Source organism: Schistocerca gregaria, chromosome 6 (assembly GCF_023897955.1).
Source record: "Schistocerca gregaria isolate iqSchGreg1 chromosome 6, iqSchGreg1.2, whole genome shotgun sequence".
Taxonomy (NCBI): Eukaryota; Metazoa; Arthropoda; class Insecta; order Orthoptera; family Acrididae; genus Schistocerca; species Schistocerca gregaria.
In genome coordinates this window covers 404,876,990-405,021,168 of record NC_064925.1, presented here as the reverse complement: position 1 = coordinate 405,021,168, position 144,179 = coordinate 404,876,990, and positions in this window count along the sequence as shown.

Sequence of the window (144,179 nt, the reverse complement as noted above, 5' to 3'; positions counted from 1 at the left end):
TTGATTCTGACGTTAACAACCCTATCACTGAACTGTTCACAGAAATAAACTCTGTCCCACCTTCCTATTTATAACGAATCCTACTCCTGTTGTATCATTTCCTGTTGCTGTTGATACTACGCCATACGTATCCGACCAGAAATCATTGTCCTCTATCTACTTCACTACGTTCACCGCCACCCCCCCCCCCCCCCCTACTATATACAGATTGTGCATTGGCATTTTCGTTTTTACAATTCTAGTTTCACTACCACATTCAAACTTCTGACACTCCACACCCCGAGTCGTTGAACGTTAGTCTTTCGGTGGTTATTCAGTGTTTTCCTCATGGTCACGTTCTTCTTGGCAGTCCCCTCCGGGAAATCTGAATGGGGGCCTTTTTGGAATCTTTTTCAAAAACGGTTCAAATGGCTCTGAGCACTATGGGACTTAACTTCTAAGGTCATCAGTCCCCTAGAACAGAACTACTTAAACCTAACTAACCTAAGGACATCACAAACATTCATTCCCGATTCGAACCTGCAACCGTAGCGGTCGCTCGGTTCCATGCTGTAGCGCCTAGAACCGCTCGGCCACACCGGCCGGCTAATTTTTTTCCCAATGGAGAGATTATCATGACACATATTTAGTTACAGGCCACCTGTCCAGTGGATACGCATTATGTCTTTGACGTCTTATGCCGGAAGTCTTCGGACGCCATTGTTGATTTTTATTCAACATTTAAGACTGGCGAGATTCGAACCCGAGACTTAGAATGTTTTGATTACTATTCAAAGACTCTACTCCTATGCCACGAGTGTTCCAACGACAGGAACTTTTAAACTGAAAAGTCGTTCCACACATTGACTTAATTAGCGTCCTTTCTGTAGGGTATAAAGTGTCCAAATTATTCATTCAATTCTATGAGTGCAATAATGCGTACAACCTCAGGAATTTTTCTCTTCGTACCACCAATTACTTGCTTGGAAATGCAACACAAAGTGCTTCTTGATGTACAGAGCAATGAATCCCGTCTGTCGATAGTCGTGATTTTCTGCTCTTTCATTATCTCTTTTGCAATCGACTATTTGTTCATGGTATTTAAGGCTGCTTCATTGCAGATTGGCAGTACCGGTCGTTTACGCGACTGCGTAATACATCTTGAGAATTCTCATCCCTCTCCTGGGTCTTTCCCATCAATTTTCAAAGGCTTGTGATGACAGACGGCTAGTATGTCCCTTTTTGTGCAAACAGCCACTGTGCATGTGAACTTCCTTCATAAGAGAAACAATTAGCGATGGCTAAACGAGATGACGCCATGATTCTGCCGAACTAAAGGGTTTTATATCGACTGCAGAATGCCACTCCGCAATACTACATGAAGTGTCGTGATGTATCGAGTACTTCCGGGAAGGAACGAGAAGAGTCGAGACAGGCCAAGCCTTGGCTCGCTCGTGGCTCGGACGTTCGTCTCATGTGCGATTTGGCACGCTGTGGCCAGCCCTGAACTACAAGTTTTGATGGGTGAGCTTGCGAGCATCAAAATATATGACGTATAGACCCAATAGATTCATTGCATTGACTTATAAGCATGAATTATTTCCAATGTCAAGGGACAGTTCACCTTAGTACCTGACATATATTTCAACCTGAGGAAAAGGAGTCATGATGTTGGACAGATAGACAGACTGACTGACAAACAATAAAGTGATTCTGTAAGGGTACCGTATTTACCGACTGAGATACGGAACCCTGAAAAAGAATAAAAGAAAGTCAGATTCTCCCGAAAGCAGTCAAAAAAACGATGTTGACCTCATTCAGATGAATGTGTATCCGTAGTCTGCAGACCTGCATTCACAGTCGTAACGCTAAGACAAATATTGGTAACGGTGACTTCATCGATCAAAGTTGTGAAAATTTAATACTATTACAGTTCTCAAACGAATTGCATGGCACACGTGAATCTAAGTTTTTCGGACGAATGCTTCCCAAATGCAATATTTATCGTAACCGATTTCTTGCAAGTACAAGCTCTTATGTATGTTATTATTACTGTATTAAAACATTCTGTATAATATATTGTTATTATTAAAATCTTAGAGCTGTTGTACGTGAGGATGAGGTAAGTTATATAATTTTTTTTGGGGGGGGGGGGGGTGAGGGAGAGGGGGGGAATATGGGCAAAATTAAGAAACTATGCCTAAACCTCCCCAAGTCCTCGAAAGAAACAGGCCTGAAAATTCAAGAGACGCCCAGGAATTGTAACTAAAAGGCAGTAAATTGTAGAGACAAAGCAGACGGAACACAAAATATTACACACAGAAATTTATATGGCGCCAGTCGCTATAAACTCAGTTAAAGCAATACGTTTGGACATTTCACAGTTAGCTTAGGATAGATACTTCAGATGCATTTGGGTCTGTAAGCTCGTGGTATTGACAAAATAAATCAGTAGTAATATAGTAAAAATTATAATCTTACTCTGCATCTTAACACCAACACTGGCAGTATGTCGTGAGATCGAAATAAAAAGAATTTAGTACTTTCTGCTAAAGATGAATTTCTGAAGTCAACGTTCTACTGTGCAGCTAGGTATCATAATAGGCACACATTAGAACCAGTTTCTCATAACAGTAGGGCTGCTGAAGAAGGCCGAATGAAATATTTACCCACACGACTAGGCATCACAAACTTGTAGAGCTTAAGCAACTGGATATTTTTATGTTTTTATCAAAGAAGTGAAAAATGTTACTGTGCGTGAACTTGTGCACCCCAAAGATCAAGAGGTCTGATAAACGAGTAAGTAATATTTCATGACGCTATGGCTGGAAGCTGCAGATAAGTCGTAGAACACGCAAACCACGCTTCTACGAACTATACGCAAACTAAAAAAGGAAAAGATAATATTTCGACGGTTGGTACGCGAATCTTAATGAAATTACAAGTATTTCGCAAAATTAACGTCTTAGATACCATTAAAGCTAACGATCTTTAAAAAACCTAATTTATTATCGATACGGTTCTATCTGATTTATGTACAATCAAATATGCAAACGCTGAATACGTTTCCCAGAGATTGCTTTTGTTGGCAGTTTGCAAAGTTAAACTTGACCAATTGGATGCTGCTCACAACTGCACTAAAATTGGGTTGTGAATAGCAGTCGTTACTATTTGTGTGAGAGAAGCAAATTCTCCCAACGTCCTCATCATCTGTGGGATACATCCCAATCTCTGTCTTATACCACAGTCTTTCACTACCGCTTTATCCTCTATAGTTCCCTCAAGTAACATGGAATTCATTCTTTGATTTATTAACACATGCTCTGTCATCCTGTCCCTTTTTCTTGTCAGTGGCTTTCACATGTACCGTCCTCGTCGATTTTTCGGAGATCGTCTTATCGTAGTCGTCCATCTAATTTTCAAAATTCTTCTATAACACCACACCTCAAATCCTTTCCATTCTCTCTGCTTTCGTTTTCAGACAGTCTATGTTTCGCTTCGATAGAATTATGTGCTCCAAATACTGTTCTCCAAATGCTGTTCTCCAATTGTACATTGTCGAAAAATATTTCCTCAAAGTAAGGCCGATATTTGGTGATAGTAGTAGACTTCGTGGTGTGGAATGAGGTATACATAAACACAAACGCTAATGTTAATTTCAATTTATTCCATCGTAAATATGTGTCAATACTTGCTTTCCTAAAGAAAATCAAGAAGATACCTTAAAGAATAAATAAGCTGTGGATAACTAGGGGAATTAAAATCTTATGTAAAATGAAGCGGGAACTTATGTACAGAAATATATCTGACATACCTTGCATACTACATGTATTGCTTTAGTATTTTAAGGAAAGTGATTAAAATATCCAGAAGTATACTCGTACATATCCTGACAGACATAAATAATCTCGATAACAAAAGCAAAAATATTTAGTGACATTGTAAAACGGGAGATGCGACAGCTAATTAGCGTACAAGATTCCAAAACAGTTAAGAGCCAAAGAAACTGGACCACCTGACTAATTTCGTGTAGTGCATCCGAGAGCACGCAGTAGTGCCGCAACACAACAAGGCATGGACACGAGTAAAGTACTGGAGGGAACTCACACTACGGCTGTCCGTAAATCCGTACGAGTACGAGGGGGTGGAGATGTCTTCTGAATAGCACGTTGCAAGGCATCCCAGATATGCTCAATATTGTTCATGTCTCGGGAATTTGGTTACCAGCGGAAGTGTATCAACTCATAAGAGTGTTCCTGGAGCTATTCAGCATTTCTGGACGTGTGCGGTGCCGCATTGTCCTGCTGGAATTGTCCAAGTCCGTCGGAATGCACAATGGACATGAATGGATGCAGGTGATCAGACAGGATGCTTATGCACGTGTCACCTCTCAGAGTCGTATCTAGGCGTATCAGGGGTCCGATATCACTCTAAATGCACACGCCCCGCACCATTACAGAGCCTCCACCGTATGAACAGTCTCCTGCTTATATGCAGGGTCCATGGATTCATGAAGTTGTCTCCGTACCCGTGCACATCCATCCGCTCGATACATTTTGTAACGAGACTCGTCTGACCAGGCATCACCTTTCCAGTCATCAACAGTCCAATGTCAGTGTTGACCTGCCCAGGCAAGGCGTAAAGTTTCGTGTCGTGGGGTCATCAAAGTCCACGAGTGGACCTTCAGCTCTGAAAGCCCATATCGATGATGTTTCTTTGAATGATTCGCATGCTGACACTTGTTGATGACACAGCACTGAAATCTGCAGTCATTTGCGGAAGGGTTGCACTTCCGTCACTTTCAACGATTCTCTTCAGTCGTCGTTGGTCCCGTTCTTGCACGATCTTTTTCCGACCTCAGCGATGTCGGAGATTTGATGTTTTACCGGATTTCTAATATTTACAGTAGACTCGTGAAACGGTCGTACCGGAAAATCCCCACTTCATCGCTGCCTCGGAGATACTGTGTTCCACCGCTCTTGCACCAAATTCAACACGGCCGTCAATCTCACTTAAATCTTGATATCCTGCCACTGTAGCACTAGTAACCGATCTAACAACTGCGCCAGGCGCTTGTTGTCTTATATACGCGATGCCGACCTGAGCGCTGATTTCTGCCTGTTTACATATCTCTGTATTAGAATAAGCATGCCTGTACCATTTTCTTTGGCGCTTAGGTGTAAATGACAACATTTTGACTGACAATTCATGAGCTGCAAATACTTTTAACAATCACTTTCTAAACATGTCAGTAAATTTATGAATAAATACTTCAGTTGTATGTTGTTGTGGTCTTCAGTCCTGAGACTGGTTTGATGCAGCTCTCCATGCTACTCTATCCCGTGCAAGCTTCTTCATCTCCCAGTACCTACTGCAACTTACATCCTTCTGAATCTGCTTAGTGTATTCATCTCTTAGTCTCCCTCTACGATTTTTACCCTCCACGCTGCCCTCCTATACTAAATTTGTGATCCCCTGATGCCTCAGAACATGTTCTACCAACCGGTACCTTCTTCTTGTCAAGTTGTGCCGCAAACTCCTCTTCTCCCCAATTCTATGCAATACCTCCTCATTAGTTATGTGATCTACCCATCTAATCTTCAGCATTCTTCTGTAGCACCACATTTCGAAAGCTTCTATTCTATTCTTGTCTAAGCTGTTTATCGTCCATGTTTCACTTACGTACATGGCTACACTCCATACAAGTATTTCAGAAACGACTTCCTGTCATTTAAATTTATACTCGATGTGAACAAATTTCTCTTCTTCAGAAACGCCTTCCTTGCCATTGCTAGTCTCCATTTAACAACCTCTCTACTTCGACCATCATCAGTTATTTTGCTCCCCAAATAGCAAAACTTTACTACTTTAAATGTAATCGTAGGCTTCCGCGGCCGTTGTCAATGTCAATAACACACCCTGAGGAAGGCGTCTTGCAACAGACGCCGAAACGTTGGAATTTTATAAATGACAATGCGGTCTCTAACCCAGAAGAATTTTATTGACCTTTACTACTTTAAGTGTCTTATTTCCTAATCTAATTCCCTCAGCATCACCCGATTTAATTCGACTACATTCCATTATCCTCGTTTTGCTTTTGTTGATGTTCATCTTACATCCCCCTTCAAAGACATTGTCCATTCCGTTCAACTGCTCTTCCAAGTCCTTTTCTGTCTCTGACACAATTACGTCATCGGCGAACCTCAAAGTTTTTATTTCTTCTCCATGGACTTTAATACCTAATCCTAATTTTTATTCTGTTTCCTTTACTGCTCGCTCAATATACAGATTGAATGACATCGGGGAGAGGCTACAATCAGTTGTATAAGGAGCAGAACATATTGAAAACGTCACGCCTAAAAACCTTAAGCAGCTTGAAGTAATACCAACACCCTTCAATGAAATTAACACAATTATAAAATATTATAAAACACAAAAACTAATGTGGTATTCATGGAATTTCAAACAGTATTCTGAAAAGTTGTTCCAACTTAATAGGTAATGTCCATCGTGATACTTGCAATGCATCACTGACACAGGGAATTTTTTCATAAGGTTAAAATATGCAATTATTACACCACTTCATAAGAAACGTGACAAGACAGACTTAAATAATTATCGACCAACTTCCTTATTGACATTTTTTCCCCAAGATATTTTGGAAAAAATAATGTACTCAAGACCAGTCACACACTAAAGTGGAAACAATGTACTTAGCATATCATAGTTTGGATTCCAGAACGGTTGCTCGACTGAGAATGCTATTTAAACATTAAATCAAATATTACAAGCCTTAAATAATAGTACATCACCATTTAATTGTCTGTGTTCTTCTCGAGGCGTTTGATTGGATAGATCATAATACTATTTTAGAAAACTCAAATTTTATGGAGGTTTTACACACAGATGGTTTGAATCATATTCAACAAGCAGAATGGAAAAGGTTGCGCCGAATAACGTCGGAAGGGCAGAAAATTTTAGTGACTGGGGAAAAAAGAAATGACCAAAGGGGTCGCACAGAGTTCAATTTTGGCTCTACTCCTGTTCCTATATATGTGAATGACCTTGCGCTTAACATTCAACAAGCAAAATTTGTACCCCTTGCAGATCATAGTGGTGTTATAACAGAGAGAAAGCAACAGAAGAGTTGATAAATAATACTTTCTAAGCAATTATTAGTTGAAATATCCTGCCAGGTTAAACTGTGTGCCAGACCGAGGCTCGAACTCGCAACGTTTGCCTTTCACAGGCAAGTGCTCTACCAAGCGGGCTATCCACGCACGACCGACGACCCGTCCTCACAACTATTCTTTCCCCAGTATCTCGTCTCCTACCTTCTAAACTGCACAGAAGTTCTCCTGCGAACCTTGCAACACTAGCATTCCTGGAAAAAAGACTATTGCGGAAACATGGTTTAGCCACAGCCCGGTGTATGTTTCCAGAAAGGAACTTTCACTCTGCATCGGAGTATGCGCTGATATGAAACTTACTGGCAGATTAAATCCGTGTGCCGGACCGAGACTCGAATTCCGGACCTTTGCCTTCTATGGGAAAGTGCTCTACCAACTGAACTACTCAAACGTTACTCACGGCCCATCTTCACAGGTTTTATTTCCGCCAGTACCTCGTCTCCCAGTCTCACAAAGCTTGCAAGAGAGCGTCTGTGTAGTTTGGGAGGTAGGAAACGAGGTACTGGCGGAAGTTCCGGGCTCAAGTCGCAGTCCTGCACACAGTTTTAATCTGCCAGGAAGTTTCATATCAGCGCACACTCCGCTACATAGTTAAAATTTTACTTTAGAATTGTTAGTTGTTTCTGTGAAAATGGTCTCTCCCTAAATTTTGAAAAAAAGAAATGCGTTACATTCAGTTCCGTACTAAAAAAAGAGAGTCACACCAACAAATAATGTAGCAAATGGACAAGAATCAGTAAATGGGGTGTATTGATCAATAGTTTTGGGCCCACACGTTGATGAAAACTTGAACTGGAAGTAACATATTTCTGAACTTCTCAAACAGCTAAGTTTAGCTACTTTTTCTCTTCGTACAATTGCAAATGTTGGAAGTAAAAGTACCAACCTCCTGATATTTTTTGCATATTTCCACTCAGTAATGCCATAGGGAATAACTTTCTGGGGTAACTCATTACTCAGAAAGACAGTATCGATTGCACAAAAGAGAGCAGTAAGAATAATATTATGTGATATTCACCTTTAAACGTCTTGTAGATATCTCTTCACTGAGGTATGCATTTTTACTGTTCCGTCATAATACATATAGTCGCTAACGAAATTCGTCATAATTAATGCATAATTTGAAGATAACCATGATCTACATACCTACAGCACCAGAGGGAAAAATGACCTCCCTTAAAGATGCCAGTGGTTCAGAAAGGAGTTCGGTAAGCAGCAACAAAAATTTTAGATCATTTACTCAATAACATAAAATGTCCTACAAATAGCGAAGCAAGTGATAAATCTAATTTAAAATAATTTTTCCTTGACAACTCCTTCTACTCTATTGATGGATTTTACTTAAAAACTGGTAGCCAGTTAAAATGAAGAACTGTAGTTGCATGTGTAGGACTTAAAATATTAAAATGTTCATTGATGTTTACAGAAATCGTGTACACATACCCTATAAACTGACTCGTTTCTCATTATTTCAGTAAAAGAATCGTTCATGGAACATGTAACTAAGTAACTAATTTGGCCAGCAATATCTTCTTTTCCTGTCGTAATCTGCCTTTTGTATGCTCCTGACTTCGCCCGTCGTTTGTTTTGCTTCCACCATGGTAGAATTCCTTCACTTCGTCACCGTCGTGATACCTCTTTTTGATGTTAAGCTTATCGCTAATCTTATTTCTGCTGCTTCCCATTACTTTCATATTTCTTCTCTAGTGTGTGCTTCTTAAACAGTTTGTTACACGCAGCAACTTCTTTAATTCTTCCCCCTTTCACTGCCGATAGCAATGTCATTAGCAAATCACTCACTGATATTCTGAATTTTAATGTCACTTCCCAACTTTTCTACTATTCTCGTCATCACTTAACTGATGTCTAGACTGAACAGTAGAAGGAAAAGACTACATTCCTAGGTGATACCCGTTGTAATCCGAGCACGTCGTTCTTGCTCTTCCATTTTTAATTTTCTTATTTTTCCCTCCTGGTTCTTGTATACATTGTATGTTAAGGCTATGTCGTTAGTATTACGAAAATACTGTAACAATTTTGTATTGTCGAACGCTTTTCCTAGGTCGACAAAAACTTACGGACGTCTTCTTTTTTCCTTAGCCTTGCATCGATTACAATGCGCACGTCTGAACTGCCTGCGGCACTTTACCTTACAAAAATCCGACCTCTTTTCCATGTATCAGATCACTACTTTTCTTTTCCTTTCTTCTTCATATTATTGCTGCCATATACTCCGAAGCATGTGCTGTTAAGGTGATTGTGTATCAGTTGTCTCACTTACTTGGCCTTTCTATCTTCGGGGTTGGTTGGATGATGTTTTTAAAATCGGATTGTGATATCTCTAGACTCTTGGATTCCAGAAACGACCTTGTATAGTCATTTGGCTACCTCTTCCTGACAAAGATGTAATGTTTTGTTATTGCTTTTGTATATATCAGTGAATCTACCAAAACACTGTTAAAGAAATATTAAAATGTAACTAATCACAAACAAAGGAAAGATCAATTTCAGTTGGGTATAGGTACAAGATAAAGTGAAACAGCAGCAGAAAGTATTTTGGAAAGTACTTGTGATAAAGGGAAGAATGTACGCAGTGAAGACTGACTTAAAAAGTCACTTGAAACACTTACTGCAGCTTAATCTATGGAGAAGCCAATAAAAAAAGGAACAGACAGGAGATCTAAAAGAATACTAATGTCAAAGAATAAAGGAAGTCAAATACAGAAATAGATCTTCAAAGCCATAAGATCAAACAGGAGTTAAGGATAATCACGAATTCAAAAGAATGGTGATAAATCAATTACACATCGAAGTGAAAGAAAAGATAGAAAAATCAAATCCAAAGCAAAGAAATTCTGCTGGTTCGTTAGTATAGTATTGGAACATTAAGAAGTCTGGGAGAAATTTAAAGAACTGCAGTAACCAAACACATATTCAGAGATAAAAGCAATTTAGTAACGAAACACCACCCTAGTAAAGTAGTAAAGAAGAAACGTATCAACATAATTTTGAAGGGTGATAGAAGTTATGACTGCGTTTGGTGGATTATTGGGGGAAGTAAATGGAAAGAAATGGAAGCAACGGGCAGATAAGAACTATACCATGAAAAACATCCTGGACGGAATGAAAATTTCATGAAAAACTACTAGAATAAATAAACCAAAAAGAGTTTTGTAATACCGTACAGAAAAGACAGCTCTAAATAAATTGATCACTTGATTGGGGATAGCAAATTTACAAGGTACGATTTTGCTAATAGTTAAACACAGTTAAACATAATTAGTGTAATCATAGGCACATGAACATCAGGATGATACAACTTACATATTTCAGCTAGACTCAGATACCTTCACGAGAATCTTAACTACTCTCTTGTACAGCCTTAAAAACATAATTTAGTTATGCTTTATGGGAACTGTTTCCACCTGCGTGCTTTATATATGTATGATATGACTTGTGTCTGACGTATATGCATAAGTTCCGATCAAGCTAGTTGTAGTGCAACAGGAGGATCAATTAATTGCACGAATCTTTCCGTTCTAGCTGCACCATTTAAACGAAGTTAATGGAGTCCACGTAAACTGGTGTAGAGGCAGCGTGGAGCATTTCTCTTTTCACTTGTACACGGAAACATCCCTGGACTGATCGCTAGTACAATTTTACATCAAGAAGATTTTCTCTGCAGAAAGAAAATACAGATAATCTAAACTCAGACCTGTAGAATCGTATGTTATTTCTTACGTGTGTGACACTCTTTTCCAGGGAGCTCGATAACACGGGAGAATGGGAAGGAAATGAAGTCGCTTCTAATGTACGTGGAGCCTCTTACCAACAGCACGTCGTCTCTGACGTCATAGTGAGCCGAGGCGGTGCGCCTTCCTCGAGGGAAAGGTAAACACTAGGCGTTAGACAGACGCCACCGCCCACTAATGTATGCATGATGCAAGGCGGTCTTCCTTTAGAAGAGGCGACAGGCATGTTCACGGCGGAAGAGCGATTTTTCTTCCTTGTTTCCGTTTAAGAAAATGTGCTGTTCTAGGAAAGCAGGAAGTGTCAGTTAATACCAGAAAAAAATCTCCCAGAACTGGTCGATTCAGGCAGTCGTTTACGAATAAAAGATAACGTGGAACAAATCCTTGTTGTCCGTAAAATTAGATTTATCGTCGCTGTTTATTTCTAAGCCATTCGACAGGCTAACAAAATACTAGATTGTCTACATTATAACGACTTGACACACAAAGGAATTTTTCCGTTAATATACGCAAAACGTATAACGGATTCCATTTTAATCAATAAAAAAACAGCAATTCCATTACGGTTTAAGCTTCCTTGGAGAGGAGACATGCAACATTGGAAACAATTATCTGTCGTTAAAAAATCTTATGTTTTTCCTTCCGTGTACGATAAGGGTTGTTATTCTCTTGTTCTGCTGCACTTCAAGTTTTAGGCTTTTGTCTGTACAGTGCCCAATTCTTTCTTGGCCTTTCCGGACTTCTCTCCTTACCTTTGTAACGTAGTCTGTCTCAGTTAGTTCTGTTATTCCGTTTTATATGTTAAATATATTTAACTCCTTCCTAATGTCGTTGTTTCGTAATGTGTCTACTCTGGTATAACATATCCCCGGCTTAAGGATTATCATTTCAGCTGTCGGGATTCTAATTTCCAATCCTTAGGTAAACCAAGACATACTTCCGAATAGAGGTGTGGGGACGACTGTTACTTTATTAAGTTTCTTTCGTGTGGTCTTTTGAGTCTTGTTTCTAGAATACTTATTTGTTATTCCGCGTAAGTTAAGAAATTTTATTACTTTCTTGTTATATCTTTGTCACACTTGTAGGAGATATCTTGTCCCAGGTAACTTAAGTAACTGACAAGCTCTGCTGCTGTATTGTTCACCACTATTTTTCTTCTTATAGAATCAGTTCCTATGCATACCATTGTTTTAGTCAATGTAGTCATATTGTAATGCTAGTTTCATTCTAAGGTAAAATCCTGAATGCGAGTCATTCTCCTGCTTTATCTAACCCCCTGTTAGCGATGAGCGGTTCTGCAAGCTTTCCATTTTTATCGAATGTTAAAGTGCTTCTTATATGGGGTGGGTACCGTTTTCTCTTCTTTATGCCGCACAACTATTTTGTATTAACTTTATGAAAGCTTTTTTCTAAATTAAGAAGTCTTAAACGGTTCTCTGTACTCAATTTTGCATCTTTTCCATCTGTTTCCATCAGAAATAATGCGTGTGTTGCCGATCTTACTGTGCGGGTACCCATTTGTTACTGACTTTATAAACACTCTCATATTATATATGTCGATCTGTCCTTCCTGACATGTCTCAACTAACAGATACCATTTTGATCCTGCAACCACTATGAATGAAGAAGCAATGGAATTAAAGACATTAGTTGCCAGTGACCATTTTTTTTTATATCAATGAGGCATGTTGAAAATTTGGGTTGGAGTGAGAACTGAACCCGGGCCTCCTGCTTCCTGGGCACATGCGCTTGATTTGTAAGGGAATCGGCGAGATGCAGCGGGTAATGAGGTTACTGAGCGGGGGCCTACACCAGTAGCGTGAGGTATGAGAATTACGACCTGACGAGAGAAGTGTAAGGGTAGTCCTTGGAGATGTGATGACTACTGTGTTCGGGTGGCATTGTGGACAACGAATCTGCCTAGGAAGCAGGAGACTCGGGCTAAAATCCTGTTGTTGTTGTTGTGGTCTCCAGTCCTGAGACTGGTTTGATGCAGCTCTCCATGCTACTCTATCCTGTGCAAGCTTCTTCATTTCCCAGTACTTACTGCAACCTACATCCTTCTGAATTTGCTTAGTGTATTAATCTCTTGGTCTCTCTCTACGATTTTTACCCTCCACGCTGCCATCCAGTGCTAAATTTGTGATCCCCTGATGCCTCAGAACATGTCCTACCAACCGGTCCCTTCTTCTTGTCAAGTTGTGCCGCAAACTCCTCTTCTCCCCAATTCTATGCAATACCTAATCATTAGTTATGTGATCTACCCATCTAATCTTCAGCATTCTTCTGTAGCACCACATTTCGAAAGCTTCTATTCTCTTCTTGTCCAAACTAGTTATCGTCCATGTTTCACTTCCATACATGGCTACATATACTTTCAGAAATGACTTTCTGACATTTAAATCTATACTCGATGTTAACAAATTTTTCTTCTTCAGAAACGCTTTCCTTTCCATTGCCAGTCTACATTTTATATCCTCTCCACTTCGACCATCGTCAGTCATTTTGCTCCCCGAATAGCAAAACTCCTTTACTACCTTAAGTGTCTCATTTTCTAATCTAATTTCCTCAGCATCACCCGACTTTATTCGACTTCATTCCATTATCCTCGTTTTGCTTTTGTTGATGTTCATCTTATAACCTCCTTTCAAGACACTATCCATTCCATTCAATTGCTCTTCCAAGTCCTTTGCTGATTCTGACAGAATTACAATGTCATCGCGAACCTCAAAGTTTTTATTTCTTCTCCATGAATTTTAATACCTACTCCGAATTTTTCTTTTGTTTCCTTCACTGCTTGCTCAGTATACAGATTGAATAACATCGGTGAGAGACTACAACCCTGTCTCACTCCCTTCCCAACCACTGTTTCCCTTTCGTGCCCCTCGACTCTTATAACTGCCATCTGCTTTCTGTACAAATTGTAAATAGCCTTTCACTCCCTGTATTTTTCCCCGGAAACCTTCTTAATTTGAAAGAGCGTATTCCAGTCAACATTGTCAAAAGCTTTCACCAAGTCTACAAATGCTAGAAACGTAGGTTTGGCTTTTCTTAATCTAGCTTCTAAGATAAGTCCCAGGGTCAGTATTGCCTCACGTGTTCCAACATTTCTACGGAATCCAATCTGATCTTCCCCGAGGTCGGTTTCTACTAGTTTTTTCCATTCGTCTGTAAAGAATTCGTGTTAGTATTTTGCAGCTGTGGCTTATTAAACTGATAGTTCGGTAATTTTCACATTTGTCAACACCTGCTTTCTTTGGGAGTGGACTTATTATATTCTTCTTGAAGTCTGAGGGTATTTCGCCTGTTTCATACATCTTGCTCACCAGATGGTAGAGTTTCGTCAGGATTGGCTCCCCCAATGCTGTCAGTAGTTGTAATGGAATGTTGTCCACTCCCGGGGCCTAGTTTCGGCTCAGGTCTTTCAGTGCTCTAGTCGACACCGATTTTTCACTTTCCTTTCCCAACAAGCATGGAAAATATTATTCTCATTAGCTAATATCTGTAAAGTAGCGGACATTCCATCTTCCAGTTGTTCGATTTCTTCTGACAGTCTATTGATTTAATGATACTACGTCAAAATCGTTTGCTGTAAAGCACAGAGACAATATAGTCACCAATGACTTCTTGCAATATTGTCTAATGTTTTTAATCCTGATTCGTAGAGATACTGAATTCTGTGGTGAAATAGTACTAGTGGTAGTAGTAATGTTAGTAGTAATAGTTGCAGTAGCAGCTAGTTTATTCACCCCTGGATCATGTTAACAAATTCATTGCATGTATAGTGTTATTGAAGTTTGGAAAGGAAGATATAATTCACTTATTCAGGCATTTACAGTGTGTCAATTATTAAACTACATGAAAAAAACGTAAAAACTACTGTAAGCGAACACTTCATTCAACTTGTAAACGTCACTACAGATACTCGGATTTAGGTTATGACATGTTCGACATGTCTGCCATCACTGGCGCCGAGGAGTAGCGAAATTGTGCATGACCCTCTGATGCTGTCGATTACCTTCTGAATGTCTGTTTTCAGCTCAGAAATGCTTTTGGGGTTATTGCTGTACACCTTGACATTAATGTATCTCCACACGAAGGAGTCGCTTGTGTTCAGATCCTGAGAGTATGGTGGCCAATGTAAGCACGTGCCAGTGGCCTCTGGGTACCCCACAGCCAGATTCCGGTCCCCAAAGTGCCCTTCCAGGACGTCAAACACTCTCATGCTTCGATTAGTTCGAGCTCCGTCTTGCGTGAACCAAATCTTGGCGAAATCAGGATGACTTCGGATAATAAGGATGAAATCATCTTCCAAACTCTTCACGTACCGTTCGGGAATCATCGTGCCATCAAGGAATATCGCACTGATTATTCCGTGACTGGACACAGCGCACCACGCAATCTCCCGTTGAGGGTGAAGCGACTTCTCGATCGCAAAATGCGAATTCTGAGTCCCCAAATGCGCCAATTTTGCTTGTTGACGAACCCATCCAAATGAAAATTGGCTTAAAATGGCTCTGAGCACTATGGGATTTAAGATCTATGGTCATCAGTCCCCTAGAACTTAGAACTACTTAACTAACCTAAGGACATCACACAACACCCGGTCATCACGAGGCAGAGAAAATCCCTGACCCCCCCCCCCCCCCCCCCCCCCCCCCGGGAATCTAACCCGGGCGAGGGAAGCGAGAACGCTACCGCACGACCACGAGCTGCGGACGAAAGTGGGCTTCGTCGCTAAACCAAACGCGCATGCCCATAATGCTTCCCATCATGCTCTGCGGCCAATCGTGCAGTTTTAACTTCCTAAAGCAGACCGTTCAGATCTTATGACGATTTTATTTCATACAATTCAATAGCTGTCACCCTGTACGTACTCACAGGTCTAGTTCGACGAGTATGGGGCAGATAATCGGTCGCGGCTTTCAGGAAATAATGGTGAACCTCCATCAAGATAGCCAGATGAAGATTACTGTACTACCTTAACAATTGTGTTAAAAATGACGCAACTTCGATCTGATGCACTTCACCGTTTTTTTATACGTTCTTGTAAGGAAGTTATTTCATTATGTAAAAAGACAGTTGTGCACTGTTGCCGGCCGTAGTGGACGAGCGGTTCTAGGCGCTTCAGTCTGGAACCGCGCGACCGCTACGGTCGAAGGTTCGAATCCTACCTCGGGCATGGATGTGTGTGATGTCCTTAGGTTAGTTAGGTTTAAGTAGTTCTAAGTTCTAGGGGACTGATGACCTCAGCTACTAAGACCCATAGCGCTCAGTGCTCTTTTTTTGCTGCACTGCTCATTCATTTCCGAATACTAATCACCCATTGGACTAGAAATATCACCTGACATGGTGCCGTGATGATGATGATGACAATGATGATGTTTGGTTACCTCTTTGTGTATTGTAACTTCCTATTTGCTTGTCCAAGTAACTGAGTCAGCTGGTCTCCGTAATAAGATAGTGAGCTCAGAAAGAAGTTAAGACCTTAGTATTATCCAGGTAATCTCCTCAATCATTTGCAGTAAAATTATATTTCTTGCTAGAAAATATTGGTTGAGTTTTATACTTATTTTACCTTGGTAACTGTAAGGTCAATATAGAGCTTGTTCCGTGGAAATGGACAGAGCTGTTTATGTAGTATTTATTATGGTCATGTTTCATGTAGATAACTGATAAGTAACTACGTTGTGTATTTACTGAGATGATGGCGTTGAAATCTCCAATTTTTTAAACAATCTCTAAGAGTAGTGCGATTACTATTTCTGATTACTAGTGTTATGGACATTTTCTGTGGTCTGAAAGTTCTTTTCATGTCTTGTACATTTTTCACCGAAAACAGAAATTCATAGTTAACAACTCTGTGCATGTATGAACTATATATAATTAAAAGCAAGGCGTGTTGCACTGATGACAGGCTCATAACCGCAGAACTTGATGATAACGTACCGTTTTCAAATATCTTTGTGTGTTCACACCACTGAAATTCGCAATTAACTGAATACGTATTGACCAATCATTGCGAGATTTATGAGCTTTGTCTCCAAAGAGTTTTTATGTTATTTCAGTGGCTTAACGTGCTTTCATGAACACTCATAATTTTTCACCCATGAACAACACTATTAGGAATGTCTACACGTATGTTAGAAAAGTGCAGGTCCTAATAAGCTGTCTGAGGAATTACTGTAATAATATATTTTGGTTGTGATAGCTGTGTCACTAAAAACTTTACCTTACCGACGTTTTGTTATCTCTTATCTTTGCACCTCCTATGTTAGGTACGATCGGAACCAACTGTTAGCTAAATCTCTAGTACTTAACTGTTCTATTTTTTTAGCATTTATATGATTAGCTTCATTTACAAGGTAACCAACGATTCTGCCTTTTAATGCAAGACAAATATCTAGGTACACTAGAGCTCTTGTTGTAAAACCTGGTTGCATTAGTTTTAAGATAAGTTTACTATGTTTAACCGATAAATACACGCCTCTTTGTCCTTTAGTAAATTAAGGGATACCAGTGTACTCATCTAATCGTATTTAGACCCTTATTCATTACTTCACCACTCGCCGTAGACTGTAGAAAGAGGATTTACGACTTAGCAGATTCTAGCTCTTGTGTATGTATACTACATGAAAATGTTTCTTCTGAGATGTGCAAATTATACTTCCTTTTTCTGAACGGTTGCGCCCGTTCGGTATTCGAAAGTTTCACCAAACAAACATTTCTTCCCAAAAGTCTTCTGGAAACACGATCTATCCAAATATCCAAGAGCTTGTGTTACACAAGATATCGGAATTCTTCAAGAAATTTGTTTGATTCATGTAAACAACAAAGGAACATAGAATAAGATCAGGTACGGTCGGCATTAGAACTGTTAACCTTTTTTTTTTTGGTCATCAGTCTACTGACTGGTTTGATGCGGCCCGCCACGAATTCCTTTCCTGTGCTATCCTCTTCATCTCAGAGTAGCACTTGCAACCTACGTCCTCAATTATTTGCTTGACGTATTCCAATCTCTGACTTCCTCTACAGTTTTTGCCCTCTACAGCTCCCTCTAGTACCATGGAAGTCATTCCCTTATGTCTCAGCAGATGTCCTATCATCCTGTCCCTTCTCCTTATCAGTGTTTTCCACATATTCCTTTCCTCTCCGATTCTGCGTAGAACCTCCTCATTCCTTACCTTATCAGTCCACCTAATTTTCAACATTCGTCTATAGCACCACATCTCCAATGCTTCGATTATTTTCTGTTCCGGTTTTCCCACAGTCCATGTTTCACTACCATACAATGCTGTACTCCAGACGTACATCCTCAGAAATTTCTTCCTCAAATTAAGGCCGGTTTTTGATATTAGTAGACTTCTCTTGGCCAGAAATGCCTTTCTTGCCATAGCGAGTCTGCTTTTTATGTCCTCCTTGCTCCGTCCGTCATTGGTTATTTTACTGCCTAGGTAGCAGAATTCCTTAACTTCATTGACTTCGTGACCATCAATCCTGATGTTAAGTTTCTTGCTGTTCTCATTTCTACTACTTCTCATTACCTTCGTCTTTCTCCGATTTACTCTCAAACCATACTGTGTACTCATTAGATTGTTCATTCCGTTCAGCAGATCATTTAATTCTTCTTCACTTTCACTCAGGATAGCAATGTCATCAGCAAATCGTATCATTGATATCCTTTCACCTTGTATTTTAATTCCACTCCTGAACCTTTCTTTTATTTCCATCATTGCTTCCTCGATGTACAGGTTGAAGAGTAGGGGCGAAAGGCTACAGCCTTGTCTTACACCCTTCTTAATACGAGCACTTCGTTCTTGATCGTCCACTCTTACTATTCCCTCTTGGTTGTTGTAAATAATGTATATGACCCGTCTCTCCCTATAGCTTACCCCTACTTTTTTTCAGAATCTCGAACAGCTTGCACCATTTTATATTGTCGAACGCTTTTTCCAGGTCGACAAATCCTATGAACGTGTCTTGATTTTTCTTTAGCCTTGCTTCCATTTTTAGCCGTAACGTCAGAATTGCCTCTCTCGTGCCTTTACTTTTCCTAAAGCCAAACTGATCGTCACCTAGCGCATTCTCAATTTTCTTTTCCATTCTTCTGTATGTTGTTCTTGTAAGCAGCTTCGATGCATCAGCTGTCAAGCTGATTGTGCGATAATTCTCGCACTTGTCAGCTCTTGCCGTCTTCGTAATTGTGTGGATGATGCTTTTCCGAAAGTCAGATGGTATGTCGCCAGACTCATATATTCTACACACCAACGTGAACAGTCGTTTTGTTGCCACTTCCCCTAATGATTTTAGAAATTCTGATGGAATTTTATCTATCCCTTCTGCCTTATTTGACCGTAAGTCCTCCAAAGCTCTTTTAAATTCCGATTCTAATCTCTTCTAAATCGACTCCTGTTTCTTCTTCTATCACATGAGACAAATCTTCACCCTTATAGAGGCTTTCAATGTATTCTTCCCACCTATCTGCTCTCTCCTCTGCATTTAACAGCGGAATTCCCGTTGCGCTCTTAATGTTACCATCGTTGCGTTTAATGTCACCAAAGCTTGTTTTGACTTTCCTGTGTGCTGAGCCCGTCCTTCCGACAATCATATCTTCTTCGATGTCTTCACATTTTTCCTGCAGCCATTTCGTCTTAGCTTCCCTGCACTTCCTATTGCAGCTAAACAGCTAGTGAAAAAGCTGTCGCAGTGAAAGAGCGTAATGCAGGATGCTTCAACTGGACTGCGATTTCGTGCGGGAATTTATTGTCTACTCACACCAAGTTCATAGATCCTGTCACACACATTTGCAAGTTTCTTATAGGGAAGAAAATTGACTTATGTCCTTAACCTACTGTGATATTTTCAGCTCGATAGGTAAAACCCTATTTTACACCTTCAGTCCCCTTTGTGTGATTCGTATTCTAAGTGAGTTATGAACCGGCCACAAATACCAATAAGCTAGGTTCAACCCTCAAGCGATATTAATATTTTTTTCTTTTACTTACTAAACCTTTCATGTGTGATACATGTTTGCTAATACAAAAATAGCAACACGGGTAGCCGCGTGACTTCAAACAACTGAGCAAAACTGTACGTACTCAGACATTTCTCTCTTTACTAATTATGGTTATCACTAAACTGATAGACAATATTTTTAGCGCTCCGCAATCTGACTTTCAATAATCCCTACAAATGAATGGCCCTGACTAACAGTAAACTATACGTTTCATGAATGACTTACCTCACAAAAATACTCGTTACTCGAACTACTGCAATACAGCGAGTGCCAATATTGCGAGCTGAATAAAAGATTCTATCTGCTGAAGGCACTAACTACTGATAGGCATAGTAAGAAAATGAAAGATTCTGATAGACAACAAACAATGTATTTACCTTGATAATGTTCAAAAGTGATCATATATATATATATATATATATATATCAATTCAAGACATCCATATTTACAGATTTCCTTTCTCTGCTGGGCACACGTCCAGAGCGTCAGCTTATAGTAATCACTCAAAACTCTGGCATCTCTCTCTCCACATCCACCACTGCTGGCGGCTCACCTACAACTGTCCAACACTACGCGCTGTTCACATTCAACTGGCCAACACTACAATACCGAATATTCCAACAAAGCCAGCCAGCCACAGACTGCATGTAGCATAGTCATTGATTTTCATACAGAGCGCTACGTGGCGTTACCAACATAAAAACCTAAACAGCCCACTTGCAATGTGTCGTTGGTCAGAAGAACCATGTTTCTGGGTATGCCAGGTAGATGGTCTTGCCCGGATTTCATGTCATCCAAGAGAAGAGTTGATCGTAACATGCACGCGCTACGGAAGCAGGCTGCTGGGGGTCAATATCATGCTATGGGCTTCAATGGGACCTCGGAAGGAAAGCCGATGGCCTGCGTCATATAGGGGTTTGGGGAACATGATTATGTAGTCAGGTTGATGTCTTGGTTTCCGGACTGAGATGAACTGTCCATATTCCCGTATGGAGGACATAGTGATAGACATCCCTGGGGTTGTGAAGCAGCTGAATGGGTTGAAAATAAATAAATCGCCAGGTCCTGGTGGGATTCGAATTCGGTTTTACACAGAGTACTCTACTCCATTGGCTCCTTACTTGGCTTGCTTTTATCGCGAATCTCTTGCCCAACGTAAAGTCCCGAGCGACTGAAAAAAAGCGCAGGTGACGCCTGTATATAAGAAGGATAGAAGGACGGATCCTCAAAATTACAGACCAATATCGTTAACATCGGTTTGTTGCAGGATTCTCGAACATATTCTCAGTTCGAATGTAATGAATTTCCTTGAGACTGACAAGTTTCTGTCCATGCATCAGCATGGCTTCAGAAAGCATCGCACCTGCGAAACGCAACTCGCCCTTTTTTCATATGATATATTGCGAACCATGGATGAAGGGTATCAGACGGATGCCATATTCCTTGACTTCCGGAAAGCGTTTGACTCGGTGCCCCACTCCAGACTCCTAACTAAGGTACGAGCATATGGGATTGGTTCCCAAATATGTGAGTAGCTTGAAGATTTCTTAAGTAATAGAACCCAGTACGTTGTCTTCAATGGTGAATATTCATCAGAGGTGAGAGTATCATCTGGAGTGCCCCAGGACGCGTGGTAGGTCCGCTGTTGTTTTCTATCTACATAAATGATCTTTTGGATAGGGTGGATAGCAACGTGCAACTGTTTGCTGATGATGCTGTGGTGTACGGAAAGGTGTCGTCATTAGTGACTGTAGGAGGATACAGGATGACTTGGACAGGATTTGTGATTGGTATAAAGAATGGCAGCTAACTCTAAATATAGATAAATGTAAATTAATGCAGATTAATAGGAAAAATAATCCCGTAATGTTTGAATACTCAATTAGTAGTGTAGCGCTTGACACAGTCACGCTCATTAAATATTTGGGCGTAACATTGCAGAGCGATATGAAGTGGGACAAGCATGTAATGGCAGTTGTGGGAAAGGCGGATAGTCGTCTTCGGTTCATTGGTAGAATTTTGGGAAGACGTGGTTCATCTGTAAAGGAGTCCTGTTATGAAACACTACTACGACCTATTCTTGAATAGTGCTCGAGCGTTTGGGACCCCTATCAGGTCGGATTGAGGGAGGACATACAAAACAATTCAGAGTCGGGCTGCTAGATTTGTTACTAGTAGGTTTGATCATCACGCGAGTCTTACGTAAATGGCTTAGGAACTCGGGTGGAGTCTCTGGAGGATAGTAGGCGTTCTTTTCGTGAATCACTACTGAGGAAATTTAAAGAACCAGTATTTGAGTACAATTTTACTGCCGCCAACTTATATTTCGCGGAAAGGGCACACAGATAAGAGAGATTAGGGCCCGTACAGAGGCATATAGGCAGTCATTTTCCGCTCGTTCTGTTTGCGAGTGGAACAGGAAGAGAAGATGCTAGTTGTGGTACGAGGTACCCTCTGCCACGCACCGTATGGTGGATTGCGGAGTATGTATGTAGATGTAGATGGAGAACAAATCTCTGATACTATAGGACTGACGGCTTCGGACGAACCAGCCACCGGCCCGTAAATTGCGGAATTACGTGACCTACATGTTGAAATTCGGTGTCGCATACTTTGGGAAACCTATCAAGGACTTATTAGTCTGTCACGTGGAATCTCTTCTGTAGTGAGTTTTTGAGAGATGGATCATCATACTACCAGCGGTGTTCAATAAGTATTGCTACATTTTTTCTGAAGGCAGGATTGTTTTATTCGGGATTTAAATATATCATACTATTCCCTACTGCATTGGCTACAACATTCATCGACTTAATCTCCGTTGAATGCGACATTCTTACGCTACGGTACTGGGAGGGCCTGTATGCACGTTGCTGTGCCACCCAAGGTTTTAAATTTCTTGTTTAAGAAATCGTTCCCGCAGGAGAATCGCACAGTCAGACTGCCGTATGGACGACATGGTAATAACCATCCCTCGCATAGAAAAACAACTGAAGGACTTGAAAGTAAATGAACCACCAGGTCCGGATGGAATACAAATTCGGTTTTACGAAGAGGACTCTAGGCACTGACCCTTAACTAGCTTACATTTATCGTGAATCTCTCGTCCAGCACATAGTCCCAAGCACTTGGAAAAAAGCTTAGGTGATTTCAATACGTTAGACAGGTAAAAGAACCAACCCGTAAAATTACAGACCAATATCCCAAACTTCGATTTGGTGCACTTAACATATTCTCAATATAATATAACAAACTTTCTTGAAACTGAGTAGCTTAAATCCACGAATGAGCATGGTTTTAGAAAGCACCACTATTTCTAAACTCAGCTTATGCTTATCTCTCATTATATACTGCGAACTATGGGAGAAGGGCAACAGACATCTGCTATATTTCTAGATATCCGGTAAGGACACGGTGCCCCACTGCACGTTGTTAAGGAGGGTACGAGCATATGGAATAAGTTCACAGATATGTGAGTCATTCGAAGACTCTTAAGTAATAGAACCCAGCATGTTGTCCCTGATGGTGAACATTGATCACAGACAAGAGAATCGTCATGAGTGCCACAGGGAAGTGCGATAGGACCACTACTGTTGTCTATATACTTATATAATTTGACGGTCCCGGCGAGCAGCAATCTGCGTTGCCTGCTGATGACACTGTGGTGTACCGTAGGGTGTCGAAGTTCAGTGACTGTAGGAAGATATAAGGCAACTTAGACAAAATTTCTAGTTGGTGTGATAGATGACAGTTAGGTCTAAACGTGGAAAAATGTAAGTTAATGCGGATGAGTAGGAAGAACAGATCATAATGTTCGGTTACAGTATTACTTGTGTCCTGTCTGACACGGTGAGGTTGTTTAAATGTCTGGGCATAACTTGCAGATCGATATGAAATTGAATGAGCATGCGATAACTGTGCTAGGGAAGGCCAATGGTCGACTTCGCTTTATTGGGAGAATTTTATGAAAGAGTGGTGCGCCTGTAAAGGAGGCCGCATACAGGACACTGGTACGATCTATTCTTGAGTACTGCTCGAGTGTTTGGGATCATTACTAAGACTGAAGAAAAATATCGAAGCAATTAAAAGGGGAGAGATGCTTCGGAGATGCTTCGGGAACTCAAATGGAATCCCTGCACGGAAGGCGTCTTTCTTTTCGAGAAACACTGTTGACAAAATTTAGAGAACCGGCGTCTTAAGCTGGCTGTCGAACTGACGTCAACTTATATTGCACTCAAGGACCACGAGAAATTGGGGCTCATATGAAGGCTTGCAGACAGTGGTTTTTCCATCGCTCTGTTCGTGAGTCTGACAGGAAATGAAGTTAGTAGTGGTACGGAGTACCCTCCATCACGCATCGTGCAGTGGCTCCTGTAGCATCTATGTAGATTTAGTAGGTGTAGAGATTCAATGATGGCAGTCAGGGTCTCAGGAAATTCTTCCTAGTCCTCCCCGAGGCTCGTCTGCTCACTGCTTCCAGAAGGTTTTGTAGAAGGATGCTCTGCCGTGGCGCGTCTCGTTATCATGAAGTATGACCCTGCACGCTTGCCGTTGATAAACTGATATCTTACCTGTCATCAAGTTCAGCTCATGCCACAGTTTCTCATACGTTATTATATTATAGACTGTTGCATTTCCAAATGCCTTCCTGTCCTGGTCTGTAACATCTTGTGTAACGGCACACTTCCAGTGGATGTAATCAGGGGTACCGATTTCTCACACTCACAAGTGTCTGAGGTGGACTGTCGTGTTTTCAGTACTTAGCAGGGAGACGAACAGTGTTCCGACAGGTAGAGTATAGCTCCCTTGGTCTGAAGGAAGTAAGTTATTCTTGTTCTTTCTGTTATGTTAGGAAGGAACTTGTAGGTTCTCCTCCATGTTTCTCCTCCCTGTGTTTGCCTTGTCCCTGATTTCTCCCCATTCTCTGTCAAAATATGCTTTTATTTTTTTATTCGATATGGCTCTCGAGCCCCTTATCTCCTTTACCTTACCGTATTTGCGCTTCTTAAACCAATATTGTGCACTTTTCTTTCTAGCTGCAAGGCGTAGAGATAGCAAGTCCAATATCACCAGCAGCGCCACAGTCGGTTTTGTTCTGCACGCGCCTGTCAGACGCAGGGGTACACTCCTCTGTGCTCGCCGCAAAACCTGTGCTGTCCTTAACTCTCTGGCTCTGCGAGCCCAGACAGTCGACACGTAGCCCACAGTAGCGAGTGAGATTGCGTTTTGGTACGCACTTATTGCACATAGTGGCAGCTGAAAACTTCTTTGGACAAAAAATGTTGCTATTTTATTTAGGATTTTAATGCCTCTCTTACAGATAATTTCTACAGGTGCATGAAAGCTTCGCTTTTCGTCGATGTTGATTTCAAGGTATCAACACTACCGGCCCTTAAAATTGCTACACCACGAAAAGACGTGCTACAGACGCGAAATTTAACCGACAGGAAGAATATGCTGTGATATGAAAATCATTAGCTTCACAGAGCATTCACACAAGGTTGGCACCGGTGGCGACACCTACAACGTGGTGATATGAGGAAAGTTTCCAACCGGTTTCTCATGCACAAACAGCAGTTGCCCGGCGTTGCCTGGTGAAACGTTGTTGTGATGCCTCGTGTAAAGAGGAGAGATGCGTACAATCATGTTTCCGACTTTGATAAACGCCGGATTGTAACCTATCGCTATTGCGGTTTATCGCATCGCCACACTGCTGCTCGCGTTGATGGAGATCCAATGACTGTTAGAAGGATATGGAGTCGGTGGGTTCAGGAGGGTAATACGGAACGACGTGCTGGATCCCAACGGCTATTTATCACTAGCGGTCGAGATGACAGGCATCTTATCCACATTGCTGTAACCGATCGTGCAGCCACGTCTCGATCCCTGAGTAAACAGATGGGGACGTTTCCAAGACAACAACCATCTGAACTTACAGTTCGACGACGTTTGCAGCTTCCTGGCCTATCAGCTAGGAGACCATGGCTGCGGTTACCCTTGACGCTGAATCAGAGACAGGACCGCCTGCGATGGTGTACCCAACGAAGAACCTGGGTGCACGAATGGCAAAACGCCATTTTTTCGGATGAATCCAGGTTCTGTTTACAGCATCATAATGGTCGCATCCGTGTTTGGCGACATCGCGGTGAACGCACATTGGAAGCGTGTATTCGTCATCGACATACTAGCGTGTCACCCGGCATGATGGTATGGGTGCTATATGTTACACGTCTCGGTCACCTCTTGTTGGCATTGACGGCAACGGCACTTTGAACAGTGGACGTTACATTTCAGATGTTTTACGACCCGTGGCTCTACCATTCATTCGATCCCTGCGAAACCATACATTTTAGCAGGATAACGCACAACCGCATGTTGCAGGTCCTGTACGGGCCTTTCTGGAAAGAGAAAATGTTTTACTGTTGCCCTGGCCAGCACATTCACCAGATCTCTGACCAATTAAAAACGTCTGCTCAATGGTTGGCCGAGCAGCTGGCTTGGCACAATATGCTAGTCACTACTCTTGATGAACTGTGGTATTGTGTTGAAGCTGCATGGACAGCTGTACCTGTACACGCCATCCAAGCTCTGTTTGACTCAATGCCCAGGCGTATCAAGGCCGTTATTACGGACAGAGGTGGTTGTTCTGGGTACTGATTTCTCAGGATCTGTTCACTCAAATTGCGTGAAAATCATGTAATTTCTAGTATAACATATTTCTCCAATGAATACCCGTTTAACACCTGCATTTCTTCTTCGTGTAGCAATTTTAATGGCCAATAGTGTATGTACTTTAGTGTATGTACTTCGTTTTTTTCACAGTTTGGTCATTTATTCTCATTGTAGTATTCCTTGTTCTTTATCATGTCCGTGTTAGTATATCTTATAGACTTTTGAGTGTTGCTATCGTTAGTTAGATTTCTCCGCACCATTTGGCCTACTCTTTTAAGAACCATCCTACTGCCTTCCTGTAATTTAGTGTCTCCATATAGTATCTCCATTGCTCTCGCGCTGAGAAGACGTTGTTTGTTTCTTGCCGCTAACATACTTCACATACGACCAGAAACTGTTCGCATTTTCTGCCAGGTTTCGAGACAAAGTTTCCTTTCTGAAACTGCTATAAGCATCTCGCATTGAAGTCCGCGTCAAGTTCCGAGCTTATGTAAAATATTGCCAGTCTTGGAGATTCTGCGTCTGTTTAAATATGGCATGTTTTTTTTTCGTTGTTTCTGTAGCAGTGTTATGACACGTTTTGTGTACTAAGGAGGATCAGTTACGTCGTTTGTAAATTTATTTGGCATAAGTCTCTTAATTGCTGCCGATACTACTTCTCTGAATTCAAACCACATCTGGTCTAGATTCATATTATTAATTTGGAAGGAGTGGAGACTGTCTCTCATAAAGGTGTCAAGTGAATTTTTATATGTTTTTTTGAATAGGTATATTTCTCGTTTGTTTTTGGAGGATTTGGGGGATACAGTATTCAGTCTTGATACGACAATCCTATGTTCACCAATCCCTGTATCCGTTTTGATGCGCGTTATTCACTCAGGATCATTTGTTGCTAAGAGGTCAAGTGTGTTTTCACAATCGTTTACTATCCGCATGGGCTCGTGAACTAACTGATCGAAATAATTTTCAGAGCACGCGTTTAGAACAATTTCGGATGATATTTTATGCGTATTTCCGGAACTTAACATGTATTTTCGCCATCATATCTAGGATAAATTAAAGTCACGACCAACTGAAATCGTATGAGTCGGGTGTTTGAAATCAAATTCAAGTTTTCTTCGAACCTTTCATCAACTGTGTCGTCTGAATTTGGAGGTCGGTAGAAGGATGCAGCTATTATTTTATTCCGGTTGCCAACAATGACCTGTGCCCATACTAACTCACAGGAACTATCTACTTTAATTTCGCGACAAGATAAACTACTTCTAAACAGCAACAAACGCGCCACCGCCAACTGTGTTTAGCCTATCTTTTCGAAAGACTGTTAGATTCTTCGCAAAAATTTCAGCTGAGCTTATCTCCTGATTTAGCCAGCCTTCAGTGCCTAGAACGATTTGAGAATCAGTGCTTTCCTTTAGCCCTTAGAGCTCTGGTACTTTCCCAACGCAGCTACGACAGTTTACAACTGTTATGCCGATGGTTCATGGATCTACATTCTTCCTGTGTTCAGTCTGCATCCTTTACGACGGAAGCCATTCTTGTGTTTTCCTGAGACCCTCAAACCTTAAAAACCGCTCAGTCCACACCACATAGCCCCTGCTACCCGTGTAGCCGCCTGCTGCGTGTATTGGACACCTGACTTACTCTGTGGAACCCAAAACTCTTTGTCGCAAGTCGAGGAATCTGCAGCCTACACGCTCGCAGAACTGTCTGAGTTCCTGATTCAAACCCTCAATTCAGCTCTGTACCAGAGGTCCGCAATAGGTCCTGTGGACTATGCTGCAAATGATCAGCTCTGCTTCCATCTTGCAACAAATACTGACAGCCTTTACCGCTTCCGTTATCCGCTCGAAACCATAGATAATGTCTTCTGATCCCAAGTGACACACATCATTGATACCGGCGCGAGCAACCACCTGCTGGTGGCTGCACCCTGTATCTCTCATTACATCCGGGAGGACCCTTTCCACATCTGGAATGACTCCACCCAAGTATGCACTCTAAGTGCACACTGATTTTCTTTCCCTTCTTGGCAACCATGTCGCTAAGGGGTTCACAACGGGCCTAACGTTGGAGCTCCCAACTGTCAATGATTCCAACCTGTGTGATTAATCTGATCTTGCAGGCTGAGAGGTTTCCTCTGAAACGGGACAGGCGACAGCATCTGGCTCAGCGACAGTGTCAGCCACAGACAGCACCTGGAACCTGTTTGTCAGACAAACCGGGGAGGCCTTACGTGCGACCGCCTGGGAAGTTTTTCGCCACCTGGTACACCCTATGGCGACCTCCCACTCGACCACAGGTGAGGGGTCAACCTCAGTGCGAGCAGTAACTGGGCATGCCACCACTGAGGACAGATCGGAGGTCTCGGACGTGTTGGACGTCCGTTGGATCACCACGGCCGGCCCACAACAGTGGTGCCTATTCACTGCAGCTCAAGCTGTGTAACCGAAGCCATCATAGCCTGAATCTGAGAGCGAAGTGTCACGAACTCGGCTCGCATCAGCACACAACAATCGCAGTCTTTAATTTCATTATTGTGAGTCTCTCTTCGTACTAGTAAAATGAAATCACAGTATTATGGTTCACACGCTGCTGTAGTAACTCAGAGGAAAGAGTCTGATGGAACTATGTGTCGTCCATTGATGAATCGTCTGGCAACAAAGTTCCGATTAGGTAGCACACTAATGTTTCCCAGTGGCCGTCATTATGCCATCGTTTCGTTTCAGGGCTGATAACACAGCGGGTGATCGAACCTTGTCTGTTGGAAGTTTCTAAAACCCCGAATTCCTATTATCATTTGGTACTTAATGTAAGCCTGCCAGCTTTATTATCGTCTTACTGGTCAATATCATATCCCAAAGAATTTTGATAGCATGTCCTCGCCTGTCTTGCTGTGCGTTTAAAGGAGTACATGGAGGAACTCCTAACAAATACTGGATTCACCTTACCTTGCGTCATCTGCAGCGCTCACAACAATTCATCCGCTTTGGCATCAACATCAAATCCGCCTTCTTGCAGTGATTGTATCTTGAATTCCCGATGGGCTCTGCGTAGATTGTTTAGTCACTCGGGCTGGAAATTGTGAAGCAAATGAGATTACGGTCATCACAGACCTTCCAGTACGAAATATACTCACTGACTTAGGGCAGTACAATACACATCAGTGTTGATCGTTTCATCCCTTCAGAGTCCTAGATGACCATTGCCATGACTTTATCGACTGATGGCGCGACTTCTTCAGAGGAGAGGTGGCGTGGCGCCACTACATGGATTGCCGTTCTGTTTCCGGCTCGAAGAGACGAACTCATATTTCATCGTTTGGGACGATGTGCTACAAAAAAAAATTATAACCTTCATCCTCGTAACGCGGAAGCAGTTCCGCATAGACGGTACTTCTTTGTTCTTAATGACTAGTCGGTGAGGATCCCAGCTGGCAAAGACCTTCGACTACCCCAACTGGTGGACGAATGTGTCAGAACTAACCAACAGGGGCGGTCAGCTGAACAGCGAGGTGTCTGATTATGATCCTTCGATCACCTCGGAATGAGAGTGTGTGCACGTTCGAAAATTGCAGGAGTCAGAGCTGTGTGCGGACGGCATGCACGCGGGAGATCGGACAGGTTTGCGTAACCTCGGTGCAGTGATGACAGATGCCTTGCCCAATCCCACAGTGCTTTTGTTTCCTTAGACATCCTGCAAGCGCCCGTAAATTTATTCTAGTATCCCGCCGAAAGAAACTCAATGACAGCTCTATGCTTGGAACGAATCTGCTTTTCAGACGCTATTTGGAAGGCTATATATAGCGCTCCCATCTATTGCAACTTCACCCGAAACTACAGGCGTTGAGGTGAAAATATTCCACGATGTCTCACAACGAAGTCTGGATTTTTTTAAACGAAACTGGATGAAGAAAAAGATCACTTGCACTATTTATTGAACGATCCTTGTATTAGGCATGTGGTCGTAAGGTTTGGGCTGGTGCAGCAGGAAATGTTTTACCCACTGTAATGAAATTCAAATGATCTAACACGGGTCCTCTGGCAACTCCTGCTGAGCAGTCAGTCACAGATAAAGGAAAAAATGAAATGTCGTTAAGGCCTGATCGAATAAGATGAGTTGATGCATGAGAAATCAAAGGGACTATAACACACACATCAAAAAACGTTTTGCATCACCTCGGTTCCAAGAGTTCCGAAACCTCTACAGAAAATTGGAATAGAGATCAATATCAACATCATTTACGCCCTTTTTATAGCTCATGGAAACCACGCATTGCGTGTTTTACCGCCATACAGCGAGACCATCAGAGGTGGTGGTCTAGATTGCTATACACACCGGTATCTCTAATACCCAGTAGCACGTACTCTTGCATTGATGCATGCCTGTATTCATAGTTGCATACTACACAAAATTTCATCAAGGCCCTGCTGGTCCAGCACTCCTCAACGGCGATTCGGCGTAGACCCCTCAGACCGGTTGGCGGGTCACGTCCTCCATAAACAGACGTTTTCAGTCTATCCCAGGCATGTTAGATAGGGTTCATGTCTGAAGAACATGCTGGCCACTCTAGTCGAGTGATATAGTTATCCCGAAGGAAGTCCTTCACAATATGTGCATGATGGGGGCGCGCATTGTCGTTCATGAAGACGAATGCGTCGCCAGTATGCTGCCGATAGGGTCGAACTATCTCTCGGAGAACATCGTTCACGTATCGTACAGCCGTTACGACACCGTCCATGACCATCAGCGGCGTACGTCGGCCCCACATAATGCTATCTCAAAACATCAGGGAACCTCCACCTTGCTGCTCTCACTGAACAGTGTATCTAAAGCGCTCAGCCTGACCGGGTAGACTGAACACTTATCCAACGATTGTATGGTTGAAGGCATATGCGACACTCATCGATGAAGAGAACGTAATGTCAATCCTGAACGGTCTATTCAGCATGTTGTTGGGCCCAAAAGTACCACGCTGCATGGTGTCGTGGTTGCGAAAATGGACCTCGCCATGGACGTCGGGAGTGAAGTCGCGCATCACGCAGCCTAGGGGCGGCCTGAGCGAATCATGTCATCGACAGTTCCTCTGTATCTGTATCTCCTCCATGTGTGAACAACACCGCTTTGGTTCACTCCGATATGCCTGGACACTTCCCTTGTTGAGAGTCCTTCCTGGCACAAAACTAACAATGCGGACACGCTCGAACCGCGGCACTGATCGTCTAGGCATGGTTGTACTACAGAGAACACGAGCCGTGTACCTCCTTCCTGGTGGAATGACTGGAACTGATCGGCTGTCGGACCCACTCCGTCTAATAGGCGCTGCTCATGCATGGCGGGTTTGGTGACATATCTGAACATTCAAACAGATTGTGTCTGTGACACAATACCCACAGTCAACGTCTATCTTCAGGAGTTCTGGGAACCGGGGATATGCTAAACCTTTTTTGATGTGTGTAGTACCGTTAAAAATTCAATACCTACAACAGGAGGACTGCAGGAGAAGGTACCTCATTTCATACTCCTACAATTATCTCATTGTACCTGGTGTATGGTGGCGTGCCAGTCTCACCCAAGCTTCTCAACTAAGCTACACAAGGCCAAGTGTTTTCAGAGCGTGAGAGAGATGGCCTCAATAGTCCAACACCCTTAGTTAAGTGGTAGCGCCTTTGATAAATTATCAAAACATCCTCAACCTTGGGTTCAAAGCCGTCACTACTTAAAATTTGATTAATAATCATCATTGGCGGCCGAAGAATTCAGGCATAATAGGTCAATCTCATTCTGCCAGCAGCTTTGTGAAAGAGGGTGGAGGAAAGGAGAAAGGGTCAGGGCACTCTCTTGTCCATGGGGTGGGAAACTTCCCCGAAAGGCGGAATAATCAGTATGATTAACGGCATGATGATGCATAAGGCAATGGAAAAGACTTCACTAAACACACATACGCGTGTATCCAAAGGGCATGTGGCCTGTAATTGAAAAAGCGTCGTGATGATCTCTCCATTGGCAAAAGATTTTGGAATAGTCCCCCCATTCTGATCACAAGGAGGGGACTGCCAAGGTGAAGGTGATCACGAGAAAAAAATTCAGTAACCAACGAAAAGTTTTACGAGTCGTGGGGTGGAATGTCAGAAGCTGAATGTGGTATGGAAAATCTGAAAAGGGAAATGCAAAGGCTCAATCAAGATACAGTAGGGACGCAAAGGCTCAATCTAGATACAGTATGGGAAAGTGTAGTGAAATGGAAAGAAGACAAGGATTTCTGGTCAGATGAGTGTAAGATAATATCAACAGGAGCGGGAAATGTTATAACGGAATAGGACTCGGTACGAATGGCGGTGAAGTCAGAGGCAATGTTGTTTACGTTCCTCGGCTCCAGAGTCGATCTGAGGCTATAGTGCCTATTTTTGAGAAATCTGTTATGGTTTGTTAATGTGCTTTGGTGTTTTTATTGTTTAATTGAGAGTATTAAAAGTAGTTTCGTCTCTGTTGAAACTTGCTTGCTTGTACCACTGTTTGAAGGCTGGTATGAGATAAGGAATTTCAATAGCGCTAAAATTTTCCCACTTCATATTTCACAGTTGATTTAAAGCTAATGTCAGTTAAGTTTAAAATAAGATGAACTGATCAATCTTTGTTTCTTGGCATTTAAATATTCACTATCAAGTTTGAAGCTCAGCTGACCGTTCATGTAATATGAATGAAAATAGCTGCTTTGCTTCTCGTCTGTTTTTGTTCCAAAGTTGACTTTTGTTATTAGTAAATGCTGTTCAGTCTTGCAGTCCGTAGTGAATGATGTTTAATCCTCCTCTGTGCAAGTCCTTCCACGCTCTAACCTAAAGCAAGCACTCATCGCGCATGCGACATTGTCGTTATTGATGGTCCATCTCCTCCCACAGTTTGCATTACACTATTTTTCAGTCTGAGGGACTTGGGCGATAATTACTGAGAGATAGAGAGCCTAGACGTTAGGCTACGTTCCTTGGTGTGCCGGCAAGCGTGCAGCTCGTGCTCCACCGCCCAGTGCAGCTGTCTCAGCACGTCCAGAGCGACACACCAGAAGGCCGACATTCGGGATGGCGGGACCGCCACGCCTCACACGGGTCGCAAATCCAATTTCTCCTCGCGGCGCCCACCCTGTCGGCTGCGCAGTCTGCCGAAGGAGCGAACTCCCAAACTGTGTTACGATCCAAGGAGCTCATAGAAGCAGCATTGCTCTCCATCTCTGATGCAGAAGCACTTTTCATTTCCTAATATCGTTTCCGTAACGTTCTCCTAGAACTGTTGAAAGCATTTCACCCACTGTATGAAATCATGCAAGTAGCAATGTGATGGCTTGTCATTATTTCTCCTCGATCTCATTGCTTAATACTATCGTGTGTTCAGCTTCGTTTCCGTCTTTATTCCTTTTTTATCAGTGTTTTATGAATATTTAACAAGGTTTACCTTTCTTTCAGTTCGATTCATATATTTAACACCATTGTAAACATTATCCATACGAGTAAAGAAGTAGAGTGGCAGAGCTGCCGCTACCATAACTTGCCTCATCCCTAACATCATGGCCCTGAATGTTTCCCCCTGTTCCATCAGTTTAAACTGCAGAAGGGACATGTTTGTTACAGTAAGATAAAAACATGCATGATGATTCAGCTGCCACTCGTGGTAGGTTTTATGCAACCCGCGACACCTTCAAAAACCACGCGCGAGATTTTCATGTGTCATCGCTCGCTACACGCAAACTGTTAGTCATACAGAAAAAATTAACAGGACCTTCTTGTAGGAAATTTAGCGTAGTTACATTTTTCACAAGAATATGTATTCGCTAGAGGCTACAGTTTTCTATTTCTTCAAGCAAAACACGTTTGAAAGTCCTTTGTACGCTTTTCTTGGATAATCCGAAAACTATAGCTTCCATCGGAAACGTATAAAACTACAAAATTTAACTACATTACATTACCTACAAAACGTTTTTGTTCATAATTTCTGTAGCACTAACATTATGCACATAGTGAGTGGATGATATGAAAATCTTGTCTATGATATCTTGTAAAATAAAAAGAAAACTGTATCTGTCAATCCGAAACAGTTCCGATGTTGATGCTATGGCACATTACAAGAAATACTGAAAAATATTAAAGACTGTAATACGGACATCAAAGCAAATATATTACAAGGAAAAGATAGGCATATCAGATAACAAAATAAGGACAATATGGGATATAGCGAAGGAGGAGACCGGTAGAACCAGACATGAAGAGGGACAAATAGCATTAAGAGTAAATTAGTGACAGCTGTGTATAGTGTTGCAGAACTTTTTAACAAACATTTCGTAACTATTACTGAAAAGATGGAGTTGTCACATTCTGTAGAAGCTGCTGTGGAATACCTTAGACCAGACATTTCAAATAAGTTCCATAATATGAATTTGACCCTCACTACCCCAGCAGAAATAATGTCTATCATAAAATCTTTAAATTCCAAAACATCTAGTGGGTATGATGAAATATCAACAAAGCTAAGTAAAGAATGTGATTCTGAGTTAAGTAACATATTAGGCTATCTGTTTAACCAGTCGTTTATCAGTGGAATATTTCTTGAATGGTTAAAATATGCTGAAGTTAAGCCACTGTCTAAGAAGGGAGATAAAGAAATAGCATCAAATTTCCACCTAATTTCATTTTTGCCAGCATTCTCCAAAATTTTAGAAAGAGTAATGTACAATCGGCTTTGCAACCATCTCATCTCAAATAACATACTGTCAAAGTCACAGTTCGGATTTCTAAAGGGTACTGATATTGAGAAGGCTATCCACATTCACAGTGAAAATTTGCTTAATTCATTAGATAAAAAAATGCAGGGAACTAGTATATTTTGTGATCTTTCAAAAGCGTTAGACTATGTAAATCACAGTATCCTTTTAAGTAAATTAGAATATTATAGTGTAACAGGAATTACTGCACAATGGGTCAAATCTTAGATCTCTGTCAGGAAACAAAGTGTGTTATTATGAAAGAGACATGTGTTAAGCTGTCAGGTATCATCCAACTGGAAAGTAATTACATGTGGGCTCCCACCAGTTTCCATTTTAGGGTCCTTACTTTTCCTTGCGTATATCAATGACCTTTCATTAGTAAAACTACAGATGCCAAGTTCGTTTTGTTTGCCAATGATACAGCAAGTCAAGTGTAGTATTTGAAAGATCAGCTAATAAAATATTTGTGGACATTAATCACTCGTCACTGAACTTTGAAAAAACACACTAGATGCAGTTCAGAACTTGTAAGGGGTGTCCCACGAGTATATGCCTGAAATATGATGACCAGCAGATAGAAGAAGTGGACAGTATTAAATTCTTGGGATTACAGCTTGATAATAAATTCAACTGGGAAAAGCATACCACAGAACTGCTAAAGTCTCTTAACAAATTTCTGTTTGCAATGCGAATTTTGTCAGACATAGGAGATATAAAAATGAAGCTTCTGGCATACTATGCTTACTTTCTTCCATAATGTAATAAGGGATTATTTTTTGGGGTAGTTCATCAAGCCAATCTAAAGTTTTCCAGGCACAAAAACGTGCAGTAAGAGTTGTGTGGTGTGAATTCAAGAACATCCTGTTTAGGGAACTAGGAATATTAACTACTGCTTCCCAATATATTTATTCTTTAATGAAATTTGTCATTACAAATATGTTGCTTTTTCAAACCAACATCTTTACAAGGATTTGAAGTCACTTAGTCTTGTAGAAAAAGGTGTGCATTATTCAGGAACACACATTTTCAATAACTTCCCAACAGCCGTAAAAAGCTTAACAACCAATGAAATTCAGTTTAAGAGAAGCCTAAAGGATTTATTGGTGGCCAACTCCTTCTACTCCATTGATGATTCTCTCAGTAGAGCCAACTGATTTGTGTGTGTGTATATATATAAGTACAATATAACTTCTACACAATTTCAGTGAACTAATGTGTTCATTGTAAATAAGTGTGTGTGTGTGTGTGTGTGTGTGTGTGTGTGTGTGTGTGTGTGTGTGTGTGTTTGTGTTTGTGTGTGTGAGAGTACAATCTAATTTCTGCAGTACTTAGTGCAGTAATGTGTAGTAGTTGTATTACACGTTTATTACCTTATAAATAAATAAATAAAACTATTTTTTATTTTAAATTCAGTGCATTAATATATGTTAAATGGTTCTTTCAAAAATGACGATCATTCCACTTGGGCCAGTGGAATGGTACATTAGCTTATTTGTTTGAGTTGTAAATTTTTGTCATGTATTGTTATTTTTCTGACATGTTCTACATCCTGGAGGACCTCCTCACTATGGATCAATTGGAATGAAAGTAAATCTAATCTAAGGTGTTGTGACTTACACAAAACCCATTGGTAGAGGTAGCTGAATCACTCTGTCTATGAACGAGAAATTTCTTTGACATGACTGCAGAAAATGTAATTTATAAAAGTGATGAAAAGATGTGGTTAATTCACACATTGTAATTACAGTTCAAAAGAGTTAATCCAAAAGTGTTACTAACAAACACAAAGTATGTAAATTAATTGCTAAAAGCAAATGATGGATTTAGAGTAGACCACGAATGCACGGTTGGCTTGAGGAACTTCCACTGCGAGGTTCATTGGCATGGCAGATTACTTTCGTATATTCGTGCCTGATTTTGCTCAAATCACTGCCCCCTTAACAATATGTGCAGGAAGGGGCAAGACTTCGTGTGAGGAGAAAGCCAGCAGGCCACCTTCGTTTCAATTAAAACCGCCTTAACTAATACTCCGATCTCAGCCATTATTAATTTAGATAAAAGATTTATTGTCCACATCTATGCCACCAATGCTGGCGTTGTCACAGTATTGCTCCAGGAAGGTAGAGGAGAGAGATACCCCCTTGCTTACATTTCTAAAAGACTGGCAGGCCCTAAACTCAAATACTCTGTTTATGAGAGCTACACGTTGACTGTGTTCTTCACTCTCGGTAAATTTAAATTCTACTTGGAACACCAGACTGACAACCAAGCCCTAAGTTTGGTCCTCACTCGACCTAGAAAGAAAGCAAGGACCGTGAGGTGGGCTGTCCACATCTTCGCATTCAGTTTTTAAGTGCGCCACGGAAGAGGTTCTGATAACTTGGTTGCTGACGCACTTAGTCGGATGTTCGGAGATGACAGTGAGCCAGTACCTCGACGTCCTCCTGAGACAGGCAGTATCCTTACCAAGGTTACCCAGCTCTTTAGCTATTTAAAGGTTAAACAGGATCAAGATCCTGACGTAGCACCTATTCGGAAGCAGCTTTTGTCTGCCGATCGAGCGCGTTCCATCGATATTCCATTATTTTCATAGCTCATTGTCGGGAGGCCACTTAGGCTTCCCTAAAACAATTGGAAAGATTTGGTGCCATGACATCTTTCCAAACTTGTCCAAGGATGTTCGCTACTTAGTGAGGGATTGTGAGCTCTGTAAAATAGCTAAGCCTAACCCCAACTCACACAAGGGGCTTTCTCGTTCGGAACGTGAGCAACACCCGCCGAATAAGTTGTTTATTGATCACGTGGGGCTCATAACCTGCACTGAAGTCGGCAAGAGCTACATTCTGGTTGAGGGCGCCTTCTCCCGTTTTCTTTGGCTTGTTCCTACTCGGGCGGTGACGGCATATGCTGTTCAGCACCTTACCAAGATATTTTCTCTGTTTGATGCTCCTAGGGTACCAGAGCGTGATAACACATCCGCTTTTGTTTCCAGGGGTTTTAAGGATTTCTTTTTTCGCTATGTGGTGAAGTCAGATTTGCCTGGTTGAAATCCCACGGATGCCTAAGGGAATCTCGAGATGTACTTTTATAAATGTTAAACTTTTATTTTAAGGAGACGCTACTTGTCCTGGGCAACGGCCTTGCCGCAGTGGTTACACCAGCTCCCGTGAGATCACCGAAGTTATGCGCTGTCGGGCGTGGTCGGCACTTGAATGAGTGACCATCCAGGACGCCATGCGCTGTTGCCATTTTTCGGGGTGCACTCAGCCTCGTGATGCCAATCGAGGAGCTACTCGACCGAATGGTAGCGGCTTCGGTCAAGAATACCATCATAACGACCGGGAGAGCGGTGTGCTGAACCCACGACCCTCCTCTCCGCATCCACCCCTGAGGATGACACGGCGGTCGGATGGTCCCGGTAGGCCACTCGTCGCCTGAAGACGGAGTGCTACTTGTCCTGCGCCTTCCTACCACCAATTAATTGTTGTCGTATCCTGGGGCATCCACTGAGATTTCAATGGTAGTCACACAGCGTGGTTGTATCTGGGTTTGCGAGTGACCATCTGCTGATGTGGGGATCGTGGTCACCTCGATTTTCCCTGGTAACCGCCAGTCTAACCTTAATTTTTGGGAAACGTACTTCTGTTTGTGGACTTCCACCCCAGTGCTTCGATGCTGGACTTGCCCCCGTTAAGCTCGTTTGCCAACTATTCGCCGTCACTCGGAACTCAAGCTGCTAAATTCGCCCACGCCACTGTGTGAACTCCCAAAATGCACGATATATTCGAGTCTATTTAAACGGTGTTTTCCTTTTATTGCAACTTGTTCAGCATTTTGGTAATCTTATTATTATTGCTTGACTGTGAAATGAATTTGGTTGTAAAATTTGTCTTAGAGCATATGTTAGTGACCACTGAGGTCATACATCGAGCCTGGCCTTTAAGGTGGCAAGTTCTTGCCTGCTCGACTTGAGCAAGAGTGGTAACGTCGGGCATGGTCGTGATAAGCAAACACCAGCGCCGAATGAATGTTGGCTCGTTTTCTGTACACACGTTGGATGGTCTCTTAAAAGAAGGCATTTATTTTTTTACAATAACGTTATCTTGGAACTCTTCCATTTGGTCCGCGTTTGTATAGAAAAACAACAATATCTGAAACTGAGTCGGCCTTGATGCAAAACACCTTGTTATTTGTTTACTTATTTTTTCCCCAAACTAGCTTGGGTGACAAGTAGCACTATCAAGAGTGGTTATTTTTTAAATCTAAATCATGCAGACATAGCATAGTTATACAAACACAGTAACACATTGTTAAATTTTTACTGTTCGTTTCTTGAAGTATAGTTTTCTATGGATACTTACGTACTGTCTTGTTTATTGTATGTTATGGCATGTCTTTAAGAATTATTCTCGCTGTTTGTGGCATATTTTCTCTGTGTTTCTTTGTTTTCTATTGCCGTTTTCTACTCAGCGTACATCATGTCATCTACAACTATGTGAGCAGCTGTTAGTAAACAGTTACTAAAAGGTGAGCTTACAAGGGAACCTGCCCATCGCACCCCCCTCAGATTTAGTTATAAGTTGGCACAGCGGATAGGCCTTGAAAAACTGAACACAGATCAATCGAGAAAACAGGAAGAAGTTGTGTGGAACTATGAAAAAATGAGCAAAATATACAAACTGAGTAGTCCATGGGCAATATAGGCAACATCAAGGACAGTGTAAGCTGAGGAGTGCCGTGGTCCCGTGGTTAGCGTGAGCAGCTGCGGAGTGTAAGGTCCTTAGTTCAAGTCTTCCCTCGAGTGAAAAGTTAATATTTTTATTTTATGGCAGTTATTGTCTGTCCGTCCGTCCGATGCGAGGTAACTGCGCCGTAGTATGGGAACGCTACACCTAAACAAACATCGAAACACACGACGTCAGTCGACTACAGCGCACGGAGGGGAGAGTATTCCTGCTAACGAGGCTCCCTGGCTGGCGTTACTTCGGACGAGAGTGCATTAAATACGTGAGATGTATTCTATGGGCTATACAAATCCAGCAAATATAGCTCGTGACTTCAATGAACGAACGGACAGATCATAACTTTGCGAAAGTAAAGAAAGTGAACTTTTCACTCGCGGGAAGACTTTAACCGAGGAACTCTCGTTCCGCAGCTGCTCACGCTAACCACGGGACCACGGCGCTCCTGGGCTCGCAGTACCCTTGATGTTGCCTGTCTGCGCATGGACCACTCAGTTTGTATAATTTCCTTTTCTTCCATAGTTCCACACAACTTCTTCCTGTGTTCTCGATTGATTTGTGTTCAGTTTTTCAAGGCCTATCCACTGTGCGAACGTATAAATAAATCTGAGGGGGATGCGATGGGGTGGTTCCCTTGTTAGTTTGTCAGCAATATTTACGTGGGGTTGCGGTAGCGTTGTGGAATCCAGTTTTGGTGTTACTTAGTTATTCGTGTACTCACGTTCGTTGGACAGCATGTAGCTGATTCTGTACACATAAAAACAAAACTTCCGCACTTTGTTTATGATCAAGAACATTACATGGTCTTGCTGTTCGCGTGTGTCGTGAGAGGTATATCGCACGTTGCGAGAAGGCTATAAAAACTGTAGCGGGAGCTACAACGACTTCTGTTCGTTGTTTATGTCTTTGTGTGTGATAGGGAAGTGGTTCCTTTGCGTGTGTGTGCTTTCTGTTCGGTGTCCTCGGTCAGCTTTCTCAGAGCGGTGAAGAGTGTGTTATTGCAAAGTGTTGTCTTTTCGTTTATTACATTTTTCATTTCCACTATAGCATTTTGTATGTAGTAATTTTCTTCTGTTGTTAGTTGTCGGTACAGACTGTTGCTGTTTTTCAAAATGTGTGGATCGTTTACGATACTAGTGGGCTTATGGTTTTTGTTCATTATATGTTCTGCGGAAGTTTAATGTGTGCTGTCACTCTTTAGAGCTCTCATGTGCTCTGTGTACCACTCTCGGAAGTTCCTGCTTGTTTGTCCTACACATTGGACCTGGCAGTATTTGCGTGTGAGTTGATATATTCCAGCACTGATGAATTTGTCTTACGTTTCTCTGACTGGTCTTAGCCTTCTCTGAACTGTGTTGTTTGTTCTGAATATTACTTTAATCCCTTGCTTTTTCAAGATGTTTCCAGTTCTACGTGATATTTTGTTATTATATGTTAGTGTGCACCATCTGTCTCTTTTTCATGATGTGACGTGGTCTGCCGTGTTGTCTGTGTGTATTGCCCCTGTGTCTTCAGATCATTTGGTTGTGCTCTTGAGTGGCTGGCTGCTACTTTTGTGTTTCATTTTTACCTTGTTGTTGAGTTTGTTTATAATGTCTGTTTTGTAGTCGTTTTTAACAAAAGATTATTTGATTATATATAGTTCCTGTGCGTAGTTTTCTGGTTTAACAGGTGTTCCGTTTATCCTGTGGAGCGTATGTGTGAAACAGGCATATTTATGCGCTGTCGGGAGGTTGGATGAGCTGTGGATAATAATGCTTGTGGATATGTGTATTCTGTAGATGGAGAATTCATGTTGGTGGTTCTTTCTTGTGATTGTGAGATCCAAGAAATTTAGCTTCTTGTTTTTTTCCTATTACCATTGTGAAGTGGATTTTTGGGTGTATTGTATTGATGTCAATCTGTAGCTCTTCTGTTCTGTTTTGTGTTTAATCTACAAGACAGATTATGTAATCCACAAATGGGTCCCAGCAGTTTATTTTGCGTCTTCCTTGTTTTACAATGTTGTTGCACATTGAGCTCTCTATATGGTCCAAAAAATGTTGGCTAAGGTTCCAGTGATGGGGGAACCCAAGGGTAGCCCTTCTTGTTGCAAATAGAAGTTGATGTTAAAGGTGAACTAGTTTTGTTCTGTGATTAGCCTAAGAATGGTTGACATTTCACTTATTTTTACGTCTGGGAATTTGTGTACATGGATGTAATGTCAAAAGATACCGGTTTTGCTGTTCTCTGTCTCCTGTCTTTTTGAGGCTTCCGTTATTTGTGTATGTGTATGTTTTCTGTCGGAATATGTGAATGTGTCTCCCTAGTAAGTAAGATGGAGCTTCTCTTAAGTCCGCCACTGGCCTGACTGAGATGAGAGGTTTGTGGGTCTTTAGCTGGCTTGTTGAGAGTGTAGCTTTAGGGTTCTTCTGTGTCATACTTTTTGCCTGGTTCGGTGTCATTCTTTTTGTCTGGCTCTTTGTCAACGTGTTCGTAATGATTTTTTAGGAGAGTCTTTACGTTTCTTTGGTATCTTTGTGTTGAGTCACTGGTTAGCTTGCTTATTTCATTCTCTGCCAGAAATTTTTCTGTTTTCTGAATCTGTTCTGCCTCTGTTATTAAAACTAGAGCATTCCCTTTGTCCGCCTTGGTGATGAGAGCATTGTGTTGTTTTAGCTTTCTGTGTACACTGTTTATGGCTTTCTCATCAGATTTTTTTAATAGTCTTAATAACAGAGGCAGAACAGATTCAGAAAACACAAAAATTTCTGCCAGAGAACAAATAAGCAAGCTAACCAGTGACGCAACACAAAGATACTAAAGAAACATTATGACACTCTTAAAAAACATCACATACACCTTGACACAGGTATTAGTGTTTGTGCATTTCTTCTTAACTTTAAATTACTTAAGTAAATTGTTTTCTTGGGGGTCCTGTTAAAAGTTGACTGTTTAAACAAATTAATTGTTATGTCTGGCCATTATTGTTGAACGATTTACCAGTTAATCCTCGTTTTAATTATGCGGTTACTGTAACACGAAGTGTTACAATTTGTCGGTGTCTGGGGACGGATTTGCATTTTAATTTGTTGTGTCGGGCCTTGACAACATACTTACCTGATGCTGAGTCTTTCATGTCTGTCTGTTCGCCCTCGGCTTCCCTAGTCGGTCGTAGCGTTGGAACAATTGGTCCCGGCATGTTATCCGCTGCCCGCCGTTTCACCGGGCTTGTCTAGTCCATGTCGCATGTCTACGTGTGTGGCGCGTGATGTTTCGCCTCCTGTCTTCTGGTGGCCACGCAGACAGTGAGGTCTCCTCACGTACCATGGCATGTATCTATAAGTTATGTTGTTAATCTTATGGCGTTCGAACCTAAGTTTAAATCAAGGTGTCCGCTATCCTAAGCCATCCTAGTCACGTCTTGCCTCCACCAACCCGATCTTGTCTCGTACTTGAGCTGAAGATCTTTCAGTTCTTTGGATTGCTGTAAATTTGAAAATCGATGTTACCTTCTGTTACAAAATTGTGTGTCCGAAGGGCGTTCCAAATCTTTGTTTTAATCCTAGACCTGTAAATACTAAAATATTCTCAAATGCTGAACTTGTGAAATTCTGAACATTTTTGCCTTCCTGTTTGAAAAACTGCTAAACTGCTGGCGCCAGAATAGCCCTCAAGATATATTAATGTTAGTCCTGAATTTGTAAAACTTTTCTCAATAAGGGACACTTTCCTCCTTCGGACTTTACTATGTGATGAATGGTTTTCTAATAGTTGTGATAATGCTATACGGCTGAAAGCAAGGGGAAACTACAGCCGTAATTTTTCCCGAGGGCATGCAGCTTCGCAGTATGGTTCAATGATGATGACGTCCTCTTGGGTAAAATATTCTGGAGGTAAAATAGTCCCCCATTCTGATCTCCGGGTGGGGACTACTCAAGAGGACGTCGTTATCAGGAGAAAGAAAACTGGCGTTTTACGGATCTAAGCGTGAAATGTCAAATACCTTAATCGGGCAGGTAGGTTAGAAAATTTAAAAAGGGAAATGGGTAGGTTAAACTCAGATAAATCAGATATAGCGGAAATTAATGAACTTCGGTGGCAGGAGGAACAAGACTTCTGGTGAGGTGAATACAGGGTTACAAATACAAAGTATTGCAATATATTGATGGAGTAGGTTTAATAACGAATAAAAAAATAAGAGTGCGGGTAAGCTACTACAAACAGCATATTGAATGCATTATTGTGGCCAAGATAGATACGAAGCCCACGCCTACTATAGTAGTACACGTTTATATGCCGACCAGCTCAGCATATGACGAAGAAATTGATGAAATGTATGATGAGATAAAAGAAACTATTCAGACAGTGAAGGGAGACGAATATTTAATAGTCATGGGTGACTGCAATTCAATATTAGGGAAACGGAGAGATGGAAACGTAGTAGGTGAATATGGATTGGTGGTAAGGAATGAAAGAGGAAGCCACCTGGTAGAATTTTGCACAGAGCATAACTTAGTCATACCCAACGCTTTGTTCAAGAATCATGAAAGATGGTTGTATACATGGAAGAAGCCTGGAGATACTAGAAGTTACCGATAGATCACATAATGGTAAGACATAGATTTAGGAACAAGGTTTTAAATTCTAGGACACTTCCAGTGGCAGATGTGGAATCTGACCACAATCTATTGGTTATGAGCTGTAGATTAAAACTGAAGAAACTGCAAAAAGGTGGGAATTTAAGGAGATTGGCCCTGGATAAACTGACTAAACCAGAGGTTGTACAGAGTTTCAGGGAAAGGATAAGGGAAAAATTAACATGAATGGGGTAAAGAAATACAGTAGAAGAAGAATGGGTGGCTTTGAGGGATGAAGTAGTGAAGGCAGCAGGGGTTCACGTAGGTACAAAGACGAGGGCTGGTAGAAATCCTTGGGTAACAGAAGAATAATTGAATTTAATTGATGCTAGGAGAAAATATAAAAATACTGCCTACAGGATAATTAAAGAAACTTTGGAGTAAAGAGAACCACTTGTATGAATATCAAGAGCTCGGATAGAAAACCAGTTCTAAGCAAAGAACGGAAAGCAGAGAGGTGGAAGGAGTATATAGAGGGTCTAAACAAGGGTGATGTACTTGAGGACAATATTATGGAAATAGAAGAGGTGTTAACAGATGTGAAAATTACCGAACTATCGGCGTAATAAGTCACACCTGCAAAATATTAACGCGTATTCTTTACAGACGAATGGAAAAACTGGTGGAAGCCGACCTCGGGGAAGATTACTTCGGATTCCGTAGACATGTTGGAACATGTGAGGCAATACTGGCCTTACGACTTATCTTAGAAGAAATATTAAGGAGAGGCAAAGCTACGTTTCTAGCGTTTGTAAGCTTAGAGAAAGCTTTTGCAAATGTTGACTGGAATACTCTCTTTCAAATTCTGAACGTATCAGGGGTAAAATGCAGAGAGCGAAAGGCTATTTGCCTTTGTACTGAAACCAGACGGCAGTTATAAGAGTTGAGGGACATGAAAGGAAGCAGTGGTTGGGAAGGGAGTGAGACAGGGTTGTAGCTTCTCTGCGATTTCATTCAATCCGTATATTGAGCAAGCAGTAAAGGAAACAGAAAAATTCGGAGTATGTATTAAAATCCATGAAGAAGAAATAAAAACTTTGAGGTTCGCCGATGACATTGTAATTCTGTCAGAGACGGCAAAGGACTTGGAAGAGCAGTTGAATGCATTGGACCGTGTCTTTAAAGGAGGATATAAGATGAACGTCAACAAAAGCAAAACGAATATAATGGAATGTAGTCATATTAAGTCGGGTGATTTTGAGTGAATTAGATTAGGAAATGAGACACTTTCTGTAGTAGATGAATTTTTCTAATTGGGGAGCAAAGTAACTGATGATGGTCGAAGTAGAGAGGATACAAAATGCACACCGGCAATGGCAAGGAAAACGTTTCTGATGAAGAGAAATTTGTTAACATCGGGTATAGATTTAAGTGTCAATAAGTCGTTTCTGAAAGTATTTGTATGGAGTGTAGCCATGTATGGAAGTGAAACATTGACGATAAATAGTTTAGACAAGAAGAGAGTAGAAGCTTTCGAAATGTGATGCTACAGAAGAATGCTGACGATTAGGTAGGTAGGTCACATAACTAATGAGGAGGTATTGAATAGAATTGGGGAGAAGAGGAGTTTGTGGCACAACTCGACCAGAAGAAGGGATCGGTTAGAAGGGCACATTCTGAGGCATCAAGGGATCACTATTCAGTATTGGAGGGCAGCGTGGAGGGTACAAATCGTAGGGGGAGGCCAAGAGATGAATACACGAAGGAGATTCAGAAGAAAGTAGGTAGCAGTAGGTACTGGGAGATGAAGAAGCTTGCACAAGATGGATGAGCACGGAGAGTTCCACCAAACCAGTCTCAGGACTGAAGACCACAACAACAACAACAACATACTCTTTCTGTAATTTAGTCAGATTTTCCTATTTGAAATTTTAAGGATTCCTAAAGGGATCTCGAGCTGTATTATTATGAATGTTAAACTTGTGTAAGTTTGGTGCTTTAAGTTCGCTGTCCTGAAATCAATCTAACAGTTACTTTTGATTTATATGTCGTTCTTTTTAAGGTCATCTTGTTAAATAAAGAATTATGAAATATAGTATTACCTACTGTTGTGAAGCAAAAAATGGGTCTCTGTAAACTCAGCCTGCACCTTCCTCCCACTCCGTTAAGTTGTTGTATCCTGGGGTGTCCACAAATACTTCAGCTGCTGATGGGAAACATACTGCAAACCACAGCAGCCACCAGTTCTTGTTATTATGCAGCAATTTTTGGTTTATGAAAAATATTCACACATTACCTTATATTTCTGGTGTAAAAAGTGAGCCTAAGCCGCCCCTATTTCGTCATTACTATCAACTCGCAGATTGCTGCGCACTTAATAAAAGTTACGTTTCGTAGATGGTCTCAAGAAAAATTGAAAAAGAAGTCTCACGAAGAATTTTCTGGACCGAGCAGTGAGTCAACAGGAAACACTTTCAAGTCGAACGAGTACACACACGTAAAGTTTTTTGTCCAGTGTGCAACCAACTGAAGTAGATCCTGCCGCCTTCAGGATCCCGTAGTCGCTCTTCACCCTATGGCCGGCATTATGTGGCAGCGAGCTTAAGGTCCCTTAACAGCAAGTCACTACACACCAAATATAGTTTCCTATATTCTGAATGCTTAATACACCATTACAGCATATCAATGCGTAGATGCACGGTTTAGGTTGATTAATGTGAGCTGTTGTAGCAGGTTGTATGATGAATAATTAGATCATTACTAACTAAAAAGTAATTACTGTCTCTGAACGATTTCATTTCATAATCAATAGCAATTATAATTCATAACTTACGGTAAAAACGGCACATCACCTTTGCCTAAAGTTACCTTCTCTTTCCGCTGGTGCTATTAGTTTTGTCGTGTTGAAATATGCAGATTTTGTTTGTATTAATGGGGTAGGACGAAACTATTAAATGGCATAAATGTGCTTAATAACTATTGTTATTTGTGTGTTCCAAGGTCTGCTCGTCCATTTCACATTGCTAGTCTCGGTTTTATGCTGATACTACATATGACCATCAGTTATCGATGACTTGCGTAACTCCTGATAAAGATTTATGTACCTGAAAATGTATTATACCGAGATCATTGAGCTGCCACCTTGATCACTGCTGAGCCATTATTTATTAAACTGGTATCAACTTATAACAATTGGTCTATTACATCTTCATTCAATGCAATGCACCTATATCAATTTGTATGTGACCCACATAAACGAGATATTGAATTTTTACATGCCTTGTACTCTTTAATATGAGGGTTTGTGCATCTTTGTAACTTGGTAGGTGTCCACAGCATCTGTATGTATTAAAAATACATACAATATCTTGATCGCCCAGTTCCTTGACAGGAGTATGCATGATGTTAAAAAACTGTTCCATATTTTGTGACACTGTAGTGTGGACCAAAGTATACAAAATTTCCAGCAAACAAGGGCTCTAAAATGCAAACCTTATGAGCTATAAGCTCTTTTTCATCTTCTCTATTGTGAAACCTTCTTAAGTAGTAGTAGTAGTAGTGGTGGTGGTAGTAGTAGCTTTATTCATCTGTAGATCTCTTTTTACATGGATATAGAACATGACAAAGTATTTACAAGCTTAGAACAAATTAAAATAAGCTAATTCGTATGCATGTATTTTTACAGACTTCTAGTTAGACATAATCATTAGATTTACTCCTGGTATACAATACTCCTTTTTTACAAATAACTTATTAAATAATGTTATGCAACACCAATCACTCATATCTCACTATCAGTCACTGCACACACCATTCACACAATGTTTCATAACACTTCACTCACTCACACACACATACTCACACACACACACACACACACACACACATACATACACACACACACACACACACACACACACACACACACACACACACATATATATATATATATATATATATATATATATATATATATATATATATATATATATATATATATACTGGTAATCTGTGGGCCATTTTCTGTACTGAAAATTCCCATTTACCATCCTGAAAAACTGAGTCAGCATCCTCCACGATGAGTGAGATGTTGAGCTCAGAAAGAGTAAGATGTGTTAGTATTGTGGTATGCATAGCTTGGGGGTAAGTATTTCTAGAAAGGAAAAAACATAAACTACAGGTGTTATGTGGAATGTAGGATGTTACATAATCATTATTATTTGTACACCATTTTTTTATCAAAACCCTACTCTGTTTTATCTAAGTAATCCTTTAATGTATAAAATGTATTGCTTAACAGGTACTTTTTAGCTGGCTTTTTAAATAAGTATTTTTGCAATTTCTATAACCACATTTGGTAATTTATTGGTATAAAATGCTGATTTGAGTTTTATGTTTATTTTTTCCTTGGTAAATATAAGTTCATTCTATTTCTTGTTGCATGGTCATGAACAGAGCTGTCTGTGCACTAATTACCAATATTATATTTGATGTATATAGCTGGCTGGTAAATGTATTCACCTGGAGCAGTTAAAATCCCCTAGTGTTTTGAACAGATCCATACAATGAGCTCTACTAGTATGTTTGGTTGTTATTCTTATGACTCTTTCCTGGAGTTTGAAAATTGTGATCATATTTTGTGGGTTTGTTCCCCAAAAAAGGATCCCATAGGTAAGGATTGAGTGGTTCTATGAATAATATGTGACTAAAAGACAACACATATTACACACTGATGATAGGATACTAAGGGCATAACATCCTGATGACATTCTGTTTTCAAGTACCTTTGTGTGTTCACACCACTTCAACTCAGAATCAATATTCATTCCTAGAAGTTTTGCATTTGTTACACAGTCTATAGAGGTGCCATCTACATTTAATTTAACATTGTCGGTTTTCCTCTTCAAACTGAAATTCCTGGCATTAATTTGCTTTATGTTCAATGTCACTTTATAGCTTATTGACCAACCATAAACTTCCTTGAGTTTCTCATTTGGTTTCTCGGCAAGAAGTTCTCTTGTTTTCTCAGTGACTATAATATTGCTGTCATCAGTGAAGAATTTATTTATTTATTTATTTATTTATTTATTTATTGCAATGAGTAACACTAGTGGGAAAGTCATTGATGTATATCAGGAAAAGTATTGTTCCACCTTGCAGAAACCCTATGTTAATGTATTTGGTTCTGATAACTGTTCCATTAAATGCTTAGATCTATTTGAAGTATGTGTTATCTCTACTCCTTGTACCCTACTGCTAGGTTTGATCGAAACCAGTCATTAGCTACCCCTCTTATTCCTATTGCTTCTAATTTATTTAACAGATTCTTGTGGTCGACTGTATCAAATGCTGTAGGAAGTTTCAAAAATATGCCTGTGACACACTCTTCTTTATCATGAGCATCAAGTACAACTTTTATGAATTCTACTATGGCTGACTCTGTATTTTTGCCACTGTGGAAACCAAACTGTGATTCACTTAAAAGATTGTATTCACTCAGGTAATTCATTAATCTGTCTTTCATAACTGCTTTTATTATTTTTGAGAATGCTGACAGCATGGAAATGGGGCAGTAATTTTCTATATCTTCTGCATTACTTTTATTAAGCAAAGATACAACTCATGCCTGTTATACCCATTGTTTCAGTAGACACATTGGTACTTCATAGAAGTTTAATGACTTTATTTTTTTAGTTTTTGATCAGTTTTATTGACTCTGTTCTCTGTGGTTGGAAGTAACTTCATTGTATTTACTGTTAACATTATTTACAGGTGTTATATTTGTTTTTGGGAATTTTTCTCTATCTTCTTTACAGTACTTGAAAAATGCTCGTTTACATAGTTTGCTATGTGTTGTGGATCATTTATTACCTTATTCCTCTCCCTTAGCAGTATGTAATTCTGTGATGGTTTGTCTCGCCCTGTTTCCTTTTTTATAACATACCAGACTGCTTTGCTTTTATTCTCTGCATTATATATTATTTTGTCATTAAATTACTTTTTTGCAGCAATCCGCACCTTCATATAGATATTTTTATATCTGTGATACAAATTTAGGAATTCTGGATTATTGTGAATCTTTTTCATTGAACTGAGGTGTTTATTTGTTTGGGCAGACTTCGTAATACCTGTTGTTATCCATCTGTTTTTGTGAGATGTTGATACAAACATGCATACTTTTGGAAATGCCTTTCCAAAGTTCAATTTAAACAATGTGGAGAATTTAGAGAATTTCACATTCACATTGGTTTCCTTATACACTTTATCCTACCTTTGTTTTTCTAGTTCTTTTGAAAAATCTTTTGCTTTGATTTCTAATAGATGTCGTTTGCAGGCTTGTAGTTTAGGGAATGATTCAGTGCCTGATTTTACTGTTAGTTAACAGAGATGGTCTGATAATCCGAGATCTTTTACAGCTACATCACATTTTTCCCTGTCCATATTTGTGGCCACATGGTCAATTACTGATGCAGCCATTGTAGTAGCCCTTGTTGCACTATTGACCAATAGGGATATGCCAAAACTTTGAAGGATGTTTATGAAGGTGCTGATGGATTTATTTATGGTATTAGTGTTGATGTTAATGTCCACACACAGAATTATGTTGACCTTTGTATTTGAGACTTTATCTAGAACTTCCATTAATTTATTGAAAAATCTGTCCACACTACCACTGGGAGATCTGTATACACACAGAAGATTAATTTCTTGGTGATATCAAGCCCTGTTAATTGAATAGCTGATATTTTAAAGTGCTCATCTTCCCATACTGTACTGTCATACCTTGATATGAACTGTGTTCCTTTGCTGATATAAATGCATGATCCTTCACTCCGTCAAGTAGTTCTGCAGTAAGAGTTTGACCTTTCATACAGTGATAAAGCTACATGTTGCATTTCTGTGTGTTTACACCAGTACTAAGTAATAAAAACTACTGTGCAGTTCAAAGTTTGGAGCTCAACTTCTAATAGTCGTATATTTTTAATTATTGCATGTTTTGATGGAGGATTGTTAAGACTGTGAAATGCGCCATGTTACTCTTTTCAGTGGTTTGTTTTTCTTCGTGACATCTGGTATGTGAGATATTTGAAGTGTTAAAATCCGTCTTGTGAGTGACTGTTTCAGTATTTATTAGACCCCTAGAGATACTCTTTAACCAGGGGAACATGTTGTCTGGATTTATCCTAAAAAAGACCTACTTTTCCTACCTATGACAACTGGTATTTGACCATGTGTGGCCCGAAATCAACCCTATATACTTTAATGTATCAGTTGTTCCAATCTTCCCTTCCCAATCCTGTTTAGGTGTAGGCCTTGCCTAGTGAAACCCCATCTTTTGATAGTGCCGACGTGCACCAGGGAAACATGAGCAAAGTTGGCTCTCCTCAGAGCCATCCCTAACCCCACATTGATTCGCCTCACAGCTCCATCAAGGTGTGGTCGATCACGACCCCGGAACTGCTCAATAAAGTGTACATTGGTCAAGGAAGCTATCTTGTCACGATCACCACCTATGTTATATGCCCCATCCCTGTCCAAACTGTTTCCCACCCCACCCATTATCACTCTTTTGTATAGTCCTAGGTCTTCTATCACATGACTTAGCCCTCCATTTGGCTTAAGGATACTTGTGGCCAGGTACGCTGCCTCTAAACTTTCAAGTAAATGAGGGCCTACATTTTGCGCATGGAAATTACCTAGCAACAGCACTTCCTTCGCCTGAACACTTTGTACATTCCTAGGCTCCTTTGCCTCGGTTGAAGTGTGCTGTGCATTTCCAGCTCCTCGTTCTACCTGAGACTCTTCTCCACTTAACTCTGGCAGTGGGACATAGCTGTGTTTGGTGTTGATGAAAAAACTGTCAGATCGCGTCCTCTTCCTCCCTATCCTCATACCTGCTGCCAGTTCACAAACACCCTCCTCCCCCTATCTCCCTTGATCCTTATCAGATCCTTCCTTGCTTCCTCCAAGTGTGCCTGAAGGGCACAGATTTTCCTTTCCTATTCCCCATTCAAAATGTTCCTACTGCATACTCTGCAGTTCCAGGAGGGAGCCTCTTCTGTTTTCCCAACATTCTCCACACTAAATCCCCCCCCCCCCCCCCCCAAAAGAAAATACTTCCTACAAGATTGGCAACAAATCCCTCTACTCACTACCCTATAACAGCTACCAGATTTCTCACTCATGGTCAGTTTTGAAGGAGTAATTAAACTTAAACAATGTTTTAAATCTGTCAACAAAGCGAGCTTGGTTATGTGTATACAAAAAACGACACAAAGGTCTTATGTGTGGTGGTTGTTGTTTTTGTACTGATTTAGAGATACAATGATGGAAGAATCAATTTGTAATTATTTTGCTTTTAGATAATATACGTTACCAGGCGTGATTGCTCAGTTTTTTAAACATATATAATTTAGGCCTATATCGCGTCTATTTAACTAATAAACAAGACGAAATTTGTTAGTTAAATACGATTTAGAAACGTTTAATTACACTTTTATTGTGACTGAAACTGGTGAAACTAGTAGCTGTCTTTGTTAATCGAATTTTTCACTATCATTATTAAATAAGTTCTCATAGCATAGGTATGTAAGCAAGAACCAATGATACTGAATAGTTATTTCTTGTTTTGCGTCACAATTCCGAAAATATGGAAATCAAAGAGCTTGCAAATGAAAAGATGTATTTTACAGTAGCGAAGGTTAACAAGTGCTGGTAACACATAACGTATGCATTCTAGAGCCCATACTTACTGTAAATTTTCTTCTTATTTTGGTCCATACTACCACCTCTCAAACTATGGAATAATGTTTTTTTTAACACCGTATAACCAGTTGGTAGAGAACTGTTATTCCATGACTGATGTGTCTTTGTTATTTCTGGCAATTTTCGAAGAAACATTTACGTTCTACTGAATAGGGCCGGAGACTTCATATTTCTTTCCTCTTCCTGTTTATTTCGTTGGTATGGCGTTTTCGTTTGCAGAAATTGTAAATTTCAGAAGACAACTCTTCTGGGATCTATGAAAGATGATGTGCTTTCATGAAATGCTGGTGTTAATGAAGCTCTATGGCAGTGTGATAGATGGTACATGGGGCAAACATTACTCACCTGCACAGGAAACAGGACATCGAGCCTCAGCGAAACACCTATCTTCCACAGCTCAACAAATCGGCAGTGGCAGAATACTGTATTTCCACCGGCCACAGTCTCACCCTACTGGAATGAAGTGCTCAAAGAAGATGCGGAGATAAAAAAAATGGGGACAACCTGATCAACCAAGACGATCGTTTCCATCTCGACCATTTATGAAATCCGTTCATTTCACATATACCTCTGAGCAATTACTGTGCTTATTCTTCGTTGTCTAGAATTCCAACATAAGACATATATTTTAATAATTGACTACATAATGCGTGAGCAACGGCCTTGCCACAGTGGATACACCGGTCCCCGTCGGATCACCGGAGTTAAGAGCTTTCAGACGTGGCCGGAACTTGGATGGGTGGCCATCCGGGCCGCCATGCACTGTTGCAATTTTTCAGGGTGCACTCAGCCTCGTGACGCCAATTGAGGAGCTACTAGACCGAATAGTAGCGGCACCGGTCACAGAAAACCACCATAACGACCGAGAGAGCGGTGTGCTGACCACACGCCCGTCCTATCCACATCCTCAGGTGAGGATAACACTGCGGTCGGATGGTCCCGACGGGCCCCTTGTGGCTTGAAGAGGGAGTGCATATAATACATGAACATTATTAGTCAGCTGACCCGCCACTTGGTACGTTTTATTCTTAGAAGCGTAAGTGCTGTTCATGATTTCCATTGTGTCGATCGTCTTATCTGTAACGTATGAGCATTTTACTCCACAGTATAACACCGAGTCAAAAGGTTCTCCCTCAGCTACCTACACGGCTTGAAAATGGCGATACGGTTAATCTCCGATATCACATTATTTCCAGATGCACAACCAAAACATGATGGAATAAGAAGAGAGGGCGATGTAGCGCTATAGAAGAATGTTCAAGTTTGAACAGGTAGTTCGCATATCAGATGAAGAGGTACTGCATTTAAGAAACCTTTATACGAGGAGAGTTCAATAAGTTATCCAACACATTTTTTTCAAGGTTCCAATAAACCATGTTATCACCCACTCTTTTGATTACAAAAACCTTTTTTATTAACATGATCTCCGTTCGGTGCGACGGCCTTATAGCAGCTTATTGAGAGGGCCCGCATACCCGCATCACACCACTCTACTCGTCGTCGCTAAATCCAACGTCTTGCTCCATCAAGAACTTCCCCATAATCCACGCACTGCTTCCCAGAGAGTGCATCCTTCATTAGCCCAAAGAAATGGAAGTTGGAAGCTGCGAGATATGGGCTGTAGGTTGGATAAGGAGCAAGAGCCCAATGAAGTTTTATGAGTTTCTCTCGTGCGCGCAGACTTGTGTGAGGTCTGCGTTCTCATGGAGAAGGGAAAGTTCGTTTGCATTTTTGTGGCGATGAACAGCTCCAGTCGTTGCCTGAATTTCCTGAAGGTAGAACGAGTTGCTCGTTGCACCATGAGGAAGGATATCAAACAGAAGAACCCCTTCAAAGTCTCATAAGTCCATCGCCATGACTTTATGACTGCAGGTCTTCGAAGGAGAGGTGATGTGGTGCCACTCTATTGATTACCGTTTTGTTTCCGGTTCGGAGTGAACTCTTTTTGCAACGCCCGTTGCGATGTTCGACAAAAAACTGCCACGATCAGTTTCGTAACGCTCAAGCAATTCCGCACAGATCATGCTTCGTAGCTCTTTACGATCTTCTGTTATGCGGCGAGGAATCCAGTGGCACAAACTTTTGAGTATCGCAGTAGGTTGACGAATGTGTTAGCATTACCAACACAGACGTGTAGTTTTTCAGGGTACTTTTTTAATTGTGATCCATTGATTCGTCGATCACCTCGAATGACAATGTCCGCAATCCAGAATGAGATTTTCACTCTGCAGCGGAGTGTGCGCTGATATGAAACTTCCTCGCAGATTAAAACTGTGTGCTGGACCGAGACTAGAACTCGAGACCTTTGACTTTCGCGGGCAAGTGCTCTACCACTGAGCTACCCAAGCACGAGCCACGCCCCGTCCTCACAGCTTTACTTCCGCCAGTACCTCGTCTCCTACCTTCCAAACCTTACAGAAGCTCTCCTGCGAATCTTGCAGAACTAGCAATCCTGAATAAAAGATATTCTGGAGACATGGCTTAGCCACAGCCTGGGGGATGTTTCCAGAATTTTATGTTAACAGACACCCCGCCCAATGACACACCATGCTTTTGTTCACTGCAAGATATCCGTAGACACCCCGCAACTACCTATGCATATATACGATACTTTGGTTTTCCGCTAAAAGAAACTCAGTGGCAGCTCTCTGTCTGGAACGCACGTCCGTTAAATACGCCGTTTTGAAGGCTATGTACGGCGCCTCCATGCATCGGAATGTCATGAATTTATTGGGTCTCAATTGGGAATATTTCAAGATGTCCCACAACAGTTCCGAATTTTTTCAACCGAAGTTGGCCTAGAAAAGGAAAGTGTTGCGTTACTTATTGAACGCCTTTAGTAAGATTATCTGACTTCAGGAATGGATAATTTAATAGAACACTTCCGGAGGAAGCAAGAAATAGTTTATTTGGTAACGGAGTGAAGCATGGTGGGGAGGGGGGGGGGGGAGGAGGGTTGAAAACTGTAACTGCCGGCCAAGTCTCGACGGCATTTACTAGGTTCAAAATGGCGTAGGCTGCAGTTCTTGAACGCGCTTGTAGAGAAAAATTTTCCTTGGAGAGCTGTGTCAAATCAGTCTTGAGATTGAGTACTGAAACAATAAAAAAGAATAATTTTAAATACCTAACCACATACAAATGGTCCTGAAAGTTCGCGACTGTGAAATTTTTAGTAGCTACGAAAATACCCTGTAAGACTTGAAACGTAAAACGTGGGGTGCGTGCTATAGCTAATACTAAGTAGAGGAACTATTACTGCATGAATTAGTAAGTAGTTTAACTGTAAGGATGTGACCTACTCATGCAACAGTTACGCGATGCACGTGCTCCACACTTTTCGTCTTAAATTATACAGATATTTTCATAGCTGGTAAAAATTCAGAATCAAAGATTTTCAGAATTATGTGTATGACGTCAGGAATATGTATCGCCTAGGAGATTTTATACCTTCTTAGTCCGTTTTAAGCCTATGGTACATTAAAATTAACATTTATTTAAATAATAGCTTCTGCTTTTTAGTCTTTTGTATGTGTGAAATTGTTCAACCGATTTCGAACAATTTGATGAGAGTACAACAGGGACACCTCGTAAGCTTCAGGTTTATTTCAGTTTCTAAAAAATGGTTCAAATGGCTCTGAGCACTATGGGACTCAACTGCTAAGGTCGTAAGTCCCCTAGAACTTAGAACTACTTAAACCTAACTAACCTAAGGACAACACACACATCCAGCCCGAGGCAGGATTCGAACCTGCGACCGTAGCGGTCGCGCGGTTCCAGACTGTAGCGCCTAGAACCGCTCAGCCACTCCGGCCGGCAACAGTGCAGCACTATTCAGTTTCTCTTCACCTAACTCTATCAATATAAGGTATTTTTTCCTCCTACGTAAATCACGCAAAAAGACTGTGAAGATAAAAATTGGATAGTTTGGGGCTCACCGAGAGGAGTGCAAGAAATCGTTCTTCTTACAAACCATTCGCGACTAAAACAGGAAAAAGAGGGAAATGGCAATGGTACACAAAGCATTCTGATCCAGTTATGGGCTCTGTTAGAAGTATCAAGCCTCATCGAGAGGTTAATTTAAAATCAGTTGCAAAATTTTTAATGGACAGACAGACAGACAGAAAGCTATATCCATCTCGTCTTCCCCTCCTCTCTCAGCTAGTGTACCACATGGAAGAGATTACAGTACTACCCACAAATCAAACAAGCTCTGCAGGGCAGCCGAGATGTCAGGCATAACGAACCCCTTCACACAGCGAAAGAAGGGACCTGCCAGCACTGCAGGCACCTTTGAACTGCGACGCAGAAGGTACTTGACTCTTCCAGAGATACGGAAACACTAATGCGTTGCCGTAGAGACGTACAGAAAATCGCTTTACATGCTTGATTGCTGTAGACGAATATGGCGAGCGATGGGTTGGTATCCACTGCTGAACAGGATGTCTCCAGACACTTTTTCATTAACTTGAGTAGAATTGTCTCCAGTGACCGAGTCCCGCTTCGAACTGAGACCCAGTGACCAACTAAGACGTGTCTGGAGCCGCCCTGGCCAGTGGTGGGATACCATTCTGACTGTCGCCCTCCTTACTTCCTGTATCTCTGGGGAGCCATTTTCTTGTTGTCATCCACGTCGTGGACGATGCAAGCTGTGTGAACAAAAGCCCTGCCGTTTCGGAACAAAGCATCACCGTTTCGGAAACAAACAATGTTCCATGGGTACTAGAGCCTGAAAATCCGCTTCAGTTGTAAACTTCCTTTATTATCACGACCGGTTTCGGGCTCTCATTAGCCCATCCTTTCCGTAACACTCGCGTGATGACCAAACCTACCAGTAACAAATCTAGCAGCCACCCTCTGAATTGCTTCTATGTCCTCCCTCAATCCGACCTGATAGGGATCCCAAATGTTCGAGCACTACTCAAGAATAGGACGAATTAGTGTTTTTTAAGCGGACTCCTTTACAGATGAACCACATCTTCCCAAAATTCTACCAATGAACCGAAGACGACTATCCGCCTACCCCACAACTGCCATTACATGCTTGTCCCACTTCATATCGCTCTGCAATGTTACGCGCAAATACTTAATCGACGTGACTATGTCAAGCGCTACATTACTAATGGAGTATTCAAACATTACGGAATTCTTTTTCCTATTCATCTGCATTAATTTATATTTATCTACATTTAGAGTTACCTGCCATTCTTTACACCAATCATAAATCTTGTCCAAATCATCTTCTATCCTCCTACAGTCACTCAAGGACGACACCATCCCATACACTAAAGCATCATCAGCAAACAGTCGCACGTTGCTATCCACCCTATCCAAAAGATCATTTATGTAGATAGAAAACAACAGCGGGCCTACCACACTTCCGTGGGGCACTCCAAATGATACACTCACCTCCAATGAACACTCACCATCGACGACAACGTTCTGGGTTCTATTACATAGGAAGTCTCTGAGCCACTCACATATTTGGGAACCAATCCCATATGCTCGTACCGTAGTTAGGAGTCTGCAGTGGGGCACCGAGTCAAACGCTTTAAGGAAGTAAAGGAATGTGGCATCCGTCTGATACCCTTCATCCATGGTTCGCAAGATATCATGTGACAAAATGGCGAGTTGCGTTTCTCAGGAGCGATGCTTTCTAAAGCCGTGCTGATGCATGGTCAGCAACTTCTCTGTCTCAAGGAAATTCATTATATTCCTTTTGAAACACCAAACAATTAAGCTATCTTGTTTATGGAAGGACTCATCACATGAGCCCCAAGATTTGGTCACGTTTTAATTTTCTTTGCTCGGGCACATTGCGCTCACAGTTGCAGAGAATACTGTTTTGACCCCAACTGACACTTGCAACGTGTGGAGGACATTGCTTAAGTGTCATTAGAGGTCAATAACAGCGCAGCTTGCAAGTCTGGCTAGCATCCTAATTTATGTTCAAGCTTGCATTTCTCTTGAAGTTACATATTTTTATTCAACGCATTTATTTACTTTACTTTACCGCTTTTGCAGTAAGTCCACTCTTTAGAAAATAAATGTAGAGGATTTACATTACTTGCGATTAAAATTGCTACACCACGAAGATCACGTGCTACAGACGCGAAATTTAATTGACAATAAGAAGATACTGTGATATTCAAATGATTAGCTTTTCAGAGCATTCATACAAGGTTGGCGCCGGTGGCGACACCTACAACGTGCTGACATGAGGAAAATTTCCAACCGATTTCTCATACACAAACAGCAGTTGACCTGCGTTGCCTGGTGAAAGGTTGTTGTGAGGCCTTGTGTAACGAGGAGAAATGAGTACCATCACGTTTACGACTTTGATGAGGGTCAGATTATAGCCTATCGCAATTGCGGTTTATCTTATCACGACATTACTGCTCACGTTGGTCGAGATCCAATGACTGTTAGCAGAATATGGATTCGGTGGGTTCAGGAGGGTAATACGGAACGCTGTGCTGGATCCCAAAGGCCTTATATCACTAGCAGTCGAGATGACAGGTATCTTATCCGCATGGCTATAACGGATCGTGCAGCGACGTCTCGATCCCTGAGTCAACAGATGGTGACGTTGCAAGACAACAACCATGTGCACGAACAGTTCGACAACGTTTGGAGCACCATGGACTATCAGCTCGGAGACCATTGCTGCAGTTACCCTTGACGCTACATCACAGACTGGAGCGCCTGCTGTGGTGTACTCAGCTTCTGTTTACAGCATCATGATGGTCGCATCCGTGTTCGGCGACATCACGGTGAACGCACATTGAAAGCATCTATTCGTCATCGCCATACTGGCATATCACCCGGCGTGATGGTATGGGGTGCCACTGGTTACACGTCTCGGTCACCTCTTGTTCGCATTGACGGCACTTTGAACAGTGGACGTTACATTTCAGATGTGTTACGACCCGTGGCTCTACCCATCATTCGATCCCTGCGAAACCCTACATTGCAGCAGGAAAATTCACGACCGCATGTTGCAGGTCCTGTACGGGCCTTTCTGGATACAGAAAATGTTCGACTGCTGCCCTGGCCCACACATTCTCCAGATCTCTCACCAACTGAAAACGTCTGATCTATGGTGGCCGAGAAACTGGATCGTCAGAATACGCCAGTCACTGCTCTTGATAAACTGTGGTATCGTGTTAAAGCTGCATGGCCAGCTGTACCTGTACACGCCATCCAAGCTCTGTTTGACTCAATGCCCAGGCGTATCAAGGCAGTTATTACGGCTAGAGGTGGTTGTTCTGGGTACTGATTTCTCAGAATCTATGCACCCAAATTGCGAGAAAATGTAATCACATGTCAGGTCTAGTATAATAAATTTGTCTAATGAATACCCGTTTATCATGTGCATTTGTTCTTCGTGTAGCAATTTTAATGGCCAATAGTATATTATGGCGCTCAGTGAAACTATGCGGAAAAATTGCTTCCGAGATTCACGTCTGGCTGAGCGACGTAACTCCTGCACGATCTGACTGGCGGGTGAGGGCTTTCCACCCACTCGATCTCGGCTACAATGGCTCATTATGATTGTGTGTGTGTGTGTGTGTGTGTGTGTGTGTGTGTGACGCGAGAGCGTGGGCGTTGGGCCAGACACTGTGCCGATGTTGTTGCGCTGCGCCGCGCGCCGGCCGTAATCCAATATTATATGAGTTCATTACACGGCTCAGACCGGGGGCAGCGGGCCGCACGATGTACGACGAGCGAGCGGGGGCGGTGGGGGTGGGGGCGGGGGCGCGCTGTATGCAGAGATAACGGCCACCCGCCGCGGGGTAACGAACTGGTTCACGCGAAGCGAATACATGCCTGTCCAGGCCGCTGGCGTATCTGCTTGCACTCTGTGTGCGGTTGGTACACGAACAGGTTGGAAAAAAAGAAAGCACGCGCTCACTACCGCTGTAGGTGATAGGTTTACGGGTCGGGAGTACAACAAGTGGAAATGATGTTTACGTGGAACCACCCCCAGGGCCGAGCGTTCAGAAGACAACGGAACGTATTTACTTCCCCAAACTACTTTAAGCGACAAACTGGAACTTTACAGTCATTGCTTAATATTTATGTTTATTACCGTTGTTCCGGCAAACAACGTGTCTTGGTAGCAGTTCAGTTAAACTTGCCCGTGAAAGAAGTCCCGGGTTCTAGTCTTGCTTCCGCCACAGTTTCTAGGTTGACAATAATGAAAATGGACGGAATTTAAGCAAAATGTCTGAGTCAACATAGTGACGATGTACAAGAGTCCAATAACCGAATGACGCCCACAAGTATCTATGACCGTGTTCACAGCGCTTTCCCTTTCTTTTTCACGGGTTCCTTATACCAGACGGTAAAAACGGAATATTTAGGCATATAGGTTCACTTTGTTGTCTATTTTTCTGTAAGTCTGACTGTTGGAAACCCCTTCTTTCAGGAACGGGTAGGCGATCAAGTTGCAGTTTGTGTCACATACTAAGATCTATGGTCCATTCGCGGTGTAATAAATGTAAGGCCATTTGTGTAACACATTTTGATACTTGCTAACTGACTCATTAAAACCTACAACGTACTTTCCGTTGACCTACAACCATGAATTTTGTCAGTAGGCAAGGTTTGACAACGCTAGTAAAGGGGAAAAACGTTAATTTTTAATTATATCAACCAAACGTATTTTTTTGTCATTTGTTATTCGACGTCAAACTTGAAATTGGAATATCCTCGGAATATCCTCGAAAGCCTTAGAATTCTTGCCAATATCACTGTTGATAACAGGCGAAAATAGTTGAGATGCTTGACTTCCGAGAGGAATGCGCAGTCCTAGAGATTGTCCTAATAGCACCTGGCCAACCCTTTTTTCATCTATGCGCTCTCTCCTGTGAGCTTAACAGTGAAATTCCTATCACAGTTTTAATGTCAATATTCCTGCTTTTAATTTCACCGTAGACTCTTTTGACTTCATCGTGGCTTCCTTGAATCTCTTATTTATTTCACTTTTAAGACTTAAATACCGTCGCATTCGGGAGGACGACGGTTCAATCCCGCGTCCGGCCATCCTGATTTAGGTTTTCCGTGATTCCCCTAAATCACTGCAGGCAAATGCCGGGATGGTACCTTTGAAAGGGCACGGCCGACTTCCTTCCCCATCCTTCCATACACCGATGAGACCAATGACCACGCTGTCTGGTCTCCTTCCCCAAACAACCAACCAACCAGCCAACTTAAACACCTGTGTTCCAGATCTGCCATGAACAATTTTTGTCTCTTCCTTTTCACGCCCGCATCTCGTGGTCGTGCGGTAGCGTTCTCGCTTCCCAAGCTCGGGTTCCCGGGTTCAATTCCCGGCAGGATCAGGGATTTTTTCTGCCTCGTGATGGCTGGGTGTTTTGGGATGTCCTTAGGTTAGTTAGGTTTAAGTAGTTCTAAGTTCTAGGGGACTAATGACCTAAGATGTTAAGTCCCATAGTGCTCAGAGCCATTTGAACCTTTTCACGCTCAGTTGAAACATTTCTTCAGTTACCCTAGGTTTTTTTGCAGTTACCTTCCTCCTACCTCGACTGCTCGTTTTAAAGATGTCCATTCCTGTCAACTGAGCTACCTGCTATGGCATCAGCTATACCTTAGTGAAACTCAAACCCATCTCTTCCTCACTCAGTACCTGAGAATCTCATACTTCCTCACACCGATTGTTCCGGACGTTTTTCTCAAGTTCACTCTACTGTTTATCATTATTAAATCCTAATGCACGTTTACATCTGCTCATGAGTAACGCTTTCGATACAGTACTGATTCGGAATCTGTCAGACCATGATGTAATCCAACTGATATCTTCCCGTCTTATCAGACCATTTCAAGTATACCTCCTCTTATTGAGGTTTCTGAACAGTGCATTCGTTCTTACTAGCGGGAATTTATTACTCTACTCAATTTTCGTTACTCCACTCTCATACCTTCTCCTAAGCTCCTTTCTACTACACTTTCCCCTAATGCAGCATTCCAGAACACCACGATTAAGAGGTTATCAAGTCTGTTACAACTAGAAGAACACATTCAATATCCTCACGTAACTCTTCTATCTCTTCGTTTTCTGATTGTGACGCCGACACATACACCTGATTATTGTTGTTGACATTTGTTTGCATTCACTGTATCACTGAGCTGATCAAGGAACTTATTCTCTTTCCTACCAAAGTATTCGTAACTAATCCTTCTCCCATTCCACCATTTTCTGTTGCTGTTGGTATTATCGTATATTTACCAGATCAGAAAACCCCATCTGCTTTGAATATCACTTCACATGTCGGCACTGTATTAATACTGGGCCCTTGCACGTTCCTTCTAATTAAAATTTTTCACGTTAGTCTGTAAGGCTCGTAGGATGCTATCCTATTACCTTACCTTTCGTTCCCGTATTCTCCCCCCCCCCCCCCCCCTCCCTCCTCTTTTACCAGTGGAGAGTTTCTCATGTCAGTGGTTTTCGGTAACAGGCTCATGTTCTTGGATACACCATATATGTAAATAGAGCAGTAGTTTCCATTACCTTTCGCATTCCCATGCCTCTGATCATCACAAATCCATCCGTCTTCCCACCCTAAGGGCACGCTGTTGCTCTGAAATCCTATCCGCTCCTGCGCGATTTTTTACAAGAATAACGTGACTCCTTATACCAGAACCCTTCAGCAGCTTGCTTATGACGTTTTATTCAGAATTTCAACAGTCGCTGATTTCAAACCCGGCCTAGGAAGTTGCGATCACCAGCCAATGTCGCTATGCTGAGACCACGAGTCTAGCACTGTCAGGTGGTATCGTTGTTACGATCGTAAAGGAAATACCAGTACTAGTACTGTTCTAATGTTTGATGCTCTTATTATGTAGAAATGACAGCAGATATCGAATATCTACAGACACCACTGGTTGGATTCGTAACAGGTCGGTATGGCTATCAGTAAAGTGTAGTACAGATATTCGTGGAACGTAAACGGCGCTATTTAGATGAAAGGTGATTTTCTTATGATGAAATCATGTGGATGAATTTTGAGTACAAGTATTCGAGAAAGACTGCAGCTATTCTTCTTCTGGCATCGTGAAATTCGCACATGGTCGGCGTAGCGGGGGGTGGGGAGTAAAAGTACCCGGACCCGGCCACCGTACCGGTCGCCAAACTACATAGAAAGTAAACGAAACTTTTTAAACTCTGCACCTATGATCTTGCACAAAAGGCATGAGCGCTGGAGGACCTCACTGAACCTGCGGGATTGTACTTAGTTTTGTTTTAAAAGAGTATACATATACAGCTAGTGATTAAATTAATGGGAGATACTACCGATACATCAGACTCTGTTGAGCATAAAGTATAAGTACTGCTTACGAGCAAGTACTGTAATATTTATGAACGTATTTCCATCAGTTGATACGCGATGTTAACGTGATCATAAGAAATTTTTTTATCAATATAAAGGCAATGTTTTAATTATCAGATAAGTTTATTTCCAGCCATATCTAACATTTGTGTTATGCATTATGTACAAATACGCATGCAGGCATTTTGAACTTCAGCTCCTCGCCAAATATTTCGGGCAAATGTTAGTGCCGGTGGCTGTGGCCGAGCGGTTCTAGATGCGCCAGTCCAGAACCGCGCTGCTGTTACGGTCGCAGGTTCGAATACTGCCTCGGGCATGGTTGTGTCTGATGTCCTTAGGTTAGATAGGTTTAAGTAGTTCTAAGTCTAGGGGACTGATGACCTCAGATGTTAAGTCCCATAGTGCTTAGAACCACTTGAACTATTTCGAGCAAATGTTAGTATGTAAGAAAGGCGTTGTTTAAAAGCATCTATAACATCAGTGATGTAGAGGTGGGACGATGTCGACCAAGAAAGAGGTGACAGTAATGGCGGCATTTGCATTTCCATTAATAGCATGAAGTTGTTGACAATTGCTGTTACAAACGAGGCGTCAAGAACAGCTGAAGGGGTTTTTAATGGTCACAATGTATCACCTTATCAAATAAAACCATTGTAACAGATATTTTAATCCCACTTACATTTGCCAATGTGTCAGATCTCGGAATCTGATACGGTGACAGACGCTGGTATACGTTTTATATTACAATGTTTCGTGTGTGAACATTAAGGTAACGTCGTGGAATACTGAAATATATGTTAAAATATGTACTGCTTGTATTTACTGGAGCCCTGATGTGCATTTACGCCCATTAAAATAAACTGTAGCGTTCATGGAATCTGATAGCAAGCGGTCACATATACGCGACCCGTACTGCACTTGCAATTTTTAGTACGTATAAACACTATTTTAACCATTTCAAGGCCACCTTTCATGTGCTCTGTTCATATGAATGCGTAAATACTTGTTTTCATCCATACATTTTTATGTTGACTACTGTCATTAAAGCCTTTGGAGCACTGTCATATAATTCTTATGTTAATCTGATCAATCGCCGAGATATTATGGGACCGTAATAATAATCCACCTTTCCGTTCAGATACGTTTGAGTGCTTCTTAACTGAGCGAAGTGGCGCAGTGGTTAGCACACTGGACTCGCGTTCGGGAGGACGACGGTTCAATCCCGCGTCCGGCCATCCTGATTCAGGTTTTCAGTGATTTCCCTAAATCCCTCCAGGCAAATGCCGGGCTGTTTCCTTTCAAAGGGCACGGCTGACTTAGTTCCCCATCCGTCCCTAATCCGATGACACCGATGACCTCGCTGTCTGGTCTCCTCCCCCAAAACTACCACCAACAGTACTTCTTAAAGAACCGGGAAATTTCAAAAAGCTCTGCTTGGCGATTGTTTTCGCAATAAATGTCTCTAGCAATAAGTGTGATCTCGCTCTTTTCTACGGCTGTGGGTTATCAAGAGCCTGGAAGAAAGTAAAACAAAAGGTGTGTGACTATGACAGCTGTGCTGATCACAAAACGCTAATTAGAAAATGCCCTAAATAGTTCTTCAACCATAGAAAACCCTTTAGGCCGAAACATTGTAAGAGAGGAGAAATACGTGCCGAAGAATTGCATCAAGTGATCGAAGCGATTCTTTTTTCGGAAAAAGGTTTAGCTTTGAAAAGCGATAATGGCTTAGTCGATCGTCAAAATGGCACTTTTTTGGGCACCTTAGAGTTTGTGGTGTAATTTGATCCAGCTACGGAAGAGTATTTAAGAAAAGAGGAAAATGCATGCTTCGTGATCTATCAAACAATGCTCAGAAAGAATTTACTGAAATAGCTGGAGACTGTTCGCCAAACAATTTAAGCAAAGGTAATATGTAATAAAAATCTTTCTGTTATGATTGATAAAACACCGAATAAAGCCTCAACAGAATAAAATGTTCTTATATTGCGCTAAGTTGACGTCGATGCAGAAAGACAATACAGAATAGCATTTTATCGACTTTTTTGACTGTGACCAAGTCTGGTCAGTCAACTGCTAAAATGATGTGTGGTGAGCTGAAACCTTATGGCTTATACGTTTCTGACTGTTGTCGTAGGATTATGACAACGGGAGCTATATGAGTAGTGTTAATCAGGGAACTCAAGTGTATGTGCTAAACCAATATCCTTTGGCAATTTATTCTCCTTTCAGTGGTTATTCATGAAATATATGTGGCGTCCGTGCTGAGGAACGTACGCGGATGAAGTTATTTTTCTCGGAATAATAGTGCATTCATAATTTTTTGTCACTGTAGTCCCCAAAGATGGAAATTTTTAAAAGGAAGTATTGCAGCACACCTTCACGGGCTATCGGCAACAAAATAGCCGACACCTACACACTCTGTGCGTCCATTTGCCAAGCATTAACCAGCATTACAAAGGGCGGTTGAACTTCCTATTTAATTGTCTGCGGGCATACTAACTGAGCTGAATGATGAGAGCGGTTGTATGCAACTGAATCATATAAATTTTTAAAGAAATATTTTGTCAGTGTTGATTTCTGCTGATTGCTGTAACTTTATTAATTTTTGTAAAGCAATTGTTTAACAAGTGACAGTGAATTCGTATCATTTACACAGTCGTTTTGATATATTTGAAACTATTGCAGACCGTAATGTGTAAACAGTCTGGTGTAAATGCTGCAATTGATCAATATAAAAAGGAAATTAACTAATTATTATAGACGTGGAGCTGCATGAAGTTTACGTAGCCCTAAAGTCAACTACAATATTATATTTTAAAGATTACATATTGTTTTTGAATTGTTATGTACCATCAGTGAATGTCTTCAAACTCCAACAATCTGAATTATTTTAATCCTTTTTCATCCTTCCAAATATGAATTTTTGACGTTAACTGAATTCCATGTTTTGTTTGTAAAACATGGGAATAATGTCAAGAACAGAAACACTCTCATAATGGACTGCACAACTATTTATTTACTAAACAATAGGTTGTCGGCTCTTAAAGGCATTATCAGGTAAGAACAATGTACCAGCAATAAATAAAATAAAGCGCAAAATACAGAGATACTAAAGTCACAGATACAGAGGTCGTTGAAAGAGAAGCCTTACGGTAAAGACAACTATAAACGAAATCGCAAAATTTTCAAAAATGTGTATTTAAGTTCATTTCAGAGTTGTATTACAACACATATCCGTAACTGAAACATATTAGGCAAGGGGAAAACTTTTGAAAACTAAACTAGCGTTCAGAGTCTCAAAGCTTTTTTTTTTTTTTTTTTTGTTTTAACATACTTGCAGTAATGTCATTTTCCTTTTTTTTTTGTGAGGATATTTTGAGTTACACTTTAGGTGAGTTTAGACCTTTGGGAAGAAAGTGCATTAAGTCACAGCTGTGAATGCATACTTCTTCCTTCAGTGAAAATATATCAGTAACAGACGTTATATTGAACATCATTAAGACCTAATGCAAAATTATAGTAGAAATGGGTAAATAAATTGTTGGCAGTTACAAATTCAACAGCACAAAGGATACTAGATAAAGAAAATTTTTCTTATTCTACGTAAAACGTTTGGTAATTGAATACGAAATTAAATGTGTGACTTCGGGATATACACAGTGCTAAACTTACGAGGAGAACATAAGCGCCACAACCCGATTTCTCATAAGCTATCCTCGCAAGGCAACCTCCCCATCACCCCCCCCCCCCCCCCCCCCCCGCAGATTTAGTTATAAGTTGGCACAGACCAATCGAGAAAACAGTTGTGTGGAACTATGAAAAAAAAAAAATAAGCAGAATATACAAACTGAGTAGTCCATGCGTCAGAAAGGTCCTTGGTTCAAGTCATCCGTAGGGTGAAAAGTTTAATTTTTTTATTTTCAGACAATTATCAAAGTTCAGTTACTCACACATAATCAACTGCGTTCTGCAAAATTCCAGGACATGTTCAGATTTGCTTGTACATATGCAGGATTTGATGGTCTACACAAAGAAAAATTTGAAAACGTTAAAAACATATGTTTTGACAGAGCACAGGGAAAACTGTGCGACTGTGAAACTGTTGCATTCATTTGTTACAGTTTATGTGACGAAACTCTTATGATTTCATCACTTTTTTGGCAGTGAGTATCACATCCACAAGAAAACCTAAGTCGGGCAAGGTATAACAATCTTTTTACCCCTTCGCAAAGTGTACAAGTTATGTGGGTCGACATCATATTCCTGCCATGTGACGCACATGCCGTCACCAGTGTCGTATAGAATGTATCAGATGTGTTTTCCTGTGGAGGATCGGTTGACCTATGACCTTTCGATCAAATGTTTTCGGTTCCCATTGGAGAGGCACGTCCTTTCGTCTAATAATCGCACGGTTTTGCGGTGCAGTCGCAAAACACAGACACTAAACCTATTACAGTGAACAGAGACGTCAATGAACAAACGGACAGATCATAACTTTGCGAAAATAAAGAAAGTAAACTCTTCAGTCGAAGGAAGACTTGAACCAAGGACCTCTCGTTTCGCAGCTGCTCACGCTAACCACGGAACCACGGTTCTCCTGAACTGATACGTCCTTAATGTTACCTATCTTGCACATGGACTACTCAGTTTGTATGTTTTGTTTATTTTTTTCGTAGTTCCACACAACATCTTCCTGTTTTCTCGATTAATCTGTGTCCAGTTTTTCTAGGTCTATCCACTGTGCCAACTTATAACTAAATCTGAGGGGGTGCGATGGGGAGGTTCCCTTGTCAGTGGAAGAGAAGTCAAAATAAGCGAATACGTCTCGGCTTATTGTAAATCCTCGACCGTTTCTGAGAATACAATGGTCAAACTCCTCGACGTAGTTTAAATGCATTTTAGCGGGCAATAATCTCAGCCTTAAAAGTGACACTGTGACTGGCGACGCAGCCTCTCTCTTTTGTGGCCCATGTTCGAAAGCCGAGTGTTGTTTTCATCAATTTCATTTTTTTTTTCGTTTATCTGCCCATGTCCGTAGAATGTTACTACTCGAATTTTTCCTATCAAGTTAGGGGATACAATAATTGCAAGATCACAACCGGATTTCCCAATAAGCGTCATAGATTTATTATAGACAGATGTGCATACAGTAAAGCCGCAAGCCTGCGGGAAAAATTACGGCAGTAGTTTCTCCTTGTTTTCGACCGTTCAACCGTTCGTAGTACCAGCACAGCAAAGCTGTTTTGGTTAGTGTTACAAGGCTAGATCAGTCAATTATCCAGACTGTTACCCCTGCAACTACTGAAAAGGCTGCTGCAAGGAAAGCGTTTCTGAAGAAGAAAAATTTGTTAACATCGAGTATAGATTGAAGTGTCAGGAAGTCGTTTCTGAAAGTATTTGTATGGAGTGTAGCCATGTATGGAAGTGAAACGTGGACGATAAATAGTTTGGACAAGAAGAGAATAGAAGCTTTCGAAATGTGGTGCTGCAGAAGAATGCTGAAAATTAGATGGGTAGATCACATAACTAATGAGGAGGTATTGAATAGAATTAGGAAGAAGAGGAGTTTGTGGCACAACTTGACAAGAAGAGGCATCAAGGGATCACAAATTTGGCATTGGAGGGCAGCGTGGAGGATAAAAATCGTAGAGGGAGACCAAGAGATGAATACACTAAGCAGATTCAGAAGGATGTAGGTTGCAGCAGTTACTCAGAGATGAAAAAGCTTGCAGAGGATAGAGTAGCATGGAGAGCTGCATAAAACCAGTCTCAGGACTGAAGACCACAACAACAGATGTGCATACGGTATTTTCAAGAGTTACATTTAAATTTCGGGCTTTTATAAACTGTCATGTTAATTCTTATATTTTGTTCTTAATTTTATTCTACAAGAAGATTTTGTGCATTCCATTGGAAGATACCGATCGTAGAAACATTCGAAACAGAAATTCGAACATGACTAGCATCTCGCGGAGGCAGGTTTGCCACAGTTAAAAATCGTATGAATCTAACTCGGGAACGAATCGCCGTTGACACTGCTGCAGATTTCACGGCAATCCACGCATAACGTTATCACTTTAGCGAAAACTTGTGCTTGCGATTATTCATGAATCAAAGAACACAACAGGAATTTCAAGGAAAACAACTTTAAATAATTTTCTCATTAATTTACTGTTTTTTTTTCGTGGAGTAATCTTCTACGTACATGGGTAGATAAATGCAAATCAGAAACAAAACTTATAATCCGGTTTAGAACAAGAGGCGTAATATCGTGAAGGCGCGACGCCAGCCACTGTCCCATCGCTTCAGCTGAACTTATTTCTCGCTAAAGGGCACAGAAAATACCTCGAAAACTTGGACTGTCGTTTTTGCGGAAACGGTCAAATATATACGGATAAGCCGAAATGTGTGCTCGCTTGTTTTAAACCCCCTTATACTAAGCGAAATTGCTAGGAAATCAGGTTATGGCACTTGACGTGTTCTCGTCGTTAGTACACCGCGCTGTCACGTGTGGCGTCGACAATGGTTCTAACACAATTGCACATGGAGTCGAATAGGCCTTGGCTGACAAATGTGGTTACGTCATTCCATGTCTCTACAGTTCCGTTCCAGATTTAGTCAATCGTATTGGCTAATGAGTGAAGGTGTGCCATATTTTAATGACTCACGCGCCTGGAGAGCATATTGACCAGGGCAGCGGTAGACAATATTACGTTACACAGCGCCAAGTTACAAGCAATAATTCGGAGTCCTCTAGCGGAAAAAGGCTGTAAATATGTAAACATGAAGTATGAAGACGTAAAATGTTGATAACTTTTGTTTTATTTAAAAAGCTTTAAGAATTTTCTCATGAGACATTCAGAGGCATTAGTTTCCAGCATGTTCTCTCGTAGGCTATCCTACCAGCAGAAGCGTAGAGGTGTCGGTGGTCCGAAGTGAACATAGTAATTTCAGGTCAGGTTATCGCAATTAGCGGGTAAGTAGGATACGAACTGATTTACGACTAACCGGTAACATTACAAGTGCGGAAGAATTCGGGTCCAGCTGTGGCAGAGCTCTTGCTGTTAGGGTTAACTCGCTCTAGACTACTCCACCCGGGCAGAAATACTCCCGCGGCTGAAGTTTTCAAATTCCTATCGTCTAGAGCTCTGTTGCTTTCTGCGCCCCCGGCTAGTTACTGGGGGATACGGTGGAAACCTGCCTGAAAGCAGGATTTGAGTATGTAACCCGCTAAGTACAGATGCATTGCGTGTTGGTGCCATCAAAGTGTAATCAGAGAGACACGCCAAAAACACATATAGCTTACGGTATCCATGCGCGAAAGAGGATTCAAACTAGGCACAATATGGTTCCTTGCTATGGGGAACACCATCATGGCTAAAACTAACAATTCATAGCAACCATGAACCGCAAAATTTAAAGACCATAATCCCGTGCCATGTTATCATCTCTGTCTGTTTAGTATCTCTGTCCATTCCAGTAACGAAGATCACCAACAGCTTAGTGTAATATTTAATACTTTCTTCAAACAGCAGAAAGCGTGGGGGAGGAGGGGGGGGTTAAAAGTGATGATGGTTTTACTGCACGAATTCCAGTTCATTAGTTATTAATAGAAACCAAATCTTAACTTTACAAAGAGAGATTTCACGCTGCCTGAACACAATAGTTTAATCTCGAAACATATTTGATCAGATTTGGCTGTAACACAACAAATCTTTCATCTTCAACCGGTAGCCAAATTTATGGCTATAATTTCTCACACACATTACATTTGAAAAAAAAAAAAAAACATCACAAACTATGGTATACATGCATTATTAAGGGAAAATGATTCAAAAAAGGTTATATAAAACTGAGTGCTAACGACTAGTATTGAAAGCCAGAAGCTATGATGCATATTTAAATTTACAATAACAGAAACCTTACAACCAGTGGTATCTTTCCTTGTGAATCGTGAAAGACAATTAAAGGCAATCACCAAATTCTTTAAGACAGATATTAACGCAAAAACTTTATGCAACAGGACATTCATGGCATACACATCAGTTAATTTGAGACACACCGAAATTTGTACATATTTTGGTAGAACGACCACACTGAACTTCACAGAATTATATGGTGGCACCCTGATATCAACGGCATTTACCAAATTATTTGATAGACAACCTCAGTGCTACCAGCGAGATGAACCTTTAAAGCCTCTTCAAAACTAAACATCTCAGTAAAGCATGACAGTCCTTTGCCGCACTTATAACAAGTGGTTACAGTCGTAGATAAACAAAAGAAAACCCACGCTTAACATTAATTTTAACAAACAGCAGTGAACGAACGAGAATGAATCTCGACAAGATACAACAGCCCCCCTCCCTCAATCATACGAGAGCCCAACGAACTAACGTACTCAGTTTAACAAGAACACTAGCTCACTCGTGATGACATCACTCATGCAACTCAATTAAGAACACGACCGTGACGTAAGAGACAGCCAAAATCTCAAAAAACTCAGTGCCGTACGAACGAACGATAATGACCGACAGAAGAACATCGCTTACACAAAAGACCTCTTGGAGTCTCAGCTTAGAACCATGCTACAGTCCGCCGGTGCTGTACCCCTGCAGCGAGAAAATGGCAAACCAACAATTTACGCTCATTGATAGTGACGCAACAGAGTCCACCTGGGAGCTGTATTTGGTACGTGGAAGCGAGATAACGACACGTCAACAGCCTGATCCTGATGCCTGTTATTCTATGCGAGCTCTATCCTCTGTGCACGTCACCGAGCAGTGTCAGACAAACAGCATGCACTCGATGCACTAACTCATAGCTGAGCTCCAAAACACAGGCTAAGTGCTATCCAAGGGACTCCAGTGGACCATGTGTTCCTTTCCTTATTCATAGGCAGACTCGGGACTGAGAGTACGCACAAGCCGACACTGCTTCACTTTCACCTTGACCCGAGATAACATCCGCCACAGTGCACTTGCAACAAGCCTCTCTGATGTCGATTACCAGACATGTGCTGGCGTGGATCCTATGTATATTAAAATATCTGTGATGCTCTCTGCTCTGGCTTTAACAGTAGAATCTCCACTGCGCTCTTAGCGTTAGCACCCTCACTTTTAATTTGACCGAAGATTGTTCAGACTTCTCTATATGTTGAGGCACTCCACCCGACAATCATTACTTTTTCGATTTGCTCACGTTTCTCATGCTGCTCTTTCGCCTTAGCTTCCCTGCATTTCCTATGTATTTCATTCCTAGGGAAACTGCATTTTTGTATTTCTGTATTTAATAAGAGCGAAAGCGTCGTGGAGATGCTCAGCCACCTCCAGCGGGAGAAACTGCAAGAGAGGCGCTTTGCATCACGGTGTTTTCTTATGTTGAAGTCCCGATAGCAGTCGTTCCTAGAAGAGTCAACTAACATGTTGACGAAATAAATATCGCGTGAACAGCCTGGTATGAGTGTGCATAGGACACAATATTTCGGCAATCGACCACGTTGCCATCATCACGTGCGCTGATGTATGCTTGAAGAAATTAAAGGATTACAACTAACATGTTGATTCCTCCTATGTGTATCTGGGGAAAAAAAAATTCTGTTGCCAAATTCGGCATTAGTCTTGGCCACTTTCGCTATTATTTAATGCCAAAATTGGTGTTATTTTCTACCTAATTCGTTTTTATATTTTGCAACTTGCTTAATATTTTTGTCAAATTCATTATTATTTCTTTTCCAAATTCTGTGTATTTTACCAAATTTGGTGCGTTTTTTTGGCCAAATTAAGTGTCTTTTTTGGCACATTTGGTATCATTTCTTACCAATGCCGATGTTGTTTCGCCAAACAGTGTAATCTTTTCGCCATGTTCGGTGGTTTACTTTTTTTTCAAATTTGATGTTATTCCTTTGCCAAAAAGTTGTTCAAATGGCTCTGAGCACAATGAGACTTAACTTCTGAGGTGATCAGTCCCCTAGAACTGAGAACCATTTAAACCTTACTAATCTAAGGACATCACATACATCCATGCACGAGGCAGAATTAGAAACCTGCGACCGTAGTGCCTAGAACCCTCTTTTGCCAGATTCGTAACTATTTTTTTGCCAAATTCGACGTTCCTTTTTGGTATATTTGATTATCCATTTCAGCAAACTGGTTGCTTTTTTGTCAAATTCAATGTTTTCTGTTAAGTTCAGTATTTTTCTTGCTAAATTAAGCATTTTGCTTTGCCAAAATCAGAGTTATTTTTGATGATTTCGATGCCTTTTCATCACTACATCGAATATCACTGTTCTAGAAAAGAACTATAAGTTTAAGGTTAGAAGTAAAAATGCAGATTTAACATTCAAGAACCATCAGTTACAAATATTAGCAAACTACGCTCCTGAGATTATAATATTTTTGCGTGGTAAAATTACAAATATCTCGCAAAAATCACTGGCTTCGTTCTATTTCGCTAAAGGCTGCTTATTTCGCGTTCTTTTTCGCGTTATCCTAGTCGCGAAATTTTCTTGTCCCTTCGCGTATCTCGCGAAACATTGCCAGAGAGATTCGAGCTCAATGGAGACTCTCCAGCAGTCGTTTTCCTGCGAACCGTACGCGACTGGAACTGGAAAAGGGGGAAGTGAGGCTAGTACTCAAAGCACATTCCGCCACAAGCCGAATGGTATGTTTAAGATGTAGATGTAGATATAGATGATCAGCCGCTGCTGTCCTTTTGAGTGCTTCCTTGGTGTATGGAAAGTTCCGAGGTTCTAGAAACCCCCAGTTAACCCTAACCGCCCCCCCCCCCCCCTCCGCTACATGACTCGGCAAACGATAAACAGATGAGGGTGCCGGCTGCACGCTGCCGTGCCAGGAAGACCTTAATGAGTCCGCCTCAGCTCCGCACAGCCTCCTCTTCTTTGATGGAGTGCCAAGTGCGGAAGCTGGCGCGGCCGCGGCCGCAGAGCACACGGTCTGAGCCACGGGCCGCGCGCCTCGGGCGGCCGTATTGACACCGCAGTGCGTCGCAGACTTCCCGGAAGCCCCACTCGGGGCGCGCCGCCCTCGAATCTCCCTCTGTTTGCATTCGGCCGCCCACGAGTTACTCTGGTCCACGTCTGTGCGCCGGCAGCGCGTTGTCCCACCCGCTGCTTTCCGGCCTGATTAGTTCTCGTCGCCAGCCGTGAGTGCACTCCACGCGGACACGGAGGGGTACTCCATTATAATCACCTCTCTGCCACACCAACTGTGTGTCTACAGTCCAACCGGTGACCAAGTCCGCCTTTGAGACCTATCGAGTCACAGGCTCAACCTGTGCTACCGTGATACGACGTGATAAAAACAGTCAGAAATGGAATTTCACAGCTATTTTTTGAATTTAAAAGCCTATGACAGAGTATATGTTTTTTTATTTAAATACGTGAAATTTTGTAATACAATTTATGGCTTAACTCATAACCTATGACATTAAAAAATTACAACTGAAATTATTATCTTATCCTACATCAGTATTTAACATCACTGTAACAATCATATTTTTCAATAAAATAACAAAAAATGTCCATTATTTTCAATTTTAAATATGGTTTAGCATAACTACACTCCTGGAAATGGAAAAAAGAACACATTGACACCGGTGTGTCAGACCCACCATACTTGCTCCGGACACTGCGAGAGGGCTGTACAAGCAATGATCACACGCACGGCACAGCGGACACACCAGGAACCGCGGTGTTGGCCGTCGAATGGCGCTAGCTGCGCATCATTTGTGCACCGCCGCCGTCAGTGTCAGCCACTTTGCCGTGGCATACGGAGCTCCATCGCAGTCTTTAACACTGGTAGCATGCCGCGACAGCGTGGACGTGAACCGTATGTGCAGTTGACGGACTTTGAGCGAGGGCGTATAGTGGGCATAAGGGAGGCCGGGTGGATGTACCGCCGAATTGCTCAACACGTGGGGCATGAGGTCTCCACAGTACATCGATGTTGTCGCCAGTGGTCGGCGGAAGGTGCACGTGCCCGTCGACCTGGGACCGGACCGCAGCGACGCACAGGTGCACGCCAAGACCGTAGGATCCTACGCAGTGCCGTAGGGGACCGCACCGCCACTTCCCAGCATATTAGGGACACTGTTGCTCCTGGGGTATCGGCGAGGACCATTCGCAACCGTCTCCATGAAGCTGGGCTACGGTCCCGCACACCGTTAGGCCGTCTTCCGCTTACGCCCCAACATCGTGCAGCCCGCCTCCAGTGGTGTCGCGACAGTCGTGAATGGAGGGACGAATGGAGACGTGTCGTCTTCAGCGATGAGAGTCGCTTCTGCCTTGGTGCCAATGATGGTCGTATGCGTGTTTGGCGCCGTGCAGGTGAGCGCCACAATCAGGACTGCATACGACCGAGGCACACAGGGCCAACACCCGGCATCATGGTGTGGGGAGCGATCTCCTACACTGGCCGTACACCTCTGGTGATCGTCGAGGGGACACTGAATAGTGCACGGTACATCCAAACCTTCATTGAACCCATCGTTCTACCATTCCTAGACCGGCAAGGGAACTTGCTGTTCCAACAGGACAATGCACGTCCGCGTGTATACCGTACCACCCAACGTGCTCTAGAAGGTGTAAGTCAACTACCCTGGCCAGCAAGATCCCCGGATCTGTCCCCCATTGAGCATGTTTGGGACTGGATGAAGCGTCGTCTCACGTGGTCTGCACGTCCAGCACGAACGCTGGTCCAGCTGAGGCGCCAGGTGGAAATGGCATGGCAAGCCGTTCCACAGGACTACATCCAGCATCTCTACGATCGTCTCCATGGGAGAATAGCAGCCTGCATTGCTGCGAAATGTGGATATACACTGTACTAGTGCCGACATCGTGCATGCTCTGTTGCCTGTGTCTATGTGCCTGTGGTTCTGTCAGTGTGATGATATGATGTATCTGACCCCAGGAATGTGTCAATAAAGTTTCCCTTTCCTGGGACAATGAATTCACGGTGTTCTTATTTCAATTTCCAGGAGTGTATAAGCAGTTATGCTTTAACATATGGATAGTAAAAAATTACGTCTTCTTAAAAAGAGTGTGGTGTCACCGTCAGACACGACACTTGCTAGGTGGTAGCATTCACATTGGCCGCGGTCCGTTAGTACACGTCGGACCCGCGTGTCGCCACTATCAGTGATTGCAGACCGAGCGCCGCCACACGGCAGGTCTGGAGACACTCCCTAGCACTCGTCCCAGTTGTACAGCCGACTTTGCTACCGATGGTTCACTGGCTACATATGCTCTCAGTTGCAGAGACGACAGTTCAGCACAGCCTTCAGCTACATTTGCTACAACATAGAAAGGCGCCATATTCAGTTGCTATGAATGTATTCTGAAGAGATAATATTGTGAATCATGTACCGTCAAGAGCGACGTTCATCATTAATGGATTAAAGTTAAGCATCAAACCAATTACGTCCACTTTCTGAGCTCTAATTCCTTGTGATGCTCCATACCTCACGTCAGTATAGTTCTTCCCTCCTCACGCCAGCCTGCTTGAGCTAAAACGCGTGCATTTCGCCCTCCACTCGTAAATCGGTGTTGGCTCTTCTGTTAACACAAAAGAGAGTTTTGTTTGTGTCTACGTAACACGTATTACCATTTCATGCTCGGTATTATCAATCGACCATAATGTAAACAATATATAACTACATGTGTTAATCAGAGATTTTTTGATAGGAGGTATGTAGTGATTATTGGCAGAACACTCAAATTACTTTTTTTAGAAAAACACAGACATTCACATACATATCCCAACCATTCCCCCCCCCCTAACACCCTAATCTACTAACCCTTCTACATTTCCGATGCCCCTCAGTCACCAATATTGCGTGTGTGCAACACACTGTGTGGTATGCCACAAGACAGACAATGTGCAGCGAAATGTTTGAGTGTGACCTATAATTTATTGGAGACTGAACATCCTGGCAGGCGTAGGTAACCATAATGACAAATATAATATTTGATTCAAAAATAAAAAAGGCAATTTGGCTCTTAACAAACGGGAAAATTCTAAGGTACTTCCCAATTATTTCGAAAAACCATTAAACTGTCCAGAACCACAGAATAATTCAAACCACTGCAAACCAATAACACCAACCCTAACTCTTAAGAACATGACGAAATCGAAATAACGAAACAAATTTGGAGGCTTAAAAACAATAAAGAATCCGGAGAAGACGGTATAATTGCAGAACTGCTCAAATCAGCTGGTCCTGTCACTATAAAAGAGATCACTTATCTAATAAAATATATCTGGCAAACTGATAAAATACCTGAGGACTGGAAAACTACCTTAGTTCATCCATTTCATGACAAAGCTAATAGAATCGATGTTAATAATTACCGAGGAATCTCTCTACTCCGTATCACATACAAAATTCTCTCGACCCCAAGAACAGTTAGAACCTACAATTGGTGAATACCAAGCAGGCTTTCGAAAAAACAGGTCCTCTCCGGAACAAATTCTTAATTTAAAACTAATCGTTGGGTGCCAAAGGATTTCTAGTAACAATATTATATGAACATTTGTGGATTTTAGAAAGGCCTAAGAGCTGATCGTGAAACTCTATTCCAAATTTTAAAGGAAAAGGGACTACATAATGAAGCTCTAACACTGGTTAAGGAAACGTTAACGAACACTAGCTCTATAGACAAATTCATGGGACAAATTTCTGAACCTTTTGATATAAAGGCTGTTGTCAGACATGGAGATGGACTCTCTCCATTACTGAATAACTGAGTTTTGGAAAAGGTAATTACAGAATGGCGAGAGCAAAAGTCGAGTCAAAATATCAACCAATCAAGCTACGTAGAAGTAATGTTAGATTGCCTCGCCTTTGCAGGCGATCTGGCAATTTTAACAGCTCAAAAACAAATTAAAATTCTTAAAGAAGTTGCGGAAAAATTATAACTACAAATATCGTTCAAAGAACGGAATATATATGACATGCAACAAACATGCCCTAATGGTTTTGAACACGAAATATGGAAAAATAAAAAGGGTTTCTCAATTTAAATATTTGGGAGAAATCATACAAGAAAACGGACTGGAAAAATCTGCAAATGAGTTCGCTGTCAAAAACTGGCATCTGTATTCAGATTAACACAAAATATTTGTAATAAAAAATCTAACTAAATTCAGTAAAGTTAGGCATTACAACGCTGTAATCATACCTGTCGTCATGGAGCAGAAACTTTAAATTTAAATAGAAAGCGGGATATTGAATAAGTTCAAAAGAAAGAAAGAAAGATTACTAGGAAAATATTAGGCCCCACATTACTGATGGAGAAAGTTCTAGGCTCAGAAGTAATAAGGAAACAGAAGATTACACAGACATACACGGTGACATGAAAAACGAAGATTTCAATTTTATGGGCACAAATAGTAGAATTCTATGAAAACAGAAGAGAGACCAAAACAGCCGATTCAATGCATCCCTGCGATTAACGAGGATCTTAAAGTAGCCAGTATGACGCTGCCACACGTTACAGATAGAAAAACATTCAGACAAAAGATGTTTGAATGGAAGTTTGGCCAGAGAGAAATTAGAAAACGGACGGGAACACTGTGCTCAGATGAAAGAAAGAGACTTCATTCTGAAGGGATGAAACAAATTTCAACACAAAGGAAGGACAAGCATAAAGAGCGACATTGACTGATTGTACGTCATGTGGTCCTGTTGGGCCCATACGCGGACAATAATAATAATAATTATAATAGTACACAACAATAAAAATGAGCCTAAAATTCTCGCTGTTTGCTACAAAAGTTCGTGACTTTTTTTGAAGATTTTTTTTATTTACACACTAATAACATATTTCGTGCCCTTCCCCTTGTCTGGTGACCTGCCAGCAACTAAAATTCGGGATTAAAGACTCTGCGCATAATACAAATGCAAGTACGCAAAATTACAAAGTTATAAAAGTACAAAAATAATAAAATGTCGGAGATATCAAAACAGGCAAAAATGTACATACTACAAGCAATTACATAAGCTCAAGAGGCTGTTATAAACGCAGTACATCGAGAAATGCATATGGTATATCAGGTGCAATAAACTTCCACTCGCATAGACAGAAACCGAATGTACCAGCGACACAGCGGCATGGAAATCGTGAAGTGACCGACAGAGGGCACCTTGGGCTAGCTCAGTGCCATGTAACGGAACCGCCAGTATCACAAGAAAGTTTGATAAATACTGTATACCAAAATTCCTAACAATGACAAAAGTAAAGGTCAAAGATCTAAACCTTTACTTCCAATAGTAATCGAAGAAATTACTAAAAACATGAAGAAACAATCTGCTCATTAAGTAATCGGTTGTGGAAGCACCGCTTACGTAAGAAAATTTGTAGATATTCCAAAATATCCAAATTGTCACCTTTATTGTCATAACGAAGAATTTGTAGATTATTTTCAGTGTCCGAAGCTGATGACTGCACTGACATAATTGAGCTCCTAGTGCACTACTTCAGCGGGGATAACCATGTTCCCTATATCGCATTCTGAACCCCCTCCCAATCTGCCCGATGTAAAATTTGTCATAATCTTCACCGTATAGATCCCCTCCTTATAGCAAAGCTTATTAACAAGCTGCTCTATGCTATGCTGGAGGAGCCGGCGCTGGTGGCCGAGCGGTTCTAGGCGCTCAATTTGGAACCGCGCGACCACTACTGTCGCAGGTTCGAATCCTGCCTCGGGCATGGACGTGTGTGACGTCCTTAGGTTGGTTAGGTTTAAGTAGTTCTAAGTTCTAGGGGACTGATGAACTGAGATGTTAAGTCCCATAGTGCTCAGAGTCATTTTGCTGGAGGAGATTCCTCAGCTTGTTAATAGCATTAAAATCTACCAACACACTATCCTTTCTAAACTTGTTACTAACATACATCATAGCAGCATACTTCTTCGTTCTTGACTCTTGTCCCTTCGTCAGTCTGTCACAAAACTTTTTCATCTATTTTTCTAATATCATTGCTGAACCGTGGCGGCTGGCGCTAGGGTGTTCGACTTGGCTGATATCGATATTCGGCCCTCCTGCTGTCATTGACTGCTTCCCAGGTAGTTTTTCCGGCTGAGCGTGTGACGAGTGAGTCTCCGGTCGGCGTTTAATGAGCCAACTTGTGCCGAAAACAAGCTCGCGTCCCTAACCGTAGTGCATCGGCCTCGCCGTGCTCGCCGACCTTGTGTTTTTAACGCGTGCCGGATGTACGGTGCCCATCATTGGGCGGCTTGACATGCAAAATTGCGTTCGGTTCGTCTCATGCTGAACAGCTTCCTAGCTCGTACTTTGCAAGCTCCAAGTTACGTATGACCTTTATTCTGTGTTTAACGAAGAAGATTGTTGAAACTTATTGTGGTATGGGTAGCTGCCGCAGATGGTTCTGAACTTGGTTCCACAGTGACTATTTTAAGGAGGCTGATGTTCGTCATTCCGTTTCTAAACATCCGTGGAGTGTGTGTTTTAAGTGGTTTTCGTGCAAATTTTAACTTGTTTGAGGACATATTGTCCGCTTTGGATCTGGTTGCGGTTGTGTACATACCCGGCAAAGTAGAGTTAATGGTATGCCGCACTGTCGCCTGATAAAGTAAGAGCCTACGGAATATCAGACCACCTGTATGACTGGATTGAAGGGTTTTTAGGAAACAGAACGCAGCATGTTGTTCTCAATGGAGAGACATCTGCAGACGTTAAAGTAATCTCTGGCGTGCCACAGGGGAGTGTTATGGGACCATTCCTTTTCACAATATATATAAATTACCTAGTATATAGTGCCGGAAGTTCCATGCGGCTTTTCGAGGATGATGTTGTAGTATACAGAGAAGTTGCAGCGTAGTGCCGGAAGTTCCATGCGGCTTTTCGAGGATGATGCTGTAGTATACAGAGAAGTTGCAGCGTCAGAAAATTGCAGCGAAATGCAGGAAGATATGCAGCGGATAGGCACTTGGTTCACGAAGTGGCAACTGACCCTTAACATAGACAAATGTAATGCATTGCGAATACATAGAAAGAAGGGTCCTTTATTTATGATTATATGATAGCGGAAGAAACACCGGTAGCAGTTACTTCTGTAAAATATCTGAGAATATCCATGAGCAACGATTTGAAGTGGAATGATCATATAAAATTAATTGTTGGTAAGGCGGGAGAGTCGTTAGAAAATGTAGTCCATCAACAAAGGAGGTGGCTTACAAAACACTTGTTCGACATATGCTTGAATATTGCTCATCAATGTGGGATACGTACCAGATTGTTTGACAGAGGAGATAGAGAAGATCCAAAGAAAAGCGGCGCGTTTCGTCACAGGGTTATTTGGTAAGTGTGATAGCGTTAAGGAGATGTTTAGCAAACTCAAGTGGCAGACACTGCAAGAAAGCCGCTCTGCATCGCGGTGTAGCTTGCTGTCCAGGTTTCGAGAGGGTGTGTTTCTGGATGAGGTATCGAATATATTTCTTCCCCCTGTTTATACCTCCCGAGGAGATCACGACTGTAAAATTGGAGAGATTCGAGCGGCCACGGAGGCTTTCCGGCAGTCGTTCTTCCCGCGCACCATATGCGACTGGAACAGGAAAGGAAGGTAATGACAGTGGCACGTCAAGTGCCCTCCGTCACACACCGTTGGGTGGCTTTCGGAGTATAAATGTAGATGTAGATTTGGTATGTTTATTTAATGTTGAAAGTGCCTTAAGGCAACTGAAAGCGATCTCTAAGTTTCCTGCTAATTTACTGAGAGACGCGTAATGTTAAGAGTATTGCTCCTTAAGAATTTGGGGGCCGCGTTTATTATATATTCTAGTGTGGCTGTGATTTGACCTTCTTTCCATTGAAATCATTTGTGCTGCAGGACATTTGTTAAGATTGCTCGTTCCCTGGCGTCGGTGAGGTTATTGATTCTTGTCAGGGCCGCTCATTGCGGGGCCGGGCGGGTTATATGTAAATATATACCGCATGCTATGTGATCCTGTGCACAAGCCGTGGGGAGTATTGGCTGCCGTGCGTAGCGTTATTGCTTCCAAACTCTGCTTGGGCCTTAACGCTGTTTCTACAGTTAAGTGCAATTTGGGAATCATTCTGAGTCATTATGTCCTTTAACTGAGGCCACCTTGTTAATACTGGCGTTTCTGTAAGTCATTTTATTGGTTGAATTATTACTAGCCCTTCTTGTTTAACACTTATGTTAATCATTTGTGTATCTTTAATGAACGTGCAACTTGTTATTGTTCCTATGTGCAAGTTTTGCGATCTTGGTTGGCCCACTTTGTATTTTTAATATAAGTATGTTTCACTGTGGACCTTTATGTTGACAGTTCAGATTTATTAAGCTTTAAGATCTCTTCGTTCTTTATGAAGTTGTTGTATTATGTGGCTGTGTAACTTTGGTTCGAAGTCTATAATGTTATTAGCCTCTTGAGACATGGTTAAACAGGAACTATTGTTTGTGATTGAGTATTCACCGTGTCTAATATCAATGATTTTGTTTGCGGACGCTAAATAATTCTTATTGGTGTTTATGTAGTTCAGTCAAAGTTAAGATTTGTATATTGCATAGGTAAGAGGGTAAATGTCCGAAATGAAGTTTATAATAAAGTCTGTTCTGAGTGAAATTAAAATTGTAAATCACAAACTTGTCCATCACCAGTGAACCCGGGCTACCTATTTCCTTTAAATAAATGTGGTGCGATGGTAATTTTGATTTTCTAAAGAATTGAGTAGTACCATGGTTCAACTACCTCTAAATCAAATTGAATGAATCTGAATGTGGCAGAAAAATCTCCAAAAACAGGTACGAAATTTTTTCGGTAGCCAACAAGCAATTCTAGAGTAAATTTTATTATATTTGTGACCTACCAGTCTAAACATACACAACATATGGAAACATTAAAAGGGCATAAAAAGGCTCTAACAATAAAAAAACTACATAATTTTAAATGGTTCCATAATTTAAGTACAGTGCCAAGAATCACTACAAAATCGCGCATTAAAATGCGTATAATTAAATAATTTTCGTCAATCATGGCCGAAAAAAAATGCAGCACCCTCGACTGTACTCAGTGGCACCAGGGTATAATACGTGATTATTGAGGGGCTGGCGTGTTAGTGATTCATTTCTCACGGTGACCGGCGATCACATGGCGATCAGGAAGCCTTTCTATGCATCATCTGGATCGACTCTGCAGGCAGTAACTGTGCTGAGTTTAAAAGTAAACAGTAAACAGTAATCCTAGAGTATAACCACTCCCCAACGACGAGTACCTACTCATGCAGTACAGCTTCAGCCGTTTGAAAGGGGTCGCAATGTGGGCCAGTGGGGAGCTGGTTGAACGTATCGATAGACTGCTGAACGCACTAGGCGCAATGTACCGGTGGTGCTTTGAACAGTGCTCTGAGGAACATTCCTGTAGACTAGTTCTGGAGGTCCTTCTTGTGCAGACGCACGTCATGATCGACACAATGTGCGAGCAGCGATGGCCAACCGAACATCATCCTGAGTAAAAACCTGAGCACAGTTTGCATACACTGTGTCATCACGAACCGTTGGGAATCGTCTGCTTGCAGCAGGATTAAGGTCACAAGAGAATCTGGTCAGTCAGTCACTGACACCACGATAGCACCGAGTACGACTAGTCTGGCATCATGAAGGAGATTGGAGTGGCACTTTGTTATCTTCAGTGATCATAGTTGGTTCTGTCTGTATGCGAGTGATGGATTTCTCATGTAGCAACCGCGGTCGCCGAAAATGGTTCAAATGGCTCTAAGCACTATGGGACTTAACATCTGGGGTAATCAGTCCCCTAGAACTTAGAACTACTTAAATGTAACTAACCTGACGACATCACACACATGCCCGAAGCAGGATTCGAACATGCGACCGTAGCAGCAGCGCGGTTCCGGAATGAAGCGCCTAGAACCCTTCGCTCAGAGATGTCGGCGCGGTCGCCGAAGTGCCTGTTCTTCGGGCATGCATGTATGTCTGAAGGAATATTGCATCGTATTTTTTCACATGTAGGCACTGCAATATCGTGTTCAGAACATCAAGTCTCTATAGCGGTCCAGCCGGGCCGCTGTACAAAGAGAGGGAGTAAAATAAAATTTAAACTACTGTTTCAATCATAGTTAGGGTAACTTGTACAATTACGAGTTTAGTGGTAGTACCCTCTGTGCTGCACACCCCCTTATTACGAAGACTATGAATTCAACTTTGTTGCCGGCAGGATGGCCGAGTGGTTCTAGGCGCTACAGTCTGAAACCGCGCGACTGTTGCGGTCGCATGTTCGAATCCTGCCTCGGGCATGGCTGTGTGTGATGTCCTTAGGTTAGTTTGGTTTAAGTAGTTCTAAGTTCTAGGGGACTGATGACCTCCGAAGTTAAGTCCCATAGTGCTCAGGGCCATTTGAAACATCAACTCAGTTATGCATTAAAAGTAATTTTCTCGAGCCAGCTGCAGCCACAGACAGGCTGCCTGAGCACAGGACTATCACATGATGGGAACTAGAAATTTCTGGGTTTACCATATCAATTAATTCACAAATTCTTCATAAAATGGCGTAGTATTGCAGAAGATCCAGTGGCCGTTGGTTTCAAAAATCCATTCCAAGGCGATGGCTGCGCAGAGAGACACCTGCCTCTCAGACGGTGAGACGTCTGCCGCCGTCTGAGAGGCCATCCCAGTAACGGCGACTTGAACGAGAGCGGGTGAAATTCCAAGCGACTGTCGGTATTCCTATCCCCGCTTACGTTAGCAACAGAGATCTTTTACTCTTGCAGGAAGCATAAAGTGTGCCAGGACCCGACAGTACAGAACTACGGAGTGTCGTCCTCTCGTGCTCATTTCGCCACAGTGCTTGGCAGGATCATTTGTGGCAGTACACTGTAGGCTTTATTTCGTGACCAGCAGTTTCATGTGGGGGTTTTTCATATATTCTGCATATGTTTTGATTATAGGTGGTGTCCTAAATTTGGCCATCTGATAAGTCTTGGATATACATTTTATGTGTACGACATATGCCCCTCAGCGGTTTACACTTCGGCATTTTATACTTTGACATGACTCATACTTTGACATAAGCCCCTCAGCGATTTACAGTTCAGCATTTTATACTTAGGCATGACTCAAAGATATATTTATATTGTCATTTTGATAGATTATCTGATATTTAGATACTGTTGAGGTTGTCTCTCAGCATGGGCTACTTTCTTACAGATGTTTTTCATCCTGAACACTATCTTGAGTTTTATATATCCAGTGTATGGTATGACATAGGGGATTTCCTACATTTGGTCTCTTCATGCTATTTTGGAATTTCATTTCATACATACGTCGTAAATATATCTATATTGACATATGATATGGTATGAAATAGATCAATCTCTACATTTCGCCTTTTTATAGTTTTTGGACATTCATTTTATACGTATGACATAATTATGCCTATATCCGGTTTTCATCGTAGCATGTTATAACTTTGATGGGAGGCTGTCCTCGTCCAGGGATGGTATATCGCCAGACTCATACATTCTACACACCAATGTGAATAACCGTTTTCTTGTGACTTCCAAGTGATTTTAGAAATTCTGGAGGAATGGTATCTATCTCTGCTGTCTTATTCGATCTTAGGTCTTCCAAAGCTTTTAATTTCAGCAAAGGTCTCTCTTCATGCCTTATTACTTCCGCATTCCATTCCAGTGTGTATTGATTCGTCCTGACTAGTCTCTTTATCTTCAGCCCACTCTTCATCCCTGCTAAATTGTGATCACAATCTACATCTGCTTCTGAATACGCCTTACAATCCAGTATATGATTTCGGAATCTCCGTCAGACGATGATGTATCTAACTGAAATCTTCGCGTATATTCCGACCTTCCGCAAGTGTACTTCTTCTTGAACAGAGAATCTGCTATTACTAGCTGAAGTTTACTGCAGAACTCAGCTAGTCTTTCTCCTCCTTGTTTCCTAGTACCAAGCCCATATTCTCCCGTACCCCTATCCTATACTTCCTTCTCTACAACTGCATTTCAGTCCCCCCATGGCTATCAGATTTTCATCTCTCTTTACATAATGAATTACCCGTTCAGTGTCCTCATATGTGATCTCTATCTGTTCAACTTCGGCTTGCGACGTCGGCACGTATACCTGCACTATCGTAGTCGGTGTTGGTTTGCTTTCGATTCTTCTGAGATCAACCTTATCACTGTACTGTTCGATTTAACTCATTCTCTGCCGTATCTCCTGTTCTTAAACGGTCCTACTCCCCTTATAGCATTCCCTACTGTTGTTGATATTGCCCTGTACTCATATTACCACGAATCCTTGTCTTCTCACCATTACAGTTCACCGACGCCGCTATATCAACACTGAGGCTTAGCATTACGTTTTTCATATTATCTAGTTTCCCTAACACGTTCAAACGTCTGACATTCCAAGCCCCGACTCGTAGAACGTTATCCTTTCATAGGTTATTCAATCTTTTTCTCATGGTCATAGTGCTGTATTGCAAAAGCGTGAAGTCGAAATGATCTACTCTACGTGTTCTGCGAATTATCGTCGCCGTAAATATGACTGAGTTATGGTTAGCTGTTCGTTGCAGTAGTGTTCGAGCTATAATGAAGGGAATGTCGTCAGCAGCCTGTCACAAGTGTCGGGCTCAGCTCTGATGCAAAGTCAAGTCGATCCCTCATGTACTGCCATCGTCACAGATTCGATCCGGATACCTCCATGACCAAAGAACAAGGTGATGTGTACGGCGCAGCAACCTAACCCCACAGTTGCTGCGGACACTACTGCAACAAAACCCAAAGTGCCCCTCTTGTGGCGCTCACTTACGCTCTCCTAATACCTTCGTACCAGTTGTAAAATTAAGAAGCACTGCCACCTAATTGCGAGGATTCCCTCTCCTTCAGACGTCAATCACAACATAGACATCTTCTCTACTACCAAAAAGCACTGACTTCAGTGTTGCGGTCTTGAGGTCACACGCTATCACGCCAATCGCGCATTCTCCCGTCTAAGTCATCCGCCTCGCAACTAATGGCCTGAGAAATATGAATAGAACCACAAGCGGTACATGACTATCTTCAAAGGAGAACCGCAAAACACGGAATGCTCTCCAGCCAGACATTAGGCTGTGCAGTCGTGTAGGTGGACAACACCTAACTAGCACCCTCGTCGGCCGTTCCGGCTTCCGTTCTGAGAACCCACCACCTGGGTGGCCAGTTCTTGTTCCCGGCCGGCCCTGTTCCCTCCTCACCTTTTCAAATCCAGGCGCTGTTTATTTGCATGGGCACCAAAAACTTCCACAAACCACTGGGGCTGTCACCGTGTTAATAAAGAAAAGGAATGCAAATTGTACTGACTCCGTTATGGTACCGCTTTCCTAGAGAGGCATGCAAACCAAAACATACAACACCTCACCAGTAACCAGCAGTGGTTGTGCCTGAGAGGCTGAAATCGGGGAAGGACTGGCCAAGATTGTCTAATTGAACATCATCTACCAAGACATTTTATTAACACAATTATTGTAAATTTATATAACTATACTGTACATTCAAATTAAGTACAGTTTTTGATTTAGCAGCGCCATTTATTACAGAGAAAAAAACAATAAGGCAATACTTTAAATTTAAACAATAAAACAAATCCACACAGAAGCAGGACCTATATTACCGTTCCCTGCTGGTGGGAGCCACCTTTACTTTCAGGACAACACCATAGATGAAAGTGAAAACATAAAATAGACCAACCGCCGAACATCAAAACAACGAAGTACATTATCAAAGCCAAACGTTAAGACTGTTACGGTCTAAAGTCAAGCGCTGGAACGCCAGTCGGGAACGATAGAGAAGAGAGGGCTGTGAGAAGACGTCAGCCAATCGCACGCTGACCGACCCCTCTCCAGGACAACGCCACAGCAGTGGTCCCTATGTGAAGAGGGCATAAGCGCCGCGCCCGACTGGTGATGGTTTGAATAGGAGCTTCAAGATTAGCCACTCGTATAACAGCGTCAACGCTAGATTACTTCTCTTGTACTCTCTATGTAGCACAGACTCTCGATTTTTGCTTGCGTACTTCTGTGTGATTTGCAAAAGTTGAGTATTGCAATTATATTTTTGTATTGAAACTCAATAATACGATTTGTTTGAATGTTTGTCTAGCGAACCGATTACGCAGGATTCCTACAATGACAAAACCATACAAGTGATTAGCCTAACTTAATAATGCTGCGCTTAACAGTGTGTCCACGAACGTTCATTCAGCGGTCAGTCCGCGTAGATGAGCGCCGTACCGTCCGGTACAACCAGCGGACCACACCCAAGCAGCGGGCCTTTCAGCGTGGGAAAGCGGACAGCCCGACTAGGACCCTCACACAAACGCCGGGCCAGAACAGCCACAAACCAAATTACAGCCGGACTCCGTAACATACACACATCACCAGCCAGTTCTATGCAGGTCATAATACGGATGATTCACTGCTCAGCTGAATGCATAACCAAGTAACAAACCATGACCTGCTCATTCATAACGTGTGGCCTACAAGAATTTAGTAGCAATAAAGCAACTTGCCAATATACACGTATTTGTATGTATACATATACCTTAGCAAATAACGAGAAACCAATTTTGAACTGATGTCCCTGTAAATAATTGATAACTTCGTTCCACTCGTTTTAAAAATATCAGTGAGAATAACAAATACTCACAGTTAACATCCAGACAGTGGAGACAGTTTAAGGCAATCTGAACAAGCGAGAAAAAACCAGCTTACGGCTGAGTGATTCAAACAAATTTCTGATCGCAGCTCAATTAAAAATAGGCTAGAAAATAATATAAAATATTCCCCCTAGGTAAAACAGAGTGGAGACCACAGTTTGATGACCGATAACAACTTGGTACTCAAACTCACAAACTGACTTAGTATTAATACTGAAAGGTTGAGGCAGTACCGGATCTTCAAAGCGGCAAGCCTGTCACAAAACACATAACTAGCAAGCTTAGTTGCTAATTGATTTCAAACAGTCAGAACTTCCAAATACGACCTCGAGCAGCAATACAATACCATCTACCTCTTGTCGGCGGAATCAATCAATATCCGGCGTTACAGCTTTACGTCCGCGGCTGACAACAGCAGAAGACCAGGTTGAGTTAATTATCCCCGCGGAGTCGTGCAGAACCGCCCGTACTTCAGCATAAGACGGCCAACTAACACCACACAGCCGCAACTCGGTCCGGAAAGACAGAGCAAGCTTCCACGTGCGACACTCAATGTCCGCCAATATGGTACACTTTACACGCTCGGTGCCTAAGCGAAACCTCCTCGCTCCTTCCCACGCCGATTTCAAAACCAGATCCGGCTCAACCTCTACTGTCAACCCCCCCCCCCCTCCCCCTCTATGCCACGAACTGGACCGCGGGGAGGGGAGACAGTAGGTTAAACAGTCCTTACTCCAGACTACCATCCTTGACCTGGTTGACGTGAGCTCTTTAGACCAGAGGCCTCATCTTCCACGCACAGAGGTCACCTCCATGACGCACCATGGTCCTACAAAGCGCGGGTTAAACTTTTGTTGGGGTTCCTGCCCTCCCCGTCGCGCCCTGCGACATAGCACACATAAACAAGTTGACCGACCTTAAAACTCGTCGCTCGGTGTTCCTGGTTACAATAGAGTGCCCCCTTACGGTGGTCCCTGGAAATATTAGCTTACCCGGTCGCCAGTTGTTCTGAATTACATCCGTACTACCCACCTTGGGCAACAATTCGGATACCGCCACACATTTGCGAGTGGGGAGTTAACCGGATGTGCAAACATCTACGAAACCTTGATGGTTTGGTGCGACTCGTGCCTTGCCGTGTTAAATTCAAAGTTCAGCCACGGGAAAGACTGTACATATTTTGACGGACTATCAGCGTGAAAAGAAATAATCGCGGCCCTCATATTCATGTTCACCCTGAAGGTAATAAGGTGGCGTAGCCACGTGCTTAATGCCATTTTTAAAACAAAACTCATGAAATTCCTGGGTATAAAATGCTGGGGCATATTCGCCCACCGAGGTAACAGAAGGAACAAGCTATGAAACGTTTTTAGTTACGATGTTCGCACTGACTCCCACCGTTATACTAGAACAGAGCATCAACGACATGAGCCTAGTAAACACATCATCAGCGACGAAACTATGTCTATAACCAGACACTGTGCTGCTAAAAGTCACCGGCCGGTGTTTTCGAGCGGTTCTAGACGCTACAGTCGCAGGTTCGAAGCCTGCCTCGGGCATGGATGTATGTGATATCGTTAGGTTAGTTATGTTTAAGTAGTTATAGGGAACTGATGACCTCAGATGTTAAGTCCCACAGTGCTCAAAGCCATTTGAACCACTTTTGGCTAAAAGTCGTTGCATGAGAAATTCCGCCTGTGTGGAGTTAAGATGGCCGCACTTATGTCCCGAACTGGACTTGGACCTTTTGTATTTTTGACACTGTCTAATTGCTTAACATTTTTACGCAGGGAAGGCCAGGTGACGTGCCCCCTAGTCTTATGATCTCGTAAAGACCAAGGTGCCCCCCCCTTCCCCCCCCCCCCTCCTCCAACATCGAATGATGGTAGTATTTGAAGTCGGCAGGTCAAAAAATGGCTCTGAGCACTATGAGACTTAACATCAGTGGTCATGATTCCCCCAGAACGTAGAACTACTTAAACATAACTAACCTAAGGACATCACATACATCCATGCCCGAGGCAGGATTCGAACCTGCGACCGTTGCGGTCACGCGGTTCCATACTGAAGCGCCTAGAACCGCACGGCCACACCGGCCGGCAAGTCGGCAGGAATTAGCTCCCCAGGAAGACAGATACTCCAAGCTCCATCACCTTGGGTTTTCCCGAACGGAACGCCTTTCCTAACCTAATACCCAGGTACATCTTCTGCGGACTGGATTCGCTAACTAATCTTTCATAAATTAGGATCTGATTCCAACATGGCCCAGATCACAATGCGCTACCAACAGCACTGTGAATTACGAATTCAGGGGGACGGACCGTCGATCAGTGGAAGAGTGTCGACGGACGAATAGCGCCTCTTGCTCAAAATAGTTATAGTGAATTTTTGAACCTCTGAAGATTGTCACCGACTTCCAGTCCTGGCAACTTTGTATAGATTGCAATTATCGTTGTAGTTTATTAGGGTGTAAATCCTCAAGTGGGCAATTACTAAATTCATTGATGGGCAAGTTACACTGATACGCCGCTCGGGGTAGCCGCGAGGTCTATGGCGTCTTGTCACGGTTCGCACGGCTTCTCCCGTCGGAGGTTCGAGTCCTCCCTCGGGCATGGGTGTGAGCGTCGACCTGATCATAAGTTAGTTTCAGTTGGATTAAGTACTGTGAAAGCTTATGGACCTCAGCAGTTTGGTCCCGTTAGACCTTACCACCACCACTGATATCCACTTAAACTTAGACGTGATTGTGGAAACAGAATTATCACAGTTTTCATAGTAGAATTTAAATGTTGTTCAATATTTGAGTTTGTGAATTAATTTGAGAAGTTAACTAACAGGTATTGCTATAGGGTACATACGCTATATTACGTTAGATGTATTCATTCAGTGTTCAGAAAGATACTTTCAATCACAGTAAATCTATGCAAATAAATGTTTTCCAGTCACATAGCGGCAATCACTACCAGATTTATACAAATTCCCCACCTTAAGTTCTATGCTGAGGGCCGTAATAAAGGACAGATTGTGGCGGTACGCCATATAACGTGAAAAAATAATAGTATTGAAGAACTTCGCAAATATAACAAAACTGACGTCGTAACGAAATGAAGATTATCACAAAAAGTCACAAGGACTCTGTAATCAATTAATATGATCAGCGAATGTAATTGCAATCTCTGTTCCTTTTGAAAAAGGATCGGACTGACTTCCCCTTTCTTACTTCGTAGTGTAAGAAGCCATTTTGTGACGAGGCATGGAAATGTGTAAGTTTCATCTAATATTTAGCCTTAACATAATCAAATATTACTTAAAAGTGTCGCCGATGTTTGACTGTAACAAATCCTATATTCATAAAGTGAATGACGTACGCTTTCTGCAAATTTTTTAGGGGAACATTCGTGTAGAGGTCGACGCCATTGATCTAAATGATAATGGCCCAGAGTCGTAATAAATATCTTAATATTTGCTATTTTTGGCAAAAACGAACGATACTGTAGGAGGATTCCCAGGATTAGCGACTCTTCCTTTGAAACACTAAAGGTAATAAGTTTTTCTGATATTGTTCAGTAAATCTTTTGATCCCCGCTTAACGGGAACTGCGAGAATCCCCACAGCCTTGCAGTTACACAAAATTAGAAACAATTAACTTACGAAAATCATCTGCAATGATGAATATATAAATCTATAAATCTAGGACTCTGTATGTTGATGGTATCTTTTAATAGAAAAACATCGTGTCGGGCAAACTAATCGCGAGAAGTACCACAACAAAGTCACTGACGTAAAGAATTTTCCTGTTGTGAAGCAGCCACAATAAGACTAATTTCAGTATTCCATGAAATATAAATACCAACACTTAAAAAAAGAACAACCTCAAAATCTTACAGATATGATCTCAATTAGTTACAAGGAGTTCGGAATATAACCACCAACGGGGTTTCGCAATGCATGTATTAATTCGCCTTCCTGTGAACATTATGCTGCACATGTTTCAAACCAATGTAACGAACGTTTATAAGAATTCGGTATTCTTTGTTGCAACCATCTTCTAATGTAATTAAGAATAGAGCGACTACAGCAGTCTCATACGCTAAGGTGACGAAAGCCATAGCATAGCTATATACACAAAAACAGATGACGACACTATCGCATACACTCAGTATAAAACGTAGTTCATCGACGGAGCTGTCAGTTGTACTCACGTGATTCATGTGAAAAGGTTTTCAACGCTATTACCGCCACACGATGGGAATTTGAACATGGAATGGCACTTGGAGCTAGATGCATGGGACATTCCATTTCTGGAATCGTAAGGGAATTCAGTATTCCAAGGTCCAGAGTGTCAAGTGTGAACCGAGAAACCTAAGTTCAGACATTACCTTGCACCAGGGGCTACGCAGTGGCCGATGGCCTCCTATTTAACGACCGAGAGCAGCGGCGATTGCGTAGAGTTGCCAGTGCTAAGAGACCAGAAAAACTGCGTGAAAGAACCGCAGAAATCAATGTGAGGCGTACGACGAACCTATGCCTTGGGACAGCGCGGCGAAATTTGACGTTAATGGGTTATGGCAGCAGACGACGAACGCAAATTGCTAAACAGCACGACACCGCCTGCAGCGCCTCTCCTGCGCTTGTCACCGTATCGGCTGGACCCTAGATGACTGGAAAACCGTTGCCTAGCAGATGAGTCCTGATTTCATTTGGTAAGAGCTCATGGAAGGTTTTGCGTGTAGTACAGACCTCACGAAGCCCTGGAGCCGCCAACAAGACACTGTTCAAGCGGGTGATGGCTCCAGAATGGTGTGGGCTGTGTTTACATACAATGGACTGGGTCGTCTGGTCCAACTAAAGCTATCATCGACTAGAATGGTTATGCTCGATGAGATTTCGGGATTGCAGCCGGATCACGTTGACTTCTTGCCACGATATTTCGGCTAGCAATCGTCCAGCTATGTGGAGGTGAGTGTCCGTCAACGGAGACTGCAAGTTCCCGGAGTCAACTTTATTGCACAAAATTGACATGAAAACGCATGCGCAATGGCTTCCGTTAAAGGAGCATCCTGTATCGAAAACCGCGTCCACTGGAGCTACTGTTCTATGTGTGGAGCGCAAGTACATGCCCTAAAGGTGAAAACTACTTACCCGCCCTCTGTCGGAATGAGCGCCCGCGTCGCTAAAAACAGACGTCAGATGTCGCCAGACGAGCCATTATGAATAAAATGTCTTCTCTCAAAGAAAATTAAGGAAATCACTGGGTCCCGAGCCTTGTCCAGTTGAAACCCGCCATCACGATTTATAAGATTTTGCGGTAGGCTATCTCCACAGATTCTTTAATTATTGAATCCCGAAAAGTGGCAGAAAAATCTGTAGCATGTTCTGTGGTAATACAGTGTTTAGCTACGGCCGACTTACTGGCCTGCAAAAGGTGAGTGTGGCGTTCGTGTTCAACGCACCTTTCATGTTCTGTGTCTGTCGTCTGACCGATGTAAGCTTTGCCACATTGGCAAGAAATTTTATCGATCTCGGCCTTCCGCAGACACAGATGGTCCTTTACTGAACCGAGAAGGGCACTAATCTTCACCGGTGGCCGGAAGATTACTTTAACTTGATGTTTCCTTATGATGCTTCCTATTTTAGATGAAAGGTTGCCAGCGTATGGGAGGAACGCCCTGGACTTGAATAGCTCCTTATCTTCTTGATGATGTGGGTGGTCACGTATCTTCCTTCTTAGCACTGTTCTAATCTGATGTGGAGAGTATCCATTACCTCTAAACACTGACTCTAAATGTTCCAGCGCCTTTGTAAAGCTGTCCCCATCAGAAAGCACATGAGCCCGATTCATCAACGTTTTAAGGACGCCGGTAGTTTGTGAAGGATGATGAGAACAAGAATGGTTATGTTCGGCTACTTGGAGACCATTTACTGCCATTTATTGCTAAAATGGTTCAAATGGCTCTGAGCGCCGGCCGCAGTGGTCTCGCGGTTCTAGGCGCGCAGTCCGGAACCGTGCGACTGCTACGGTCGCAGGTTCGAATGCTGCCTCGGGCGTGGATGTGTTTGATGTCCTTAGGTTAGTTAGGTTTAAGTAGTTCTAAGTTGTAGGGGACTGTTGCTGTTGACCACTGCAGTTGAGTCTCATAGTGCTCAGAGCCATTTGAACCATTTTTTTTTTTTTTTTTTTTTTGGCTCTGAGCACTATGGGACTTAACTTCTGAAATCATCAGTCCCCTGTAACTACTTAAACCTAACTAACCTAAGGACATCAAACACATCCATGCCCGAGGCAGGATTCGAATCTGCGTCAGTAGCAGCCGCGCGGTTCGAGACTGAAACGCCTAGAACAACTCGGCCACCGTGCTCGGCGGCCATTTACCGACTTTCTGTTTTGGATGATGACGCGCCATGTCACCAGACCGCAGATGCCCATGATTAGTTTGAGGAACATTCTGAACAATTCGAGAGAAAGAATTGGTCATGCACGTTGCCCGACACGAATCCCGTGGAACATCTATGGGGGATAATCGGGAGGTCAGTTCGCGCACCAGATCCTGCACCATTTGTGAGTCCATGCCTCGTCGAGTTGCTGCACTGCGCCAGGCAATTATATTAGAAGGTATCCCGTTATTTTTGTCACCTCAGTGTATTTTGGGAGCTGAATCTGCCTTACAGAAGAGCGACCCCGTCGCAGATTTAACAGGAGGCAGTAAACGTGCCTTTCTGTCCCCTTACCAATATTGTGACTGCTCCTCCAGTTTCCGCGAACGGAAGCGAGCGGCTGCTATTTCCGGGAACAGTGGAGGACCGTAGTCCCGCCCACGGCACCGCCATAGTGCGCCGGCGCGGCTATTCCTGGCCTCGTTTCCCAGTTTCCCCCGCCCGCCCTCTCACCGGCGCAGGCCGGCTATTTTTAGCGGCGGTCCTCACAGGGAACGCGACCCGCAAGAGATTTATCTTGGGTCGCCATGGCAACGGCGCTCCCTCACCCGCATGAGAATGAAGACTCCTGCGGCGCGGCGCGGCGACCGCATATTAATACTCGGCGCGGTTGGCGCAGGGACGCCGCATTCTAATCGCGGCCCTGCAGACGCCACTCCGCGTAATCAGTTACCACGACAACACCGCCCTCTGACGAGCAGCCACGCCGGAACGTCGTCGACATGAAATGAGATCCAATAGCGATGTTTTATATACCTTATTAGTTGTTTTCGTATAAGATATAAACGCTTCAACCTACTGTGGTTATTTCTTGCTGTTATTATTATTAAAACACATAGTGCATTAATAAAATTTGAGACCTCCGTTTCTCCTAACATACACAATGATCAAATAATTTACTGGAATCCAGCCGGGTGACGTCGTCGACAACCGCTAATATTTCTACAGGAGCACACCCTGTCATTTTCAAGGCAAAACTGTAACTAGTAAGCGCTGTACGAGAGAATATAATACCTCGGTTTACAGAAAAACTCCGGGAACATGTACATCTACATCTACGTGATTACTCTGTTATTCACAATAAAGTGGCTGGCAGAGGGTTCAATGAACCACCTTCAAGCTGTCTCTCTACCGTTCCACTCTCGAACGGCACGCAGGAAAAATGAGCACTTAAATGTTTCTGTGATAGCCCTGATTTCTCTTATTTTATCGTGATGATCATTCCTCCTTATGTAGGTGGGTGCCAACAGAATGTTTTCGCAATCGGAGGAGAAAACTGGTAAAAGAAATTTCATGAGAAGATCCCATCGCTACGAAACCCGCCTTTGTTTTAATGATTGCCATTCCAATTCACGTATCATGTCTGTGATACTATCTCCCCATATTTCGCGATAATACAAAACGAGCTGCCCTTCTTTGTACTTTTTCGATGTCATCCGTCAGTCCCACGTGATGCGGATCCCACACCACACAGCAGTACTCCAGAATAGGGCGGACAAGCGTGGTGTAAGCAGTCTCTTTAGAAGACCTGTTGCACCTTCTAAATGCTCTGCCAATGAATCGCATTTTTTTTGTTTTCTCCACCCACAATATTATGTATGTGATCGTTCCAATTTAGATTATTTGTAATTATAATCCCTAAGTATTTAGCTGAATTTACAACCTTCAGATATGTGTGACTTATAGCGTTATCGAAATTTAGCTGATGTCTTTTAGTACTCATGTGAATAACTTTACACTTTTCTTCATTCAGGGTCAATTGCCACATTTCGCACCATACACGTATCTTATTTAAGTCATTTTGCAAGTCATTTTGATCATATGATGACTTTACAAGACGGTGAATGACAGCATCATCTGCAAACAATCTAAGACGGCTCCTCAGATTGTCTCCTACGTCGTTAATATACTTCAGGAACAATAGAGGGCCTAAAACACTTCCTTGGGGAACGCCGGATATTACTTCTGTTTTACTCGATTAGTATCCATCTACTACTACGAACTGTGACCTTTCTGACAGGAAATCACGAATCCAGTCGCACAACTGAGGCGACACTCCGTAGGCACGCAGTTTGGTTAGAAGACGCTTGTGAGGAGCGGTGTCGAAAGCCTTCTGGAAATCTAAAAATATGGAATCAATTTAGTGATATGGGTCTGTAATTCAGCGGATTACTCCTATTTTCCCTTTTCAGTATTCGTGTGATTTGAGTAATCTTCCAGTCTTTAGGTACGGATATTTTCTGTGAGCGAGCGGTTGTATTTATGGCTAAATATGGAGTTATTGCATCTGCATACTCTGAAAAGAACATGACTGGTATAACATCTGGACCGGAGGCCTTGCCTTTATTGAGTGATTTAAGCTGCTTTCTTGCACCGAGGATATATACTTCTATGTTTCTCATTTTGGCAGTTGTTCTTGATTGCAGTTCAGGAATATTTACTTCGTCTTCTTTGGTGAAGGAGTTTCTGAAAACCGTGTTTAATAACTCTCCTTTAGTATCATTGTCATCAGTGACTTTACCGTTGTTATCGCGCAGTGAAGGTATTGATTGCGTCTTGCCAGTGGTATGATTTATTTACGACCAGAATCTCTTTGTGTTTTCTGCCAGACTTCGAGACAAAATTTCGTCGTGGAAATTATTAAAAGCATCTCGCATTGAAGTACGCGCCATATTTCGAACTTCTGCAAAACTTTGCCAATCTTGGGTATTTTTTGTTCTTTTAAATTTGGCATGCTTTTTTCGCTGCTTCTGCGACAGCGATCTGACCCGTTTTGTGTGCCATGGGGGATCATCACTACTACTTATTAATTTATGTGGTATATATCTCTCTATTGCTGTCGATACTAACTTTTCGAAAACAGCGTAGAACCGCTTGGCCACTCCGGCCAATTAAACAACCATGCATGAGAAGCACCTATTAGACGCAGTGGATCCGACAGCCGATTAGTTCCAGTCATTCCACCAGGAAGGAGGTACACGGCTTGCGTTGTCTGTAGTTCAGCCATGCCTAGACGCTCAGTACAGCGATTCGATCGTGTCCGCAATGTTACTTTGTGCCAGGAAGGGCTCGCAACAAGGGAAGTGTCCAGACTCTAGGAATGAACCTAAGCGATGTTGTTCGAACATGGAGGAGATACAGAGAGACAGGAACTGTCGATGACATGCCTCGCCCAGGCCTCCCAAGTGCTACTACTGCGGTAGATGACCGCTACTTACGAATTTTGGCTCTGAGGAATCCTGACAGCAACGCTAAAATGTTGAGTAACGCTTTTTGTGCAGCCACAGGACGTCGTGTTACGACTCAAACTGTGCGCAGTAGGCTGCATAATGCGGGACTTCTCTCCCGTCATTCGTGGCGAGGTCTGTCTTTGCAACCATCACAGCATGCAGCGCGATTCAGAAGGACCCAGCAACAAGCCGAATGGACCGTTCAGGATTGGCATCACGTTCTCTTCACCGATGAGTGTCACATACGCCTTCAACCATGCAATCGTTGGAGGCGTGTTTGGAGGCAACCCTGTCATGCTGAACGCCTTAGATACACTGTCCAACGAGTGCATCTACGTGAGGGTTCTCTGCTATTTTGGGGTGACATCATGTGGGACCGACGTTCGCTACTGGTGGTCATGGAAGGCACCGTAGTGGCTGTACGATAAGTGAATGACATCCTCCGTCCGATAGTGCAAGCTTATCGGCAGCATATTGGCAACGCATTCGTCTTCATGGACAACAATATCTTCAGAATTACTTGCTTCAGGGTAATGAAATTGCTCGACTAGAGTGGCCAGTGTCTTCTCCAGACATGAACCCTGTCGAACATGCATGAGATGGATTGAGAAGAGCTGTTTAAGGGCGACGTGACCCACCAACAACTCCGAGGGATTCAAACCGAATCGCCGTTGAGGAGTGGGACACTCTGGAGCAACAGTGCGTTAATTAACTTGTGGATAGTACGCCACGACGACTACAGGGATGCATCAGTGCAAGAGGACATGCTACTGGGTATTATAGGTACGGGTGTATACAACAATCTGGACCACCACACTGAAGGTATCGCTGCATGGTGCCAACATGCAATGTGTGGTTTTCATGAGAAATAAAAAGGGCGGAAATGATGATTATGTTGACCTCTATTCCAATTTTCTGTACAGGTTCCGGAACTCTCGGAACCTAGGTGATGCAAAACCTTTTTTGATGTGTGTAGAATCCGTTTTATTCCTGACGTGTAAGCGTCGTCAGTGCAGGATACACGGTGGCAGCTTGATCTACAACTGTAAGCAACAGCTGACGCGCTTTCGACCAGTCAGTTGTGAGCAGTCAGTGTTTAGTGATCGACATGCAGTCGTAGAGTGCCAACATGGCTATATCACAAATCGCAATGGAGCAACATCTCTAAATCAAGTGTTCAAGACAGCGTGCAGAATGTTTGGAAGAAGAGGAAAGTGTTTGCAAAGTTTATTCCACACATCTTGATCCCCGAACGAAAACAACTACGCCTGGACTCTTGCAGCAACTAGATAGAAACACAAAATGCACACAGTTCTTTACATCGCTGATGAAGAGGTTTGGGCGTTATCAGTACGAAACGAACCTGCAATAAAACTACGAAGTTCAAAAATTCACATGGTCAACGGTTTGACGACATAACAGATATACAACGCAACGTGACGCACGAGTTGAATAATATCCCAAACAAGGACCTTTTTGACCGTTTCACACGGCTGTATGAACGTTCTGTGCGTTGTACTCGATTGGGGAACGGGATGATAGAAAGACTATGTAGAACACCTAAAGCATGAAAACCACCATTTTTTCCAGTATTGTTTTTTCTCAACCCAGTTTCCAAACATTTTGGACTGAATGTGTGTACAAAGAAAAGTATTAAAAGTGGAAATTTAGGAGTAACGTTAAAATTTGTGAAAGGGTGAGTTATGTGGTGTTTATATAAATGAAACATCATTTTCTGCGTTTTGTAAAAATGAAAATGAGAAGAAAGTAAAAGGTTCAAATGGTTCAAATGGCTCTGAGCACTATGGGACTCAACATCTTAGGTCATAAGTCCCCTAGAACTTAGAACTACTTAAACCTAACTAACCTTAGGAGATCACACACATCCACGCCCGAGGCAGGATTCGAACCTGCGCAGGTTTCGAACCTGCGCTGTTCCGGACTGCAGCGCCAGAACCGCATGGCCACCGCGGCCGGCAAGTAAAAGGTAAAACAAGACAAGACAATGGAAATATATTTATAACATGGCAGAGAAATACTGATCCTTAAAAGGGAGTGCTGCAGTTACACTAATAGGTGAAGGACTGTCACTGGTAAAAAAGGTCTGTTTCTAGAGGAAAAAAGCGAAATGTGTTTTGTGGAGTATGAATACAGATGTCCGTTGGGTACTGTCTGTGAAGAGCATGTTGGAGTGAAGATTAGTTTGGTGTGTGAGCATAGTCGTGTTATGAAGGGTAAAATGGACAGTGAAAAATGGGGAAAGTGGTAGGGAAAGATGAGAAAGGAAGAAGAAGGGTTGAAGAAGGGATAGCCGGGAAGGAATTATAGCTGACAGGATTGATAAATGTAAGGAAAGATTTCATTGTCTGGGAGGGGGTTGGAATTTTATTAGAAGAGGATGTGGAGCATGAGCAGGTATAGGATTGGTGGATTGGTCAGTGCGTCAATATAGGCACGGAGGCATACCACGATAGAAAATTAGAGGGGGACAATAGGATTATCGCAGCAAATTTTCAGCTGTATGGAAGTGTTCAGTGAGAGTGAGTAGAGGTGGGAATGTGATGAAATGGTAAAGGATCCATGTGAGGGTAGGTAAACGGATGCGGAGAGCAAGGTGGAGTGCATGGAACTCTAGAATTTAAAGGGACTGACCGACATAAGGTGGAACAGTTGTCAATACAGAACGAGAATAGGTTGAATCAAGATTTTTTAACCGTAGAGGATAGTGGAGATGTTCAACACCCAAGTTTGGGCGGGTAATGGTTTTATCTGTTATATTCTGTTATGGTGTTTCGTTTGGAGGATTAACAGGTGGTTTTTTAATCAACAACATCTTGGTCGCGTTTCTTAAAAGCCTTACAGTTAACTAGTTTAGACTGTAATGAGAACTAAAAGTGTAAAAAGAGACAAAATGCACAATAAATGTTAAATATAGTTATAAAATTAGTAAACAGTGCAAGCTTAAGAGTAAAATAAAAATATACCTAGTATCTTTCTGCGAACGTTACACGGTAAGCTGCCATTAGGCATTGATCGTGGTCGCTTCAAATCGACTGCCGTGTCTCCTCATGCGTCAATCGTAGAGGGCGTGCGAGGATGTTTTATTTACGCGTGTTATGGAGAATATTCGGTCGTAGTCGACCATTGTATTTCCACAGGATATACCGTGGCTTATTCTAATTTGAAAATATTGACCATAGCGAGTTCCTTAAAGGACTCAAGTGTTAAGGAATCTGTGGAAATACGATTGGCGGAGGATCTTATTAATTGTGTAATCGTGATGGCGCCTTTCTACTCAGACTTGGGGCTGGGTGATTTCTCTGATCAGGAAGATAAGGCTTTACGCCTAAGGACACATCCAGTGACATTTAATTTTATCGTTTTGGCAAGTGAATTTCAATACCGCAGGCTCGCAGTAGGACAGATGGCGTGCATGCAGTACCACCGTTAAGCGAGCGCTTGGACTTCACAAATGGAGGAATATTGGACAGAGGTCGCTGAAGTACACAGAGGTCGGCCATGCAGCGAAAATATGTGCGCATGCGTCACCGCGGCAATTTTCATTATAAAGCCTCGGCGACTGTAAGTGCTACTCAAACGGGAACATCACCAACCCGAGCTCATATTTTAAGGAGAGAAAAAGCACACCATATATCAGTCTCGGCAATCGATCACGTGCGAAAATCTCGGACATAATTCTGAAAGAACGCTGAAGTTACTACTTTCAAACTTCTCGCGCTCCGGTTGTTTGTCACTTGACCCGCGGCAGTAGCACGGGAAACTCCCCATCGCAACTCCGTCAGATTTAGTGGTGGGGTGGCCCATTGGACAATCCGGCAAAAACTGAACACAGATAAGCATGAAGACAGGGATACTGCACAGTGGAAAAAAGTGAAATAGAAATAGTGCAAGATCCAAAAACAAGAAGTGCAATAAGGAGCAGCCTAACTTGGGAACGGTGCCGTGGTTAAGCGGGAATGAGGTTGGACTTCCAAGTGGGCTAGCCGTGTTTTTTGTCCCCACAAGATTATAAACTCTCCGTTCGGTCATTTAAATGAACGTTCTCTTGCTGGAGTCTTGGCAGCTATCTTTCTGTACAATGGTTATAAAATTTGTATCAATTGGTAAGAACGCGTTATTGTCGCAAGTAAATGTGTTGAATAGTGAGAGCAGGCAAGATACCAGACAGATGTCTCGCAGAAATGGAAATAACAAATAAAGCTGTGAACTATGTTACAAAAAAGGAGTCATGATTTACAAAAAGGAGTGCAACTTAAAAAACGTTAAAAACATATATTTCTACAGAGGACAGAGCATCTGTGTGGTTGTGAAACTGTTGCGTTCATTTGCTGCAGCTTATGTGACAAGGTATTATGTTTTCGTCATTTCCTTGGGAGTGATCACATTCACGTTCATACGAACACCAATATCAGGTAAGAAGGCAAATCTCACTCAACAGTCGTACAAATTAGGTGCGTCGATTAGAGGGTCCTGTCATATGACCCACGTACTGTCAGTAATGCTGTGTATGACCCACCCACCAGACGTGATTACCGGTGGACGATTCGGTTGACTTGTCGCCTTTGCAGTTCCTATCCGAAAGCCCCTTCCTTTCGGTTGGTAATAGAGTTGTTGTGCAGAATACCTCTACGGTTGCCTCGGGCATGGATGTGTGTGATGTCCTTAGGTTAGTTAGGTTTAATTAGTTCTAAGTTCTAGGCGACTGATGACCTCAGATGTTAAGTCGCATAGTGCTCAGAGCCATTTGAACCATTTCTTGTGCAGAATCAACTGGCATTATAGGTCCCTACCTTACTGCTCGCCATTAGAAACAGACGAACACAATGACTCAGACACCAATTTGAGTAAAGCGAACAGTGAAAAGAAAAAAAGAAAAATGGATTGGCATGAGGGTCGTATGTACACGGTTCACCCGCTGGTAGTCCACCACCGTAACGTCATACCTCTGCACGGTTGCTCTAAATTCTACTTCTTGTTCTTGAACCACTGACTGTTCCTTTTTTTTCAGTCCATGCTACTTCTTCCTGTTCCCATGCTTGGTCTGTGTTCGGTTTTTGACGCACTGTCCACTGGGCTCTTTTACCACTAAATCTGAGTGGGATGGGATGGGGAGTTTCCCTTGTAAGACAGCCTAATGCCTGAACGAAAAAGTGCCGAACAGCCGAGCTAGCGAGAGGTTAGCCTTCGTAATATTGATGACCAAAAAAGCAATAGTGATTTGTTGATTGTGTCCAAATTCGCTGTTTCTAACCTGTAGTTGTTGCCAGACATCTCTTTGCTTTGAGATAATTTATGTTGCGATTCACAAATGCAGTGTAAATTAGTTAAATGAAAGAGTGTGTCATTACAGAAGTGGCGAAGCGCTATTTAGTTCTTGACATCGCCATTGGGCACAATTTCATTTGGATTGAAGTTCATTTGCAGGATCTGCGCTATTCTTAAACGGGATTGTCATTGTTAAGCTGAAAATCGACTCTGTTTCACAATAATTCTTCAGTTGCTTACATTGATTAATTTTGATTTTCATGAATATACACTCCTGGAAATGCAAAAAAGAACACATTGACACCGGTGTGTCAGACCCACCATACTTGCTCCGGACACTGCGAGAAGGCTGTACAAGCAATGATCACACGCACGGCACAGCGGACGCACCAGGAACCGCGATGTTGGCCGTCGAGTGGCGCTAGCTGCGCAGCATTTGTGCACCGCCGCCGTCAGTGTCAGCCAGTTTGCCGTGGCATACGGAGCTCCATCGCAGTCTTTAACACTGGTATCATGCCGCGACAGGGTGGACGTGAACCGTATGTGCAGTTGACGGACTTTGAGCGAGGGCGTATAGTAGGCATGCGGGAGGCCGGGTGGACGTACCGCCGAATTGCTCAACACGTGGGGCGTGAGGTCTCCACAGTACATCGATGTTGTCGCCAGTGGTCGGCGAAAGGTGCACGTGCCCGTCGACCTGGGACCGGACCGCAGCGACGAACAGATGCACGCCAAGACCGTAGGATCCTACGCAGTGCCGTAGGGGACCGCACCGCCACTTCCCAGCAAATTAGGGACACTGTTGCTCCTGGGGTATCGGCGAGGACCATTCGCAACCGTCCCCATGAAGCTGGGCTACGGTCCCCCACACCCTTAGGCCGTCTTGCGTTCACACCCCAACATCGTGCAGCCCGCCTCCAGTGGTGTCCCGACAGGCGTGAATGGAGGGACGAATGGAGACGTGTCGTCTTCAGCGATGAGAGTCGCTTCTGCCTTGGTGCCAATGATGGTCGTATGCGTGTTTGGCGCCGTGCAGGTGAGCGCCACAATCAGGACTGCATACGACCGAGGCACACAGGGCCAACACCCGGCATCATGGTGTGGGGAGCGATCTCCTACACTGGCCGTACACCTCTGGTGATCGTCGAGGGGACACTGAATAGTGCACGGTACATCCAAACCGTCATCGAACCCATCGTTCTATCATTCCTAGACCGGCAAGGGAACATGCTGTTCCAACAGGACAATGCAATTCCGCATGTATACCGTACCACCCAACGTGCTCTAGAAGGTGTAAGTCAACTACCCTGGCCAGCAAGATCTCCGGATCTGTCCCCCATTGAGCATGTTTGGGACTGGATGAAGCGTCGTCTCACGCGGTCTGCACGTCCAGCACGAACGCTGGTCCAACTGAGGCGCCAGGTGGAAATGGCATGGCAAGCCGTTCCACAGGACTACATCCAGCACCTCTACGATCGTCTCCATGGGAGAATAGCAGCCTGCATTGGTGCGAAAGGTGGATATACACTGTACTAGTGCCGACATTGTGCATGCTCTGTTGCCTGTGTCTATGTGCCTGTGTTTCTGTCAGTGTGATCATGTGATGTATCTGACCCCAGGAATGTATCAATAAAGTTTCCCCTTCCTGGGACAATGAATTCACGGTGTTCTTATTTCAATTTCCAGGAGTGTGTAATATTGAACACATATGTGCTTGAGGTTGACATTTTAGGTACTTTTCTTGCGTAAAACGCGTTCCCGAGCACGACTTCAAAGCATGTTCAGCAAAAGTGACCCATGACCCACTGCCCGCTTCTCCCTTGCCGTCAAAATGCCGCGAATAGCAGGGCTCTGGTTGTCACTCCGCTATTCAGTACTTCGCCCTCGGGCGACAGGTGGCTGATGTGAGGCGGAGAGAGTCAAATGACCGGGACGCGCGAAGTTTAGAAACTGTACGTTTAGAAGATCGTAACTGTTTACTATCACAATTATGGCCAAAATTTTCAAACTGAGCCGGCGTCGGTGACCGAGCGGTTCTAGGCGCTTCAGTCCGGAACCGCGCGACTGCTACGGCCGCAGGTTCGAATCCTGCTTCGGGCATGGATTTGTGTGACGTCATAAATTAGTTAGTTTTAAGTAGGTCTAAGTTCTAGGGGACTGATGACCTCAGATGTTAAGTCTCATAGTGCTCAGAGCCATTTGAACCATTTCAAGCGGGAGTTGTTACTCGACCTGATAGATTACAAGTGTGTGTGCTGTTTCCTCCTTAAGGTATGAGGTCGAATTGGGGATGTTTCACAGTTGTAAGTGGCAACAGGAATGTTTGATGACGACCTGAAGTGATACGTACACGGATACATACTAGTCGAAATGTACACGACAGCACGCTTAGCATTAAGTAAGGAAACGCCGCTCATTAAAGCGAGATTTTCGGGTGCTCGTACCTCCGGTTCTTTTGGTGATAGATCGCCTTAGTGTCACTATCCTACTTTACAGGGGACAAATTATGAATATTAGACACTTACTTCCGCTTAGGCAAATAGAGAAAATCGGTTAGTTCTTTTTGCATTTGTTGTGGTCTACGGTGAGTTTGATGGGTCTTTTCGATTGCATCATGGATGGTTCCTCGGTAAAAATGAAATAGATTCGTTGACATCCATGATATGCCCACTATTTAATTAAACTGACTAACATACCCACGAATGAATTAATGTGAGGTCGATTTGCTTAAATTCATGGGCGTTTCTTAAAGAAACCCCTCTAAAGTGCTTTCCGCCATTTTTCCTCATCAGCAGCGGACCAAATGCCAGTCTCAGATTCCACGACTGCTACACACTACAGTGAAAAGTTTCTTAATATCTTTTTCCGTTTATATTGATACAGAAGTTCAGCGTACACTACTTTACGCGTAACAAAAAACATATAAAAATTATTAAATAAACTGATGATGACCGCTGTATCAGTGGTATCCCCTGATTTAAAATGACAAGTATACCTGTGATGAGTGAATGAATAAGGCTTTTGAGAAAATTTTGCGGGCACAATTCGTCAAAACTGTATTACCTATAGGCTTAAAAATTGTTTCGAAACAGAATTTTTTTGTACCAAACTCCAGCCGCGAATTCCAAGATGTCTATGCACAGCAGATGGTTGAACTTTTTACGATACATTCGTAACATCTCATTGTCGAACAACCTTGAAAATTTTATTGATATCTTTATACCTTCCCCGGCCACAGAGGATCAAAGTTACACTGCTCGAAACTATAAAATATGTACTTAAAAATTAAATAAACAGATCAATGACGAGTATAATCGTGATAAACCCGTGATTTAATCGTGGGCGGAAAGAAAGTCAGCATAGTTCGTAATTTCATTTTCTGCATGCCTGAGTTAGATTGGAATGTGTTGATATGATTAATCTTCAGCTAAACCTTCCGGGATGTAAGGTCGTGGTCCATGAAACTCTTCAGCTCCTAATGTTTCGTCCAGAGCTGCGCTAGACATCTTCAGAAGATGTCCAGCGCAGCTCCGGACGAAACGATAGGAGCTGAAGAAGATGTCCAGCGCAGCTCTGGACGAAACGTTAGGAGCTGAAGAGTTTCATGGACCACGACCTTAAATCCCGGAAGGTTTACCAGAAGATATGTCATCCGGTCGTGAAAGCCTTCATTGATATCATTAAGTTTCATCTACGTAACTACTTATAACATACTGATGATAGCTCCAGTGCCAGTTGAAATCGATATCTGCAGCGCAATAAAAAAGACAGATGGCATTACGAACGATGCTGAAATTCCTTCTGTTCAGGATTATATCACGGTTGTGGGGCACAATGAATCCTATGGACTCAAACAAGAGGCCTGTAATTTAATTATTGTCTGACGGGTTTACCCGCGAATAAATGAATGAAAGAAGGAAGGAATGATGCAATTCGGTAAATTCATGGGTGGCGCCTGAAGAAACAACAAAAAAACGTTTTTCACCATTTTTTCGCCATCAGTAGCGCACGAAACCGAGCCGCGCATTCCAAGACGACTACGCACAACAAATGGCTGTAATTTTTACAATATAATCCTAAGACTCCGCTCTCGAACAATTCTTAAGATTTTCTAGATATCTTTATCCGTTTCTGCGATACAGAAGTTCAAAATTATCGTACATGTGAACTTCAAATACGCACGCAAAATAAAATGTGAGGTGGAAACGTAGTTTTTAAAGGGAGTTACCACGAAGGAATATGATGTAAGGTGTCTCCACTATCATCAGGAGGATTCTTGGAATGAGACGTTGTAGTCTGGAACACATGAAAGATTTTTGTACAGGTAAAATCCTATCTGTAGTGTAAAATAAGTTTGGCATTATTTCAATTTCACATAAGTAAGCTATCAAAATTTTAGTGACTCTTCAAGTTCTTTACATTTCATTAACGAGTCCTGCTGTGGCAGGGCAAAGAAGTGAATCAGTGTAAAAATTCTCCTACTGGAGCACTAAAAGTGGGAATATACTCCTCTTCATTAAACGACTTTGACTGAAAAATTGGGTACCAGCTGCGATGTTCTACCTTTAAAAACTTTCGCAAAAGTATAGGCGTGCAAATATATCCGTGCTTTTTTATGCTGAGAGACAAGGAGTCTGTGGCAACGAGAAAGAGGCGGAGAAGTAATAAATACGAAAAGATAGTAGACTGTGGTTATGCTATAGAAAGAGCGAAGTAGATGCATGCAGTGTGAGAGAAAGACAGGGACGCAGCACATTAGCACTGGATCATAGTAGACAGAGGAAGCCAGTACTAGGAAAATAGTGAAGGAGACAGTGCCAGTGGGAGATAAAAAAAGAGTAGAAGAAAGTGGAAGTGAATGAGAGCCAGTGATAATGAGAAGAGCGTCTCAAAAAGTGAAAATGAGAACGAGAGAGATAGTGACAATGAGAGCAGACAGCAACAGTGGGAAGGAATGAAAGACATAGTAGCAGTAAGAGAGAACACGAGAAAGACAGTGACAGTAAGGAGAGACAGTAGAAATAGGACGGAACGAAGGCGACTGTGGCTGTGACGCATGGAGAGCTACAAAGAAGTTCAAATGTGTGTGAAATCTTATGGGACTTAACTGCTAAGGTCATTAGTCCCTAAGCTTACACACTACTTAACCTAAATTATCCTAAGGACAAACTCAGACCCCCATGCCTGAGGGAGGACTCGAACCTCCGCCGGGACCTACAAAGAAGTAATGGTCATGAGTTGGCCGAATGAGTGAATGAGAATCGCCAGTTGGAGTGGACGGCAACGAGAGACTAGTCGGTGTGAGGGAGTTACAGGTAGAGTTGTTTGTGGGAGAGAGAGGTAAGTTATAAACTTTTGGGAATTTTTTTTAAATTACTGAAGAAGGTACAATGAGGCACCAGGTACCCCACTTTTCAGTCAGTCGTTTAATGAAGAGGAGCATAATCACTTTTTTTTGTGCCCTGATAGAAGCATTTTTTTCCATTTTCTTACATTTTTCTCTTTAGCTGGCACTTTTTTAAAGTTATGTAACTGTCAGCATTGAGTGGTACTCTAGTGTTCTTGTATTTTCGAGATTTCTAGTTCTGTTGTCGACGCATCTGAATCGCAATTGGTTAATTGTAACATATTTAGTGAATACTGTGCTCAAGAGTCACAAGACTATGAGGTACACTAGAAAAAAAGTTCTACAGATATAGAAAGATTCCACGTTGGTTACATCATGATCAAACACAGATTCTGAAATCAGATATTGGATTTTAAGGCGTACCCAGGTGTAGATACAGATCACAGTATCAAAATTTAGGAATTATGAAGAGCAGACTGAGTTTTAAGAGAAACGTCCGGGAGAATCAATGTAGAGAAAAGTGGGATTGAGTACTGAGGCATCATGAGACTCTTTGAATGTCGCTAAGGCTATAGGTACAGCTGTAAGGAACACCACAATAGGCACTTCGTTTGACAGTCAGACGTAAGTACAAGGAAAGTGGCTTCAAATGGCTCTGAGCACTATGGGACTCAACTGCTGTGGTCATTAGTCCCCTAGAACTTAGAACTACTTAAACCGAACTAACCTAAGGACATCACACACATCCATGCCCAAGGCAGGATTCGAACCTACGACCGTAGCAGTCACACTACAAGGAAAGTAACTGCGAAGAAACATTGGGTAACAGTAGAAATACTTCAGTATATTAACGAAAGAAGGAAGTACAAGAAGGCTCGGAAAAACAAAGGGATGTAGAAATAAACTCTAGACAAAACACCGAGCAGCAATGAGTGCACCCTTGAGGATGAAAAATAAAGGAGGCATTATTGTTGTCATATAGCAGTTACTGTGAGTGAATGGAAAAAGTTCGTATCCAAACAAAGCACCAGCACATACTGCCACCTAAACATAAGTCCCTCTTGCCAACGAACTTCACTATTTACCACCCCTACTTCGGCTTATTCATCCTCCTTTTTAAATTTTGTAATGGATCTTAGCTTCCACACTCAGAACCGTAGAATGCTTGTGCCCCTCTTCAGAAATAACGTGTTTTTCTGGTGTCTCCACCGGTTGTGGTGGCACCTACGGTATCGTTGATGTAAAGAATCCACCCTACTTTGGCGATGCCTACAATTCGTGGAGCAGATTATAAAGACACGAAAACGGGTGTCGTTAAGAACTGCACATTTGCGACGGGCAGGTCGAAACAACTGACTTAAAGCACAAATAACAGAGTGTACCAAGATAAAAAAAAAGAAGGCAGAGCGACAACTGACGTTTAAATATCCCTGGCTAAAGGAGATAAAGTAGTGAGGAAATCGAAGCACACCTCGGTGTCGTATGTTGGTAGAAGGCGGACAGTATCATTCGACTCATTAACAAAATGAAACTAAATATTTTTTTGTCATCTTGTATACCGATCACACGTTGCCTCTCTTGACGCGCCATTGAAAAATCACAGTGGACCAGCATCAGGGTCCAAGATCTACGAGATTACCACCGACAGTTGCCAAAAATTGTACGTTTGTCGGGCAGGACTTAGTTTCAGCACCAAATACAAAGAACGCAATTGGCCGACTGACAGAAATAATTACACATTGGCAACACATATGAATCGGACCACCTACAAGAATCTCTCTCGTGTGCCAGCATTTTCTTGTCATAATCAGAGCTTAATTGCACCCTACGTCCTCAATTATTTGTTGGATATATTCCAATCTCTGTCTTCCTCTACAGCTCTTTCCGTCTACAGCTCCCTCCAGTACCGCGGAAGCTATTCCCTGATGCCATAACACATGTCCTAGCATCCTGTCTCTTCATTTTGTCAAAATTTGACACACGCTCGTTTCTTTGCCGATTCAGAAGGGATGTTCCTCGGTTCTTACTTTATCAGTCCAGTCAAATTTCAACCTTGTGATGTAGCACCATATCTCAAACGCTTCGATTCTCTTCTATTCTCGTTTTCTTAGAGCCCGTAATTAACTAGTACACAATGCTGTGCACCAAACGTACAGGTGCTGCTTGAGCCAGTGTAGACAGAAAAATATGTACCGATTGGTTGCCCAATTTCATAGGAAAGATGTTCAGACTGTGCGCTGCAGGATTTGCGTTGTTATTAGTGCTGGTGTCAGTACTGATACGGCGATGTAGGGCTGAAACACAAGCATCACTCTGCGTTACACTGGCAGACAGTCAACATGGGTCCGGACAATGTGAACAGGAATTTACTTATAAAGCTGTCCTATTAAAACAAATAGTGCTGCTGGTCTTAGCGAGTATCGACACTTGAAAGGAATATGGAGAGTTTATCTTTTTGCACCGGGGCTCCAGAACATGATTCGGATGGACGATCTGGCAATTGCTCCTGGGGAAAGACCAGTTATGCTACAAATCGTTGAAGAAATTACTGTTGCCATGATTCAGAATGCCTGACGCAGTGTGTGATCCTCAAGCAGCGTACATTTTGTTTCGTGACAACTGAACATTCCATAGTCCACAGTTCAAACTGTGTTCTGAACCACTGTGAAATTTTATCTCTATTGCGGGTCAAACACGTCGCGGCTGCAGATGGTCGTCACATTGAGCAACCTCTGTAACCTTGAACATAAAAATGGTATTGAATTAACAAATGTTACCTTTTTATATGGAAATTAAATTTTGTTTCCTTCGGTGGTTTATTCGTTATCGCTCTTCCCCATGTCCTTTCACACATTTCCACAAAGTTTCAATGTCCTACGATCTCTCGTTATCCGTGGGGACCTTCTCAAGTAGAGAAGGTGAATTCTGTCAGGCTCGATCATTCTCAGAGGTTTCTTACCCAAATTGAGGCCTATGTTTGATACCAGTTGACTTATTTTGGCGAGAAATGCTCCTATGTCCTATCTTGGTCTGATTCTTATGTCCTGTCTGCTTAGTGTCTCATGGATTATTTTGCTTCAATGTAGGCAGAATCCCTTAACTTCGTTTCCCTTCTGATTACCAAGTTTGGTGTTAAGGTTCTTGCCGTTCTCATTAGTACTAACTTTCATTACCTGGGTTTACTCTAATCTATATTCTGTATTCATTAGACAATTCATTCCAACCATCAGTTTCTGCAATTCATTTTCACCTTTACTGAGAATAGCAGTATCATCAGCGAATCTAATCAGTGTTACTAATTCACCCTGGATTTTAATCCCACTCTTCAACCTTTCTCTTATTTCTGTCATTGGTTCTTTAATGTGTAGATTGTACAGTAGGGGCGAAGGACTGCATCCAAGTCTTATCCCTTTTTAATTCGAGCTCTTTGTTCTAGGTCTTCCGATCTCATTGATTCCTCTCGGCTCTTGTGCATGTTGTATATTACTTGTCTTTCGCCACTTTACTCCTATTTTTCTTAGCAATGTGAAGATCTTGCCCCTTCTTACATTGAAGACCGCTTTTTCCACTCCGAAAAATCCTATGAAGGTGTCTTTATTTTTATTCAGTCTTGCTTCCATTATCAAACGCACGTCAGAACTGTCTGTCGTGCCTTTGCCTTTCCTAAAAAAGCTAACATTCTCAATTTTCTTTTCCATTCTTCTGTATATTATTTTTGTCAGCAACTAGGATGCGTGAGATGTTAAGCTGATAGTGCGATAGTTCTCTCACTTATCTAACCTTTCTCTCTTTGGAGCTAAATGAACGACAGTTTTTAGAAAGTCTGACTGTATATCGTCAGTCTCATAGATTCTACGCACCGCATTGAACAGTTGCTTTGTTGTAATATCCCTCAGTGGCTTTCGGAATTCAGATGGACTTTTATCTATCTCCTCTGCTTTATTTGATCTCATGTCTTCCACAGCCCCTTCACACTCTGACTCAAATACTAGATCCCCTATGTCTTCCTTATCGACTCCAGTTTTCTCTTTTATCAAATCATCAGACACGTTCTGCTGCATAAAGAGGCCTTCTGTGTATTCTTTCCACCCATCCGTCCTTTCCTCTGCGTCTAAGGGTGGAAATACCATTGCACTCCTGATATAGCCCCCTTTGCTTTTAATTTCACTGAAAGTTGTTTTGACTTTTCTATGTGCTAAGCCAGTCCGCCCGACAGTCATCCTATTTCTATTTCTTCACAATTTCTGGAGTCATTTCGCCTTGGCTTCGTCGCACTTCCTATTTATTAAGTTCCTGGGTGATTTATATTACTGTATTCTTGTCTTTCCCCGAAAACTTTTTACTTACATCTTGGTCGATGAATTGAAGTATCTCACCTGTTATCGAAGGATTCTTCGCAATTACTTTTATAGTACTTAGTTTGCACTTTCAACCTCAGTACTATATACGAGCAAAAAGGAAAGGGTTATGGATGTACTCGAGTAAACAGATATATACTGACATGTTAAAATGGAGCGAGAAAATATAGTATAGTTGAACAAAGGAAATTACATGACATAAGGGTTTTACGAAATTTTATGAGAGTATTAGATGAAACGGAACGTTATAAACTTTCCAGATAACAGCCCAGACAATGTTAAATTGTATTTTTGTTATTATATGACGGCAAAAAACCTCGACAAGATTGTGAAAGTGTTTAAGACGAGCGCTTGAAAATGTTGTTTCTAAATCTTCGACATAATTTCATATAATGAATTTCCTTATGACGTTAGCATGAAGATGTTTGTGTGTGCGAGGTTCAATACGTAAATGACAACAATGCTAAACACACTGACAAAAGATAAATTATATTTAGGAATTACGTCTCCTGCACATATAGACAGTGTCAGCTGAGCAGCGGTGTGTCTTTGAAAAGCTGTTTGCTGTAAACTAGACATTGTCGAATAAGCCTCGGTAGGGCAATGGTACATTATGAACTTTTATGTCTACATACATTTGTTACGGAGGCAGTAATGTTGTTTTAAGTGTTGACGAATAAGAGACGTTGTTCCCCCTCGTGCTTAGTACGATGGTGGTTACGCATTAAAATGACAGATCTACATGCGTATACACGCACAAACGGCGAGTGGCTAAGTTCACAAGTGTTGGAGCACGTACTTGAAAACGTCAAACAGCCATAAACCGCTTATCGTGATACATTTTTTTTGTCATTAGTCTACTGACTGGTTTGATGCGGCCCACCACGAATTCCTTTCCTGTGCTAACCTCATCATCTCAGAGTAGCACTTGCAACCTACGTCCTCAATTATATGCTTGACGTATTCCAATCTCTGACTTCCTCTACAGTTTTTGCCCTCTACAGCTTCCTCTAGTACCATGGAAGTCATTCCCTCATGTCTTAGCAGATGTCCTATCATCCTGTCCCTTCTCCTTATCAGTGGTTTCCACATATTCCTTTCCTCTCCGATTCTGCGTAGAACCTCCTCATTCCTTACCTTATCAGTCCACCTAATTTTCAACTTTCGTCTATAGCACCACATCTCAAATGCTTCGATTCTCTTCTGTTCCGGTTTTCCCACAGTCCATGTTTCACTACCATACATCCTCAGAAATTTCTTCCTCAAATTAAGGCCGGTATTTGATATTAGTAGACTTCTCTTGGCCAGAAATGCCTTTTTTGCCATAGCGAGTCTGCTTTTTATGTCCTCCTTGCTCCGTCCGTCATTGGTTATTTTACTGCCTAGGTAGCAGAATTCCTTAACTTCATTGACTTCGTGACCATCAATCCTGATGTTAAGTTTCTCGCTGTTCTCATTTCTACTACTTCTCATTACCTTCGTCTTTCTCCGATTTACTCTCAAACCATACTGTGTACTCATTAGATTGTTCATTCCGTTCAGCAGATCATTTAATTCTTCTTCACTTCCACTCAGGATAGCAATGTCATCAGCGAATCGTATCATTTATATCCTTTCACCTTGTATTTTAGTTCCTCTCCTGAACCTTTCTTTTATTTCCATCATTGCTTCCTCGATGTACAGATTGAAGAGTAGGGGCGAAAGGCTGCAGCCTTGTCTTACTCCCTTCTTAATACGAGCACTTCGTTCTTGATCGTCCACTCTTATTATTCCCTATTGGTTGTTGTACATATTGTATAGGACCCGTCTCTCCCTACAGCGTACCAATACTTTTTTTCAGACTCTTGAACAGCTTGCACTATTTTATATTGTCGAACGCTTTTTCCAGGTCGACAAATCCTATGAACGTGTCTTGATTTTTCTTTAGCCTTGCTTCCATTATTAGCCGTAACGTCAGAATTGCCTCTCTCGTGCCTTTACTTCTCCTAAAGCCAAACTGGTCGTCACCTAGCGCATTATCAATTTTCTTTTCCATTCTTCTGTATGTTGTTCTTGTAAGCAGCTTCGATGCATCAGCTGTCAAGCTGATTGTGCGATAATTCTCGCACTTGTCAGCTCTTGCCGTCTTCGTAATTGTGTGGATGATGCTTTTCCGAAAGTCAGATGGTATGTCGCCAGACTCATATATTCTACACACCAACGTGAATAGTCGTTTTGTTGCCACTTCCCCTAATGATTTTAGAAATTATGATGGAATGTTATTTATCCCTTCTGCCTTATTTGACCGTAACTCCTCCAAAGCTCTTTTAAATTCCGATTCTAATACTGGATCCCCTATCTCCTCTAAGTCGACTCCTGTTTCTTCTTCTATCACATCAGACAAATCTTCACCCTCATAGAGGCTTTCAATGTATTCTTTCCACCTATCTGCTCTCTCCTCTGCATTTGACAGTGGAATTCCCGTTGCACTCTTAATGTTACCACCGTTGCTTTTAATGTCACCAAAGGTTGTTTTGACTTTCCTATATGCTGAGCCTGTCCTTCCGACAATCATATCTTTTTCGATGTCTTCACATTTTTCCTGCAGCCATTACGTTTTAGCTTCCCTGCACTTCGTATTTATTTCATTCCTCAGCGACTTGTATTTCTGTATTCCTCATTTTCCCGGAACATGTTTGTACTTCCTCCTTTCATCAATCAACTGAAGTATTTTTTCTGTTACCCATGGTTTCTTCGCAGCTACCTTCTTTGTACCTATGTTTTTCTTCCCAACTTCTGTGATGGCCCTTTTTAGAGACGTCCATTCCTCTTCAACTGTGTTGCCTACTGCGCTATTCCTTACTGCTGTATCTATAGCGTTAGAGAACTTCAAACGTATCTCGTCATTCCTTAGAACTTCCGTATCTCACCCCTTTGCGTATTGATTCTTCCTGACTAATGTCTTGAATTTGAGCCTACTCTTCATCACTACTATATTGTGATATGAGACTATATCTGCTCCTGGGTATGCCTTACAATCCAGTATCTGATTTCGGACTCTCTGTCTGACCATGATGTAATCTAATTGAAATCTTCCCGTATCTCCCGGCCTTTTCCAAGTATACCTCCTCCTCTTGTGATTCTTGAACAGGGTATTCGCTATTACTAGCTGAAACTTGTTACAGAACTCAATTAGTCTTTCTCCTCTTTCATTCCTTGTCCCAAGCCCATATCCTCCTGTAACCTTTTCTTCTACTCCTTCCCCTACAACTGCATTCCAGTCGCCCATGACTAATAGATTTTCGTCCCCCTTTACATACTGCATTACTATTTCAATATCCTCATACACTTTCTCTATCTGTTCATCTTCAGCTTGAGACGTCGGCATGTATACCTGAACTATCGTTGTCGGTGTTGATCTGCTGTCGATTCTGATTAGAACAACCCGGTCACTGAACTGTTCACAGTAACAGACCCTCTGCCCTAACTTCCTATTCATAACGAATCCTACACCTGTTATACCATTTTCTGCTGCTGTTGATATTACCCGATACTCATCTGACCAGAAATCCTTGTCTTTCTTCCACTTCACTTCACTGACCCCTGGCCTTTGCATTTCTCTTTTCAGATTTTCTAGCTTCCCTACCACCTTCAAGCTTCTGACATTCCACGCCCCGACTCCTAGAACATTATCCTTTCGTTGATTACTGAATCTTTTTCTCATGGTAACCTCCCCCTGGCAGTCCCCTCCCGGAGATCCGAAATGGGGATTATTCCGGAATCTTTTGCCAATGGAGAGATCGTCATGACACTTCTTCAACTACAGGCCACATGTCCTGTGGATACACGTTGCGTGTCTTTAATGCAGTGGCTTCTATTGCCTTCTGCATCCTCATGTCGTTTATCATTGCTGATTCTTCCGTCTTTAGGGTCAATTTCCCACCCATAGGACAAGAGAGTGCCCTGAACCTCTATCCGCTCCTCCGCCCTTTTTGACAAGGCCGTTGGCAGAATGAGGCTGACTTCTTACGCCGGAAGTGTTCGGCCGCCAATGCTGATTATTTATCAAAATTTAGGCAGTGGCTGGGATCGAACACTGGATCGAAGACGTTTTGGTTATGAATCAAAGACGCTGCCCCTAGACCACGGGTACCGTGACTCATGTGACAGTGATAATATAGTAGCTAGGGTGGGAAATGCAACTGCCTTGCAATATGGACGACCGCTTGCTATTCAGGAGCGTTCCGTCTATTCTTGTGCCATGGAAATGGGTAGCATATAGTTGCTGTGCGTGTACATCTACTTCACATTTGAGCGCCCTGAGATTGATAGGAGAGTTCCAGCAGCCACCAATTGTCATCTCTCTCCTGATCTGACGCCTCTGGATTTGTTTGCTCTCGACAGGTTCCTTGTGAATTTATGTTATGCCTGGTTTACTTAGTGCAGTGCACCAGAGTTTTCTACGAAGAAGCCTACTGTAATACATATCATTTTGAGTAAACAGTGCATTATCTTTCTCGAACTTGAGGCAATTGTGCACTGATTATCCTTGTTGTTCCCGGGATTCCAAAGATAATTAGTCCTTCCTAATCATTTATTAATTACGATCTATAAGTCTAAAGAAGTTCATGACATCATCAGTATCCTTTACACAGAAAACATAGGCTTCAGACTTAATATCCTGGAAGAACTAAAAATTTTCAAACACCTTTCTCTTATCGACGGTTTCATTCTGAATGAACAGTTGAAGGCACGTAATAAAAATTTGTTTGAAGGTATAAAGCCTTTACTTAGGAACGCCTAAAATTTCCTCTTTTTTCTCAGAGTAGACTCTAAAATATCGTGTTCCTCTCTCCTTTTTATTTATTATATTGTAATTCGTTTTCATGCAAAATATATAGATTATCTGCTGTTGCATTATCCTGTATAGATTTTATTTTGCCTAATCCTGGCTATTGACTAATGAGGTAAACACTTATATGCTTCCAGAATGAGATTTTCACTCTGCAGCGGAGTGTGCGCTGATATGAAACTTCCTCGCAGATTAAAACTGTGTGCCGGACCGAGACTCGAACTCGGGACCTTTGCCTTTCGCGGCCAAGTGCTGTGCCAACTGAACTACCCAAGCATGACTCACGTCCCGTCCTCACAGCTTTACTTCCTGCAGTACCTCGTCTCCTATCTTCTAAACTTTACAGAAGCGCTCCAGCGAAAGGCAAAGGACCCGAGTTCGAGTCTCGATCCGGCACACAGTTTTAATCTGCCAGGAAGTTTCATATCAGCGCACACTCCACTGCAGAGTGAAAATCTCATTCTGGAAACATCCCCTAGGCTGTGGCTAAGCCATGTCTACGCAGTATCCTTTCTTTCAGGGGTGCTAGTTCTGCAAGGTTCGCAGGAGTGCTTCTGTTAAGTTTGGAAGGTAGGAAACGAAGTGCTGGGAGAAGTAAAGCTATCAGGACGGTGTGTGAGTCATGCTTGGGTAGCTCAGTTGGTAGAGCACTTGCCCGCGAAAGGCAAAGACCCCGATTTCAAGTCTCGGTCCGGCACACAGTTTTAATCTGCCAGGAAGTTCCACTTATATGCTGTTTAAAGTATTTATGTTAATGTAAGTTACTGATAACTTCGATTGTTAATAGAGGGCGCGACTTGTGTCCTGTCCAGTACGTTGTGCCAAATTCGGCCTGTGAGCCTCTTGGTCTGATCCCCCCCGTCCCAGTGGATGTTTCCTCTAACACCACTTAGTAGCATACAGTGTGCTACGTTATGTGTCATGTAACTATATTTTGTACTGAGAAGTAGCAGTGTTATGAAGGTTCCAATACCTGAAAGTTTTATTTGGTTTCAAATACGATTTTAGGAAGTTATTTTGTATGAAGAGAGAATTTTTATCGTAAATTTGTTCATTTTTCACAACATGTGAGCACAGCGCATCATAAATTTGTTTCGAATAATCACCATCAATTCTGGAGTTTCCTCTGAATTAAAGGTTTCGCAACGTTTTGAAGTAATCGTTCTGGATTATCTGTTGAAGACATCGCTAGTCGGAGTAGAAACAATGTCAAATAAAATCTTGTTGCAACTGGTTCGCTGTATTACACAAATGATAGTCTTGTGACGTTGCTGGCTCTCAGGCATGTTTAAAATGGTGCTAATAATGAGGAATCAAAAAGGGGAATCTGAAAAGGGAATCTGATCGATTTTCTGGTACGGATCAGAGGGAAACACATTTGCAAGTGAAGGCAGTTGACACGTTTGTGTGCCTGTGAGGCGGTGTTTGTGAGGAGGAAGAGCAGCGCCTTTGAAGCGGACGGGGCCGGCGGCGCTGCGTGCAGGTCACGGAGGACGTCCGCAGTCCGGGCCGCAGATACTGAACTTGTGACCTTTGCGAAGCGAAGCCGAGACCCTGGCCTGGCGCCTCGCCCAACACAACGCAGCCCGCGTTGCGCCGCTGTGCGTGCTTTGCGGGTTGCGTCCCGCCGTCCCAGGCGCAGCGCGCTCCACGCTGCGTTGTCCGGGGACCGGCGCTTCCGCGTGCGCTTGGAGCAGCTCACAGCTCTGACCGGGACAGTGTACCCCACGTGTAACACGATCACCAGGGAAGGGCTGGCTATACTACTAACAGGCTATACTACTGACCAAACTACTTTTTTGTGACTGGCGGTCAACAGCTCGACCAGTGATGGCACTAATAAGTCTGTCTTCTATTCTCTCATATTTTTACGTTCTTCTTAAAACAACAATATTTTATTTATATTTCAGCCTTAAATAATTGTTGCACTACTGGCCATTAACCAAAGAAATACAGATGATAAACGGGTATTCATTGGACAAATATTTTATAGTTGAACTGACATGTGATTACATTTTCACGCAATTTTGGTGCATAGGTCCTGAGAAATCAGTACCCAGAACAACCACCTCTGGCATTAATAACTGCCTTGATACGCCTGGGAATTGAGTCAAACAGAGCTTGGATGGCGTGTATAGGTACAGCTACCCATGCAGCTTGAACACGATATTGACCGGCGTATTGTGACGAGCCAGTTGCTCGGCCACCATTGACCATACGTTTTCAGTTGGTGAGAGATCTGTAGAATGTGCTGGCCAGGACAGTAGTCGAACATTTTCTGTATCCAGAAAGACCCGTACAGGACCAACAACATGCGTTCGTGCATTATCCTGCTGAAAGGTAGGGGTTCGCAGGGATCGAATGAAAGGTAAAAAAAATGTTCAAATGTGTGTGAAATCTTATGGGACTTAACTGCTAAGGTCATCAGTCCTTAAGCCTACACACTACTTAACCTAAATTATCCTAAGGACAAACACACACCCATGCCCGAGGGAGGACTCGAACCTCCACCACGACCTGCCGCACAGTCCATGACTGCAGCGCCCTAGGCCGCTCGGCTAATCCCGCGTGGCTGAAGGGTAGAGCCACGGGTCGTAACACATCTGAAATGTAACGTCCACTGTTCAAAGTGCCGTCAATGCGGACAAGAGGTGACCGAGACGTGTAACCAATGGCTTATACGCCAGTATGGCAATGACGAATACACGCTCCCAATGTGCGTTCACCGTGATATCGCCAAACACAGATGCGATCATCATGACACTGTAAACAGAATCTGGATTCGTCCGAAAAAACGACGCTTTGCCATTCGTGCACCCAGGTTTGTCGTTGAGTACACCATTGCACGCGCTCCTGTCTGTGACGCAGCGTCAAGGGTAACCGCAGCTATGGTCCCCGAGCTGATAGTCCATGCTGCTGCAAACGTCGTCGAACTGTTCGTGCAGATGTTTGTAGTCTTGCAAACGTCCCCATCTGTTTACTCAGGGATCGAGACGTAGCTGCCCGATCGGTTACAGCCATGTGGATAAGATGTCTGTCATATCTACAGCTAGTGATACGTAGCCATTGGGATCCAGCACGGCGTTCCGTATTACCCTCCTGAACCCATCGATTCCATATTCTGCTAACAGTCATTGGATCTCGACCAACGCAAGCAGCAATGTCGCGATACGATAAACCGCAATCGCGATAGGCTACAATCGGATCTTTATCAAAGTCGGAAACGTGATGGTACACATTTCTCCTCCTTACACAAGGCATCACAACAACGTTTGACCAGGCAACGCCGGTCAACTACTGTTAGTGTATCAGAAATCGGTTGGAAATTTTCCTCATGTCAGCATGTTGTAGATGTTGCCGCCGGCACCCACCTTGCGTGAATGCTCTGAAAAACTAATCATTTGCATATCACAGCATCTTCTTCTGGTCGGTTAAGTTTCGCGTCTGTAGCACGTCATCTCCGTGGTGTCACAATTTTAGTGGCCAGTAGAGTATTTAAAAATATTATTCATTGTCAAATGTTGTTGATAGAAATAAAAATGCAAAAAGATGAAAAACTAAAACTGTAAGATTACTGCCTATTTGAGCAAAACACCAGATAACCCGTCTTTAATTTTGGGACAAATAAGAAATTTCAAAAAATACAGAAGTGCCTTGCATGAGGCACGGTACATGGTTCGCCAGGTATACACCGCCAGTCCAAAAACACTAGACATTGGATTAATCAAAAAATTGTCCAGCAGCGAGTAGGACACGCTCTCTGAGGGTTACTAACAAACTTAATTATAAACGTAGGCAGTTCATCCCTCCCAAGAACTGTTACCAATATTGATACGGGCAAGATATCTGTTCTGGGAATGCTTTGATTTTAATTTGAAATCGGAAAACATCACAAAAGAAACTTTTATCATCCGGAAAAATTAAAAATTAGCAATTTTTCTAGTTTTTTTTTCCTTTACTTGCACAGTTAAAGTTGCTACATGTTACATCTCATGATTCTAGGTCAACAGGAAATACCCTACATATTTCGATGAGTGAGTTTGCGAGTGTAAAAATATGTGACGTTAATGGCCAAATCTTTTGATTGCTTTGATTTAGATGCTTATATTTATTACAACACCCAGGAACTAAATACCTTAGTAGGTGACATAAGTATCAAGCTGGCACATGAACCAGTTCCTTGGCGAGGACGACATTAATAGACAGACAGGCAGAAGCAATCGGACAGCAATGAAAAATATTTTCCCTTGTGATATAATTTCAAATTAACAATTTTCAGATTTTTTCCTTTACTTGTACAGTGAAATCTTTCTCCTTGCCGAATTTCATGATTCTAGGTCAGCCGTGTGTACGAGCGGCTCTAGGCGCTTCATTCCGGAACATTGCTTCTGCTACGGTCGCAGGCTAGAATCCTGCCTCGGGCATGGATGTGTGTGATTTCCTTAGGTTAGTTAGGTTTAAGCAGTTCTTAGATGGGTGTGTGTGAAACCTTATGAGACTTAACTGCTAAGGTCATCAGTCCCTAAGCTTACACACTACTTAACCTAAATTATCCTATGGACAAACCACACACACCCATGCCCGAGAGAGAACTCGATCCTCCGCCGGGACCAGCCGCACAGTCCATGACTGAAGCGCCTTAGATTGCTCAGTTAATCCCGCGCTGCAAGCACTTCTAAGTCTAGGGGACTGATGACCTCAGATGTTAAGTCCCATAGCGCTTAGAGCCATTTGAACCATCTGATTCTAGGTCAACGGGAAGCACCGTATAGATTTTAATGTGACAGTGTTTTTGTATGAAATCGAATGGCATAAATGGCCGTATCTTTTGACTGCATTAATTTAGAAGCTTCCAGTTTTTACGCCTCCAACGAACAGTAGAGCTTAGTACGTGCCATAAGTTTCAACTTGTTACGTCCATCTCTTCCTGAGTAAAAGGTGTCTTAATGTACGGATGACAGACGACCAGGTAACAAAAGTAATTCTTTTTCGTGTGATTTAAATACAGATTAATCAATTTCGGATTTTTTCCATTAATTTGCACCCTGATTCTCGCCAAATTTAACGTGACTAAGTCAGTGGGAAGTACCCTACACGCCAAAAAGTAATTAATTTAGTCTAGGTGAAATATTTAAGTAAACATAATTCTAACATAACAGGTTAATGTAAGCACGAGATAAGCCATTGCAGATGTGAAATGCTAATACGTTAATTACTAGTGTAGGCGCCAGAATGTTGAATGCAACCATCCAAACGTGCATGAATTTTGTTTCACAGACGCCGAATGTCAGTTTGTGGGATGGAGTTACATGCCTGTTGCAATTGGTTGGTCAATACAGGGACAGTTAATGCTGTTTGTGGGTGACGCTGGGGATGTCCAATGATGTCTCATATGCGCTGCATTGGAGACAGATCTAATGATCTAGCAGGCCAAGGTAACATGCCGACACTCTGTAAAACACGCTGGGTAACAACAGCAATATGTGCGAGAGCGTTATCCTGTTCGAAAACATCCTCTGGAATGTTGTTTGTAATATTATTGGATTTCAACGAGCTGTAGTTCGTAAAGACGCTAAGCATCACAGCGCGAGAGTAAATAGACGATTTTTTTTAAATGTGCGCGTATACAAAGACAACCTTGACGTTGGTGGGGAGGCTTGCGTGCCTCAGCGATACAGATAGCCGTACCGTATGTACAACCACAATGGAGGGGTATCTGTTGAGAGGCCAGACCAACGTGTGATTCCTGAGGAGGAGCAGCAGCCTTTTCAGTAGTTGCAAGGGCAACAGTCTGTATGATTGACTGATCTGGCCTTGTAACATTAACCAAAACGGCCTTGCTGTGCTGGTACTGCGAACGGCTGAAAGCAAGGGGAAACTACAGCCGTAATTTTTCCCGATGGCATGTAGTTTTACTGTATGATTAAATGATGATGGCGTCCTCTTGGGTAAAATATTCCGGAGGTAAAATAGTCCCCCATTCGGATCTCCGGGCGGGGACTACTCAGGAGGAAATCGTTATCAGGAGAAAGAAAACTGGCGTTCTACGGATCGGAGCGTGGAATGTCAGATCCCTTAATCGGGCAGGTAGGTTAGAAAATTTAAAAAGGGAAACGGATAGGTTAAAGTTAGATATAGTGGGAATTAGTGAAGTTTGGTGGCAGGAGGAACAAGACTTCTGGTCCGGTGAATACAGGGTTATAAACACAAAATCAAATAGGTGTAATACAAACAGCATAGTGAAAGCGTTATTGTGGCCAAGATAGATATAAGCCCGCACCTACTACAGTAGTACACGTTTATATGCCAACTAGCTCTGCAGATGATGAAGAAATTGATGAAATGTATGATGAGATAAAAGAAATTATTCAGGTAGTGAAGGGAGACGAATTTTAATAGTCATGAGTGACTGGAATTCTTCAGTAGGAAAAGGGAGAGAAGGAAACATAGTAGGTGAATATGGATTGGGGGGGAAGAAATGAAAGAGGAAGCCGTCTGGTAGAATTTTGCACAGAGCATAACTTAATCATAGCTAATACTTGGTTCAAGAATCATAAAAGAAGCTTGTATACATGGAAGAATCCTGGAGATACTAAAAGGTATCAGATAGATTACATAATGGTAAGATTTAGGAATCAAGTTTTAAATTGTAAGACATTTCCAGGGGCAGATGTGGACTCTGACCTCAATCTATTGGTTATGAACTGTAGATTAAAACTGAAGAAACTACAAAAAGGTGCTAAATTAAGGAGATGAGACCTGGATAGACTGAAAGAACCAGAGATTGTAGAGTGTTTCAGGGAGAGCCTAAGGGAACAATTGACAGGAATGGGGGAAAGAAATACAGTAGACGACGAATGGATAGCTTTGAGGGATGAAGTAGTGAAGGCAGCAGACGATCAAGTAGGTAAATAGACGAGGGCTAATAGAAATCCTTGGGTAACAGAAGAAATATTGAATTTAATTGATGAAAGGAGAAAATATGAAAACGCAATAAACGAAGCAGGCAAAAAGGAACACAAACGTCTCAAAAATGAGATCGACAGGAAGTGCAAAATGGCTAAGCAGGGATGGCTAGAGGACAAATGTAAGGATGTAGAGGCTAATCTCACTAGGTGTAAGATACTGCCTACAGGAAAATTAAAGAGACCTTTGGAGAGAAGAGAACCACTTGTATGAATACCAAGAGCTCAGATGGAACCTAGTTCTAAGCAAAGAAGGGAAGGCGGAAAGGTGGATGGAGTATATAGAGGGTATATAGATGGGCGATGTACTTGAGGACAATATTATGGAAATGGAAGAGGATGTAGATGAAGACGAAATGGGAGATAAGATACTGCGTGAAGAGTTTGACAGGGCACTGAAAGACATGAGTCGAAACAAGGCCCATTAGAACTACTGACGGCCTTGGGAGAGCCAGTCATGACAAAACTCTGCCATCTAATGAGTAAGATGTACGAGACAGGCGAAATACCCTCAGACTTCAGGAAGAATATAATAATTCCAATCCCAAAGAAAGCAGGTGTTGACAGATGTTAAAATTACCGAACTATTAGTTTAATAAGTCACAGCTGGAAAATACTAACGCGAATTCTTTACAGACGAATAGAAAAACTGGTAGAAGCTGACCTAGGGTAAGATCAGTTTGGATTCCGTAGAAATGTTGGATCACGTGAGGCAATACTAACCTTACGACTTATCTTAGAAGAAAGATTAAGAAAAGGCAAACCTACGTTTGTAGCATTTGTAGATTTAGAGAAAGCTTTCGACAATGTTAACTGGAATACTCTTTTTCAAATTCTGAAGGTGGCAGGGGTAAAATACAGGGAGCGTAAGGCTATTTACAATTTGTACAGAAACCAGATGGCAGTTATAAGAGTCGAGGGGCATCTAAGGGAAGAAGTGGTTGGGAAGGGATTGAGACGGGGTTGTAGCCTCTCCCCGATGTTATTCAATCTGTATGTTGAACAAGCAGTAAAGGAAACAAAATAAAAGTTCGGAGTAGGTATTAAAATTTATGGAGAAGAAATAAAAACTTTGAGGTTCCCCGATGACATTGTAATTCTGTCAGAGACAGCAAAGGACTTGGAAGAGCAGTTGAACGGAATGGACAGTGTCTTGAAAGGAGGATATAAGATGAACATCAACAAAAGCAAAACGAGGATAATGGAATGCAGTCAAATTAAATCGGGTGATGCTGAGAGAATTAGATTAGGAAATGAGACACTTAAAGTAGTAAAGGAGTTTTGCTATTCGGGGAGCAAAATAACTTACGATGGTCGAAGTAGAGAGGATATAAAATGTAGACTGGCAATGGAAAGGAAAGCGTTTCTGATGAAGAGAAATTTGTTAACATCGAGTATAGATTTAAATGTCAGGAAGTCATTTCTGAAAGTATTTGTATGGAGTGTAGCCTTGTATGGAAATGATACATGGACTATAACTAATTTGGACAAGAAGAGAATAGAAGCTTTCGAAATGTGGTGCTACAGAAGAATGCTGAAGATTAGATGGGTAGATCACATAACTAATGAGGAGGTATTGAACAGAATTGGGGAGAAGAGGAGTTTGTGGCACAACTCGACAAAAAGAAGGGACCGGTTGGTAGGACATGTTTTGAGGCATCAAGGGATCACAAATTTAGCATTGGAGGGCAGCGTGGAGGGAAAAAATCGTAGAGACAGACCAAGAGATGACTACACTAAGCAGATTCAGAAGGACGTAGGTTGCATTAAGTACTGGGAGAGGAAGAAGCTTGCACAGGATAGAGTAGCATGGAGAGCTGCATCAAACCAGTCTCAAGACTGAAGACCACAACAACAACAACAACAACAACACATACAAAGACACCCGTACAGCGTTCCAGTACTCTAAATAAACACTATGACCCGCTGGGTGCAGTTATTTAAAATTATTGCCGCAGCGCTTGATAGCAAGAAGCTGCGAAACAGAAGAAAGAACAATCTGTCTTTTGTTAAGAATATTCTAGACACTTCATTATCCCTTTTACTTTTGGTAGCCGACATTTTAAGACGTACTACATAGCCTTATTATAAGTTGTATTTTTATTTTGTGTAAAAACTATGTGAAACGACGAACAAATATTTCTCTAATTCGGGTGAGGATACAATGTACTTACGCACATCCTAGGACATTTAATATTATAAGGAACGGACTAACAAAGTAGTGGTTAATCAGATGTAAGTCACGCATTTATGGTGTATTTGTCAATGTCTGCCGGCCGCGGTGGTCTTGCGGTTCTAGGCGCGCAGTCCGGAACCGTGTGACTGCTACGGTCGCAGTTTCGAATCCTGCCTCGGGCATGGATGTGTGTGATGTCCTTAGGTTAGTTAGGTTTAAGTAGTTCTAAGTTCTAAGGGACTGATGACCACAGCAGTTGAGTCCCATAGTGCTCAGAGCCATTTTTTTTTGTCAATGTCTAGAAGTTTAATGCCAAATATATTAATATTTTACGATGCAGTAATTTTCTGTTTATTCTTTTCTTTCAATAACCAAAAATGTCGTTCAAATTGTGTATGTTCTTTGTTAAAGGTTCGCTCTTTATCGCGTTGTCTCGATTGTATTTGGGAGACCACTAATGTGTTCAACTTCAGATCTGTTAATCTGTCATTTCCATTTTTCGAAAAATGGTTCTGAGCACTTCGAGACTTAACATCTGAGGTCATCAGTCCCCTAGAACATAGAACTACTTTAACCTAACTAACCTACGGACATCACACACATCCATGCCCGAAGCAGGATTCGAACCTGTGACCGTAGCGGTCGCGCGGTTCCTGACTGAAGCGCCTAGAACCGCTCGGCCACATCTGCCGGCAATTTCCATCTTTATATTCAAATAGTTCCCTTAGATATTTTCATCGAATATTTAGATTGCGTGAAGCAATCCGGGTCAAAACGTCAATTAAGAAAACCCCTTCGCGCAATCAATCCGTACGTCTCCCGAACACAATCGAGAACCGACGCATCGGTGAGCAATTAATAATCTCTGTCTCTTATCAAGTCGTACTAAAAAACGACCACACAGGATAGTCGTAAGTACGCAATCTAGCGTTAGGTTGCATTTTGTCACTAAATATTACCTACCAAAAGTTACTTACAGCATCACTATTATTATTTACTACTACTTTTTATACAGAATAAGCAAGTTCCTAACGCCAGATGTTCAAATGGTTCAAACGGCTCTGAGCACTATGGGACTTAACATCTGAGGTCATCAGTCCCCGATACTTAGAGCTACTTAAATGTAACTAAGCTAAGGATATCACACACATCCATGCCCGTGGTAAGATTCGAACCTGCGACCGTAGCAGTCAAGCGGTTCCGGACTGAAGCGCCCAGAACCGCTCGTCCACAACGTCCGGCTGAATGCTGTTCATGAATCTTAGCACAACAACTGAAATTACGAGACTGACGTAAAAATTTTCAGCAGGGTGCCTGGGAATACTACGAGAGTACTCCGGCCATGATACAAAGGCGCATCGCAGACCATAATTCCACGAGTAGGTCCAGAGCATCTAGCACGCAGACAGGTTGGTTGTGGGTCCTCAACTGGCATCCTAACCAACACACGACCATCACTGGCACCGGGGCAGAACCAGTTGGTATCAGAAAATACAACTGATATCCATCTGGCCCCTCGATGAGGTTTCGCTTACCACCACTGATGTCGCAATTTGCATTGGTTTGGGGTCTGTTGAATGTACACTACAAGGCATCTAGTTCGGACCAGTCCTTCAAATGAACGACGTCTTACATTTAGTTGTGTCACTGTGGTGCCAACTGTGGCTCAGATTGCTGCTGCAATTGCAGTACGATGCGGCAGATTCGAACGCCGAATACGATGGCCATCTCTTTCCGTACTGCCACGTGGCCGTCAGGAGACCGCTTATCTTGCTACCTTACATTGCCGTGACCCCCGCTGCCAGCAATCGTGTACGGAGGCTACATTCCAGTCCAATCTTTCAGCAGTCTCATAGAAGGAACGTACACCTTCTCTTAGCCCTGTTACAGGATCTAGTTAAACTCAGTGAGATGTTGATAATGGTGTCTTCGTCGCCTTAAAGACGTCCTTGACTAACATCAATTCATCACGTCCTGTCTCAAAGGTAACTAACGCTCACGACCTTTACAGCGTCTCCTTAAAGCAAACCTGATTTGTATCCTCACAGGGGCGCTACTCACGCCACTCTTATGCGACTGGCACGAAATCTGAATAGTCATTACCTTTCAGATGTGGAAACATGCATATCAGCTTTCGTTTATGGCGCACAGCTTCTTCTTGGAGGCTCCGATATTTTCTGTCAGTGTATTAGTTGACTGGTCTAGGGAAATAAGACCTCTCAGTTTTGACATTAAACCGCACCATGATTTAGGACACATCGGCTGTAGCATCTGCCACTGGTGTTGTCTGAGCATGTTCGTGATGCTTTCTCTCTTACTAAATGAACCTGTAGTAAAATCCACTGCACTTCTTGGGACCCTTACTATTTCCACTATCAATCTCGTCTGGTACTGATTCCAGATCGACGAGTAGTATTCAAATATTGGTCATGCGAAGTTTTTCTAAGCTACGCCTTGACTTTATGATCTATCTTTCCTGAGGATTCATTGCAACAATGAATCTCACTCAACCTGATATCTTACTTATCTTCGATTAGTCTTTTGAGGATCATTCGACTTGAAACTGATACATATCCATATTAGATATTTTAAGTATGTGACTGCTACCATTAATTGTTCTTCACTCGTGTAATCATGTGATAATGGTTCTTTATGACTATGTGTGCGTAGTGTGTTATAGTTGCTTATGCTGAGGGTCAACTGCCATTTTCTACACCAAACGTCGATCCTCTGCAGGTCTTCGTACACTTTTCTAGTTTTCTAGAATTGCTACGTCTCTATTCGTAAAAGCATCATCCGCGAGGAGCCTCATTGAATTTCGACGTTACTACACAGGAAGATTCTTACTAACGTTTAAAAACTCCCAAAGCACCGTAGATAAAGCTGAGAAATGTGATTTAACACGAGACATGAATGGTCGCAAATGTCGGGAAATACCCTAAGAATGGATGAGAAATATTGAACATGTGACGTCACCAGATGACGTGCCTCGCCGTACGGGCAGAGGTTGGGCTTTGGCGTGGAAGGATGATGGAGCGATTTACTTCTTTCATTTTGGCAAACAGTGCAAATTTCGAACACCTTTTTTAAATGTGATCAGTTGCAAAAGTAGAAGTTGCAAAAATATTGTACTAGCTGTAACCAAGTAAAAGGTGTTCTTATTTCTTGTTTCTTCCCTTTTGTCGCTTTTTTTGTGTACAGACATTTACCCATTTTATTGTGATCCAATCGGAAAGTTTTTGTTGTACACTACTTTGCAATAAACCAGCGGAGATCGCGAGACCGCTGAGTAAAATAATAAGTCTTCCCTCAATGTAAAAACAAATAAGTTTAACGCACTGAAAAAAAACTCCCTGCCAGACGCAAGACCCGAATTCTGATCCCCACACTCTGAGGTCGCGCACGTGAGCGCAGGGGCACGCCGACGCGAATACTGACTAGGTTTCGGATGATCATGTCGGACAGACCGACAGACTCATCCGGTGCGCGTGCGGGGAAATACATCAAGTGGTCACTTCACATGATGTATGATGGGTAACCAAAGAAACCAAGGTAGTCAAAGTGTTTCATCTTCCAACAGACACTGTATCGAAGATTTATACCGCATGCTGGTAAGGTAGAGAAACATCATCCACTATGTCACAACGCGGGCTATAGTGCATGTTGAGTGATCATGACAGACGGTAATTGAATAGTACAGTGTCGAAAAATTAAGAGGACTACAGCTGCAAAGGTCGCTCCAGATCTGATTTAACCACGAACAACCACACGATTATCTACGTAAGGTTACTGGGAAATAACTTTGGGTCAGTGTTGAGTCTAGCTTGCCCGCAGGAATTTTGTGTCTGGAGGATCCTTTAGAAGATAATGAAGTATTAGATCAGGCAGACAGGCAGATAGCCTAGTTAAAAGAGGAATTGCACACGTACAAGAAATAAAGGGTGAAGAGATGGTACCTGTTTCTACAGATAATTTTAGAGTAGAGGACATAGGATTGACAAAGGGATTATTAATCGCCAACATGGATATCCTGGAGGAAGAAGAATGGGACACTAGTGGTGTCACCCACGCAAAATCGCCTGACGCCATTAAAACGGCATAATGAGAAAAAGTGAAGCACTATGGGGAAGCAGTAGGGAACGGATGGAAATAATACCTTTGATATTTAAGTAACTATTTCTTCCAAAAGGGCCATTACCAGCTAGATGTACGACACAGCACCGCATACCAATGGGAAATGAATCGCCAGTCTACTGCAAATCATAAAGGATACCTAGGTACTTAGTGCCAATTTTGCAGAAATTCATCGATCTACATCTACATCTACATGACTGCTCTGCAATTCACATTTAAGTGCTTGGCAGAGGGTTCATCGGACCACAATCATACTATCTCTCTACTATTCCACTCCCGAATAGCGAGCGGGAAAAACGAACACCTAAACCTTTCTGTTCGAGCTCTGATTTTTCTTATTTTATTTTGATGATCATTCCTACCTATGTAGGTTGGGCTCAACAAAATATTTGCGCATTCGGAAGAGAAAGTTGATGACTGAAATTTCGTAAAAAGGTCTCGCCGCGACGAAAAACGTCTATGCTGTAATGACTTCCATCCCAACTCGTGTATCATATCTGCCACACTCTCTCCCCTATAACGTGATAATACAAAACGAGCTGCCCATTTTTGCACCCTTTAGATGTCCTCCGTCAATCCCACCTGGTAAGGATCCCACACCGCGCAGCAATATTCTAACAGAGGACGAACGAGTGTAGTGTAAGCTGTCTCTTTAGTGGACTTGTTGCATCTTCTAAGTGTCCTGCCAATGAAACGCAACCTTTGGCTCGCCTTCCCCACAATATTATCTAAGTGGTCTTTCCAACTGAAGTTGTTCGTAATTTTAACACCCAGGTACTTAGTTGAATTGACAACCTTGAGAATTGTACTATTTATCGAGTAATCGAATTGCAACGGATTTCTTTTGGAACTCATGTGGATCACCTCACACTTTTCGTTATTTAGCGTTAACTGCCGCCTGACACACCATACAGCAATCTTTTCTAAATCGCTTTGCAACTGATACTGGTCAATCGCTTTGCAACTGATACTGGTCTTCGGATGACCTTACTAAACGGTAAATTACAGCATCATCTGCGAACAACCTAAGAGAACTGCTCAGATTGTCACCCAGGTCATTTATATAGATCAGGGACAGTAGAGGTCCCAGGACGCTTCCCTGGGGAACACCTGATATCACTTCAGTTTTACTAGATGATTTGCCGTCTATTACTACGAACTGCGACTTTCCTGACAGGAAATCACGAATCCAGTCGCACAACTGAGACGATACCCCATAGCTCCGCAGCTTGATTAGAAGTCGCTTGTGAGGAACGGTGTCAAAAGCTTTCCGGAAATCTAGAAATACGGAATGAACTTGAGATCCCCTGTTGATAGCGGCCACTGAAAGATGAAATTAGTGAAGGATAGTATTCTATCCATTCTCAGAAAATGTATCTCTTGCGGGGGCAGGAATACTCGTCGTGCCTAAAAATTCAGTGGCAGACAAACGATAATGTAAGTTTTCTTGTGATTACAGACACCTAAATGTGAAAACTATAATGGACGTCTACCCATTGCCAAACATCACAGAAACCTTGTATCATTTAGGGCTACACAAATATTTTTCAACAATGGATTTGAAGAGTGGTTACCATCAGATAGAGGTTGCACCGCAGGATGGACACAAAGCAGCATTTTCGACACCTAGGGGACAAAACCAGATCAAAAGAATGCCATTCGGATTAAAAAATGATCCTGTCACGTTTCAAAGATTGTTGGACGGAGTACTAGGATGTTTGAAACCAAGGAAATGCTTAGCGTTTCTCGTTAACATATTCGTCTATGGGGGTAATGCGGAATAGAACAATCAGCGGTCAAGGAAGTATTCCTGAGGTTAAAAGAAGACTGACACAGAAGAGAGAGAGCCACATCCTCCAACCAGGGATTAAGTCGCACATGACATAAGCAATCTAAAGAATACTAAGGTAACTGGAGAAGATGGTTTAGCTGCCGATATGATAAAGTGGGGAGGTAACAAAGCAGTAGACAACATGACCAACATCATTCACCAGATCTGGAGAACAAAGAAGTTGCCAGAAGGATGGAAGAATGCAATTTTAGGACCAATACATAAGAAGCGGGACAAGAGAGATGCAGACAACTACAGAGGAATATCGCTACTAGAGCTCGGATACAAGGTGCTGTCAAAACTATTGCTCAGGAGAGTATAAGAATAAGTAGAAAGTACAGTTGGCGACTACCAAGCGGGATTCAGGAAGGGAAGGGGTTATATAGAACAGATATTTATCCTGAAGCAACTGATAGAACATAGGGCCTTAAAAACAAAAAAAGACAGTAATAACCTTCGTGGACTTCACAAAGGCAATTGATTCCATCTACAGACAGACCTTTGTTTATCCTGAAGAACAGAGGACTTGATGTAACTACACAAGAACTCACAAAAGAAATTCTGACAGACACAAAAGCGAGGGCGAGATTCAGAGGAGCACTGTCAGAAGAATCTGATATCAAGACTGGTATTAAACAGGGAGATGGATTGTCACCATTGTTGTTCAGTATAGCACTGGACGAAGTGATCAGACAGTGGAGAGCAATAAACGAGGAAATGGGAATACCAAAGACCCATGTGGGTTGCATAAATGACAACAGGGCTCAAGTGGACTGCCTAGCCTTTGCAGATGACATAGCAATAGTAAAGGAGACGGAAGAAGACGCAAAGACACAACTCGACAACTAAAGCAAGGTAGCCAGAAATGTGGGACTGAGGATCGTCTATAACAAGATAAAGACATTAAATACCACTGCAGACTGGGAAACACCGGAAGGCACTGCGCAAATGGTGGAGAAATTTAAATACCTGGGAGAATTTATAACAGGGAGGAACAGGAGCAAGGAGGGAATAACAGAGAGGATAAAGAATATGAGGTCAGCCTTCTGCATGACGAGAGAGATATACAATAAAAATGAATATATATACACAGAGACAAAGATAAGCCACTACAAGGCAACGGTGAGGAATGCAGTATTATATGCTGCTGAGACGATGACACTAGGAAGAACACCTAAAGAAAGAAGAGAGAAAAATACTGAGAAAAATACTAGGTCCCAAAACACGTGAAGAGAGGTGGATGCGAAGACCTAGGGAGGAATTGTACAGGACCATGAGAACAATATCCGGGGAAATCAGACTCAAAAGGGCAAGGTTTGCTGGACATGTAGTTGGGATGAGAATGGACAGATTGACGAAGAGAGTGTGGGAAACAACTGTGAGGACAAGGGGAAAGACAGGAACCAAGTGGGTTGTTGAACTTTGGAAGGACTGGTTGGGATTGGGGATCAAGGTCGAAGGAAAGGAAAATTGGAGGAACAAATATACACCGACCAATATGCCGGAGATCAAGGACAGAGAAGAATACAGGAAAAGATTAGAGTGTCAACCCGACAGGAGAAACGGAAACTGAAGATCTCAGAACAAGAGCGGGAGAGAAGAAGATAAAGAATGAAGAAGTTCTGGGAGAAGAAGAGGAAAATGCAGTCCAGGAAGGGGCTACCCATGGTCCTACAGAGGCCGTAACGCAAGAAGAAGAAGAGGTTAAAAGCAGCAAAGTTAACATTGATAAGAATACTGTAATTTTGTAACGGTTGAAATAGCGTGCCTAGGTCGTAATTAAATATGGGGTTAAGATAGAGTCTACATTAATTAGAGCTGTGCGTGGATTTCCTGTATCGGGATCAGTAAAGGAGTTGCAGTCGTTTTAGACTCGCAAACTATTACCGGTGGCTTGCAAAAGGTTTAGCGGATATTGCCAGACCGTTGACACATGAGTTACAAAATTGTATAAATTAGTGGAGCGCCAAATTACTTTTGAGGAGCTAAAAGAAGCCTTAACATAGACTCCAATATTGGTATTTCAGGATTATAATAGACAATTTGTTTTAGCATGCAATGCATCAAACCATCCACTTGACTGCGTGTTGTCTCAAGAGCACCTGGTAACTTGCGTATCAAGTCCAGTAAATGCTGCAGAAAGAAACTGTTCCACAACGGAGAAAGAGACGTTACGCTTTATTTATGGAACCACATATTCCAAATGTTATCTGCACGGTAAAAAAAAAAAGAGTAATAACAGATCATGCGGTATCAAAACGGTTGTTTGGGTTAAAGGATCCTCCCAGTGGGTTGACACGATGAGTAGTAAGACTAGATGGATTTGGTTTCGAAGTTACGCATAAACCTGGAAAGAATCACGGAGATGCGGATGGCTTAAGTAGCAAAGTACCAGCATTATATGTTGGGGGTAATGAGCAAAGGAGTGGCAAGCTGCACAAAAGCCGGATAACGAATGTAAGCATTATTTTAAGCAGTCATAGTTTTGTGTGCAGGATGGATTGCTATGCAGAGAAACTAAGTTGGGACCGTAGGTAGTGGTATTAGCGAAGCTAAGTAATAAAGTGGTACAAGAAGCTCATGATCAGATATAAGCGGGTCATGGAGGTTTCAGACCTACTAACAGAAGAGTAGTGGAAAAGTACTGTGGAGGAATAGGCAGACAGTCGTAAACCAGTATGTGCAGAATTGCGTGGGCACTGAGAGCGGATTTGTTTCGTACAAGAGTACCATTGCACAGATTACCCGAAGCATTAGTACTGTAAGTAGGCTATTTAGGTTTTCTTATTGGTAACACCACGTAGCGCTCTGTATGAAAATCACTGGCTGTGCCTTGTGTGCAGTCTGTGGCTGGTTTGCATTGTTGTCTGCCATTGTAGAGTTGGGCAGCTGGATGTTAAAAGTGCTTAGCGTTGCGCAGTTGGAGGTGAGCTGCCAGCAGTGGTGGAAGGGGGGGGGGGGGGGGAAATGGCGGAGTTTTGAAATTTGTAAGACTGGATGTCATAAACTGCTGTATATATTATGACTTTTGAACACTATTAAGGTAAATACATTGTTTGTTCTCTATCAAAATCTTTCATTTGCTAACTATGCCTATCAGTAGTTAGTGCCTTCAGTAGTTTGAATCTTTTATTTCGCTGGCAGTAGTGGCGCTCGCTATATTGCAGTGGTTCGAGTAACGAAGATTTTTGGTGAGGTAAGTCATTTGTGAAACGTCTAGGTTAATGTTAGTCAGGGCCATTCATTTGTAGGGATTTTTGAAAGTCAGATTGCGTTGCGCTAAAAAATATTGTGTGTCAGTTTAAACACAGTCATGTATAATTGTTCTAAGGGGACGTTTCAGTACCAGTCGGTTTTCTTTGGGGTTGATGTTTAATGTCCATTCAATAAAAGAACTGCAGGAAATATGTACATACTCAGAATCATAGCTGTTTTTCACGATACGTAAAGTGATTGCAATGCCAAAGCAGCAGGCAACAACAGGACCACAAGCATTTTATGGATAATTAGATATTGATATCTGGATTGCCTGAAACAATAATGACAGAGCAGGAAATGAATTTCAAGTAAGGTCTATTCAAGGAATTGTGTGATTTACTGCATGTTAAGAAGTTAAGTACGTGTTATCTCCATCCACAAGCCAATGGAAAAACTGAAAGAGTGAATAGGACAATTGGGAAGATGCTTGGGTTTGGCACTGACTCACATCACACCAACTAGGATGTTTATCTGAAGTACCTCGGCTCTACCTACAACTCAAAGCAGCATATGAATACAGGATTATCGCCATATGAAGTAGACCATAATTGTAAAACGTCATCACCTTTCGACATAGTGCAAGCCAGGCCAACAGACTGTATACTGGGCCAAGTACAATACACTTTTTCTGTTATCGGCTTGGTAACAAACTCCAGATTAGAGTAGTTAAAAGTTTTACGGCTACTAGCAAGCTATTAAAAACTATTGTAAATAGTAACATAAAACTGCGGATACCTTAGAGCATTAATTAATTTTGTTAGCTGGTTTTCCGGTTGTGAGCCTCGTAACAGGAAAACAGATTAACTAAATAGAATAATTCTGTTTCCATCCGTAATTTCGTGATTTCCATTCAAAATTATGAATATTTCCTAGAAAACAGTGACAGATAACGATTTAATATTATTTCATATTTTTATTTCTGAACAATGGTAACCCTTACGGTCTAAAGTAAGTGACTTTCAATTTTATGTATGTCATCCATATCCATGGTAATGATTTCTTGTACTGAGCTGTTGATTTGAAAAATAGATATATTATTTGTAACAAAATGTCTTAAAGAATAAATGTAATGGAAAGAATTGGTTAGCATAATAAATTTCTTATACTGGCCTCTGCGTGAAATTCTTAAGTTGGGACCACAAATAAGTGGTGCTACCCACTTCTTCACTCAGGAAATTTTAACTTGGCTTGGTGAGTTACCGGAAAAAAAGATCCCATATGACATTAAGGAATGAAGTTCAGCGAAATCGGTGTTTTTATTTTTATTTTTGTGCTACCTGTGACTGACAACATCCGCATAGTAAATAAGATTTGTTCACGTGCCGGCCGCGGTGGTCTAGCGGTTCTAGGCGCGCAGTCCGGAACCGCGCGACTGCTACGGTCGCAGGTTCGAATCCTGCCTCGGGCATGGATGTGTGTGATGTATTTAGGTTAGTTAGGTTTCAGTAGTTCTAAGTTCTATGGGACTGATGACCACAGTAGTTAAGTCCCATAGTGCTCAGAGCCATTTGAACCATTTGTTCACGTGCTTCAGCAATTCGGAGGTATCATTCAGGTATGCAGTGTTCTGTCACTTGATCTCAGTAGAGAAAGTAATGATAATCACCCCGAAACAATTAAAACTTCGCAGAAAGAATAGGCATTCATTCATAATTTAGAGACACATAAACAACACGTAATGGAGAGAACGATGCACAGCTATCGTCATATATGGGAACGTCAACTCAGTTTGACGGATTTACTGCATTATGGGCAGCGCTTTCCAGCATTCTTGGCGCGGATTTTCTCGAACCTCTGCTCGGGTTGATTGCGACTACAATTTGCAATTTAGCTTCATCCGTTTAAGTGCTATTCAGTGTCAGAAGAGAAAGAGAGAAGAGAAAAAAAGAGGGGAAAATCTGCTCTCACTCGCCTTCGTTTTTAGGTCGACGGGCGGATTGGTACGATCGATAGCAGGTGGCGTATGCGGGCCGATGAAATGGCCACTTCTATCCACTCTATAACTGGGCGTGAAATTTTCAAAACCCCGAGGTGGCACTTCTGTGCCGACGCTGAATTCGGCTTTTTTGTTGTGAACTACCTTAGATGCTGATAAGGACCCTGCTTGGTCCCACAGTATCATTTTCGTTGTGAAATATTTTACAATTTCCCAAGGAGAGTTATTGTAAAATGCCGACAGGACGGAAAGCTAATTTTGAATGTTTTAACATCTTGTTGAAATTTGTTTGTATGACTGATGCAAGAACCAGCTAAGCGCTAATACCAGAATATCAACCACAAATTGAATTTAGTAAAGCACGACGTTTCATTGCGAAATGGAGGTATAGCGTTACTTGATTCATTTTAAAATGGGGTGTACTAATCTAAAAACTCACGGATTACTCCTACAATACCTACGGTTTCGGTCGTCGCCAGCTATCAACTTCACATCTTTTATTCACACTGTGAATAAAAATACTGAAGCTCGTAGAGGGCCTCTTGTCTCAGGGATTGACAGTTGAATCTCATCGTAAATAAATATAATACACTCCTGGAAATGGAAAAAAGAACACATTAACACCGGTGTGTCAGACCCACCATACTTGCTCCGGACACTGCGAGAGGCCTGTACAAGCAATGATCACACGCACGGCACAGCGGACACACCAGGAACCGCGGTGTTGGCCGTCGAATGGCGCTAGCTGCGCAGCATTTGTGCACCGCCGCCGTCAATGTCAGCCAGTTTGCCGTGGCATACGGAGCTCCATTGCAGTCTTTAACACTGGTAGCATGCCGCGACAGCGTGGATGTGAACCGTATGTGCAGTTGACGGACTTAGAGCGAGGGCGTGTAGTGGGCATGCGGGAAGCCGGGTGGACGTACCGCCGAATTGCTCAACACGTGGGGCGTGAGGTCTCCACAGTACATCGATGTTGTCGCCAGTGGTCGGCGGAAGGTGCACGTGCCCGTCGACCTGGGACCGGACCGCAGCGACGCACGGATGCACGCCAAGACCGTAGGATCCTACGCAGTCTCGTAGGGGACCGCACCCCCACTTCCCAGCAAATTAGGGACACTGTTGCTCCTGGGGTATCGGCGAGGACCATTCGCAACCGTCTCCATGAAGCTGGGCTACGGTCCCGCACACCGTTAGGCCGTTTTCCGCTCACGCCCCAACATCGTGCAGCCCGCCTTCAGTGGTGTCGCGACAGGTGTGAATGGAGGGACGAATGGAGACGTGTCGTCTTCAGCGATGAGAGTCGCTTCTGCCTTGGTGCCATGATGGTCGTATGAGTGTTTGGCGCCGTGCAGGTGAGCGCCACAATCAGGACTGCATACGACCGAGGCACACAGGGCCAACAGCCGGCATCATGGTGTGGGGAGCGATCTCCTACACTGGCCGTACACCTCTGATGATCGTCGAGGGGACACTGAATAGTGCATGGTACATCCAAACCGTCATCGAACCCATCGTTCTACCATTCCTAGACCGGCAAGGGAACTTGCTGTTCCAACAGGACAATGCACGTCCGCATGTATCCCGTGCCACCCAACGTGCTCTAGAAGGTGTAAGTCAACTACCCTGGCCAGCAATATCACCGGATCTGTCCCCCATTGAGCATGTTTGGGACTGGATGAAGCGTCGTCTCACGCGGTTTGCACGTCCAGCACGAACGCTGGTCCAACTGAGGCGCCAAGTGGAAATGCCATAGCAAGCCGTTCCACAGGACTACATCCAGCATCTCTACGATCGTCTCCATGCATTGCTGCGAAAGGTGGATATACACTGTACTAGTGCCGACATTGTGCATGCTCTGTTGCCTGTGTCTATGTGCCTGTGGTTCTGTCAGTGCGATCATGTGATTTATCTGATCCCAGGAATGTGTCAATAAAGTTTCCCTTTCCTGGGACAATGAATTCACGGTGTTCTTATTTCAATTTCTAGGCGTGTATATTGCCCACAAGTAGGCAAAAATGTCACTGATCGGACGATTACACTATTGGCGATATTTTATTGCAAATCATAACAATCATAAAATATAGGCCTACGCTGATTTTCACGTGCATTAATTAGAATCGTCACGACTGCATAAAACTACAAGGCGAAAATAATGTCCGACTGAGATTCATAGGGAGAACGGCAAGTAAACGTAATGACAATATTATGAAAAGGATAGTTGCTTCTCACCATGTAGAAGAGATGCTGAGTCACAGGTATTCACAACAAAAAGTCTGTAAAAAATCTTTCGTCCAAACAGACCTTCATCAGTATTAGACAAAACACACACACATTTTCACTGTCATCATTCCATTCTACAGCTTTTGGTAGTCATCATTCGCAACTGCGAATTCATCTGATGTGTTTACCAACGACTGTGGTCGCCGCACTGCACCGTCATCAGAATAACACCGGCACTGCAATATCGTATAATTCTGATGAAGGTCTGTTGGGTGAAAGCTTTGTTTGTTTGTTGTTCCTATCTGCGGTTCAGCATTTCCACTATATCTATTTCATAATATTTTCATTATTACATCCTGGATTTTCCAAGGAAACGTAATTCACACGTGAAGGTAGCAGCATGCAAATCACTCCTTCAACCAAACCTTACAATATCGGTTTTCAGGTTGTGATGCTTACGTGGAGATAGTGAAGAACCAAAGAAGAGATGCTTATTCTGTGTCCCACCATATGGTGCATGGTAGAGGGTGCTTTGTCAGTCTCTGTCACCGCATCCCATTCTTGTTCAGTCCTAAGGATGAACGATTGTTGTTAACATTGCGTTTGAACTCGGATCTCTCCAGTTTTCGTTTATCTTTTTTCTCAATGGTTGCCCCATATCGGTTGAATCATCTAGGGATATACGTTCTCGTAAAGGATTCCCCCCTCCCCCCTTTCACGAAAACAAGCACAAAGACAGAGAGCTTGCTATAAGCCATTATCATACCTTTATTTAAGAGAGATTATAGGAGATATGTCAGTAACTACCGACCTGTTTCCTGTGGACATCATTTTCCGAAATTTTTGAGTAGGTGATGTATTCTAGAATAATGTCTCAGCAACAACATCCTCAACACAGTTTGGGTTTCTGAAAAGTTGCTGTATTCAGAATGGCATTTACGTGTTCACTCAATCCATTTTACAAGCATTAAATAATCAAACAGCCTGGTTGGTATTCTCTACGCCCTATCTAGGGGTTTTCACTGAATCACAATATTCTCCGACACAAAAGGAAGTTTTTTAGGTCTGATGGTTTATCCAACCAATGTATAATACCAAATATGACCAACAGAAAATAGAAATGAGTACTTAGTAATTCAACTAGTATAGTCCAGAGAAGTAATTCTGACTGGGGAGAAATCAGGTATGGGTTTTCCTAATGCTCAATCTTAGGTCAACTATTGTTTTGCACATATGTAAACGATCTTAATTCTAATACACAACAAGTAGAAATAGTTATTTTTGCAGATGATAGTAGTATTATAATTAATCCAAGGATAGACACAGAAACAGAAGAAATGTCATTGACTGCTCTTTTGCGAATGGTCTCACTGTCAGTTTTAAAAAGAGAACATATTCAGTTCTGCACATCTATGGGTCTACACAAATGGAAAGTGTAACACATGGTCAGTAAATAACAAACAAGGTGTGAAACATCAGAAGTCTTTGGTTTCTATATGGATAAGAATTGAAACATGGAAAAGCACATTTCGGACTTCTTAAAACAACTCAGTTCAGCCAAATTTGCACTTAGAATCACTGAAAATCTTGGAGACAGAAAGATCAGTAAGTCGATATATTTTGCAGACTTTAATTCAGTTATTTCATATGGAACTACATTC